We start from the raw sequence: 134,543 nt of genomic DNA, 5'->3' as shown, positions 1-134,543 counted from the left end.
AATGGCACCCAGAAGATTCTGGTATTTAAAATACCTGACTTCTTAATGCCAGATCCTGACAGTCAGCAGACCCAAATGGTCAGAAACTTCTGTCAGTCAGTCAGTCAGTCAGTACCGACTGCGATTATTGATTACAGTGAGAAGATTAATAGATTTGTAAGTGATTTAGCTCAACAAGAAACAATGGCATGAGTTCAGTACTACAAGTACATGTTCACCATCTCCACAACAGAATATTAGGAACATCTACTACTACTATATTACTATATTAGTACTGCTATAATATTATATTTTTATTCACCAGGCAAAAAAACACAAACATTTAAACATCCAGTGGGTTGACTGACTTGTCTTTGCTCAATATAGTTTGGCCATTTTAGCCTAAAATGACATAATGACAAGTAATATCAACAGGATGATATATTCGTCATGTAATTCGGACAGGAGAGTGGTGGTTGTGTCAGTGTTTGTTGTGCTGGCATGAGGTAATCAGACACAGCAGTGCTGCTGGATTTTTTAAACACAGTCCTTACCTCTATTAGACAGAAGCTCTTCCACTGCTGCACAGTTTGTGTTGGCCATCAGTCGTTAAAGGGTTCTGCCCACAGGACACTCAGTTTCTCACATTCTCAGTGCAGCAGTGACACGGAGTAGTTTAAAAGCTCCAGCAGCACTGCTGTGTCTGATCACACATGGCAACACAACACACACTAACACACCACCATCATGCCATTGCACTGCAGTGCTGAGAAGGACCCACCATCCAAGCTATATAATTATATATATATATATATATATATATATATATATATATATATATATATATATATATATATATATATATATATATATATATATAAGTATAGATGTAACTCTAACTGTTTTTATTACTAAAAAAAATAATTATTTATAAGAGCATTTGAATTAATTAGTATTAGTAAAAAACGAATTACAGTGATTTTGGATTATTGCTGGTGTCATATTAAAATGAAAAGGATTACTATTATATAGAAGCATTGCCTTCAGTGAAGAACCCCAGAAGAACCCTGATTGTACTGAGTGTTTCACAGTGTTCCTCTGTTACATGGAGGCGGGGGGGATGGGGGTGGGGGGGTGTTGTACAGGTTGGTTCTGGGACGCTATACTGAGGGAATATTGGGGCTCTCTGCTCGTCATTTATTGGTCAGGGTAGCCTGTCAATCAAAGCTCAGACACAAGGGGTGGGGCTTTACGGAGCGGAAAGAACATTGATTGGCCTGAGGACAAGGGCATTGAGTGTGTGTGTGACAGGCTTGTGTTCTGCAGCGTGGGGGGATGGGGAGGTGCGCAGTGCGCATGCGCAAACTCTGACGGCCCGGCGTGTTTTACCGCAGTACCGCTCAGTCAGCGCGCGTTGCGGCACTGCGGCCGGAAAACCGAGAGCGAGCCGAGCCGAGCGCGAGACACCGGTTACAGCAACGCGCGGCAAATCAGAGCAGCGGAGCGCACACAGCAGCTGATATTAATAATAATACTAATAGTATTACTATCCTTATTATTAGCAGTGCGCGTGTCTCAGGACCATGGCGAAGGAAGAGGACAAGAAGAAGTCCGGGGAGTGGCGGGAATTCTTCTGGAACCCGAGGACGCACGAGCTGCTGGGCAGAACCGCGAGCAGCTGGGGTAAGAGAAAGAGACAGAGCGAAAAATGATGGAGAGAGAGAGAGAGAGGGGGCAAATAACACCATCGCCGGGTTGAATGATTGAATGAATGTGTGTTAAAAAACATATATATATATATATATATAAGCGTGTAAGTGTGTGTGTGTGTGTGTGTGTGTGTGTAATGGTGGGGGGAGGGAGGTGGTAGGTGAAGGGGGGGGGGGGGCGGCTGTCAGAGAGATGCGGCATCACACACATCCGGTTATGTAACCCCACCCCCCACACACACATCACCATCACCAGGAGCCCCGGATGTAGCACTGTCCGCATCAGTGTGTGTATATGTGTGTATGTAAGAGAGAGGGAGAGAGACAGAGAGAGATGAAGGTGGTAATGATGATGAAGAAGGTGGTGGTAATGACGGTGATGGAGAGATCAGTGGTGGTGATGGGGAGGAGGATGGTTGTGGTGATGAAGAGGATAATGTTGAAGTGGATGGTGGTGATGAGGATGATGGTGACGGACATGGTTATGGTGATGAAAAAGATGGTACTGATAAGAATGATGGTGATGAAGAGGATGGTGGTTATGAAGGGCCTGATGATGAAGAGGGTGGTGGTGATAGTGATTAAGTGAACAGTGTTGGTTATAAAGGGCCTGATGGTGAAGAGGGTGGTGATGATGAGGAGGGTGGTGGTGATGAAGGGCCTGATGACGAAGAGGGTGGTAGTGGTGGTGATGAAGGGAACTGTGGTGGCGATGGGGAGGGGGGTGGTGTTGATGAAGGTGATAATGTTGAAGTGGATGATGGTGATAAAAATTATTATGGTGATTAAGAGGATGTTAGTGATGAAGGGCCTGTTGAAGAAGAGGATGGTGGTGATGAGAACAGTGGGGGTGATGGGGAGGCTATGGATGTTGGTGATGAGGATGTTTATGCATTGCAATGTTGATGCTGGTAATGAGCGTAGTTATGGTGATGAAGAGTATGGTAGTAATGTAATAATGAGGATAATGGTGATGAAAGGCCTAATGATGAAGAGGGTGGTGGTGATGAAGGGCCTGATGATGAAGAGGGTGGTGGTAATGAAGAAGAGTATGGTGGTGATGGTGATAAAGATAATGGTCATGACAAAGAAAATGGTTGTGGTGAAGAAGAAGAGGATGGTGATGAAGAGGGTGGTGGTGGTGATAATGAATAAGATTGTGGTGATGATAAAATGAATAATGGTGTTGCTGTAAAGAGGATGATGGTGATGATAAAGAAGATGGTGTTGGTGATTAAGAGGTTGGTATTGATGGTGATGGAAATTATGGTGATGAAAATAATAGTAGTGGTGGTGGTGATGATTGTAATGAAGAAAATATAATGGTATTGATAATGATGAAGAGGATGGTGAAAATAAAGAGGTTAATGATGAAGTCTGTGGTAATAATAATGGAGATGATATTGTTAATGATGATGTGGTAAAGGATATTATTGGTAATGATGGTGACGAAAATGGTTGTGGTGATGAACAGGGTGGTGTGGTGAAAGTGATGATGAAATTGGTGGTGGTGATGAATGGGATGATGAATGGTATGGTGGTGGTGATGCTAAAGTGGATGGTAGTGATGAGGATGATGGTGATGAAGAAGTATATGGCGGTAGTGATGGGGATAATGAAAGTGGTTGTGTTTAACAGTTTAGTAGTGATGATGGTACTGATATAGAGGATGGTGGTGGGAATGCTGATGCTGAAGAGGATGGTGGTGATGAGGATAATGGTGATAAAGAGGAGGGTGGAGGAGATGGTATAAGGCTGATTGTGATGATGAGGATGGTGATGGCTATGAGGAGGATTGTGATGATGAGGATGGTGAAGATGAAGATGAGATGACTGTGGTAATTGTGGTAATGATGGCAAACTTTGTCTGGTTGATCAGTGTGATCTAAGCAAGCACTCCCATGCACACACACACACAAACACTTGAGACCCAGAGGTGCTGCATATGAACAGGTCCTGGTGGACTTAGGTGGAGGGTTGGGAAATGGGGAAGTATTAAAGGGGAGGGTTGTAAGAGAGGGGGCTATGAGAGTGGCAGGTTGCTTGTGAAAGTGAGTGGGATGTGTGAAAGTAAAGGGTTAAAAAAATGGGGGGCTGTGAGAGTGGGAGGCTGTGAAAATGGAGGGTTGTAGGAGGTTGTCCAAGTGGCAGGTTGGTTGTGAGAGTTGGACGTTGTGAAAGTGGAGGCTTGTGTGAGTGGCATTGGAATTTTGAGTGGTGGGTTGTGAGAGTAGTGAGTTATGAGTGATGAATTGTGAGAGTGATGAGTTGTGTTGGTGGTGGGTTTTGAGTATAGTGAGCTTTGAGTGGTGAATTTTAGTGATGGGTTGTGAGTTTGGGTTTTTTGGGGGGAAGTTGAGAGTTGAGGGCTGTGAGAGTGGAATTTGTGAAAATGTGTGTGTGTGGGGGGGGGTTGGGAGAGGGGTTATGTCAGTTGGATATATAAGATTTTGAGAGTTAAGGTTAAAAAACTGTGTAAAGGGGGGTGAAAGCAGTGGGCTCAAACTGAGTAAATCTATTTTCCAACAGCTTTAATATCTACGAACATTCACTCAGATGTTCCAGGCCTGTGAAGATTCTGGTAGATAAAAGTTCAGATTTTGTTTACGGGGTTGTCTACTGATCTCTTGGCTCTGTAGGCAAAATGGAGAGAAGAGTGAGGCAAGCAGCTGCAAACACGTGATGTCAAGGTCACCATTCCCAGTGCTAGGTGTGGCATTGGGCTGAAGCAGTGGAGCTACGTTCTGTGAAGGCATTTGGGCTCTGTCTAGTACCTTTGGAATTAACTGGCTGCAGAACTACTAATCCAACATCAGTACCTGACCCCACTCTTGGGGCTTTATGCAATCCTGCACACAGCAATGTTCCAAAAACACATTTCCAGAAAAGGCTGTTATTGCAGTAACGGGGGGACAAACCTGCAATTAGGATTATAGTCATATTTGTAAAGAAAGCTTGTCTCCTAAACAATTATATTAAAAATGATAACAGCTCAGTCTGGCTAATGATAATGTGAGGTGAAGTTCTGTTCTGGTTGGCTTCCTTAAAAACAGTCTAAAACTTGGGTGGGGCTAAACTGCTATAGCCTGAAAAGGTGGTTCTAAACTGCTGTAGGCTAAAAGGGTGGGGTCAAACTGCTGTGGGCAGACTGAGTGGGGCTTAACTGCTGTAGACTGAAAAGGGGGAGGCTAAACGTTTGCAGACAGACTGAGTGGAGCTAAACTGCTGTAGACTGAAACTGTGCGGGGCTAAACTGCTGTAGACTGAGTGGGTGGGGCTAAACTGCTGTAGTCTGAATAGTAGGGTTAACTGGTGTAGGCTGAAAGGGTGGGGCTAAACTGCTGTAGACTGAGTGGGTCGGGCTAAACTGCTGTTGTCTGAGTGGGTAGGGCTAAACTGCTGTAGTCTGAACGAGTGGGGCTAAACCGCTGTAGCCTGAATAGTAGGGTTAACTGCTGTAGGCTGAAAGGGTGGGGCTAAACTGCTGTATACTGAATCGGTGGGGCTAAACTGCTGTAGTCTGAATGAGTGGGGCTATACTGCTGTAGTCTGAATAGTACGGTTAACTGGTGTAGGCTAAATGGGTGGAGCATACCTGCTGTAAGCTCTAGACTGTAAGGTTATTTGTGACGTCATATTTGCAGTAAATTAAAAAAAAAATACAGAAAAAGGAAGAGAAACAGAAGGAACAGAACAATCTGTGAAAACAGTAACAGTGCAGAACAGAGAGAAAAAAAGAGGGAATGAGAGTGAGAAGGGGTGTGGTGGAGGGGGGGCAAAGAGGATTACTGACGGCTGTTCTGACATTTGGTCGGTGGCGTGACGGAGGGACAGAGGGATGAAGTAGAGGAGAGAGGGTAAAGGAGGGCAAAACAGGGGAGAAACTGGGTCATGCACATGATAAACACACACACACACAAGTACACACACACACTCACACAGCCAGCGTCTCGTCATCCAATTACTTCACACCGGGACAGGAAGTGGACGGTGGGAATTTTCAGGTCAAGAGAGATACAGAAGTCAGCAGGTCATGATGGGGTTACACAGCGCTGCTTTACAGTATATCACTTATACACAATACACAATATACATTATAGTAACACTTAAAATAGTTAGATGTAGCATTATACATTATTTGACTTACATACTGATATTATATAATTATAATATCATTAAGACTATGGTCGATTACTGCTTTTTGGAAAACAGCTGTGGCGTAAGGAAGGCGGAGTCACTTTCTGACTCGCCAGACAGGTGCAGCATGTTAGGAAGAAGCTCCCCCCAACCAAAAAACATAGGATATGGCGCAGGGTACAACAAAGGATGCGAAGTAGAATAAGGCATAGGGTACGGCATAGGATATTGCGTAGGGTACGGCATAGGACACGAAGTAGAGTAAGGGGCAAGGTACGGCATAGGATATGGGGCAGGGTACGGCATAGGATATGGCGTAGGGTACGAAGTAGAGTAAGGCGCAGGGTATGGCATAGGATATGGCGCAGGGTACAACATTGGACACGAAGTAGAGTAAGGCGCAGGGTACGGCATAGGATATGGGGCAGGGTACGGCATAGGATACGGCGTAGGGTACGAAGTAGAGTAAGGCGCAGGGTATGGCATAGGATATGGGGCAGGGTACGGCATAGGATAAGAAGTAGAGTAAAGCGCAGGGTACGGCGTAAGATATGGCACAGGGTACGACCTAGGATACGGAGTAGAGTAAGGCACGGGGTACGGCATAGGATATTGCGTAGGGTACAGCATAGGATGCGAAGTAGAGTAAGGCGCAGGGTACGGCATAGGATATTGCATAGGGTACAGCATAAGATGCGAAGTAGAGTAAGGCGCAGGGTACGGCATAGGATATTGCATAGGGTACAGCATAAGATGCGAAGTAAAATAAGGTGCAGGGTATGGCATAGGATATGGCGCCGGGTACGGCATAGGATAAGAAGTAGAGTAAAGCGCAGGGTACGGCGTAAGATATGGCACAGGGTACGACCTAGGATACGGAGTAGAGTAAGGCACGGGGTACGGCATAGGATAGGAAGTAGAGTAAGGCGCAGGGTACGTAATAGGATATGGTGCAGGTAGGGTTGCAGCGGTAACCGGTTTCACGGTATACCATGGTATTAAAATGCATGGTTATCATACCGTGTGTGTTTGCTTATTACCGGTAAAACGCAAGTCAGCGGAGAAACTCACCCGCGCATGCGCAACTCTGCTCCGCTTCAGCTATTCAGTACACAGCGGTGAGAACAGCAGAAAGTGCATCAGACTAAACAAATCTCCGTCCGCCTAAAAAAAGGCTAAACTAAAATCAGCAGTGTGGGACTATTTCAGAGACCCGCCGAACACACCCGAGGATGGTTATCCGATTTGTAATCAATGTGGCCGTAAAGTCACAGCTAAAGGTGGACATACATCAAACCTGTTCTCCCATCTCCGAGAACACCACCCCGCTGTGCAGCGCGAAGTATGTGTTTAGTTTATAATTTTAATCTGAACCTAAATAAAACGTCTTTGTAGTCGTGCACAACCCATGCGGTAAGCGCCCGCAAAAGCGCTGAGTTATCCGAAATTTGGGCATGCAGGTACAGGCGTGAAGTGCGTGCTACGATGGATTCACGTGTCCGTGTAAAGGTCCTGGCCGGACTGGATGTGAAAGACGCCATTCATTTACATGCGTTCATTTTCAAATTCTGACGTGCCTGTTTTTCGTATGTTAAAACCAGACTCTGTGTGAAAGCCTTAAAATAGAAATCTCTATTGTGAGGATCATGTCAGAAATAAATCCCCTCTTTCTGCAGTATCTGGTTATATACCAACTTGGCAGTAAAACGGACGTTTACAACAGTTGTTGATCAGACACTGACCCAGGCTCAGTTTATCAGATATTAAATAATTTAAACTTAAATAATTGTACTGAATATTTTAAATACAGGATCTTTACTTCTTAGAGGACATGTAATGTGTGTGTATGTGTGTGTATGTGTGTATATATATATATATATATATATATATATATATATATATATATATATATATATATATATATTATATATATTTATATATATAATATATATATATTTTTTATATACATTCTTAATGCCCTTAAGAGTAGTGGAAAAAACTAATTTCCTTCACCTGATGGTGTACAGCTTATTTTTTTAAGGAGACATTAAAATTATAATTGTTCCAGGTTTCTACAATAAATAGTTAATTGAACAAAAACAACAACTTTGTTGTAATTTCTTTAAGGGTCAGTTTAATAATATATGTAACAAACTGTGATACCGTGATAACCGTGATACCGCGGTATTTTCTGAGACGGTTATCATACCGTGAAAATCTCATACCGTTGCAACCCTAGGCGCAGGGTACAATATAGAATAGGCATAGGATTTGGCGCAGGGTACAGCACAGGCTAAGCATAGTGTAAGCATAGGCTACAGCGTAGATCTAGAAGGAAAAAGCATGACAGCTTCCCAGCTAAGCACTAAAAACCAGTAGAGTGGATGATAACCTTCTAGACACACATACTAGACTCATTCTGGAACTCATACTAGACTCATAGACTTGCAACTGCACACACAACACATCAGCTGCATGTCAAAATTTAGCACACTTTTCTGTGTCCTTCTGCAGATTAAACTGAGTAGGCAGGAATGTTTGGGCGGAAACACAAAGCAATGCAGACCAATCACAGCTGCTGCTGCTGTCTGTCTTCCGCCGCGAGTTACAATTCTGCGATTGTTGAGCTTGTGAGTAGATAAAAGACGTTTGGATAGACATGCAAGGCTGTCTGTGTGATGTCATTGAGCTTCACATGTTCTTCCAGTCATGTGACTCAGTCTCTCCCTTGGGCTGAGAATAGTACAGTGACAAAGCGGCCATTCACGCACAGCATGCCTTATATATTTTGTTTCGGGGAAACATAGAATGGTTTGCATGATTAGTCTGTTTAACTTGCTAATAGCTTGTCAATAATGTAAAACATATTTTTTCATGAGTTGTTGTTTTTAAGTTTGTGCCACTGAAATAATGCTAGCAGAATGTGTTCAGAAGGACTGAATCAACTGTGAATTGAAATTAGAGCATTTTGTACTCATCTCTGTAAAGCTGTGTCTCCAAAACCAACTCTAAGTTAACAGACTCACATGCTCTAAACAGTGGCACTGCTAAAATCTCATATTTATGTTAGCCTGCAGTGTTTACTCTCTCTAAGAACATTCCTCCATATTACATACTGCATAGTACACTACTTTTAAAACTAACACTTACATACCTTTTTAGATACAGAATTGTCCGACCTAATGCTGAACGTAAATGCACTTTGTGAATGGTCAGACATATCTTGCATATTGTGGGTGGAGGTGCTGCTACTTTATAACCAACAAAGTGCACGAAATAATGATGGTCAAAGAGAGTGAAGAGTGATGTTAATGTGTACTGTCTGCCTGTAATTGATTTGAGGATGCCGGTAATGCCTCTCAGAGCCGCTGTTCAGAGGTCTATCTTTATAGATCGTCCATTTCAGCATGTTGATTACGCTCTCGGTAAGACAGATTTCTGCATTCACCATGGCTGATTTTCCACTGCAGGACCAAATTGTTCTGAGCTCTGAGAGGAAGCCGACTTTTCAAAGCGAGCGGGGGATATTTCCAATCATGCAAGACCAGCATCCTATCTCTTTTATCCTACCAAAATTTTTGAAACCAATGTTGGATTACAGTTTCAGAAACAGAAAAGCTACTTAAGAATTATGATTTTCTATGATTTTACCAAATTGAAAACCTCTGGAATAATAATCAAGAGATAGATGGATGATCACAGCCAACAAACCAAGCTGAACTGCTTGAATTTTTGCACCACACTGAACTGCTTGAATTTTTGCACCAAATGTTGCTCCGCACAAGGCGTCTGTGAGCTGATGTATTGGAACCGAGTCACTGCTCTATTCTCTGAGCGCACTGTGATGCTACTCAGCAATGCTGCATCAGCAGCAGTTCGAAAAAGAGGTGTTGGGGCATCCTGGTGTGGGGGGGAATCACTAGTGATGAAGGGAGTCCTAATGAGTTGTAAATTGGGTTGAAAATGGGATGCACATTAAAAATACATAAAAAAAACAATACAGTGTTGTGACATTGTCTTTAAATATTGTGTTATACATTTTTTTCCATATAGTCTAACTCTACATTTACTGATGTAAGGTCTATCTTTGTATGCACTGGTTGCCAGCCTCGAGAGGATTTTGCATTAAAAGGTTCTTGAGACTTCCACAGATAACAGCTGCTTCAAATAACTGTTGACTGTGTTGTGGTTTTTGAAACTTTCAGTAGAATTTATTAGTTTGACAGAAACCTTCTTAAAAAGCCTTTATTTGACCGAAACCATCCGTGCTCACAAATCTATTCAGAGTTCAATGAGGTCTCTTCAGTTGTCATGATATTTCAGTGTTTCTTGCAAGACCTTTAACTATTTCATGATATTTTTTCATTGTTCAGAAGACTCATATTGTATCCTCCTCATATTGTAACTGATAATGGTAATGAATAATGGTAACTTGTTTAATATAGAAAATCAACTAGTTTTATTAGGTTTTCTTTACAGTTAGATCACTGGCTAAACTAGTTAACAAACCTGTTAGAGATTTTATTTATTTATTTGTTTTTGTATGAAGTCAATCATTTATGCTCACATAGTGGTTAATTATTTTGTGTAGTGGTGTATGTAACAATATGGAGACAATTATAAAATAAATATTTTTATTATAATGCAGTTGTGGAGAAAATTCAATCTCCTCTGATAGAGAAAAGGAGCTGTAGTAGTCTATACAGTTTTAGCAGTAGTGTTTTGTACAGTATGTGTTTATACAGTATTAGTATTTTAAATAGTAGAAGATTATAAAGTAGAAGTTTATACATATAGGGGTTTATACAGAATGAGTTCATACAGTAGTGCTGTACACAATAAGAGTTTATATAGTATAAGGTTATAAAATAGTACTTCATAGAGCAGTTTTTTTTAGAGTATATACAGTATATAGCTCTGGAAAAAAAATAAGAGACCACTTCAGTTTCTGAATCAGTTTTTCTGATTTTACGATTTATAGGTAAATGTTTAAAAAAATTGACATTGTTGTTTTATTCTATAAACTACAGACAACATTTCTCCCAAATTCCAAATAAAAATATTGTCATTTAGAGCATGTTTTTTTTTAGAAAATGAAAAATGGCTGAAAAAAAACAAAAAGATGCAGAGCTTTCAGACCTCAAATAATGCAAAGAAATGCTTTGAGTTCTTGTATGTTAATTTGTATGTAGGCGGATGTATGTGGATGTCTGCTATATACAGATATTTTATTTATTTGTTTTTTTAACTCTTGATGGAGGGGTGTGTGCAAAATGTGTTGGGTTGTTTATTCTGTTGTAGTTGTGTGTCTATATGTACCTGTTCTTTAAAAAAAAGGAAAAAAATATAAAAATATATTCACAAAAAAAATGCTAAGAAAATAAGTTCATAGTAATAAAGTTTTAGGAGTTCAGAACTTGATATTTGGTGGAATAACCCTGTTTTTTTCAACACAGTCTTCGTGCATCTTGGCATGTTTCCTCCACCAGTCTTACACACTGCTTTTGGATAACTTTGGAAATTTAAGCAGTTCAGATTGGTTTGATGGCTTGTGATCATCAATCTTTCTCTTGATTATATTCCAGATATTTTCAATTTGAAAATCAAAGAAACTCATAATTATTAGTTATACTGTAGTAGTGTATACCGTATAAGTTTATACATTAGGAATTTATACCGTGGTATACAAATAGGAGGTTTACAGAAGGAGTTTATGCAGTATGTGTTTATACAGTAAGAGTGTATGTTCTTGTATTTTATGTAACTGGGATTTTAATTAGATTTAATAGAGTGTATGTAATAGTAGTTTATGCAATCAGTGCTTTTATTTTCAGGTATTTACATCTGGATCTGATATTCAGCTACACAGTTCAGAAGATAGCACCTACTGCCTGAACCCACCTATTTGTCTTGTGAGCAAAAGTATTGGAATAGATAAACTTAAAGTAAACTAAAGTGAAAAAGAATTAATATTTAGTTGCAAATCTTCGCTTGCAGTACTTGCATCATGTCTGTGACCCACTGACATCACTAACCTTCTGCATTCTTCTTCTGTGATGTTTCTCAAGGCAGTGGGTTTTGGATCAAGGATCTTCCAATCAGTTTAGTTTTATCTTTCTTTGAATTCACAGACAAACTATTTCTGTAGACTTTTGAGTTTACTTTTTATATCAATAAAGATTAATGAATAGGCCATAACGCTACCTTCTGTGTTTCACAAATCAGCTTGTATGTTTGAGTTAATCTGATCAGTCCATAATCAGTCCACAGGCATGTCTCTGTACTTTTAGGAAAATTCCAGCCTGGTCTTCCTATTCTTATTGCTAATTAGTGTTTTTTCATCTTCTGGTGAAATCAGTGTATTTTTGTTCACAAAGTTTTTTTTTTGTGTCAGTGGTTTTTACGGTTTTCTTTACAGCTTGTTTCTGTCATCAACTGATGTGTTTTTTTTTTTTGGTCTACCTGTTCATCACCTGTTATTTAGTACACCAGTGACGACTTTCTTCTTCAGGACATTCCAAACTGGCCTGTTCTGGCTACGGAAAACATTTGTGCAGTGGTTCTGATTGATTTCCCATTTTCTCTCTGCTTTACAGCTCTCTGGTTTTAATGCTGGTTACTCCTTTAACAATAAATACAGTCTGCACATATAAAACACCAAAAAACACACCTGACAGTCACATGTTCTAATACTTTTGCTCACAAAAAAATAGGTGGGTTCAAACAGAAGGTGCATTTCTGAACTGTGTATCAGACCCAGTAAATAAAGCTGAAATGTTAATCTGTTGTCTTATATTCATCTTTTAATGTCAAATACAAATGTTTTCAGTCTACAGCAGAAATAATGGAATTGGCCTCACTGTTCCAATACCTTTGGAGGGCACTGTATGTAGTTGTAGTTGGAGTAGGTAATTGGACGTTTATGTAGTATGAGTGTATCTAATAGTATTTTTTGCAGTGGGTGTTTATAGAGTATGCATGTTATACATTGTGACATTTTACAGTTGGAGATTATATGGCAGTAGTTTACGCAGAATGAGTTTATACAGTAGTAGTTCATACAGTTTGATCTGTTCTCTTTTTAAAGACACTTCTGTACCTGACTGTTCTGATTTAAATACAGGTGGTATCAGGTGCCACTGGTTGGCACTAATTACCTAATTAGTTCTTCCGACTAACAGCACTTTACTGCTCTGCTGGTGGGGTTCGTGCAGTCGCACTGTTTACTAAATGTGCAAAGGTTTGAGATTTTTTTGGAACACCATCTAAAAAAACACAGAATTCAGTGTTTTACGATTCTTTCTCTTGTTACTGTTGTTCATCAAAACAGAATAGTTTCGTCTCCCTTTTGAAAATACCGTGGGTACAGAAAGTATTTAGACCCCTTTAAAATTTTCACTCTTTGTTTCACTGCAGCCATTTGCTAAAATCAAAAAAGTTAATTTTATTTCTCATTAATGTACACTCAGCATCCCATCTTGACACAAAAAAAAAACAGAAAAGTAAACTTTTTTGTTTTTTAAATGGTCATAAGTATTCAGACCCTTTGCTGTGATACTTATATTTAACTCAAATGCTGTCAATTTCTTCTGATCCTCCTTGAGATGGTCCTTCAGTTGAGTCCAGCTGTGTTTAATTAAACTGATTGGACTTGATTAGGAAAGGCACCTGTCTATATAAGACCTCACAGCTCACAGGGCAGGTCAGAGCAAATGGGAATCATGAGGTGGAAGGAACTGCCCAAAGAGCTCCGAGACAGAGAGCACAGATCTGACAAAGGTTACAAAAGAACTTCTGCAGCACTCAAGGTTCCTAAGAGCACAGTGGCCTCCAAAATCCTTAAATAGAAGAAGTTTGGGACGACCAGAACTGTTCCTAGACCTGGTCGTGGGAGAAGAGCCTTGGTGAGAGAGGTAAAGACTAAAGGTAAAGAGAGGTCAACTATCACTGCAGCTCTCCACTAGTCGGGGCTTTTTTGGCAGAGTGGCTCGAAGGAAGCCTCTCCTCAGTGCAAGACATATAACAGCCTACGTAGAGTTTAATAAAAAAAACATGTAAAACATTCCCAGACTACGAGAAATAAGATTCTCTGGTCTGATGAGATGAAGATTGAACTTTCTGGCATTAATTCTAACTGGTATGTGTGGAGAAAACAAGGTACTGCTCATCACCTGCCCAATACAGTTGCAACAGTGAAACACGGTGGTGGCAGCATCATGCTACGGGGGTGTTTTTCAGCTGCAGGGACAGGAAGAAAAGATGAATAGATGAAATACAGAGATATCCTGGAAGAAAACCTCTTCAGAGTGCTCTGGACCTCAGACTGGTCCAAAGATTCACCTTCCAACAAGACAATGACCCTAAGAACACAACTAAAACTAACTAAGCTAACAAAGGATTGGCCTCGGAACAACTCTGTGACCATTCTTGACAGGCCCAGCCAGAGCCCTAACCTAAACCCAATTGAGCATCTCTGGAGAGACCTAAAAATGGCTGCCCACCAAAGTTCACCATCCAACCTGACGGAACTGGAGAGGATCTGCAAAGAAGAATGGCAGAGGGTCCCCAAATCCAGGTGTGAAAAACATTGAAACATTTCAAGGAGACTCATGGCTGTATGAGCTCAAAATGATGCTTCTACTCTTCTACTTATGACCATGTGTAATTTTAGTTTTCAATGAATTTGTGAACATTTCTACATTTCTGTTTTTTTTTCTCTCTCTAAAGATGGGGTGCTGTTTGTACATAAATGAGAAATAAAATAGATTTTTTAAAATTCTGTACCCACTGTAAATGCTACGTGTGAGGTAAAGCTTTTTGAACTTTTTTGAATTTTATTTCCAGGTAATGCCTGATGCAGATTTTTCAGTTAATTTATTGATTGTTTGGTTTTAAACATTAAAAAATCACATTGTGGTCTGATTAGAAAATAGGGGCCATTAGACACTATTTTTGTGATTTATAGCGCACTGGATTTGGGGTGTGTTGATGTGTCTTTGGTATCGTGAGGGTACAAAAACTACGCCTTGCGTAACTTGAAACGTGCAAAAGGCATGTACTAATTTTCTGAATTAATCATGGTTGTGTTTTGTGTTTAAACGTGTAATAAACCAATCAGTGTGCCAGTTGCCATTCCCTTTAATAGGTAGATGCGCTCTGATATCTTAACAGCAAGGCGCTTTGTGTGTATTTAACAGAGGATACTGATCTGCGTGTTCATGCTGTGAAGCTACACCATCAGGAACAGGAATGTTATTTTATTCTTTATTCTGTTTACTGTTGGGTAAAAAGTCGGGTTTGCGCTCTGCAGTGTGTCCTTGTGTGTGTGTTTAATGAGCATGGATGTACACAGCGCGCTGGGCGCACCTATAGGGATGACTAACTGTTGCCTAGGTTAATATCAGTCAGTGGCGCACCTGTGTTTTCCATTGCTAAATCAGTGTAGATTTATTCCTCAACTTCAACACTGTTTGAACAGCACAGGTGCAAGTCATGAAAATAGACTGTTGACGGGGTGTAAAATAGCAAAGAGCCCTGGGTCTTTCCAAAAAAGGAGGTAAATGTGCCCTATTAAAAGGTGCACAAATGTGCACTTTTGGGTAGTTTACTTTATGATGAGAGATTGATGACTGCTAGACATTAGCAGACATTTACAACTTAATGACAGACCACCATCACCTTTGTTTGCAGTTTATTGAGATAATTGAGAAATCTAGCCTAGTGAAAAAGAGTAGTATTAAAGTATACTAAGCATTATTATTCTGTAGTGCACTAAAGTGTACTTGTAGCCACATTATTAATCTGTATATTTTAACAGTGCTAAAATGCAACAACTTTTTTCGTAATTATTATACTTTAATTGCATAAAAAATAATACAAAATTCTAACTATACTAAAATGAAACTATTTTAAATATACTTAAAAAAAACTACATCATGTATGTAACCCCATATATTAAATATGCTTACAGTAAAATTATAATACATTTAATGAGTATTACAACTGTATCACTATTATACACTGAGTATATCAGATGTACCAAGAATTGATGTTAAATATATTTACATATTTACAGAGTACAAGTATGCTTCTTGTTCCTGTTTTTTGTAAGCACACTTCTAGTATACTTTGTTGGGTATACAAATATATTTTAATATACTGTTCATATAATTTTTCTCGTTTTCTTGAGTAAATTTGAGTAAATGTAGTAATTTAATTTACTTTCTAAAAAGTTACATGATACATTGCACTTTAAGTGAACTACTGTAACAGTTGTTTTTAACACGCTTTGCTAAAAATGTACAAACGTATATATTTGGAAATAAATATTTTAGAAGCATATTGAATCACATTAAACTAAAAGTGTACTTCACAGCAGTCTATTTATTTATAATACACTATATTGTACTTGGATTATACTTTTAAAAAGTACAATATAGTGTTATATTGTACTTTTTAAAAGTATAATCCAAGTTTACTTTCAAATATTTGATGAAATCATAATATAAATGTATTTTTAATATATTTTAGGTAAGTACATGAATCTGTTATAGCATGCTTAGACATTTCTCAATATGTTTTAAGTACAGTTAAATAGCAACAAATGTAGGTTCAGTTTGGCCTCCATTTATTGACATAGCAGAATTAGCAGTAGCGTCTGTTAGGAGACAAAAGAATTGTCAGTTTGTGTTCACCTTCCAAGTGTGTTGAGCTCCAGTAATCTTGTGTTGGCAGCGATTTTAAAAGAATACACAGGAAACCTTATCTCTCTCTCTCTCTCTCTCTCTCTTTCCTTCTCCGTCCCTCTCTTCATGTCCAGGTCTGATCCTGCTGTTTTATTTGGTGTTCTACACCTTTTTGGCTGGAATGTTCTGCCTCACCATGTATGTGATGCTCCTCACGCTTGACGACTACAAGCCCACCTGGCAGGACCGGCTAGCTACACCAGGTACACAAACACACACACACACACCCTAAAATTATATACAGAAATTTGCATACTGTGTATGGGTCATTCTCCATTTGGAGTGGGAATTTGAATTTGGGAATTCTTGTGTTATCCCATCTTGAAGAATTGATTTTATCATCCATTTATTTAATTTTAATATAAATTACTATTAATATGTGTCTGAATGTGTTACAAAATAACAAAATATGTTTATACACAAGCACTGAAAATAACAAAAATAAACCGTTCTTTCTTTATACTTAAAGGCATCTTCCTACATTTTTGTCCAATAAACATAAAAATTTAACTACTGATATAAGAATGAATGATTCTAACATTTCATGCAGGATACTTTATATTACATTACATTACATTTGGCTGACGCTTTTGTCCAAAGCGACTTATAATAGTCAAGTACAAAAGTAATAGAAGGCAAAGGTAAAACATATTTAGATAGGGCTTAAAGGAGGTCGAAGGGAAATAAGGGGATATAGGAGTAAAGGAGGGGAAGAATATGAGGTTAGAAGTAGTTAGTTTGTTAGAGGTGTTAGGAGAGTAAGTGCTCTTGAAGAGCTCTGTCTTCAGGAGTTTATTAAAGATAGCGAGAGATTCTCCTGATCTGGTAGTGGAAGGTAGTTTGTTCCACCATTGGGGAACTCTGTATGAGAACAGTCTGGATTTGTGGGCTTTGTGTGAGTGTTTGTTTGGTAAAGCGAGGCGACGTTCATTGGAGGAGTGCAGCGGCCGGAAGGTAGCGTAAGCCTTCAGGAGCGAGTGCAGGAAGGAAGGAGCTGTTCTATCATCAGCTTATGGCAATATATTTGATAAAAAATATATATATATTTTTAACAATTAAAGCACATAACAGCAGTGACACAAAGAAGTCATGTGCTACCTGATAAAGATAATTATCATCAAATTAATAAAATAAAATGAGCAAGTATGGACTCACCTTTTCATTCCTTGAGATGCTTATTCTTTGATGACCTGTGACCCAGGGAACAGTAGAATGATGTTAATCATGCATATAGTAAATCTGGATCTGTTTCATGAATACTCAGAAGTTAAACCTTTTAAAATATTTCTTTACACTAAAAATGTTTGCTCAAGGTTTAAAAAATTGGTTATGTGACGAGCTATTTTACATATGTAAAGCACCTTTGAAATGTCATTTAAAAAAGGAAAATCAAAGAAATCATAAGGAAGATGTGGTTTTTATCTTAGGTTAATCTTAGGACTCTTGAAATTGTCCCTAATATTTTAGGCTTTTTTTAACCCTCCAACCTTTGTGACATTGTTTCCCACTCCAAATGGAGTATGACCTGTATTTGAATATCATGGCAAGGCTTACTGTTTTTGTATGTTTTATGTATGTGTGTGTAGGTTTAATGATCAGGCCTAAAGGATCCAGTATGGAGATCCAATATAGCAAGCAGAATACGGAAAGCTGGGATAAGTACGTTAAGACGCTCAACAGCTTCCTCACTCGTGAGTACACACATTAATGGCCATTAAAACAGAAACACCTCAAACACCTCTGTGTAACAAAAACACCCCAGCACTGGGCTGTGGAGAAGTAGAGCTCTAAAGTATACCTTAATCAGTATCTCTCTCTCTCTTTGTCTCTCTTTCTCTCTGTCTGCAGCCTATGATAACTCTCAGCAGGTAATGAACAATGATCCTTGCACCCCAGATAAGTACTTTATTCAGGAGGACAGCGGTTCTGTGCGCAACAACCCCAAGCGCTCCTGTCAGTTTAACCGCACCGTGCTGGGGGATTGTGACGGCCTGACTGATCCCAACTACGGCTACAGAGATGGCAAACCCTGCATTTTCATCAAACTCAACCGGGTAACCAATCAATGCACTCTAGCTGTACTGTTACTGTACCATTAGTGTACTCTTACTTTACTATTACTGCACTATTAGTGTACTCTCACTGTACTATTACTGTACTATTAGTGTACTCTTACTTTACTATTACTGCAGTGTTATCTCACTGTACTGTTACTGTACTATTAGAGTACTCTTACTGTACTATTACTGCACTATTAATGTTCTCTCACTGTACTGTTACTGCACTATTGGTGTACTCTTACTGTACAATTAGTGTACTCTCACTTTACTATTACTGCACTATTAGTGTTATCTTACTGTACCATTACTATACTCTCAGTGTACCCTTACTGTACTTTTACTGCCCTATTAGTGTACTCTCACTGTACAGTTACTGTAACATTAGTGTCCTCTTGTGTTCATTTACTTTACTATTAGTTCACTATTTGTGTACTCTCACTGTACTATTACTGCAATATTATTATACTCTCATTGTACTGCACTATTAGTGTACTTGTACTATTGTACTATTACTGTACTATTAGGGTACTCTCACTGTACTCTTACTGTAATATTAGTATGCACTTTCTTTACTACTAGAGCACTATTTTGTACTCTCACTGTACTATTACTGCACTATTAGTGTACTCTCTTTGTACTATTACTGCACTATTAGTGTACTCTCTTAGTACTATTACTGCACTATTAGTGTACTCTCTTTGTACTAGTACTGCACTATTAGTGCACTCTTTTTGTGCTGTTACTGCACTATTAGTGCACTCTCTTTGTGCTGTTACTGCACTATTAGTGTACTCTCACTGCACTATTACTGTAATATTAGTGTATTCTTACTGTACTTTCACTGTTCTCTCACTGTTCTATCAGTGGTACTCCCACTGTACTATTAGTGTACTTTTTTAGTCTACTTTTATTTTTACTATAACTACAATTATATTGTTATTACTAATACTTAAAATGAATAATCAGCAAGCTGGCTACTACAAATAGTGTAATATGATTTATATCATTTATCATTATTTGGATCTTTGCCCACTGTAGGTGATTGGAATGTTGCCAGGGAAGGACGGACAGTCTCCTTACGTCACCTGTGGAGCAAAGGCAAGATCAGCATCCATTTCCTCTTTCTCTGACTCCATATTTCATTCAGTCTTCCTTTAACCTTCATTACCTTCATCATCACTATAATCCTATTAAAGCTGCATTGACTCTGTTCATCTCTACACATCTGTCTACACACCTGTCTACACTTCATTTCAATTTCTCACTTTTTATCAGTTTATCCAACCTTTATGATTCTACCTTCTCCATCACTAGTAACCCCTCCCCACTTGTGAACCCCACCCCTCCATCACCTTTAACTCGTTCCCCCCTATTAAACTCCACACCTCCTTCTCCAGCAGCCCCTCCTATCTGAAGACCCCCCCTCCCCTCATCATCTCTAATCGGGAAACTCCACATCTCCCTCTTTGTATAGCCTTCTTTCATTTAAGATCCCCTCCTTCTATTGTCATAACCCACATTTAAACCACTCCCCTCTTCCTACCATTTTTCAATTTCCCCTCATTCATTGCCTGTTTCTCCTACGCATGTCCTCAGAGATACAAAGTGGGAGAAGATGAGTGGGTAAGAGTATTTGCGTGTGTGTGTATGTGTGTGTGTATGTGTGTGTGCGAGAGAGAGAGAGAGAGAGAGAGTGTTTTAGAGGCAGAGTCTGTAGGATCATTAGATTACCGTAGATTTATGGTTCAGTAATGTTTTTTGAGTAAATCAGGTACATGTAACAAAGCTAACAAAATAAAACAACTATTATTTTCTAATCTGAGACTAAAATCTACTCCTAAATCTATCCTACAGACTAAGACCTACTCCTAAAACTAATCTGAAAACTTAGATCTACCCCTATACCTATTCTAGAGACTGTGATGTACTCGTAAATCTAATCTGAAAAAAAAAAAATACTCCTACACCTAATCTGGACACTAAAATGCTGTCCTAAATTTAATCTGGAAATTAAGATGTACTTCTAAACCTGATGTGGAGGCCTGTTCGTTTTCTGTATTTGCAATTGTAAAATGCACTCCTAAATCTTATCTGTAAAGTAGAATCCACTCCTAAACCTAATCTGGAGACCAAAATGCACTTCTAAATCTTATCTAGAGACTGTGATGTCCTTTTGGTGTTTCCTATTGAGACGCCAATTGTGAAATGCACTCCTTAATCTTATCTGTAGAGTGAAATCTACTCCTAAACCTAATCTGGAGACCAAAATGCACTTCTAAATCTTATCTGGAGACTGTGATGTACTCGTAAATCTAATCTGGAAAATAAAATCTACTCCTAAACCTAATTTGGACACTAAAATGCTCTCCTAAATTTAATCTGGAGAACTTCTAAACCTAATATGGAGGCTTTTGGGTATTCTGTTGATATGCCAATGAAGAAATGCAGTCCTAAATTTTATCTGTAAAGTAGAATCCACTCCTAAACCTAATCTGGAGACCAAAGTGCTCTCCAAAATCCGATATTAAGACTAAAATGTACTCCTAAACCTAATATGGAGATCTTTTGGTGTTCTATTCAAACACCAATTGTGAAATGCACTCCTATATCTTATCTGTAGAGTATAATATATATCTAAACCTAATCTGGAAACTAAAAGGCACTTCTAAATCTCATCTGTAGAGTAGAATCTACTCCTAAACCTAATCTGGAGACTAAAATGCACTTCTAAATCTTATCTGTAGTGTAGAATCTAATCCTAAACCTAATCTGGGGACTAAAATGCACTTCTAAATCTTATCTGTAGAGTAGAATCTAATCCTAAACCTAATCTAGAGACTAAAATGCACTCCTAAATCTTATAAGATTTTGAAGTGCATTTTAGTCTCTAGATTAGGTTTAGGAGTAGTTTCTACTCTACAGTGTAGAGTAGAATCTACTCCTAAACCTAATCTGGACACTAGAACGCTCTCCTAAATTCAATGTTGAGACAAATATGTTTCTAAACCTTATATGGAGACCTTTTGGTGTTTCCTATTGATACGCCAACTTTGAACTGCACTCCTTAATCTTATCTTTAGAGTGAAATCTACTCCTAAACCTAATCTGGACACTAAAACGCTCTCCTAAATTCAATGTTGAGACGAATATGTTTCTAAACCTTATATGGAGACCTTTTGGTGTTTCCTATTGATACGCCAACTGTGAAATGCACTCCTTAATCTTATCTGTAGAGTAAAATCTACTCCTATACCTAATCTGGAGACCAAAATGCACTTCTAAATCTTATCTGGAGACTGTGATGTACTGGTAAATCTAATCTGGAAATAAAAATCTACTCCTAAACCTAATTTGGACACTAAAATGCTCTCCTAAATTTAATCTGGAGATTAAGATGAACTTCTAAACCTAATATGGAGGCTTTTGGGTATTCTGTTGATATGCCGATCAAGAAATGCTGTCCTAAATTTTATCTGTTAAGTAGAATCCACTCCTAAACCTAATCTGGAGACCAAAGGTATCTACTAAAACCAGTATTAAGACTAACATGTACTCCTAAACCTAATATGGAGATCTTTTGGTGTTCTACTCAAACACCAATTGTGAAATGCACTTCTAAATCTTATCTGTAGAGTAGAATCTAATCCTAAACCTAATCTAGAGACTAAAATGCACTCCTAAATCTTATCTGTAGAGTAGAATCTAATCCAAAACCTAATCTGCAGACTAAAATGCACTTCTAAATCTTATCTGTAGTGTAGAATCTTCTCCTAAACCTAATCTGGAGACTAAAATGCACTCCTAAATTTTAACTGTAGAGTAGAATCTACTCCTAAACCTAATCTGGAGACTAAAATGCACTTCAACATCTTATCTGTAGAGTAGAATCTACTCCTAAACCTAATCTGGAGACTAAAATGCACTTCTAAATCTTATCTGTAGAGTAGAATCTAATCCTAACCCTAATCTGGAGACCAAAATGCACTCCTAAAGCTTATCTGTAGAGTAGAATCTACTCCTAAACCTAATCTAGAGACTAAAATGCACTTCAACATCTTATCTGTAGAGTAGAATCTACTCCTAAACCTAATCTGGAGACTAAAATGCACTTCTAAATCTTATCTGTAGAGTAGAATCTAATCCTAACCCTAATCTAGAGACTAAAATACACTCCTAAATCTTATCTGTAGAGTAGAATCTACTCCTAAACCTAATCTGGAGACTAAAATGCACTTCTAAATCTTATCTGGAGAGTAGAATCTAATCCTAAACCTAATCTGGAGACTAAAATGCACTTCTAAATCTTATCTGGAGAGTAGAATCTAATCCTAAACCTAATCTGGAGACTAAAATGCACTTCTAAATCTTATCTGTAGTGTAGAATCTTCTCCTAAACCTAATCTGGAGACTAAAATGCACTTCTAAATCTTATCTGTAGAGTAGAATCTAATCCAAAACCTAATCTGGAGACTAAAATGCACTTCTAAATCTTATCTGTAGAGTAGAATCTAATCCTAAACCTAATCTGGAGACCAAAATGCACTCCTAAATCTTATCTGTAGAGTAGAATCTACTCCTAAACCTAATCTAGAGACTAAAATGCACTTCAACATCTTATCTGTAGAGTAGAATCTAATCCTAAACCTAATCTGGAAACTAAAATGCACTTCTAAATTTTATCTGTAGAGTAGAATCTAATCCTAAACCTAATCTGGAGACTAAAATGCACTCCAAAATCTTATCTGTAGAGTAGAATCTACTCCTAAACCTAATCTAGAGACTAAAATGCACTTCTAAATCTTATCTGTAGAGTAGAATCTACTCCTAAACCTAATCTAGAGACTAAAATGCACTTCTAAATCTTATCTGTAGAGTAGAATCTAATCCTAAACCTAATCTGGAGACTAAAATGCACTTCTAAATCTTATCTGGAGAGTAGAATCTAATCCTAAACCTAATCTAGAGACCAAAATGCACTCCTAAATCTTATCTATAGAGTAGAATCTACTCCTAAACCTAATCTAGAGACTAAAATGCACTTCAACATCTTATCTGTAGAGTAGAATCTAATCCTAAACCTAATCTGGAGACTAAAATGCACTTCTAAATCTTATCTGTAGACTAAGTTGTACTCCTAAACCTAATGTGGAGGCCTGTTGCTGTTGTGTTGATATGCCAATTGTAAAATTGGTTTTAAAAATAAGCAAGATTAGAAAGAAACCTGTGGAATGCATCCTACATACCAATGTAACACCAGCTAACATCTCTCTCTTTCTCCATCTCTCTCTCTCTCTCTCTCTCTCTCTCTCTCTCTCTCTCTCTCTCTCTCTCTCTTATCTCTTTCTCTCTGTAGAGGGAGGACAGTGAGTTGTTAGGTGACATGGCATATTTTCCTTCAAACGCATCCTTTAATCTGATGTACTACCCTTACTATGGAAAAAAAGCACAGGTGAGTCCATGGTCTACACCCTACACAATACAGTCTGCATCTTACACCTTTACTATCAACCTAAAACAACTTTACAGTCTACCTTCTACAGCGCCACATCCTACTTCTTAAAAGTCAAAATCCTACACAGATTAAGTCTGCATCCTACACCAATATAGTCTATCCTACACCTTTACAGTCTACATTGTACATCAATAGTCTACCTCCTACACCTTTATAGTATATATTGTATAACTTTTGTCTACATTCCACACCTTTTACAGTCTATATGCTACACCTTTACATTCTACATTGTACACCAATAGTCTACCTCCTACACCTTTATAGTCTACATTGTACACCAATACAGTCTACCTCCTACACCTTTATAGTCTACATTGTACACCAATACAATCTACCTCCTACACATTTATAGTCTACATTGTACACCTTTACAATCTACCTCCTACACTTTTATAGTCTACATTGTACAACAATACAATCTACCTCCTACACCTTTGTAGTCTACATTGTACATCAATTTCCACATTCTAATCCTTTATAATCTACATCGTACAACAATTGTCTACCTTCTACACATTTACAGTCTATAACCTACACCTTTACAGTCAAAATCCTTAACCCATGCAGTCTACATTCTATATCAATATAGTCTACATCCTACAGCCATGCAGTCCACACTCGACATCCTCCATCAATACAATCCAATGTACACATTCTACATGATTCAGTTAACATTGTATCCCAGAACTGTCTAGGTCTTAAAAAAAACAGAGTATATTATTTAAAACGGTTGTCACAAGAAAGAATTCAGTCTACATCCTACAATCATGGAGTCTATATTCTACATCTCTACAGTCCACACTGTACACAGTCTACATGATACAGTCTACATCCTACACCAAAACAGTGAACATTATTTTAAAAACTTGTCACACAAAAGAAACAACTAATAATACAAAAGTTCAACAACAGATTGATCCTACATGCATAGTCTACATCCTAAAGCATCTACATGCCACACAATACAATCTGCATTGTACACATGACGTTACTATGTTAGTACAGTCTACATACATACAATATTTTGTAGGTTGTGCCCTCACTGTTTCTTACAGCTATTAAAATCTATCTCTCTCTTTCTCCCTGTGTGTGTTTAGGTGAACTACTCTCAGCCTCTGGTGGCGGTGAAGTTCCTGAACTTGACTCTGAACACTGACGTGAACGTGGAGTGTAAAATTAACTCCAACACCATTAGCGATTTCAGTGAAAGAGACAAGTTCGCCGGCAGAGTTTCATTTAAATTGCGCATTGAAGACTAATGCAGACTCACTGACACACACATAGACATACACTTACCCACATACAGTAGTGTACACACTCTACACATACACTTACACAAATACATTTACACACACACACATGCACACACTCATGAACATACTTAAAAACTACAAATAAACTTAAAAAATTCAAACACACATACACACTTACATTTACACTGACTGAAACACACAGCACACACACATTAACACTTTGCGCATTAGCACTGACATACCCCCTCCACCCCCCCTCACACACACACAGGTGTTCTACCAGATGTGTGCAGTCCCTCTAATACTTAAGCATTAACATACTATGACCCTCTGTGTGTGTGTGTGAGAGCAGGAGATTATGGGAGTCCTGTGTATGTGTGTGTTGTATAAACCATTCCAGAGTGGAAGCGAAACTGAAGTCCTTCAGTCGTCCTCAACTAAAACTGCCCTACAGACCAGTGACATCACAGCTTTCCACAGCCAATCAGATCAGTGTACGGCTGGGGACAGAAAAACAGTGCAGGAAGTGGTCAGGGCTGAGTGGGTGTGGCCTGTTTGTACTGTGTTCTGAATGGTCTGTGTACTGTAGCTTTAACAGTACATTTATTACAGTATTTATTTATACACGTTTATTTATACACGTTGTTATATATGTTAGGATGCTGATACTGTACATATCAATAACCAATAATCAATAACCAATAATCAATAACCATTATCATGTTCATCAGTTACGGAATGCACTGATCACTGAATAGAGCCATAAGGATCAATCTGTGCTGAGAGAGAGAGAGAGAGAGAGAGAGAGAGAGAAAGAGAAAGAGAAAGAAAGAGTGAGAAAGATGATATAGAAAATGACAGAGATGTGTATATATATTTATGTATAGAGAAAGAGAGAAAATGTGAGAAAAAGAGAGAAAGATGAGAGAGGTATTGTGTGTGTGCTGTTATTCTCCTTTCATATTCTGCGTCTCGTCTGATATCTCTCTAATCTCTCTAATCCTAATCCACACAAACACACACACACACAGTGTACCATAGCTCCGCCCCCTTCCCCCTCTGTCAGTAACACTCGTCTGTCTGTTCTGTCCATTAGCACTGAAAACACACTAATCTCTCTCTCTCTCTCTCTCTCTCTCTCTCTATCTCTCTCTCTTTTTCTCTGTCTCTTCTCTCTCTCCAGCAGTACTGCTGTGTTGCTAAAGGTTTACACGTCTGTTTACATATTTATTATTTATTATTATTATTATTATTTAAATGTCTTTATGTTCTATTGTGGGTGTTACTGTGTCTAGTCTTAAATATTGGGGGCCTGATGCGCTACTCGCAGGGTGCACACACACACACTCACTCTCACACATACACTCGCACATACACTCGCACATACATTAATACATTAATACACAAACACACACACACACACACACCCTGCGGAGTCTGTGTAACAGTGAAGAGTCCGAGTTTAATCATCCGCAAAGCCAACGGAGACAAATTTAGGAACAGAACGTAAAAATCCACCTCAGGATTTAGTTCCAGCAGCCTGGATGCAGTTCCTAGGCAGTAGGGACGATATCCCAGAGTGGATTTGAACATTCCAGTTCTGCGTTTGTGACCTCTGCACTAAGCAATAGTGATCTGTGTGTAAATAGAAGGAGTGATACCACGAAAAATGGATGTGTGTGCGTGTGAACGGATTTGCCAAGATTAATCCCCGTAAAAATCGGAACGTTCTCTCTGTTCTATCATTTTTTTTTCTAAAACAAATGTCTGTTCATTAGCATCCTTTAGCACAGCACTATTTAAATATGAAACTCCAATATTAGAATTTTAATGTTAGCGTAGTTAGCCTTCTGCTCTTTATTTTTAATTATTATTATTTTCACTTTTGCTTGTGTAATTTAGCATTTGGATGTTAGCGCAATGCTAATGCAAGTTAGCATCTGGATGTTTAGCACATTTATAGGACTTCACAGTTAGGCAGCAGCAGCTCGGGTTAGCATATATCGAAGGTTAGCATGTGTTTTTCCATATAGACATGCCCCACTGCAGGTTAGCGTGCAGCTAACTGCTAGTTGGTGCGGCGCCTGCTGGCACAGCGTGAGCTCAAACATTAGCTTGAACCTTTAGTTAAGAACAGTGCTAACAGGTTTAGCTCGAGACTAGTTAGTCTAGCACTGTTTAGTATAGAGACGTTAGCCTGCTTGCGTGCAGGTGGCCTGTTTATGTGGCGCAGAGGCGCACCTTTTCCCATTCCCCCCGATTTTACCAAACCCTCCCCTCAATTTGAATTGACGCTGTGCTTTTTTCGTTTGTTTGTTTGTTTGCTACCTTGTTTTTGTCTGCTAATGTCTGTATGTGTGTTGCTACACATGAAAAGAAGCTGACCCACACACTATCAGCAACTAGCATTAGCCATCACTCATCGCCACCTCAGCACCTCTGATGAAAGTGTGTAATGTTTACACAGGGCTGCTGGTAGTTAGCCTGAATGCTAAGCTAATGCTGCCAGGATTTCCCCCCAGAGCCTGTTGGCACTCTCATGTGGTCCTCTGTTAGTGTACAGGCATGAAATTGGCAGCCGCAGAGCTGCCCAACCTGCTGCGGGTTTATTAGCTGGTAGCTAGCAGGGCGTGTTAGCAGATGGCTCAAAAGGATGCAGGCTGTGTTTACTGATAAGCCATTGTGGGTGTGTTAGAAGACAGCTAGCAGAATGTGTTAACATGTGACTAGGGGGGTTGTGGGGGGGTGTTAGGGGATGGACTGTGTTGTGGGTTTGTTAGCACGGGGCTAGCAGGGTGTGCAGGATGTGTTCACGACTTGACCTAGGTTGGGTGTGTTGATGAATATCTAGGTGGGTGTGCTAGCTGAAGGCTAACAAAAACGTATTAGCAGAAGGCAGGGCTAACATGGACGTGTTAGCAGATGGTAAAAAGTGTGTAATAAGAGTTCTGTCGGTGTGAGAGCAGCGATACAGTATTAATGCTAACACTTGCGCGCACACACACATACACACACACTGCCACTCAGACAGTCACACAAGTACAGTGTAACTCTGCTGATCAGAAAACTAGCCAACAAACACCCCCCCACACTGTGTGTTTGTAGAATCCCAGTAGAACGGGTTGGTTTATTTCCCTGTGTGTGAGAAATGGCATCAACACATACTCAGCGTTTTACACACTGACCCAAACACACACACACACACACGCATATATACACACACACAGCTGTTTTCCCACCTCACGCTTTGTCCCCCCATCCTCCTCCTGCCTGTGTACTCCTCCGTCACTCACAGTGAGAGTGTTCTCCTCCATCCTCTCAGTTCTGTTGCCGTAGAAACGCAGATCATTAATGTGTGTATCTGAATATCCTGAATATCCTGTTCTATTATTAATGCCTGAGATGAAACTTGTGGATCTTATATTCAAATCAACAGAATATCATTATAAACTAAAATGGAAAATATGAAATAAACATTTTGTGTTTTAAAAAGAGAAGCTCTGTCTGTTTTTGATAAGTGCGCGCGCACACACACTTACACACTCACATCTGTGGTAGACAGGGTGCAGATCTGTTTATGTAACTGAAACTGTGTTTATATAATCCTACAGTTGTTTAAATACAGATGATTATCGCCGTCCCGTTGAGAGCGTCCAAGAGCTCTAAACACTTCTCGTTTCAGTGGCCTAAAACGATGTTATGTAGATAAGAGAACACAACACGTAGACAGACACTAACCATTGACTGACATTGAGTTTCCCAGAGAACGGAGATTGAATGTGTTTTTTTTTTTCAAAAGGAGTATATTGTAACTGTCCAATGAAAATAAAATGTTTCCAAAACAGCATCTTTACAGGAAAGAGAAAAAAAATATATATTTTTTTACTTTTAATGAAAGTCCATATTAGAAGAGTTTATTTCAGGTCATTTTAATGTATTTCTATTGGTCCATTCTCCAATAAATTGTGGCACAGAGTAAGTGACAGTTCAAAGTAAGTGTGTGTTCAAATTATGTAGTAAACTAAAAATCAACAAAAATGGACATACTTGTTTTTTTGTGTTTTTTTTTGTACATCGATAATATAGTAGTCTATGACTTGGCTCAAGGTCTGTCTGGGAATCTGCCCCACACAGTTAGGGGGCAGTACAGAGCAGCCCCTTCATTTTTTTTATGTTTTTGAGAGGTTGCAGAAACCTGGAGCACTCAGAGGAAAACCTCAAGGACAAAGAGAAAATCCAACAAACCCATCACAGATTCAAGAACAAACATGCAAACCCTGGCCTCTGGAACTCTGCAGCACACGCTCCAGCTGCCATATCTCCTCTCTGTAGGTTGACTCCTCATTCCTGAGACCCCCCTTGAGATTTAGTTTGAGCTGTAGTTTGCAGTTCAGTCATGAGTCAGCACAGCAAACAGCAGTGGACTGAGCACACAGCCCTGGAGGGCACCAGTGCTCAGCATGATGGTGTCAGAGATGCCATTTTCAAACCTGACTTATTTGGGCCTCTCAGCTGCCGCATCTTCCTTCTGCATGTTAATGTCTCTTTCCTGCTGATAAGATTTTTTTTTTTTTTTTTTTTTTTTTGCTGCTGATAAGATTTACCTCGGCCACATCTTTAGCAAACAGGATGACATGGTTTAGGCTGTAGTTAGCAATTCAGTCATGAGTCAGCAGAGTGAACAGCATTGAAATGAGCACATAGCCCTTGGAACCCCTAGTACTCTCTCTACATGATGATTCCAGAAATGCTTTTTTTCGATCATTACTGGTTGGACCCAGTAGCAGAGGAAGGCTTTTAGACCCGGCAACCTCATATTTTTTATACCAGATTCTAATGGAAGATATATATGAAGGTACATGATCTGTAAGATGGTAGTTGATCAGTGACACTGTAAATGGTCAGTTGGGTGGTAGATGCTAAGTGAGGTTATAAATGTTTAATGTGGCAGAAGAAGGTCAGTGGGGTTGTAAATGGGTAATGTAGCTATAGATTTTATTATTGTCCTGTAGATGGTAAGAGATATAGAAAATCAGCAGGGCTGCAGATGGCCAGTGATGCTGGCGTTAGGTAATCAGTGAAGTTACAGATGATCAGGGATGCCATAGATGGTTGTGGGGATGTAGGTGGTCACTGCTGCTATAGATTGTCATTAAGGCTGTAGATGGTCAGTGCAGCTGTAGATTATCAGTGATGCTACAGCTGGTCATTAAAGTTATAGATGATAATTGAGGTTATAAATGGTGGCTGATTGTAGACGGTCAGTGAGATTGCAAATGGTAAGTAAATTTGTAGATGTAGGTACAGCTGCAGATTATCTGTGATGCTGTAGATGGTCAGTGAGGTTATTGATGGTAATTGAGGTTTCTAGATAGTAAGACTGAATGTAGATGGTCAGTGAGACTGGCTGTAGACTGTCATTGAGGCTGTAGATTGTAATTGAGGTTGTAGATGGTAATTAAGGTTACATATGGTCAATGTGGCTGTCTGTAGACGGTCAATGAGGCTGTAGATGGTCAGGTTATAGATGGTACTTGGGGTTGTAGATGGTCAGTAATGCTGTAGATGTTCAGTGAGGTTATAGATGGTAATTGGAGTTGTAGATGGTCAGTAATGCTGTAGATGGCCTGTGAGGTTATATATGGTAATTGAGATTGGAGTTAATCATTGTTGCTGTAAATGTTCAGTGAGGTTATAGATGGTGATTTAGGTAGTAGATGGTCAGTGGTGCTGTAGACAGTCAGTAAGGTTTAAGATGGTAATTAAGAAAGTAGATGGTTAGTGTAGTTATAGAAGGTAATTGAGGCAATAGATGGTCAGTGTGGTTTGTAGAGGGTCATGTGGCTGTGTGTAGACAGTTAGTGGGGCTGTTGATGGGGTACTGTGGCTGTAGATGGTCATTGTTTCTGCAGATTGTTTATTGAGGTTATAGCCAGTAATTGAGGTAGTAGATGGTCAGTGATGCTATAGATGTTCAGTGGTGTAAAAGATAGTAATTGAGGTAGTAGATGGTCAGTGATGCTATAGATGTTCAGTGGTGTAAAAGTTAGTAATTGAGGTAGTAGTTGGTCAGTGATGCTGTAGATAATTAGTGAGGTTATAGATAGTAGTTCAGGTATTAGATAATTAGTGAGGTCGTAGATGATAGTTGAGGTAGTAGATGGTCAGTGGGGTTGTAGGCGGTAGTTGAGGTAGTAGATGGTCAGTGAGGCTGTAGATAATTAGTGAGGTTATAGATGGTAGTTCAGGTATTAGATAATTAGTGAGGTCATAGATGGTAGTTGAGGTAGTAGATGGTCAGTGGGGTTATAGGCAGTAGTTGAGGTAGTAGATGGTCAGTGAGGCTGTAGATAATTAGTGAGGTTATAGATGGTAGTTGAGGTAGTAGATGGTCAGTGGGGTTATAGGCGGTAGTTGAGGTTGTAGATGGTCAGTGGCGTTATAGGCGGTAGTTGAGGTAGTAGATGGTCAGTGAGGCTGTAGATAATTAGTGAGGTTGTAGATGGTAGTTCAGGTATTAGATAATTAGTGAGGTCATAGATGATAGTTGAGGTTGTACATGGTCAGTGGGGTTATAGGCGGTAGTTGAGGTTGTAGATGGTCAGTGGGGTTATAGGCGGTAGTTGAGGTTGTTGATGGTCAGTGGGGTTATAGGCGGTAGTTGAGGTTGTAGATGGTCAGTGGGGTTATAGGCGGTAGTTGAGGTTGTAGATCACATGTGTCAAACACAAGGCCCGCGGGCCAAAAGTGGCCCGCCACGTCCTTTTATGTGGCCCGCGAGAGCTTGTAAAATCTTAGTGTCTATAATAAATAGGTCAGAAGCGTTCTTTGACCAAAAACTACATTTCCCACAATGCTTGTCGATTGTATTACCCGCAAAGTTACGGCTTACTGCCACTACACGGCAGTGTAGTCATTGATGTGGAAACCCTGCCGGAGGGAAGGTGTAACTTCGCGGGTGGAATTGAGACATGTTTATCCCATAATGTCCAGAAAAAAAGAAGCTGATGCAGACGGACGGCTGTGCTTCAAGGCGAAAGACCGGTATGCATTTTGTGTTACGAAGAGTGTTACTGACCAAAATAAACGCTTTTTAGGAGAGATATAAGTTATGTGTAAATATTTATAAGACAATACCTGACAATCTGTTTTAATGATGTTAATAAACATCACTGTGACCCAGCAAAGGACGAGGAGGTGAATCACTTATCTAACCAGCCTGTACTGATTTCTGCCCCCAATACCCTTTCAATAACCTCCAATAGCCTTTAATAGTCTTCAGGAGCCTTCTATAGTCTAACCTTGCAGCCGTGGTGTGTTCTAAACTCCGTAGTTATAAACATCCTGAGGTTAGCAGCGCGCTAACTGACCTGTTTATAATGTAATCCGAGCAGTGACTCCGGGATGGCTGTTCTAACCTGCTGCTGTTAGCTGCTTGGGCTGAAAGATGAACTGTAGAGAGCTGTATTATCCGGTTAATGCGGTTAAAACCTTTATTTCCTATACAGAAGAACTTTAAAGACTGTAAAAACGCTCCAGACTGGCTCAGCTGAGCCCTGTAGCCCGTGGCTGGGCTGTAGCTCTGACTCAGTAAAGACTGCAGGCTTGTGCTGCTGCAGCTCCCACTAGTGGTTGGATGAGGAACTGCTAAATCTGAGGAAATGCTAAATCTGTCACATGTTCTTTACAGCTCACAATTTTTGATTTTATATTTATTAAGCCTTATTTCAGTATTAAACGTTTTGATCAAAGTTAATATAACTTGTATTTTATGTCATTTCTATTCACTTGAATAGTTTGGTTCTTGATTGGTGGAGTTTTTGGATTTCATAACATGACAAATTAAAAGGATTTATGTTAATAGAGCAACAAGCAAACATTTTTTTCCATGCAACTGTAATATTTGATTGAATAAATAATATATTGAGAGTTATTTAACATTAAGGAGTAATTACATTAATTTTATATTACATCTGGTTACATTTTATTACATTTATAAGTTACATCTGGCCCTCAGAGGACAGCCAATATGCCAATGTGGCCCTCGGCCAAAATGAGTTTGACACCCCTGTTGTAGATGGTCAGTGATGCTGTAGATAATTAGTGAGGTTGTAGATGGTAGTTCAGGTATTAGATAATTAGTGAGATCATAGATGATAGTTGAGGTTGTAGATGGTCAGTGGGGTTATAGGCGGTAGTTGAGGTTGTAGATGGTCAGTGGGGTAATAGGCGGTAGTTGAGGTTGTAGATGGTCAGTGGGGTTATAGGCGGTAGTTGAGGTTGTAGATGGTCAGTGATGCTGTAGATGGGGCACTGCGGTGTTAGAGGGTGAACTCAGTTCAGCGTGGTGACAGAGAACAAGAGAACCACATTCACAGTCCTCTGTGAAGCCACACACACACACACACAGGGCAGCACACTCAGACACGTGTGGGTGTTATGTAAGAGTGCAGAGTCGTGAAGCTGCATTGAGGAGAGACAGAGTGCTTTAGGTGTTTCAGAGGGAGAGAGAGAGGGAGATAGCAAGAGAGAATGCGTGTGTGTGTGTGTGTGTGTATTAATCCCGTCGTTTAATCCCATTGGGTGTAATCTCTCACAACAGTCATATACCCATCCTCCTCTTCCCTTTGTCATCTCTCTCTCTCTCTCAGATTAAATCAGTAACATCAGATTTAGCTCCGCCCCCTCCATCAGCATCTCACTGCAGAGACAGAATCCCCCGTAACCATGGCAACGGAGAAAAAGAAGGACACCGAGAGACGGAGTGTGTGTCTCAGCGGATCTACAGAAGACACCCCTCCCCCCTCCACAAACGCACACACACACAAACACACACGCACACACACTATAGTGAATGGATGTGTTACTAGAGAGAGAGAGAGATTCAGGGTTGAGAGAGAAAGACATTGGAAGGGGAAGAGATGGAGAGAAAGAAAGAGAGAGAGAGAGAGAGAGAGAGAGAGATGGGGATGTGATTAAATGGGTGGTGCAGCCATGGTGTGTGTGTGTGTGTGTGTGTGTGTGTGTGTGTGTGTGTGTTGTGTGTGTTGCTCTGTGATTGGCTGAGTGTGACGTGTAGCACTTACATCACATCTCTCTCCTAAGCGACCCTCCTAGTAAAACACTGACACCTGATGGACAAAACACAACACTACATCTATCAGAACCTAATCAATATATTTACATATATTCAAATGAAGCTCAGTTTGATCCACCAATCTGTAAATCACGTGGAAGTAAAACATCTTAACATTTTGGAAAAGGCCCAAAAAACTGCAAAAATTCCCACTCTTCAAACTTTTCTGAAAAGAACAAAATGTAAATGGGTAAATAAAATAAATCTGCATTTGCAAATCATCATACACAGGCATACACATAATGCTGCCTATTTGGACAGGCAGTAAAGCACCCACATGTCTGAATCGAAGTTTAGTAATGTAGTTTATTTCTTTTATTGGGTAAAATTTATGCTAACAGCTAAACACTCATCTCGAAATGGATTCCCAATGCTGGTTGGCTACTTGTTAACTAACTTGTTAACTAGCTCGTTACCTGCTAGTATTGAGTTGGATTTTTTTTGGCAGGGCAGCCATGGATATTCGTTAAGGTTCAGGTGAGAGAATAAGGTGAAAATAAATAATGGGATTTTATTTGCTCAGCATGAGCAGATGCCCTGAAAAAAACATACTTTTTTTCCTTTATTGCAGTAATTAAATCTTTCATTTAAAAATATCTAAAGTCAGGGCTTTTCTAACGTTTTAACTCAGTTACTTCTGTTTAAGAGCGGCATATAGGCAGGACTAACTACAGTAGCACATACATGTGTTTAAACTGTTAATATAGTATTTTGTAAAATACTTATACACATTCAGCTTCACCACTGTTGAGAAGTTTAAATCGCGCTAGGTTTAACCGGTAGCAACGCAGTTTCCACCTTCTTTTGACACATCGGTTAAGGTGATTGGCTGCAGTAAAAAATGATGCACAGCTTGGTCTGTCTGAGGATTGGCTTAATAAAAATGATTGACAACAAAAGTGTAGTATCTGATTGGCTGCAGTCGAAAATGATTGATACATGCTCCGCCATTTAGCCACGCCCACTGGGGCTCCGGCCTGCGGCATTTTTCCTCGACTCCTTGCCTGTCCATTCTGACACCAGGTGCCTGCAAAGGCCTGTTATTCATTAGGAACAACAACTCAAGGAAAGTTACACAAAAAGCTGGAATATCTTTTTTCTAAATATATTTGTTGTCCACCTTATTTCCTAATTAAAAATGGATACCCATTACACTGACTGATTTTTGGAAACTCAAACAGGAAAAAGAACCGAGTTTGTCAAATGAAGCCTAATTATGTTCAAAATTAAAAGATACCAGACTTAGAAAAACATTATAAACACATACACACCCATACTGATTTCGTGGCAGAGTGGAAGAAGATACACGGAAAGAGATGTTTTGTCTATCTAACTCAAAAACAGGCCTCGGGTCTCAAAACAAATTTGACCAGTGATTGGGGTACTGCTGACTTTCTTCAAATACTATAAAAATAATAAGAGAAGTTTCCCACCAAAGGTCGTTGCATCACTGCATGCAGGTCACGTGTTTCTTTTTTCTTTTCTTTTTTAACCACATACAGAGCACATACAGAACTACTCACAAACTCAAATACATACAAGCTTAAGAGAGTGCTAAGTCACCTTACATTCAAACTTTCAAACCATCAGATAATGTTTTCTAAATATATGTTAAATATATAATACAATAAATATTATATAAATATTATAACTAAACAGATCTGTGAATATACAAAACATGCCAGTGAATGACTCAGGAAGGTCAGGTGCAACACCAGGCTTTGTGAATTATCCTCTGCTACCAAAAGCTATTAATTTACCAAAAAGATATTAATATATTTATTCATGATATATGAGAACTTTCTGTCCCAAAGCATAACTGTTAAAATCTCAAAATGTGAAAATATGTTCATGTTAAATCATTGTTCCAGCATTACATATATTAACACATACTAAAGTCATTCAAACTATGAAGAAAAACATTATTTGTATGTTTTATATTTTACATTCTACTTTAAATTCTTCCTGCTTAGATGACAGCTTTGCACATATAAAACTTAGTCATTGGGAAAAATGTGTTAGAACTTATTAGGGATTTAGTGATGATTATAGAGAGAGAGAAATAGAAAGAGGGACAGAGAGAGAGAGAGAGAGAGAGAGAGTTACATATAGTAATACAAATGTAAAGTATAGTACCTAATAGCAAATTAAACTTAGTTTTACTATACTTCATCATTAGGAAAAATGTATTAGAACTTATTAGTGATGATTATAGAGAGAAAGAGAGAGAGAGAGAGAGAGAGAGAGAGAGAGAGAAAGAGAAAGAGAGAGTTACTTATAGTAAAAAAGTATAAAGTATAGTACTTAATAGCAAATGAAACTTTTTTTTACTATACTTCATCATTGGGAAAAATGTATTAGAACTTACTAGTGATGATTATGGAGAGAAAGAGAGAGAGAGAGAGAGAGAGAGAGAGAGAGAGAGAGAGAGAGAGAGAAAGAGAAAGAGAGAGTTACTTATAGTAAAAAAAGTATAAAGTATAGTACCTAATAGCAAATTAAACTTATTTTTACTATTCTTTGTCATTGGGAAAAATGTATTAGAACTTACAAGTGATGATTTCAGAGAGAAAGAGAGAGAGAGAGTTAATTATAGTAAGAAAAGTATAAAATATAGTACTTAATAGCAAATGAAACTTATTTTTACTACACTTCGTCATTGGGAAAAATGCATTAGAACTTATTATTGATTATAGAGAGAGAGAGAGAGAGAGAGAGAGAGAGAGAGAGAGAGAGAGAGAGAGTTACTTATAGTACGAAAAGTATAAAGTATAGTACCTAATAGCAAATTAAACTTATTTTTACTACACTTCGTCATTGGGGAAATGCATTAGAACTTATTAGTGGTGATTATAGAGAGAAATAGAAAGAGGGACAGAGAGAGAGAGAGTTACATATAGTAAGACAAATTTAAAGTATAGTACCTAATAGCAAATTAAACTTAGTTTTACTATACTTCATCAAAATGTATTAGAACTTATTAGTGATGATTATAGAGAGAAATAGAAAGAGGGACAGAGAGAGAGAGAGAGAGAGAGAGAGAGTTACATATAGTAAGACAAATGTAAAGTATAGTACCTAATAGCAAATTAAACTTAGTTTTACTATACTTCATCATTAGGAAAAATGTATTAGAACTTATTAGTGATGATTATAGAGAGATAGAGAGCGAGAGAGAGAGAGAGAGAGAGAGACAGAGAGAGAGACTTACTTTAAGTACACTTGGTGATTGGGAAAAAATATGATTAAACAGAAAAAAACTATAGAATCTTTCAATATGCCAGTTGCTAGTGTTAGTGTCATCTCACTGCCCTGCTCAGATGATCATGATCAGCTCCAGATGTCTGGGACTTGGCTGGCAGATGGGCATACCAAGTTCTTATCATCATGTTGTTCAGCTCCTTGGTCTTTCCAAACACAACATCCACTCCACGTCAAAACATAAGGTTTTAGTGAAGTCCCTGGGAAGGTAAAAGAGAAGAAAAGAGTAGAGGGAATTATGTCTTTGGGCCTTTATGAGCTGGACCTCAGGAGAGATTTTAAGCTTGTTGTCTTATAGTATAATTCACCTTCAGCCCCAGAACAGCTGCTAAACACAGACGTTTCCCACCCCTTTCAAGGTCACATACCTCTCTTGTGCTTGTTGTTGACAAAAACACTCAGTTTGAATTGAAAAAGTCTGAACAACCTCCAAAGTTTTGTATCTTTGCAACACAGCTAAAAAGAGAGTGCATATAAAAGGTTATTAATCTCTTAAAGCCTCTTAAACTTAAAATCTTAATATTTTATGGTTAGCTTTAGGGTTAGATTTAAAGTTTAGCTGAAGGTTTTGGTCTGGGTTAGATTTTATTAAGGTTAATTCATGGATGAGGTTAGGTTTAGGGTTAGGTTCTGTTCTATAATGCAAATGATATATAATAATGAAGGAGCTCTGTATACAATCACTAATGGAGAATTAACTTAAACTGACTAATGCGATTATCTATGGAGGACCAAAATTGCCAAAAAATAAATAAATAAATAAACACGCATGTAAATCACTTAATAAAAGAAATATGGTGATTAAAACAATAAATAATAATTATAAATATAGCCGCAAGCGGCAATCATCGGGTTCAAGCACCAACTTGCACAATGGTGCCTACTGGAGCATTGAATGGTGATGTGTAAGAAGGTCTAATATGATTGGAGATGCCCTGTCACATTTAGAAATTATCAAGTTTTTCACCTGTTATTAATGTTGAGCAGAGGCCTTTCAACCTGATCAGTGCTTAAATTCACATGTAAATCTAGTGAACTTTGTAGGATATTCATTAAGTGAGTTAGAACTAGTCAAAAGGTGTCTACATGTTATTGGTATTGATCAGGTGGCTTCAACCACAATGTTCACAAAGTGGTATTCAGATTGACCTTTGAACCTTTGCAGAACAAGCTGAAATGTTTGACCAAACAAGTTTAAATTAACACAAAGGAGTGAATGTTCTGATATGACATGTAATTACGAAGTTATTATAAATCTAGTTCTGAATTAAATGGCGCTTCATCAAGCACCAACTAGCACAATGGTGCCTACTAGAGCATAGGATGGTGATGTGTAAGAAGGTCTAACACAATTGGAGACATTCTGTCACATTTAGGAATGATCAAAAGTCTTTCACCTGTTATTAATGTTGAGAAGAGGCACAAAGGAGTGAATGTTCTGATATGACATGTAATGTCAAGTTATTCTTAATCTAGTTCTGTATTAAATGGCACTTCATCAGAGTGATATTGTACAGAGGTCTTTAACATTGTGAGATTACAGCAAATACTGCAGAGTTACAGCAATTTAGGTTAGAAATTCCAAGGACGCACAGATTGCTTGATGCCTGGAGAGTATTGTATGTGAAATTTTCACAAATGTTTTTAATGAATATTTACCTAGAGACTCTACAGTGTGCAGCAAGACTGAAATGGAGGTGATAGGCCAAATATCCAGAGAGTAGTTTCAATATAGCTATTTTCAAACAATTAGCAATTATGAATGAACAAAGCAATTTTTAAACATAGTTGTATTGAAAAATTTGTCAGAGCCACTGTACTAAATATGGCAAAAACAATTAGATGTCAAAATAGTACAGCATGATTGACATATACTCGTTTTTTTGGAACAGTGACCCCCAGTGGGCGGATTGTTTCAGCACTTTGCAGGTCACTACAGTGTCTCCACCTGAACATAACTGCCAAATATCATCCAGATTGGGCAACATTCAGCCTGCCAAAATGTCTGCTGAATGCTGATTGGCTGATGGTGTTCAGCCATGTTGATTGATTAAGTTGCCCTTTGAACATCCTTTAGAGGCTGTATGATAGATTCTGCATGCAAAGTTTCAACTTGCTAGGTTGCACGGTTGCTGAGAAACAGTGCTCCAAATTTACCTCTTGAAGTGAATGGGGCATATATCCGGAAGGACTAATTTGCATATGGCGGCCATATTGTTTACATATTTCAACTTTTTCTTAATGAATATTGAAGCGCATGCTCTCACGAGTGTTTTGATACCAAACATGCCAGGATTGGTCAAAATTCCTAGGACTAGTTTGCAAAAGTAGGTTTTGCATATTATGCAAATTAGCAAAAAATCTATATAGACGGAAGTGCATGGTCCAAATTGGAAAGTTGTTGGTATTGACCCAAGGAATCCATCAAAAAAAGAATTTTGAATGTAGGTCTTATGGTTTTTGAGTTATTGAGAAAATTGTGAAAAATGAATTTCCTTGTTTATAGCGCCACCACTTGACCAATCGGTGCCATTTTTGTTGTCCACCGAGATGCACTGATCCTACATCTACCTACCAAGTTTCATTTCTCTATGACTTACGGTTTAGGCTGCACAACTGTTTTTACAGGAGAAAAAGAATAATAATAAGAAGAAGAAGAAGAAGAAGAAAAATCTTAGCAAAAACAATAGGGTTCTACGCACCTTCGGTGCTTGAACCCTAATAATAATAATAATATGAAGAAAAATCTTAGCAAAAACAATAGGGTTCTACGCACCTTCGGTGCTTGAACCCTAAAAATCTTAGCAAAAACAATAGGGTTCTACGCACCTTCGGTGCTTGAACCCTAATTACTATAAAAATAAATACATATCCATAAAAATAAACATCTTAATAAACTGTTATTTATTTGTTTCTTTATTAACATTTATTTATTTTTCATTGATTTATTTATTTCTGTTTTTCCTTGTCCTTATATGACAATGATAGGACTGTCCAGCAATGATGTCACAGTGTCTTACCATTCCCATTGGTTGATCGATGTCTTGCCCCTTTGGCGGTAACTTAATGTGGAAGATTATTTAATAAAAATCACGTAGATTGTAATACAGGCTTTACAGATTTCTTGAGCTGCCTCTCAGAGCAGGTCCACTACTAAACACCGCCCCAACATTTTTATGGATATGTATTTATTTTTATGTTAATTATAATTATTCTTTACCGTTTTAATCACCATATTACTTTTAATTTGTGATTTACTTACATTTTTATTTTATTATTATTTTTAATTTTGCCAGTTTTGATCCTCCATAATTATCTGTTAAACCTGAACATGTGAATGAAGTCTGGTTTAAACTCTCTCTTTTCCTCTCTTTCCTTATTGGTCTCTCTATCTTTCTGTCTCTCTCTCTCAAGTCTCTCTGTCTCACAATCTCTTTCTTTTTCTGTGCCACTCTGTCTTTCTTTTGCTCTGTCTGTCTCTCTCTCTTTGTGTCTGTCTGTCTCTCTTTCTCTCTCTGTCTGTTTTTCTCTCATTTTCTATCTCACTCTTTGTCTCTCCCTTCCTCTCTCTTTCTCTGTGTGTGTTGTTCTCTCTCTCTTTTTCTATCTCTCTTTCTCTCTCTCTCTCTTACACTCTCCCTCTGTGTCTTATTTTCTCTTTCTCTGTGTTTCTCTGTCTTTCTCTTTCTGTCCCACTCTTTCTCTCTCTGTCTGTCTGTTTTTCTCTCTGTTTTTCTGTCTCTCACTCTCTCTTTCCTTGTTGGTCTCTCTCTCTCTCTCTCTCTCTCTCTCTCTCTCTCTCTCTCAATGTTCACTTGAGGGAACAGATAACAGACTGTTTTGCTGAACTGTCCTCCTTTTCCTGCTCCTCCCACTTTCTGAGAGTAGCCGTTAAAGGACAAATGAAGCACTTCCTTCACAGATAGCGAAATCAACCCAGACCAAACTAATGTATCTGACAGCGACTCTCAGCATCAGGTAGCTGTAGTTTTCTGGGGAGATGATAGAATAAATGTTTGTAGAGATATTACAGAAGAAATCACTGTAAAGAACTGTTCTTACTGAACTAAAAATGGAAACTCCACCAGCGTGCACCAGTCCAGTGGAAATCAACATGAATGCTCAGACCGGTGGAAGACTTGCTTCTCCTGGATTTTTTGGAAATACCATACAAGCTCCTATGAACATCACCATCGTACAGGGAGGTGAGTAATAACAAGGAGGCATAAGGGAGTGTCAGTTAATGGTCAAGTAAGTTTGGCTCAGTGTTTAAAATGAGATATTAGCTGTATAACGGTCAGACATTTAAGCGTTGAAATTTTGAGCTTTAAGTTCTTTTTACTGAAAAACATTATAAAAAAACTAAACAACCAAATAAACTTGTTAAACTTGTATAGCAACAGTGCTATAACACTGACAGAACACGTCTATACAACTGTAATAATTATTTATGTACAGTAATGAGTAATGTAACAGTTCAGACCATCACTTTAACCCATTATCTCTTAACAGGCGGGCCTTTTTTTATTTTCTGCCTGATATAACACACCTATATCAAGAGGATTTCTATTCAAGAATTATATACAAAGGTTTAGTGGTTGATAAAAAACCTTACTAAAAATCCTTATTGTAATTGAAATAGAAAATATGTAAAAAATCTGTTAAAATATAATAAATACAAATCTAAAACCTTTTTTTTTAAATCAATATTTTGCTGAATATAAATCAAACAAGTTTTGGTCCTCCAAACCTTTTCTAATCCTAACTGTTTCGCTACAGTTATCTAGTGTTTATGTCCATATTAAAATGTAAGAACTTGGGGTTGATTCCTCTTATTAATCTATAATTATTCAGTGGAGTAGAAAGTGAACAGGCAGCTTCTCCAAGAGTTTTGTAGGCATCCCCAAAACCATCAATGTTTTCAGAATGTAAACAACTTATTTTACTGTAGAGAAAAATGGTTTTACTGTAAATCACCTGCAGTTGTGCCCAGTTAAAGGGCCATGGCCTGTTAAGGGGTTAATTGCACAAATCTGATGTTGCAACACTTTACAGCATGTGTTTAAGTGAAGTTAGGTCCATCTTTCATAACAGCAACATGACATCGCTTTAATACTGACTGTAACCTGGTACTGTGTGTTTATGGTTACATTAAGGTTAGGCATTTAAGGTTATGTCAGTGTTTCATCATAAAGTTTTAAGTAAAGTAGCCTATTTCTAAACCATTGCACAGATCAACTAAGATCATCAGACATCATCAGTTTGGCAGTTAGGTGTCGGCTCATGCAGTTTGAATTTGGCAATATTTTGATTTCTTCTTCAGGTCAGGAGGTTTCCAGTCCCACTGCCATTCCAGCTGGAGTCCCTTTTGCTCCTGCTCTCTCTGAAGGTACCATCTGCATGTAGATATCACAGATTGTTTACTTTTTTAAAAAGTATTTTTTTCCCTTGCATAAAACTACATTTGTAAGTATTAGGCTGAGAATCTATTCACATTTTTACTCTCAACAATGACAAATAGCCTTATTTAGCTTTAATGACCAGTTTAAATATATCTGTTCAGAACAGAAACAAATTTATTTTACTCAATATTTAAAAATATTATTACACATTAATGGATGTGCACCTTTACATAATTTACCCGGTTGTGGATGAAGTATAGAAATCTTGTAAGAGATACCCAAGGTAAAATATTACTTCAATAAAAGTAGAATTGCATATACTGTACAAGACCTTTACTTAAGTAAATGTATTTTCTTTTTAAATGTACTGTTTTAAATGTAAACATACAGTACTATGATTAATTAAGCTCTAATGACTCTTACTTAATCAACTCATTTTAAGTTAATTAACTACTACTACTGTCACTCTTGGTGCATTAAACATTTAATAGATGGTCAATAATTAGTCTAACACTGATGTCTATCAAAATAAACATAGGCACAAACCAAGTGGCAAAAAAGAACTTTAAGTTTAAGATTTATTCCCAATCTAGTTACAAATGAATACATTGTGCTTTAAACAGTTTTACATCAGATTTTTTCCTTACATTCTAATATGCAATACAGTAAAGGACAAATCATTGGTGAAACTACGTATATTCCATATATTTCATGTATTCTTTTATGTAGGCATAAACATTCAAAACACTTTGCACTTATGCCCTGGCATTAAACCATAAAATTGCAGTAGGTTGCCATGTCAAACAAGTCAAAACAAGTTCAGATGTACCCTGATTGGTTTGCTGGCTTTGTGCTTTTTTTTGTTTTAACGTGTTCATTTTGTATGCACAAATAAGCCAAAAGGAATGACAGATTTTGCTAAATGTAGCATACAAAATGTAGTGTATACATTTTGTATACATTTTGTACAGGTGCTTTTATACACTTGTGGCTATGGAAGTGATTGTAACCAGAGTTCCATTATTTGGATGGGTAAGCAAATACTTTTGGTAATATAGTACATAAAAGACTGTATTCTAAAGGCTACAAACGAACAAAGACCAAAAATGAAAGTCTAGAACTGTCATAAACATTATAGCATGATTTCCTTTGTGGTGACAGTCTGCACGTATTCTTTGTTGCACCTGATTGTACATTAGGTATGAGTAAAATGAAACTGTTGATTCCAACAGTCATGAGTAAAACTTGAGTCCAGTCTCATCGTCAACTACTATAATTGCATGAATTAGTTTTTGTAGTTCTTAGACCTAAATGGTTTACATGTGCTATGACATAATAAACATAGACAACCATGTTTGTGTCAGTTACAAACTTCAGTATATTTGAGGTATACTGTATCTGGAAAAATGCTGAACATGAATATGGGATGTCATATTTTGTTCTGTATTCATCTAGGAAAATTGATTTGCTTATATTTTTTGTGTTTCAGAGCTGGCTTCTGCATATCAGCAAAAACTCAAAAGTAAACTAAGGCAGGAATATACAAGAATTAATGAGGGAATCTCACTGCATGGAGCATCAACCATTCTGAATGAGATCTACACAGAGCTCTACATCACAGAGGGAGGGAGTACAGAGGTGAATAATGAACACGAGGTCAGACAGATCGAGACGGCATCCAGGAGACCAGACACACAGGAGAAACCAATCAACTGCAATGACCTCTTTAAAGACAAATCAATCAAAACAGTTCTTACTAAAGGAGTTGCTGGAATTGGAAAAACAGTCTCTGTGCAGAAGTTCATTCTGGACTGGGCCGAAGGAAAAGCAAATCAGGAAATTCACTTCATATTCCCACTTCCTTTCAAAAAACTGAATATAATAAAGGAACCACTGAGTCTGATGGAGCTTCTTCATCACTTTTTCCATGAACTAAATACATTACAAACAGTAGACTGTAATACTTACAAAATCTTGTTTATTTTTGATGGTCTGGATGAGTGTCGACTTCCTCTAGATTTCCTAAATAATAAACTGCTATGGGATGTAACACATAAAGCCTCAGTGGATGTGCTGTTGACAAACCTCATCATGGGGAATCTACTCCAGTCTGCCCTCATCTGGGTAACCTCTCGACCAGCAGCAGCCAATCAGATCCCTCCTGAGTATGTTCAAAGGGTAACAGAGGTCCGAGGGTTCAGTGACCACCAGAAAGAGGAGTACTTCAGGAAAAGAATTAGTAATCAGACCCTGGCCAATAACATCATTACGCACATGAAATCATCAAGAAGCCTTTACATCATGTGCCACATTCCAGTCTTCTGTTGGATTGCAGCCACTGTTCTAGAGAGAGTGTTGGGTGAAGCAGAGACTGGAGAGATCCCAAAGACTTTGACTCAAATGTTCACACACTTCCTTATCTTTCAGGTAAAACACAGGAACCAAAAGTACCAAGGAAAATGTGACCCGGATCCTCAGAAGACTAAAGAGAGTATTCTGGCTCTGGGAAAACTCGCTTTTCAACAGCTGGAAAAGGGCAATCTGATCTTCTATGAGGAATACCTGAGAGATTGTGGCATTGATGTCTCAGAAGAATCAGTGTACTCGGGAGTTTGCACTCAGATCTTCAGAGAAGAGTTTTGGCTGCACCTAAGTAGAGTGTTCAGCTTTATTCACCTGAGTGTTCAGGAGTTTCTGGCTGCATTATACGCATTTCTCACATTTGTCTGTAAAGATGTAACAAAACACCTGACTACTAATCTCTCTGTTATTTTCAAACAGTCCACAATGTCAGACTTCCTCAAGTCTGCAGTGGACAAGGCATTACAGAGTGAGAATGGACACCTGGATCTTTTCCTTCATTTTCTCTTTAAGGCTGTGCAACTGTAATCTCACAGAGAAAGCCTGTGCTGCTTTGGCCTCAGCTCTCAGCTCAAACTCCTCGAATCTGAATGATCTGAACTTGACTAATAATGACCTGCTGCAAGACTCAGGAGTGAAGCTACTCTCTGCTGGACTGAAGAGTTCACACTGTAAACTGGAGATACTGAGGTGAGAGCACCCCTTTATCACTAAGAATGGAGAAACATGTGATCAGATTTTTCTGACATGTCATCATTTCTCTCTCAGGCTATGTGACTGTGACCTCACAGAGAAAAGCTGTGCAGCTTTGGCTTCAGTTCTCAGCATAAAGTCCTCAAGTCTTAAAGAACTGAATTTGAGTTACAATGAACTGCTGCGGGACTTAGGAGTGAAGCTGCTTTGTACTGGCTTGGAGAATCCGCACTGTAAACTGGAGATACTAGGGTCAGATCACCGCCTTTGTGAAACTGTGTGTGTTTGTGTAAAAATTTCACAGTCTTTTTTATACTTTTCTTGAAATATTCAGCCATCAGCTTAATCTTTTCTAAAATACTTCAGGTTGAAATTATTATGCTTACACCTGTCCTGCTTAATGAGTGGTAAATGTTTCTGTGTGAAAGAGGATTCAATCTGAGGAAGTGTTTTCTGTCACACACCTGTTGCCTAGTCTTGTCAGTGTGAATGGCTTTTTGTTTGATTCTTCATGCATTTATATCCATTTGCTTCATTGCTGATGTTTTTGTTTAATCTACCCCTGTTCATAAGTGGATTTATTTGTGTCTAAGGTAAAACTTGTTGTGTGTTACCTCTTAAGTAATAAGTACCTCTTAATTTATTTTTGGTCCCTCCTTTTGGAGTACAGTCAGCATGCATGTTTGCAGTGTGGATTGTATATCTTGCCAGTGTCAGTGTTGTCTTGTTTTGTTTTAGTTTTCATTTGCATTTTCATCATGCATTATTGTTCCTCCATAGCATTGTTCAGTTTCTAATTGTTATGTTAATAAATACCCTTTACATCTGTACAAAGCATCATCTTCCAGTTTTTGTATATCTCCTTGTTCAATGCTCTTTCTCTCTGCAGGCTGTCTAAGTGCAGTATTACTGACGTAGGCTGTGCTGCTCTGGCTTCAGCACTCAAATCCAACCCTTCTCACCTGAGAGAGTTGAACCTGTGCCACAATAAACCAGGAAAATCCGGAGTGAAGCTGCTTTCTGATCTACTGGAGGATCCACACTGTAAATTGGAGAATCTACTGTGAGTTACTAACATACTTTCTGTCTCTGTACAGACATCTTGTATAATCTTGCTTGTCTCGCTTGTGGTGAGAACGTGATCTGGTCTCAATCCAACCCAGCTATCAAATATACTTCTTTTAATTGAGCTAAACTGCTGATAAGGCGCAGTTTAATCTAATATGTCAGCCAGATAATATACTGCTATGAACAAACGCTGTCTCTGCTGCTTCATGCTGTTCACACACTAAGAGTGCAGTAAGTGCAGCGTTCACTGCTCGCAGCCACAACACTGCGTTTAATACATCTGTCCCGCCCAGACATCTCTGACCAATCAGAGGAGACAATGTGCTCGTGTGGTTTATTGGTGCGCATTTTGGTGTGTTTAGGTGTATGCCTGTGTGAAACCAAACCAAACAGAGTGAGAAAACACTTCAAGTAAACAAACTCATCAACTGATCCAGACCATAGAAATAAACTACAAGTGTGAAAATGCCCTTTTATATTCAGGAAATTAAGTTCTTATTAGGAAATCCTTACAACCAGGCTGAAATGTTTATAATAAAGTAAAAAAAGTTGTATCCAGTTTGTCATGCATTCTTTATTCCAGCACCCTTGTTGATTTAATTTCCCCTTAAAAAAGCATATAATAGTATTAAAATTGACACCACTAATATAAATATAATTGCATTTTACATTTCCTACTTTCATTCTTTTATTTGCATTTAAAAAGTCATCATAAAAACTTGCATCTTAAGAACAAGTGTGATTAACCATAGTTAATTACCTGTTTACATTTTCTTTATCAATTGACACCACTAAATTAAAGTCTAAGTTTCCAAACAAACTGATACTGACACTAATTTTATCCATGTTACTTACAGCTTCCTCTACTGTTCTCTGTGTTTTACAGCATTTGAAACCCAAATATCTGATCTGCTCTTACAAACTGAGAAGAGGGTGAAGTCCTTGTTTGGATCATTATTTGCAGAAAAGATCGCTGCCTTTGATTTTTCAGTATCACATATTTACTTTGGGAATACTCACCAGTGCTTTATATCATATTTCTTGTTGTATATAATTGTATAATACTAGGTAATGCTCTATTTTGCCTGTTTTGCCTGTCCCTGTGTTTTTTACTTATACTGTTTATAAAGAAAACAAATATATTAAATATATTAAATCAGGCGTGAGTACCATAAAAAAATGTAAAGTGTTGAAATATTTCATATGTTCTGGTTCTTTGAATTGTGTGCTTAAACGTGATTTTTTTCATGTGATTTAACCATGAAAAAAAAAATGTAACTAATGTTCACAAAGTAGGGGAGGCTATAAAATAAGTTGCAATAACAATGCAAGGTACCCTTTACTGATTACAAATAAAGACTATTGTGCATATACTTAACTGTGTTTACCTTTTGATAGTTTGACACTGTTCACACTCTTCTATAGGTTCTAAAAAGACTATTGGTTGGGAGAAATCTGAACTTCACTTAGCTGAAGGAGTTCATCCTATGTAGAACTGATAATACTTTTATAAATATGGGTTGAAAATTGACTGTGAGATTTACTGTAATGTGAGCATTATAAAGATGTCTGGTACCTTTGTTTTACCTGTTTTAATATGTATATGTATATGTGGTTCTTCTCCTGTATCTGTAGTAAAAATTAGTAGTAAATTAGTAGTAAAAGTAACTGAATTTGGAGACTTGCATGACTTTGCAGTCTAAAACCTCTGTTGTTTGCTTTTTTATTACTATGCAAAATAAAGATAACTGGAAAAAGGAAAGCTCTTGTGCTTATGCTGGCTTTTTTCAGTTCTAAAGACTATTTGCCATACACTTTCCATAAGGAGCAAAAGAAGGAAGGAAGGTAAGTAGGTAGGTTTCTTTAATAAGGAATGCTGAAGGTCTGGTGCACTGTTCTTCTGTGCAGCATGCTTGCACACACATGATTTTCAAAGTAGTAAGTAAGTAAATGTAAACCTTATTTGTGGCCTAGTATCAGCGCTCACAATTTGATGTGCTACAGTAGGCAAAGGCATAAATAGTAAATATAAAAGACTGTATTTCCTAAAAAAAAAAAACCTTAAAAACTGTAAAGCATGGTGATGAATGCATGTTGCACACCTAGGGGAAAAATTGTTTCCACAAAACACCATTTTTAGATTTATGGTGGGGTTATGGTTTAGGTTATGAATAAAGTTATGTTTTAATTAAAGATAATTCGATCTTCTACACATCGCATCACAAGGGAATCTTAAATATAACAATTATATTAAGTTTAATCAAAGCGTGTTCTACAATAAGTAGATTTTCTGGTAACACTTTATAATACTGTCCCATAGTTAATAGGTAACTAAGCAGTAACTAATTAATAGTGCTGCATTAACACCTAAATATTTTCTATTAACTACCAGGGAGTACTGAATAATTACTCAGTAGATAGTACTGAACTAATGATTATAGTAGTTCACTATTAACTTCACAATAATTACTGAGACTTACATATCTCCCAGAGAACTACTTACTAATTATGTCTCCTTTATAATAACTACTTATTACTTACTGCTCAAATCAACATTAACTACTGAAAACCCTTACATCCCACCTGGGGAACTATAGATCTAAATCAGTCTGCACAAACAATTATTCTATCAGTGGTGATATTAAAGGCATATTTGAGTGACACCATTTGTAGTAGTAGTAACCTTAATTACCTTACTATCATCATTATCTTCCAAATATTAGCAACATATTGTAAAATACTACAGTGTGTCGTAATCTGCTTAAACCCCATTTTTAAAAGAAAAAAAAATAATAAAAAAATAACGTAATATTATTACATAGTAGACATTATGGGCGGCACGGTGGCGCAGTGGGTAGCACTTCCGCCTCACAGCAAGACGGCCTGCGTTCGATTCCCGGCTGGGGCGACCCGGGTCTTTCTGTGCGGAGTTTGCACGTTCTCCCCGTGTCTGCGTGGGTTTCCTCCGGGTTCTCCGGTTTCCTCCCACAGGCCAAAGACGGCACGTTCAGGCTAATTGGAACTTGGTTGAAATTGCCCCTTAGGTGTGAGTGTGTGAGTGAATGTGTCTGTGTGTCTGTCTGTGTCTGTCTGCCCTGCGATGGATTGGCGGCCTGTCCAGGGTGTATCCTGCCTTCCGCCCGATGCCGGCTGGGATAGGCTCCAGCACCCCCCCGCGACCCTTAATGGATGAAGCGGTTGATAATGACTTGACTTGACTAGTAGACATTATTTATGTTCTCCAGAAGACTCTAAGACTGACTGTACTCAATTTTGTTTTAGTGGTCACTGCTTTAATTTTCAGCACCAACCTTATAAACGTTCATATTTAGCCTTGCAGTCTCACAGACTTTAAGTGCGCATTATTAGGGTAATTACGGTAATTCCACAGCGCCGGACCGCTAGCCTCTATCAGTGTGTTTATCTGCTGCAGCAGGTTATTCTATCAGTGGTGATATTAAAGCCAGTGACACCACTTATCATATATTAACCTTATGTAGCAGGTTGGGTTTGTTACCCCACCTATACTGCTGGTGAAGCTGTGTGGCTGCTTTAAATTACTGGGCGGCCCCTTTGTACTCTATATATGGGTAGGGGATGACTATTCATGGTGCACTTCCTGTTCCCCCTCCTCATTGCTCCGGGCTCTGACTTCCGTGCCGGCAGCGTTCAGCGTGGAGTTTAGCGCGATTGTTTGCGTTACTTCTCAAGAGTTTCAGGTATCTGGTTACAGTATTATGGCATAATATGACAGTTTGGCTTAATTATTAACTCTCCTTATTCGCTTGTAGTTGCGGGCTCGTGGTGTTATTGCCAGTCCAGCGCGGCTGTGTGTCTCTGACTGTGTCAGTGCAGTTTCACTTTCACTAAGGTATGCCTGCTCCTCTTTGTGTATGTTTTGGCTGTGTATATGGCGTTTAGCTAACTTTTATTTCTTGGGTTGTGGGTTAGTGATGGTGACTGTGCTGCTTTGCTGTAGCCATTGTTCTGCTGGAGCTGCTTTGCTGTAGCCATTGTCTGCTGGAGCTGCTGTTTGCCCTAGCCATTACCTGCTGCTGTGTGCTGTCGTCATTGTCTGCTATAGCTGCTGGGAGAAACTGATGCTCTATACTGGTATGTATATAAGCTGCATTTATTTTATATGGAGTAGTAGGTAAATTAATTGTAGCTTGGTGCATTTTTTTATAGGTTTTAGTGTCCAGATTGTGCTGACTGATTCCAGCCTCCCCACAGTGCTGCTGTTTTGCCTGAGTTTATTTAGTTTTGTTTCATTAATTTTCATTTGCTCCTAGTTATTTTGAGTTTTTGTCTTGCTTTTCTTCATTTCATTTGTTAAATCAGCTTTGATTTGCCTTTAGTTATTTTGATATTTTGTTGTATTGATTTTCTTTTGTCTTTATTTTGAGTTAAGATTTGCTGGAGTTTATTTTTGTGTATTTTTTTTCTTTATTGGATTAAAATTATATTTCTGCTTTATTTTTGATTTGCTGGTTTGGACCTTTGAGGTTTATTCTGGCTTATTAATTTGGGATTTGCTTTGACTTAATTTCAGGTTTATTCCTGATTTATTAATTTGGGTTGCTTTTGATTGATTCCTTTTTGATTTATTTCTGATTTATTTTGTGGAGTTTTTTTTATTGGATTAAATTAATATTTTTGCTTTATTTCTGATTTGCTGTTTTGGACCTTTGAGGTTTATTCTGGCTTATTAATTTGGGATTTGCTTTGACTTAATTTCGGGTTTATTCATGATTTACTAATTTGGGTTTGCTTTTGATTTCTTTTTGGTCTATTTCTGATTTATTGTGTGGAGTTGCTTTTGACCTAACCTCTGTTTATTTAATCTTTTTTGCTGAGTTTGCTTCTGATTTAATTTATTTTGCCAGATTGAACTTTCATTTGTCCATTTACTTTAACAAAGTTTAAGTTTGTTTCTGTGTTTTTTGAATTAACAAAAACAAGAACAGTGGTTGTGGAATTCCCTTCTTGGCTGTGTGTTTGTCTTTTTAGTGTTGGAGTGGTATAAGGTGAGGTTGTAAGAGACCAGGGCCCATAAAAAGATAAGTACATTTCGAGCAATTGTAATTGGTCTCTCTCCCTTCACCGCTGGTAGCTTTTAATAATTGTTTTTTTCTTTGTGTCTCTTAGTTGGACCGGAGCTGTGGGCCAAAGCGGCGGGTTCGGGGATGTGGAATGCTGTTCACCTTTCCTGTAGTGTAGAGCACGCTGGGTGTTGAGATGTGTGGTTTGTAGTGTTGACTATTTCCTCTTCCTGTACTTTCTTCTGCCGTGGTAAGCCCTCAGCCCAGTTCCTCCCTAAATTTGTTTTTAGTAAAGTAAATTCTACTATTTCTAGTTTTTATACTGTTGTCCAAGAAGGGAGTTTCTGGTCTGCCCTGTGTGTGTGTGTGGAAATATGTTTTAAAATAATTGTCAATAAATTTTCCTTAACTGATGGTACCCCGTCTCTGGCCTCCGAGTGTGTCGAACCTGGGTGTCTTATTCTCTCTTAGGCCTTAAGTGCCAGCCCTCTTTTCCTAGAGGTGAAATCACCTCTGGGTGGCGTAGTCGTGCATTATCAAGATTACTCCTCTCTGCCACATTTTGGCGTAGTCGGCAGGGTCACTTTTGAGAGCCAGAGACGTGTGGTCCTTTAGTGACTAGATATTTTTAGATTAAATAATAGGCAAAACAGCAGCATTTGTTTAAGAGGTTTGTTTAATTGAAGTGCTTGTTTCATTGAGTTTTGTGCAGCTTGCCCTTTGTTGGGATGGAGGAGGAGATGCAGCAGCTTAGAGATCTAGTGTTGCAGCTTAAGGCTGACAATGAGCGGCTGCTTCAGGAAAGGGCTGCTGCTTCAACTAGCTCTGGTATAGGCACTGTTCCAGCTGTTCCTGTTGTGGTAAGTAATGTCCCATCTGCTGCTGCTAGTGCTGTTACAGAACGTCTTGTGGTAATTCCACGAGACCGTAAGTGTCCCTTATTTAATGGCAGAACAGGAATAGGTATAGTGGAATGGATTGAGGAGGTACAGGTTTGTATGCGGGTCCGTCACCTTTCTGCAGTTGATCAAGCTTTCTTTATCTTTGATCATTTAGAAGGGGAAGCCAGGGAAGAGATAAAGTACCGCCCTAGTGCAGAGAGAGGAGACCCAGATAGAATTTTTGCCATTTTAAGAGACCTTTATGGTTGCTCCCAATCTTATGTGACCTTGCAGCAGGCATTTTTTTCCAGAAAGCAACAGGAAGGAGAAACATTGCAGGAGTTTTCTTTGGCTTTAATGGCTATAATGGAGTCAGTTAAGCAGCATGCCCCTGAGGGAATGCTTAATGGGGAGGTTTTACTTAGGGACCAGTTCATAGAGCATGTGATAGATGGTGCTCTTCGAAGAGAGTTAAAGCAGCTTGTCCGTCGGCAGCCTACCGCTACACTGTTGGAGGTACGTGGGGAAGCGCTTCGCTGGGAGAGGGAGGGGTTACCAGGAGGTGCTCGGGGACGTAGTTTTTCCCTACCGTCAGCTTATGGGTTGCAGTATGGGGTACAGGGAAGTTCCTGTCCAGTCCCTTCAGTGGGCTCTCAGCCAGCAGAATTAGGGGAGTTGAAGGATATGCTGAAGCGTCAGCAAGAGCAGCTTAACCAGTTAACACGAACTGTTGCTTCTCTGCAGACTTCCTCTGGACCTAGTCGTCCTTATCAGGGGCGCATAGTTTGTCGACGATGCCAACAGCCAGGTCACTTTGCGAGGGAGTGTGACGGGGAACGTGTTTGTCCTCCTCCTAGGGCTCTGCCTCAGAATGCAGCCCAACCATCTCGCCCGTCTCAGCCGGAAAACTGAAGCCCACTGAGCTGCAGAGCCACAGTTCAGAGGGGGCGTTTTTAGGCTCCAGGGCAGGTAATGTGTCTAGATTAATATCATCCTGTCCAGTCATTGATGTTTCAATTGGTGGTGTTATTGTTTCCTGCTTATTAGATACTGGTTCTATGGTATCTACCGTGACTGAGAGCTTCTTTTTGCAGCAGTTTGAACCTTGGGGCCATGACCGTCTTCAGTCCTGTCACTGGTTACAGCTGCGTGCAGCAAACGGGCTTGACATCCCTTATATAGGTTATTTGGAGCTGGAGGTTTTGCTGTGCAATAAGGTGATGCCTCGTTGTGGGATTCTGGTTGTGAAGGATCCCCCTGGTGCTTCTTCTACAGTCCCTGGTGTTTTGGGGATGAATATTATTAGCCGATGTTACCATGAACTGTTTGGGTTACATGGCTCTTCTTTTTTTCAGTTGCCCTCAGTGGCGCATGCTCCCAGCCCGGTTGTTGCAGCTTTGCAGCAGTGCCACCAGTCTGCAGCCCAAGTGCCTAGAGACCCAATGGGTACCGTTAAGGTTAGAGGAACTCGGGCAGTGCGTATACCTGGTGGCGTGATGAAATTAGTTGCCAGCACTTGTGCCGAATTACCATTGGGGCGTTCTGCTTTCTTTGAGCCATTGGAGGTGGGTCTGCCAGCAGGCCTCTTGGCTTCTCCCTGTCTTGTTCAGGTCAATAGAGGCACAGTCTATGTCCCGATAGTTAATGTCGGAATTGCAGAAGTCTTTCTTCATCCACATACTCATCTTGGCTCTCTAAGCATGGTACAGGTCATAAGTTTACCTACAGGCATTACTGAGGTCAGGTCCACCACTGCCACTGTATCCTCCCAGGTAGTTGCTAGCTCTGCACCAAACGGAGTAGAGGCTGTAGATTTGTCAGCTTTGACAGATCAAGAACAGGGAGTGGTTAGGTCTCTCCTACAGAAGTATAATTCAGTCTTCTCAGCCCATGATGGTGACTTGGGCTGTACAAACCTCATAGAACATGAGATTCCTTTGTTGGATAATATTCCAGTACGGCAGAGGCATAGACGCATTCCTCCATCGGACTATGAACTGGTGAAAGCTCACATTGACCAGCTTCTAGAGGCCCAGGTAGTAAGGGAGAGTAGTAGTCCTTATGCCTCTCCAATCGTTCTTGTAAAAAAAAAAGATGGAAGTCTGCGCATGTGTGTGGATTACCGGTTGCTTAATAGCAAGACACGCAAAGATGCCTTCCCTCTGCCTCGCATTGAGGAAAGCCTGGATGCACTTTCTGGAGCCCGCTGGTTCTCTACTTTAGATCTGGCCAGTGGGTATAACCAGGTTCCAGTGGCTGAACAAGACAAGCCAAAAACTGCTTTTTGTACACCATTTGGCCTCTTCGAATGGAATAGGATGCCATTTGGACTTTGCAATGCTCCAAGTACGTTCCAGCGGTTGATGCAGCGCATGTTCGGGGATCAACAGTATCAGTCACTTCTCCTTTACCTTGATGATATTATTGTTTTCTCATCTTCTGTTTCACAGCACCTTCAACGACTGGAAGTGGTACTTGGACGCCTTCAAAAGGAGGGTCTGAAAGCCAAGTTGAGTAAATGTGTGTTCTTCAAACAGGAAGTTGGCTATTTGGGGCATGTGATCTCCAATAAGGGTGTCTCCACTGATCCAGCTAAGATCGAGGCGGTAGCACAGTGGCAGCGTCCTCGTACGGTATCAGAGCTGCGATCCTTTCTTGGATTTGCCAGTTACTACAGGCGTTTTGTAGAGGGTTTTGCTCAACTAGCAGGGCCTCTGCATAAGTTGGTGGCTGCACTTGTGGGCAGCAAGACCAAGAAGGGTTCAGGACAGGCTCTGGGGATGGCCTGGACTGCTCAGTGTGAGCAGAGTTTTGAGGCTTTGAAGGCAAGGTTGGTTTCCGCGCCAGTCTTGGCCTATGCAGATTTTTCGCTCCCTTTTATTTTGGAGATTGATGCTAGTTACAGTGGTCTCGGGGCTGTCCTCTCTCAAGAGCATGACGGTGCTGTTCGGCCTGTAGCCTATGCCAGTCGAGGTCTTCGGCCTCCTGAGCGCAACATGGATAATTATAGTTCCATGAAGTTGGAATTTCTGGCCCTTAAATGGGCCATGACAGAAAAGTTCCGTGAATACCTCTTGGGACACAAGTGTGTGGTATATACGGATAACAATCCACTGAGCTATCTCCAGTCAGCAAAACTGGGGGCAATGGAGCATCGATGGGCTGCACAGCTGGCGGCTTTTGACTTTGAAATAAAGTATCGTTCTGGCCGTAGTAATAAAAACGCAGATGCGCTGTCTCGCCAGTATCAGTTAGGTCCCAGTGTGACAGAGTATGTACCAGGTACCCCAGTTCCGGAGCTAGTCCAACAGGCCTCCCCAGTGGTCTCCGCAACCCAGGCTTTAGTTTCTGTGCTTCCAGGCAGTTCACCCGTTGACATCCATTCTTTGCAGGATGCAGATCCTCTCCTTAGAGAGGTTTTGGTGTTTTGGCGGAAGCAGGTTCAGCCCACTTCTGCAGAAAAACGTCAGGTCTCGAGACCGGCCATGGCACTGCTGCGCCAATGGGACCGGTTGGTGGAAAGAGACGGGGTGTTATACCGCCGGGTGTTTCGGCCAGACGGGGGTGAGGAGAGTTTCCAGCTCCTCCTACCCGCAGTTCTTAAGCCAGAGGTACTGAAACAATTGCACCAGGATCATGGCCACCAGGGTATTGAGCGAACTTCTGAACTGGTAAGGCAGCGTTGCTATTGGCCAGGGATGTTTGCCGACATCAAACAGTGGTGCCGAGAGTGTGAGCGTTGTCAGGTTGCCAAAGACGCAGGACCGGTACCCCATAGTTTTATGGGCCATTTGCTGGCATCTAGGCCAAATGAGATTGTGGCTATTGACTTCACTGTGTTGGAGCCATCCCGTAATGGGTTAGAAAACGTTCTTGTAATGACTGATGTGTTCAGTAAATACACCATAGCAGTCCCCACTCGGGATCAGCGAGCTTCAACAGTGGCCCAGGTTCTGCTGAGGGAATGGTTTTATAAATTTGGCGTCCCTGGTCGTATCCACTCTGATCAGGGTAGAAGCTTTGAGAGCGCTCTCATACAGCAGTTTTGCCATTTATATGGGGTGGAAAGATCTCGGACCACCCCATATCATCCTGCTGGTAATGGGCAGTGTGAGCGCTTCAATAGAACACTTCACAACCTTCTACGTACTTTGCCAACTTCCCGGAAGCAGGACTGGGCATCCAACTTGCCACAGGTCATTTTTTGTTATAACACCACTCCTCATCAGGGCACTGGAGAGTCTCCTTATTATCTAATGTTTGGCCAGGAACCTAGACTCCCTGTAGATTTCCTGCTAGGTCAGGTACAGGAACCGGTACCAGGGGAGGTCCAAGACTGGGTGATTGAGCATCAGGCCAGGCTTAGATTGGCATTTGAAGGGGCTCATGACCGGTTGCTTGTAGCTGCTGGTCGCCGGAAGGAACGGCATGATCAGCGAGTTAGGGAGGTCCCCCTACAGGAGGGTCAGTTGGTTTATCTCCGGGACCATAGTGCCCGGGGACGCCACAAGATCCAAGATGTTTGGAGCTCGGTAGTCCATCAGGTGCTGAGAACCCCTCCTGGGGAAGGAGCTGTTTATACAGTTGCCCCGGTAAGTGACCTAGGTAAGATCAAGCATGTGCATCGTAATATGTTGAAGGCTCAAGTACAGGCTCAAGGCCCTCTTCTTCCTCCTAGGGATTCCCCTCCACCAGTTCCAGTAGCACCTGTGGACACCTCCAGCGATTGTGATCTATGGCTGTTGGTATCAGAGACTATTTCCCCGGAGGTAGCTGTACCAAGCGGTTCTGGTACCACTGTGCCTCCTACAGTGCAACCAGCACAGGAGGGGATTTTAGATGCCACTACCGTACAAGGAGGGCGTCAGCCCTCGGATTCGTCCTTGTTTTTAACAGGGCAACCCTGCTCTGGTCTGTCCTCTGTGCGTCGCACGGCACGTGCTACAGCTGGCCAGCATTCTAATATTCACCGCCTTCCGCGTTCCGCTGGTAGTGTAGATAACGGGGTAGATGAACCATCAGGGTTAGTCAATACGCAGTCGGCTCTTTTTAGGCCTTGGTGTTGGCCCCCTTAGTTTGGTTCATCGTCGGGGCGACGATGCAAAATGCGGGGGTAGATTGTAGCAGGTTGGGTTTGTTACCCCACCTATACTGCTGGTGAAGCTGTGTGGCTGCTTTAAATTACTGGGCGGCCCCTTTGTACTCTATATATGGGTAGGGGATGACTATTCATGGTGCACTTCCTGTTCCCCCTCCTCATTGCTCCGGGCTCTGACTTCCGTGCCGGCAGCGTTCAGCGTGGAGTTTAGCGCGATTGTTTGCGTTACTTCTCAAGAGTTTCAGGTATCTGGTTACAGTATTATGGCATAATATGACAGTTTGGCTTAATTATTAACTCTCCTTATTCGCTTGTAGTTGCGGGCTCGTGGTGTTATTGCCAGTCCAGCGCGGCTGTGTGTCTCTGACTGTGTCAGTGCAGTTTCACTTTCACTAAGGTATGCCTGCTCCTCTTTGTGTATGTTTTGGCTGTGTATATGGCGTTTAGCTAACTTTTATTTCTTGGGTTGTGGGTTAGTGATGGTGACTGTGCTGCTTTGCTGTAGCCATTGTTCTGCTGGAGCTGCTTTGCTGTAGCCATTGTCTGCTGGAGCTGCTGTTTGCCCTAGCCATTACCTGCTGCTGTGTGCTGTCGTCATTGTCTGCTATAGCTGCTGGGAGAAACTGATGCTCTATACTGGTATGTATATAAGCTGCATTTATTTTATATTGAGTAGTAGTTAAATTAATTGTAGCTTGGTGCATTTTTTTATAGGTTTTAGTGTCCAGATTGTGCTGACTGATTCCAGCCTCCCCACAGTGCTGCTGTTTTGCCTGAGTTTATTTAGTTTTGTTTCATTAATTTTCATTTGCTCCTAGTTATTTTGAGTTTTTGTCTTGCTTTTCTTCATTTCATTTGTTAAATCAGCTTTGATTTGCCTTTAGTTATTTTGATATTTTGTTGTATTGATTTTCTTTTGTCTTTATTTTGAGTTAAGATTTGCTGGAGTTTATTTTTGTGTATTTTTTTTCTTTATTGGATTAAAATTATATTTCTGCTTTATTTTTGATTTGCTGGTTTGGACCTTTGAGGTTTATTCTGGCTTATTAATTTGGGATTTGCTTTGACTTAATTTCAGGTTTATTCCTGATTTATTAATTTGGGTTGCTTTTGATTGATTCCTTTTTGATTTATTTCTGATTTATTTTGTGGAGTTTTTTTTATTGGATTAAATTAATATTTTTGCTTTATTTCTGATTTGCTGTTTTGGACCTTTGAGGTTTATTCTGGCTTATTAATTTGGGATTTGCTTTGACTTAATTTCGGGTTTATTCATGATTTACTAATTTGGGTTTGCTTTTGATTTCTTTTTGGTCTATTTCTGATTTATTGTGTGGAGTTGCTTTTGACCTAACCTCTGTTTATTTAATCTTTTTTGCTGAGTTTGCTTCTGATTTAATTTATTTTGCCAGATTGAACTTTCATTTGTCCATTTACTTTAACAAAGTTTAAGTTTGTTTCTGTGTTTTTTGAATTAACAAAAACAAGAACAGTGGTTGTGGAATTCCCTTCTTGGCTGTGTGTTTGTCTTTTTAGTGTTGGAGTGGTATAAGGTGAGGTTGTAAGAGACCAGGGCCCATAAAAAGATAAGTACATTTCGAGCAATTGTAATTGGTCTCTCTCCCTTCACCGCTGGTAGCTTTTAATAATTGTTTTTTTCTTTGTGTCTCTTAGTTGGACCGGAGCTGTGGGCCAAAGCGGCGGGTTCGGGGATGTGGAATGCTGTTCACCTTTCCTGTAGTGTAGAGCACGCTGGGTGTTGAGATGTGTGGTTTGTAGTGTTGACTATTTCCTCTTCCTGTACTTTCTTCTGCCGTGGTAAGCCCTCAGCCCAGTTCCTCCCTAAATTTGTTTTTAGTAAAGTAAATTCTACTATTTCTAGTTTTTATACTGTTGTCCAAGAAGGGAGTTTCTGGTCTGCCCTGTGTGTGTGTGTGGAAATATGTTTTAAAATAATTGTCAATAAATTTTCCTTAACTGATGGTACCCCGTCTCTGGCCTCCGAGTGTGTCGAACCTGGGTGTCTTATTCTCTCTTAGGCCTTAAGTGCCAGCCCTCTTTTCCTAGAGGTGAAATCACCTCTGGGTGGCGTAGTCGTGCATTATCAAGATTACTCCTCTCTGCCACACTTACTTACCTTAGTATGTTCAATATCTTCCAAATGTTAGACACACTGAAATGTGCAGTAGTCTGCTTAACCCCCATTTTTGTAATATTCTGTCAGTGTGTTACAGGTGTTTATTCTAAACATGTGCTCTTCTTCGGTCCTCCTGGAGATGTGCTCAGTAGAAGTGATGGCTCACATACAGCTTTACTCTAGGCTGTGTCCTAGATCCTTATTCTGGGGGAAATCATGTTTAAATGAATAAATATTTGTGTAAGATAACGAACGGCATCCCTGTGTTCTTCATAGATAATTAATAAGGGTCCCCGTCTTCTTTTTTCGGGAGTTAACAGCAGCACATGGTAACCCATTACTAATGACTGAGGAGTTACTGTGTTCTTCTTTGGAAGTTACTGCAGATCATGTCACAGTATTATAAAGTGAGAAACATGTTAACTAATTACTAATTACTGAGGAGTTACTGTGTTCTTCTTTAGGAGTTACTGCAAATCATACCACAGTATTATAAAGTGAGAAACATGGAAACTAATTACTAATTACTGAAGAGTTACTGTGTTCTTCTTTAGGAGTTACTGCAGATCATGTCACAGTATTATAAAGGGAAATATACATTAAAAGTAATAATAATAATAATAACACACATTTAACCTAGCTAACTAACACACACATTTAAACTAGCTAACACAATTAACCTAGCTAACACACACACATTTCCCCTAGCTAACTTAGCTTGCTAACTAACTAACACACACGCATTTAACTTGCTAGCACACATATAACCTAGCTAACTAACCCACACATAAAAGTTAACTTAGCTAGCAAACGAACACACATAACCTAGCTAACTAACACATATTTAAACTAGCTAACTAACACACACATAACCTAGCTAACTTAGCCAGTTAACTAACACACACATAACCTAGCTAACTTAGCCAGTTAACTAACACACACATAACCTAGCTAACTTAGCTGGCTAACGCTAACTACACACACAACTTAGCTAACTTAGCTAGCTAACACACATCCTAAAGCTGTTTAACAACCCACAAAGAGTCCTCCTCTGATCCGGGGGTAAAATCAGCTGGAAAAGATCTCAATATCTTGATTACTGGTTTATTTTCAATCAAATACAGAAATATGAAAGCAGCAGAGTCTCTCTTAATCTTCCTCCTCCAGCAGCAGCAGCACAGCAGAGAATTTACACGAAGGACCAGGAGAGCTGCGTCCGCTGTGAAATTACCGTAATTACCCTAATAGTGAGCAGTGAAATAAATCTCTGTGAGACTGCAAAGGCTGAAGATGCACTTTTATAAGGCTGATACCTAATATTAAAGCAATGATTGTTACATTATTACTGTCTTACAGTCATTCTTAGAGTCTTAGATGCCTTCTGGAGAACTTTCATCAATGTCTTCTATGCAATAATATTATGTTATAATGTTGTTTTTTTCTTCCAAAAATGATGGTTAAGCAGAGTAATACACACTGAAGTATTTTACTATATGTTGCTAATATTTGGAAGGAACTGGGGATAATAAGGTAATTAAGGTTACTACTACTACAAATGGTGTCACTCAAATATGCCTTTAATATCACCACTGACAGAATAATTGTTTGTGTAGACTGATTTAGATCTATAGTTCCCCAGGTGGGATGTAAAGGTTTTCAGTAGTTAATGTTGATTTGAGCAGTAATTAATGAATAGTTATAATAAAGGAGACATAATTAGTAAGTAGTTCTCTGGGAGATATGTAAGTCTCAGTAATTATTGTGAAGTTAATAGTGAACTACTATAATAATTAGTTCAGTACTCTCTACTGAGTAATTATTCAGTACTCCCTGGTAGTTAATAGAAAATATTTAGGTGTTAATGCAGCACTATTAATTAGTTACTGCTTAGTTCCTGCTTAGTTACCTATTAACTATGGAACAGTATTATAAAGTGATACCAGCAGTAATATTATGTTTAGTTTAGGTAAGCTGTATGTTCAGTAAAACTGTATTATGACCCTATATGTAACATGTTGTACATATACACATCATTTCAACATGTATGAAAAATATAATATTTATTATTATATTTATTATTTATTAATTAGTTTTTGTTTTATTACATTCAATGAAATCACATTTCACTATTAAAATAATTTAATATTTACATATGCAACCTTCATCAAATCAGGCTGCACTTTGAAGCTTAATATGCTTGTCAAAGTTATGATCTCTAGAATTTGGAGTTGTGTTTATTGATTTCTCGTTTTTATTTTTGTATGCGGAAGCTGTGATTGGCTGGGCAGTATCCGGCATGTGCTGAAAGTGAGCGTTGTGATTGGCTCAGTTCATCGGTAGTGTAATGGAATAGTTCTGGTATTAAGTGATTCTTAATGTTAAAATGTCTGTAATCATGTAAATAGTAACATATGGGTTATCTTATCAATAGTAGGTAGTAAGTTTTAAAGGTCACATGCTCTTCGCATGTGACCTACTCACACCTTTCAAAGGTCACACTCTTTTAGGCCACATACTCACACATGCTGCATACAACGTGTGTGGGGTGAAGGGCTAAGAGAGCATATAAAAAGGAATGAAGGGGGTAGCTAGATAAGCAGATTCTTGGTGTTCGCGACACTGTCTGACTTCAATAAAACCTTGCTACTCACTTCGATCCTGACTCAGCATTCAACATTATTATTTCACTCCAAACCACCAAATTTCCACAACAGTAGTCAACGTCCTATCTAAAAGGGATCAGCTGTCCCATTTCCCCAATTACAGCAAGTTTAGGACATTTTATGAAAAGCTCTATAGTTCAGAAATTATGCAGGATAACAAAGCGTTTGACAGGGTGGAATGGCCATACCTATTTGAAATCCTTGAACGGTTTGGACTGGGAGAGAATTTTTGTAAATGGATACGTTTGCTGTATACAGAACCATATGCAGAAATACTGACCAATGGAAGTATATCAAAACTATTCAGGTGAAGCGAGGGTGTAGACAGGGAGATCCTTTGTCCCCACTATTGTTTACTTTGGCTATAGAACCTCTTGCAATTGCAGTAAGGAATCATACCTGTATTTCCGGAATAACTATAGGAGAACAGGAACACCGTTTAGCATTATATGCAGCTGATGTGATGTCATTCTTTTTCTAAAAGATCTGGAAACTTCTATTCCTGCTTTGTTGGAATTAATTAATAATTTTGGGGCAATCTCAGGTTATAAGATAAATAAATCTAAAACTTCTATAATGTTATTAAATCAAACAGAAAGGGAAAACCCACCACAGGTGACACGCCAATTCAAAGTTGAGGAATGTTTTACATATTTAGGCATTAAAATTGTACCAAGTCTAGGAAATATAGTAGAAACAAACTATAAACCCTTGTTAGAAGAAATTTCAAATTCACTTGACAGATGGACATCTATTCCAATGTCGCTAATAGGGAAAATTAACGTTCTTAAAATGAATATATTGCCGAAACTGCTGTATTTGTTTCAAAATCTGCCATTACCACCACCTAGTAATTTATTTTCTTACTTAAATACCCCTTTCCTTCGTTTTCTTTGGGGCAATAGACGATCTAGGCTGCGCATTTCACTGTTGTACCTACCCTATGAAAGAGGGGGGCTTAGGTGCCCCAATATTCTGTGGTATTATTGGGCAGCACAGATAAGGGGGTTAATGTTTTACTGTACAGAAAAGGGGGTTAATGTTTTACTTTACAGAAAAGGATGCTCCTCTTTGGAGAGAGATGGAGGGCCATCTTTTGGGTGTACCTCTTCCCTTTTATCTCTATTCAGCTTTTAGTAAAAGCCAAAAAAAAAAAAAAAAAAGAATCCTATAGTGAGAAACATGATAGTGGTGTGGTTCCAAGTTAAAAAATACATTGGAGAAACGTCATCCCTCTCTTGGTTCAGTCCAATATGGGGTAACGATTCATTCCCAGCAGGGAGGTTAGATGGGGAAAATTAAATTAAAATTTGGGCTAAAAAAAGGAATACGAGCAATAGTGGATTTATACAAACCTGGATGTGAATGGCTTATGTCTTTTCAATAAATAGCTGATAAATATGATATGTCACATAATCATTTTTTAATGAAATTTTATTTATCAGCAAAATCAGTCACTCTCTGTCCCTGTTTTGTCCAAAATAGAAAAACTAATGGTTGAGAATGCTCAGGGGAGTGGCATTATTTCAAATATATATAACTTTTTGATGGGGGAATCCTCAGAAACATCCATAGAGAGGTTAGAGGCATGGTGAGGGGACCTACAAGAGGACATTTCCATTGAGGAGTTGGAGATGGCATGTACCAAAGCTCATTCACAGACAGTTAATTCGTGACTCAAGCTATTGCAATATAATTGGCTATTACGTACATATATAACCCCTGAAAGGTTAAACAAATACAACAGCGCGATGCCTGACGTATGTTCTAAGTGTGGTACAGAAACGGGGACTCTTTTTCACTGTCTGTGGCAGTGTGTCCACATACGACAATACTGGGAGGCAGTGAGACATTATATCCAGGATATTCTAGAAATGCAGATACCTCTAGATCCAAAGCTCTTCATACTCGGTGTATATCCAAGAAATTTCAAACTTAAACACAGACAACAACAGTTTTTAGATATTGTTATATTATTGGCTAAGATAGTTATTGCTTTATTTTGGAAGAGAGTAAATGTGCCAGGTATAGGTGAATTAATTACGACATTGCCTTTAGAAAAAATTACTTACACCATTAAAGGTAAATATTCTTCATTTTATGATATTTGGGGCCCATTCCTTTATTTCCTAGAGAACACAGATTTATCACATGTGTTACAAGAGACAGTGACTGTATAAGTAATCCTCTGCAAAGTTTAAAATCCTTTAAAATATGTTTTCCCCTCCTGATGTAAAAGAGTAAGCCAAAGAAACAACCAGAAACCCCTTTAAGAAAGAAACAATTTATTTATTTCATTTTTTAAATATTATTTTTTTTCTTTTCTTTCTTTTCCTTCTCATGTTTTTAAGATGGAAGGTTTGTTAAAATGTTTTGTGTTTAGTTGTGTTTTAAAACAGTGTTGTAAAAATCTAATTGTGATAAAACAATAAAGATAATGTTGGTAAAAAAAAAAGGATTAGATACAGCTATTAAATGAATAAATCAACATTAATTTAAAAGACCAGGGAGACGTTCTGTATGCTAACAAGCTAGATGCTAATAACAAAATTTATTAAAACCACAAAAATAGATATAAAATAGGAAAATAACCAACTAATCTAAGCTCAAAATGCTAAAAGAAATATAATTTAACGAATTCCAAAAAAATCTAAACGAAATAGTGAATCCTAAAAGCAGTAGCTTAAAGACAGAATATAAAGCTTTACCAGATTCAAAAATATGAATCTTAATAAACAAGGAATGTTTCGCCCTAAATGTTTATTTCCTGAAAGGATATAGCTAGGCTAGATACAGAAAAGCAGAGATTCTAGTCTTTAAAATGGCATATTTGGGTGTACATAATTATTCATAATCACAGCACGATAGTAATTATGACATATTTCTGACCCGCCGGCGGCCCAGGGCGTGTTAAGAGGTTAATGATGTGTATTGGGCTCTACAAAATAAACCACGCTAAATCAACATTGCAAACGTTGCGCAATATCTATACAATCAGTGAAGATCGGTTGAGTCGGTTCAACTCGGTCGCGCTCCTCTTCATCAGCGCTTAATGACCTGCAGGTGAGGCGCGCGCCTGAGCCGCGGCAATGCCCTTATATACCCCGCGGAGCAGCAGTGCGCGTGCATGCTGGCCTCTCAGTCAAGCGTTTTCTGTGTCACCAACGCCACCATGGTTCCTCAGAGGGTCATCTTTCTTCTTGTTCTGGTCGCTTGTCTGTCTCACGGTAAGCGCAGTGTGTGTGTGTGGCGCGTTTCAGCTGGTGTGCAGGTTCTGACCTCTATGGCCTGGTTCTATTCTAGTTTTGGGTTCTGTTGCTGAGCTCGAGGAGAGTCGTGCACAGGGACTGCTGCTGGCGCGTGTGATCAGACGAGGTTTGAATCTCTTTGTTTGCTGGTGTATGAGCTTCTGGGGGAACTCTGGTGGAAGTGCACTTTCTTGGGTGCCAATACTTTTTTCTTATAGCAGCTTGGGTCGTTAACTAGTTCTCTTTCCACAGTTCCAGTTTGAGGTCTGTGGTCTGTATCTGCTTGCTTCTACTATGTAGTACTTTCCATTGTTTCTTATTTTGATTCTGTAATGGTCAAGGTGTGTCCATGAATGCAAGACCAATTATAGGCTCTCAATTTGGTGTTTAAACTTACTGGTTTCTCCTGTTTTTATTTGGAAATGTTGTTCATGCCTGGTACCAGTGGTAGACTTCAGTGTACTTCAGTTTGCTGTATACTTTCTGTGAACAGTTCTGACAAGTTTCTCTAAATTGCACCAAACTAAGGCTGCAACTAATTACTTGGGTAGGTGACTAATCTTTTTTTTTTTTTAATAAATCATACCCTCAACTTGTTTCCTGTTGATGAGGCTCCTGATCCAATGCATGTTTTGCTGCATCTTGACTGCTAACCTACATAAATTTTGATCGGTTGAGCCTTTGATAGTTGCCATGCCTAGATCAAATTACGAAGCATATTATAGTGGACTTGCCATATGTTCATCTTAAGGAAATAATTATTTTTTTTCTTTAAATTATATATATTAAGATATTGCTTTGACCTTGTTTGAGCAAAATGTAATTTGTTTGTTTTAATGGTAATACTAACTGATTTATGTAATTTTCCATTAATCAGCTGATTTGGTTAATATTTACTATCATGGTAACACTGCCAACTTTCTCTCTACTGCTTTAAAGACAAATGCAAGCAAGAATAAAATTCAGTGATGCAACTTTTAGTCCATGTTGTCAGTTGACTAATTGTTGCAGCCCTAAACCAAACCCACTAGTTTGTTTCTCTGCTAGTTTCTGGGTATTTTGTTTGACTTATTGGTTCCTGTCTTGTTTCATCCGGTGTCTGATGTATCCAGCGGCTCGTATTCTTTCGGGGGGAAAGAAGGCAACCTTGGCTGAGGAAGGTGGTTCAGGCTGTTGCCCTGACAGTCATGTGAAGGGGAATCTGTGGTAAGAAACGCAGGCTGGATCTGGCCCTACAAGACTCTAATGGATGGAAAAGGATAAAGGTAAAGGAACACTGGTGCTCAGGCTTGTGATCTTCCTGTGCTCCCTGTAATGGGCCGATTTTTCTCCCAGCTTGCCTTTTTTTTTTTTTTTTTAATTGGGGGCCATGTAAAATGTCAACTAGACAAATTTGTATGAGTACAGTACTTTTGCTTTCTGTTCTGGTTTTAGGTTACACTGCAGTCCATGTGAAGGTTTCTTCAGCATCCCATAACTATGCAAATATCAGTCTGTGCAAGAGTCCACAGTATTTGTTGTGAACACCATATTGCTCCTTCTGGTCCTCAATAAAAAATAAAGATAAATCATTGTGTGACTTGGGTTTGTTTCTAGTTATAATAGTTGAGATTTGGTGAAGATGGCTATAGCCTTTTTATTTTTATTAATTACCCATGTTTTAAACATTGTTCTAAGATGGATAATAAATGCTTTTATTTAAATGAGTTACCAAGAAGCCACACGTCATGCACTCAGCTTGTTTTACTATCCACTTATGCTCTTGGAAATCTAAAACTGCTTATAAGCCAGTCATCATGGGCCAAAAAAACATAATGGTCATGGAAACTGTGCTCTCAATGAATTTGGCCATTAGCAATATTTTCCAATAATGTGAACGTTGCCAACTCCAATAACTCCAGTGCAAACTTTTATGCATGTTTATATAACCTAGGCTAGGTGGAAACATGTTATAATATATGTAAGCCAATGAAATTGTCTAACTTTATTTTACCAAGTAATGCTTACTACAATGTGTGCATAAAGGATATCTCAGTTGTAATTTCAATGCATCGCCTCCAAGTGTCGCCAAATGACAAACACAATATATACCCTGATCTTTAGTCTTCACAAAACCAGGCTTTTGGAAATGTTCACACACATTAGCGGGAGGTGCTTATTTCTGGAGGAAGCCTTTAAGTGTTCAGATTTATTTTCTTTGTCCTGTTTTTCATGCTGATTAAATTGAAAGAATTTAAAAACATAAATACACATGAAAATGAGTAGAATACCATTACATATCCACCAAAATGAACATATGATACAATAATGAAATATATATATATATATATATATATATTGTTTGTAAATTACCTTAAATACAGGACTTTCTCTTTGCAAGGCAAGGTTTGAGCCACTTTGTGTATGTATTAAGTAGTTAAGTGAAATAGAACAACAGTTCGTTAATGTGTGCTTGTAATCTTTACATTATTTGTAATACTGTACAAATGTATGAACAAAATTATTGTACCAGTACATTTTCCATAAAATCAACAGGAAATTCCTACATTTTATATGCCGATTTTACATTAAAGTACAGTCTTATTTTGTTTTTTAAAAATTTCCTCCTTTTTCAGTATATACATGAAGTGTATATAAATGAAGAAACTCTGTAAAAAGTTAAATCTGCAGGTAAAAAATCACATTAAACACACTGAACATAATTAGTTTTATTTTGTTCTTTTGAACGATCAACTGTTTTCTTTATACTTCTATAATTTACTAATCATATTTGAATTCTCACTTATTTCTATTTCCACTTTTGAATATTATATTCTTAGCCTATGTCTAGATACTTTTTTCACATATTGTTCTGGCAGTATAATTTAAATTTAACTAAGGTGCAGTGACGTGCAGATGCTATGGCCCAATGTGCTTGGGCAACTGCCCTTTTGCCTTCCTTGTCTGATATTGCCCTTCCGAGGGAGGGGAAAAATAATATAGGCAAATATGATTTCATATTTCAACAAGATTTTCAATATAGGCAAAAGGGAGGGGCGCGGGCGTAGCGGGGGACATGCAGCACGCTTCACTAGAAAAAAAAAGCGCAGCACACGACCGGCGCTTCAGCCGACTAGCAGAGACCGAAGAGGAGTTTGAAGATGCCGTGGGAGTAGAGCGACTGCCCTGAAGGTGAGCTTGAAATGTAGCCTTCACAGTATTACAAGACATGATCACAATCAACTTCTCTAAAATCCGATGTTGTCGAGTTTAGGACGTTTAGTGATCCTAAATAATCTGACAGCCACCTACTGTGCCACGTTTAGGTAGCAAAAAAAAACCCGACCGCCAGCTAGCTTGCAGTCAACTGGCTCAGATTGTTAAGTTACATGCAGCTGATAACATTTCATTTTATCAAGCAAGATGAATGACGGACATAAACAGGGCCGGAGTGGGCCCCTTTTTCAGCCAGGGAGTTCCCAAACCCAAACATTTTTTCCATGGAGCACGAATTTGAATAAATAAAACAGCAGCTATATCTTACAATGCCTTTTTATTGGATAAAAGTATAAGTATATGTTGGTAAGTTAACAGAACACCCTTTACTTAAACATGTTTCATTCAAATTTAAATCAGATAAACATTTAAAATGTAAAAAAAAATATTTTTTTGAATTAATATTACTTAGAAGTAGTGCTGGGCGATATGGGAAAAATATTTTTTTATTTTTTATATCACGATAACGATGTATATCATGATATACCACATTTATATACATCAATTATACATAAATTAACAAAGGAAATAGACGCGTTCATCTGCGCGTTTAAAGATGGATGGTGCAGGTTGATTAATAGGTGCGCGGCTCTGGCGTGGATTTGGCGCTAATTCTACTGCTTTGGGGCTGCGTGACGTTCAGTCTCTCAGCCTGCCAGTACAGTGTCAGCATATAAATCAGGTGCGTTTTTGTACAGGACAAACCATTCAAACATGCGGATGAGATCTCAGCACCCGATTAAAAAAATCACACAGTGTCTGTATGGCTTAAAATAATTAGATAGGTTTCCGGTTATGGCGGCTAGCTGAGAGGACGCGTGTTTATCGGCTCTGCTACCTCGTCAATTAAATCCTTTCTAAAAACCTGTTTGGGGGACTGTTGTTTGATCCAGATTCATCACGAGACGAGAGATAATGCCAAACTTACAAAAGAAAACAAGTCAAAGCCGCAAACAAACTCTACAATCTTGGCAACGCCGAGCAACACGTCTAGTGCTGGAACTACTAGCATAGCCACGGAGGCCGAGGGTACGGCTTATGCTAGTGTTAGCCAGGAACCCGAAGGCACAACAGGGGGCACAATCAACCCGGCGGCTACTGAAAGCTCGCACGAGATAGCCGATACCATACTGGCAGCTATAGACACAATGAAGTCAGAGTTTTCCACCAGATTCGACGGCATATTAATGGCTATCGAAAACGTGAGGAAAGATATCACGGACTGTACCGAACGAGTTACACAGGCGGAGACGAGGATTTCAACAACCGAGGACAATATCATCACGCTGCAAACTAAAGTGCAATCCCTGAAGGGTGAAAGTAATAGACATGGAGGCAAGATCAAGGAGATCCAACTTACGATTAGTTGGTTTGCCTGAGGGAGCAGAGGGCTCCGACGCGAGTGGTTTTCTCGAGAGTTGGATACCAGATGTGTTAGGCATGGGGCCCTCTAGGACGAAATTCCCAATAGAGAGGGCTCACAGAGTTGGTCCAAGAATGGAGATCACCAATTCCCCAAGAACAGTGATAATGAAGTTTCTGAATTACAAGGATAAAGAAGCAGTGGTGAAAGCAGCCTTGGTGAAAGAGCAGATCCAGCCGGTGTGGTTCTACTAAGATCTAGCACCAGGTGTGCACAGAAGGCGAAAGGAGTTTGACGGAGTGAGGCGGCGGCTCCGGGTGCTAGGACTGCGATTCGGAATGATTCCTCCGGCTCGACTCCTGGTGACATACGAGGGACGGTCACACATTTTAAACAGTCAACATTTTAACCCGAAACCAAGTGAGATTGTGCAGAGGTACAAGTTTGATTCCCGTGATAGAAGCCAGGGCGAGTCAGTGGCTGACTATGTGGCAGAGCTGCGCCATCTTGCACAGGATTGCAACTATGGAGACACCCTACAGCAGAGGCTGAGAGATCGGATTGTTTGTGGAATAAACGATGACAGAATACAGAGAAGGTTGCTGTCTGAAGCAGACCTGACTTTCGAGAAGGCTTTGAAAATTGCTAAATCTGTGGAAGCAGCAAATAAACATGCCCAGGATCTGCAACTCAAGAACACAGCTATGACATGTAACAGCTTAACATCAACGAAGACTGCAGGAGCTGTGTCAAGGAAAGCCCAGAGTGATGCTGGTGAGGAGTGTTACAGATGTAAAGGGATTAACCATAAAGCATCAGAATGCAGATTAAAACAAGAAAAGTGCCACTGTTGTGGAAAATTTGGTCACATTGCGAGGGCTTGCAAAAATAAACGAAAGAGAAAAGAGACTAAAAAAATGTTACCACTGAGAACAGAAAGGGGGCATAGTTCTCATCACTACTCTCACAATGTTACAGAGAACAGCAGTGATAGCTCTGAAGAAACTGCTGCATTGGCATGCATAACTCACAAATTGCATTGAATTGCATGAAGGAAGGAAAATTGCCCCATATACTGTGGACTTGGAAGTGAATGGGAAAAACATTCAGTTTGAAATTGACACAGGGTGCAGCCTTACCTTAATGAATGAGGCAAGTTTCAATGAGACATGGAACATGGAAATTCCAAAACTGAGCCCTACCAAGGTCAAGTTGGAAACATATACAGGCCAAGCCATTCAGGTAATAGGCCAAGCGTGGGTCTCAGTAAGCAGCCAACAGCAACAAAAGACCCTACCTCTCCTTGTAGTAGCAGGAGATGGTCCCAACTTACTAGGCAGAAGTTGGATGGAGGAGATTCGTCTACCCTGGGAGAGATCCAAGAGAAATCAGACCGACCCAGTCTACAGCAAGTCTTAAAAAGGCATGAAGTGGTGTTTAAAGAAGAGCTGGGAACGTTGGTAGGTACCAAAGCTACCATACATGTGCCACCCAGTGCTACACCAAAGTTTTACAGGCCAAGAGCTGTTCCTTATGCTGTGCGAGCTAAGGTTAATGCAGAGATTGACAGGCTGTTAAAGGAAGAAATCATTAAGCCAGTGCAATTCTCAGAGTGGGCTGCTCCAGTTGTGCCAGTATTGAAGCCAGATGGTTCAATAAGACTATGTGGAGATTACAAGTTGACTGTGAACCAAGTCGCTACACTGGAACAATACCCTATACCTCGTGTGGAAGATCTTGTTGCAACACTGTCAGGTGGAAAGCAGTTTACAAAATTGGATATGAGCCATGCATATCTACAGTTACTTTTAGATGATTCATCTAAACAGTATTTGACAGTGAACATGCATCGTGGCCTATTCACTTACAATCGTCTTCCATTTGGAGTGGCTTCAGCTCCAGCTATCTTCCAGAGGGTAATGGAGGGGCTTTTACAAGGAATTCCTCATGTAGCTATTTACCTTGATGACATCTTGGTAACTGGAATTGATGAGCAAGAGCATTTAAGGAACCTGGAGGAGGTGCTAACCAGAATGGAAAAGGCAGGATTGCGCTTAAAGAAAGACAAGTGCTCATTCTTGCAAAAAGAAGTGCAGTATAGGCCATAGAGCTCTCCAAGGACTACACCCCTTAGAGAGCAAAGTGCAAGCCATAGTGGGTGTGCCAAGTCCAAAGAGTGTCTCAGAATTGAAAGCTTACCTGGGCCTCTTAAATTACTATGGGAAATTTTTGCCGAACCTGTCCATACTGTTGGCTCCCCTGCATTCACTACTGAAGAAGGATGTACAGTGGGGTTGGGGTAAATCCCAAGAGAAAGCTTTCCGTGAGTCCAAAAAGTTACTGGAATCAGCCACGAGACTGGTACATTACTCCCCAAGTCAAGATCTCATACTGGCATGTGATGCTTCAGCTTATGGGGTGGGAGCTGTGTTATCTCACCGTATGCCAGATGGAAGTGAGAGTCCACTTGGATTTGTATCACGTACTTTGTCTCCAGCTGAAAAGAAGTATTCACAACTGGACAAGGAAGCATTAGCCATCATCTTTGGAATAAAGAAGTTCCACAAGTATCTGTATGGTCGTACATTCACTGTCTGCACTGACCACAAACCGCTAGTCGCCTTATTTGGGGAGAAGAAGGCCATACCACAAATGGGCTCCCCTAGGGTTCAAAGGTGGGCGATATTGCTGAGTGCCTATGAATATCAGATTGTTTATAGACCAGGAAAGTTTCATTCCAATGCAGATGCTTTAAGTAGACTACCCCTTCCTGAGACTCCTGGAGAAGAAAAAGAAACCGAGCAAGTTCTGATGATGGATTGTGTGGATGCTGTTCCTGTAGATTCCAAACAGATTAGGAGCTGGACAGCCAAGGATCCATTGTTATCACACGTACATGGAGATGTGTCTTGAGAGGATGGCCTACTGAAGCCGAAACCATACTTCCAAAGACGATTGGAGTTAAGTGCTCGTGATGGCTGTGTACTGTGGGGAGCAAGAGTAGTAATACCACAGCAAGGGAGAGAAATGCTGTTAAAATGTCTTCATCAGACACATTCAGGCATGTCTCGCATGAAAGGGTTGGCCAGGTCATACATGTGGTGGCCTGGAATGGACAAGGATGTAGAAAAAACAGTCCAGTCCTGTGACCAATGCCAGAGTAATCAAAAAGCACCACCAACCGCACCATTGCACCCATGGGAGTGGCCTGAAGCTCCATGGTCTAGGATTCATGTAGACTATGCTGGGCCATTCATGGGAAGAATGTTTCTAGTTATCATGGATGCTCATTCAAAATGGCTAGACACCTACCCACTGAAATCATCCACTTCTCAGATCACCATTGAAAAGTTACGCCAGAGTTTTAGTGTGTTTGGTCTACCACAAGTGCTAGTCTCAGACAATGGGCCCTGTTTCACAAGTGCTGAGTTTGAGACATTCATGAAGCAGAACGGCATCAGACATGTGAAGTCTGCCCCTTTCCATCCCTCAACAAATGGGTTGGCCGAGAGAGCTGTGCAGACCTTATAGGAGGGTCTAAAGAAAGCAAATGGAGACACCATTGAGACCAAATTGTCTAGATTCTTGTTCAGCTATCGGATAACTCCACATGCAACTACAGGGGTGTCACCAGCCGAATTGATGATGTCCCGAAGGTTGAGGTCTACCTTTGATTTGCTCATACCAGACCTGCAGGCCAAGGTGAGAAGCAAACAACTAAAACAAAAAGAAAATCGAGATGGACAGACCAAACTGAGACGTTTCACAAGTGGAGATGAAGTTCTAGCTAGGAATTATGGATACGGTCCGAAGTGGATTCCAGCTGTTGTGGAGGACTGCACTGGTCCATTGTCTTATTCAGTGGTCCTGGGAAATGGGCACACTTGTAAAAGACATGTTGATCAGCTGAGAGGTTGCAGTTCTGGTGGAATTCAGGAGCTGATGGAAAGTCCCGTGAGGATACCTGCATCAGTACAGGAGACTGTGCAAGTGTCTGTGCCAACCGCAACTGAGAACTGTGAGGATAGTTCGGCACAACAGGCTGAACCAGAAGTCACATTTGTAAAGCCTGATCCTCCATGCTCCATACTCCATTGAAGTTTAAAGACTTTATGTAACTTTTCCTTAAAGACAAAATGAAAACTAGATGTTTAGAACATAATTGTTTGTAATAGGTAATAGACCTTAGTTATAGTAGTATATAGTATTGTGTTCTAGCCTAAAGGGGGAGGGATGTAGTACCTTCAGTGTCCACTAGGGGTTCCCAGTATCCTTAGTTGTGCAGAGTTGTGCTAGTTTAGACTAGAGTGAGAGTCAGCACTGCCATGTTGAGCTGCAGGCATGTTTGTCAGAGAACAAATGGAGAATTAAAGTAGTAAACCTTCATCTGGACTTAAGAGTTTTTGTGCGTCACGATATCACACTAAGGGTAAGGTTATTATTGACAAAAGGTTGTTTTCTTCAAAAATGGACACTAGCACTTATTCTTGGTTTAAGTGGTGACTCTATTTTAAATAACGAGTAGGAGTTATTTACATGTTCTTTTTAAGCGAATATAATTTACTGTTTAGTAAGGTGATGTGGTACGCTATACAGTCCAAATAATGTATGTATATTTTTTGTAAAAATGTGTAGAAATAAGAGGTAGCAGACGTTAAATCTGGATTTTGGTAAGCAGTTTTGCTGATCCTCGTTTTAGAGAAGAACAGTTTGCTATTTGGGGAACCCTAAAGTTTAAGTGGGGGTACTCAGTTTTTGGAAACTGAGAGGGAGTTCATGTTTTTTAGGGGTTGTTATTTGTTCTTTACCTTTTTTTTTTGCTGTTTTTTCTTTTTTGTTTTTGCGAGACATAAGTTGGGGTAAAAGTTAGGTTATAAGTTTAAACTTTTCTGCTTTTTGCATAATAATGAAGGACTTTAAGAAATTGGGAAATCTGTTTCATTATATGTAATATGTTTAAAGACCTAAACATTAAAATTACATCATGGAATTGCAGAGGGTTACGGAAACTAAAAAAGGTTAAACAAGTAATAAGTAGAATTAAACTAATGCAATCTGTGGTCTTTCTTCAAGAAACACATTTAATGCACAAAGAAGAGTTAAACATTAAAAGAAGAAAGGGAAAAGGGAATATATTCTCAGCCCCCTTTAACTCCCAAGCAAGGGGGTCATGATTTTGATTCAGGAGTCTATTCCATTAAAGGTGAATAAGCTAATTAAAGATAAGTTAGGACGAATCATTATAATTCAAGGAACTCTACTAAAGGAGGAATCCATTCTAGTGAATATTCATGCCCCAAATATAGACAATCCTTCATATTTTCAGAATCTTTATCTCACTTTATCTACACTCTCTGGAAGCTATATAACAGCAGGTGACTTTGGCTGCGTCCAGAAACCCCACAAGTGTCTCCTTTTTCCTACCGATCCTCCTCCTCTCCTCCGTGACCCGGAAACTGATTTCGTGACGCCATCTTGCCGCCTGTCTGAATACCGTAGGAGACAAAAGAAGCCGCCTAAAATCCACCTTGAATAGGCTTTCAACGGAGGTTACATCAGTGTATCCTACTCCGGAAGACTTTTAGGGTATTTTCGAATGACATCACTGAATCCATGCCCACAGAGCGCGCGGAAATGGAGAAGGCAACGCACCAATATACGTCATAAGCATATTAATTAACTAGGTTCCTTATCTAAATAAACAGCAAGTAAAGCAGTAAGGTAACACTTTATAATACTGTCCCATAGTTAATAGGTAACTAAGCAGTAACTAATTAATAGTGCTGCATTAACACCTAAATATTTTCTATTAACTACCAGGGAGTACTGAATAATTACTCAGTAGATAGTACTGAACTAATTATTATAGTAGTTCACTATTAACTTCACAATAATTACTGAGACTTACATATCTCCCAGAGAACTACTTACTAATTATGTCTCCTTTATAATAACTATTCATTAATTTCTGCTCAAATCAACATTAACTACTGAAAACCCTTACATCCCACCTGGGGAACTATAGATCTAAATCAGTCTGCACAAACAATTATTCTATCAGTGGTGATATTAAAGGCATATTTGAGTGACACCATTTGTAGTAGTAGTAACCTTAATTACCTTACTATCATCATTATCTTCCAAATATTAGCAACACATTGTAAAATACTACAGTGTGTCGTAATCTGCTTAAACCCCATTTTTAAAAGAAAAAAAAAATAATAAAAGAATAACGTAATATTATTACATAGTAGACATTATTTATGTTCTCCAGAAGACTCTAAGACTGACTGTACTCAATTTTGTTTTAGTGGTCACTGCTTTAATTTTCAGCACCAACCTTATAAACGTTCATATTTAGCCTTGCAGTCTCACAGACTTTAAGTGCGCATTATTAGGGTAATTACGGTAATTCCACAGCGCCGGACCGCTAGCCTCTATCAGTGTGTTTATCTGCTGCAGCAGGTTATTCTATCAGTGGTGATATTAAAGCCAGTGACACCACTTATCATATATTAACCTTACTTACCTTAGTATGTTCAATATCTTCCAAATGTTAGACACACTGAAATGTGCAGTAGTCTGCTTAACCCCCATTTTTGTAATATTCTGTCAGTGTGTTACAGGTGTTTATTCTAAACCTGTGCTCTTCTTCGGTCCTCCTGGAGATGTGCTCAGTAGAAGTGATGGCTCACATACAGCTTTACTCTAGGCTGTGTCCTAGATCCTTATTCTGGGGGAAATCATGTTTAAATGAATAAATATTTGTGTTAGATAACGAACGGCATCCCTGTGTTCTTCATAGATAATTAATAAGGGGTCCCCGTCTTCTTTTTTCGGGAGTTAACAGCAGCACATGGTAACCCATTACTAATGACTGAGGAGTTACTGTGTTCTTCTTTGGAAGTTACTGCAGATCATGTCACAGTATTATAAAGTGAGAAACATGTTAACTAATTACTAATTACTGAGGAGTTACTGTGTTCTTCTTTAGGAGTTACTGCAGATCATGTCACAGTATTATAAAGGGAAATATACATAAAAAAAAAAAAAAATAATAATAATAATAACACACATTTAACCTAGCTAACTAACACACACATTTAAACTAGCTAACACAATTAACCTAGCTAACACACACACATTTCCCCTAGCTAACTTAGCTTGCTAACTAACTAACACACACGCATTTAACTTGCTAGCACACATATAACCTAGCTAACTAACCCACACATAAAAGTTAACTTAGCTAGCAAACGAACACACATAACCTAGCTAACTAACACATATTTAAACTAGCTAACTAACACACACATAACCTAGCTAACTTAGCCAGTTAACTAACACACACATAACCTAGCTAACTTAGCTGGCTAACGCTAACTACACACACAACTTAGCTAACTTAGCTAGCTAACACACATCCTAAAGCTGTTTAACAACCCACAAAGAGTCCTCCTCTGATCCGGGGGTAAAATCAGCTGGAAAAGATCTCAATATCCTGATTACTAGTTTATTTTCAATCAAATACAGAAATATGAAAGCAGCAGAGTCTCTCTTAATCTTCCTCCTCCAGCAGCAGCAGCACAGCAGAGAATTTACACGAAGGACCAGGAGAGCTGCGTCCGCTGTGAAATTACCGTAATTACCCTAATAGTGAGCAGTGAAATAAATCTCTGTGAGACTGCAAAGGCTGAAGATGCACTTTTATAAGGCTGATACCTAATATTAAAGCAATGATTGTTACATTATTACTGTCTTACAGTCATTCTTAGAGTCTTAGATGCCTTCTGGAGAACTTTCATCAATGTCTTCTATGCAATAATATTATGTTATAATGTTGTTTTTTTCTTCCAAAAATGATGGTTAAGCAGAGTAATACACACTGAAGTATTTTACTATATGTTGCTAATATTTGGAAGGAACTGGGGATAATAAGGTAATTAAGGTTACTACTACTACAAATGGTGTCACTCAAATATGCCTTTAATATCACCACTGACAGAATAATTGTTTGTGTAGACTGATTTAGATCTATAGTTCCCCAGGTGGGATGTAAAGGTTTTCAGTAGTTAATGTTGATTTGAGCAGTAATTAATGAATAGTTATAATAAAGGAGACATAATTAGTAAGTAGTTCTCTGGGAGATATGTAAGTCTCAGTAATTATTGTGAAGTTAATAGTGAACTACTATAATAATTAGTTCAGTACTCTCTACTGAGTAATTATTCAGTACTCCCTGGTAGTTAATAGAAAATATTTAGGTGTTAATGCAGCACTATTAATTAGTTACTGCTTAGTTCCTGCTTAGTTACCTATTAACTATGGAACAGTATTATAAAGTGATACCGATTTTCTTTACAGCACAATCTGTGTATCTACACTTTATATAAATGTGAGTTGTGGACCATGTACAGCCATTCCAAAATTAAAAAAAACCTTGAAAGACTTTGTATCAGAAACAACTTTGTGTCAGGGAATTGATCCTTCATCAACACACCAAGATGACTATCTGAATTTTAAAAGAATGCTTTCATAAACAAACAGCAAAGGTGAGACCAATAACTTTGGCTGAATATGATTTGATTAAGTGAACTTTTATTTTTAAATTTGATTTATTTATTTGCTTTGTTTATTTACACTGAGTGCTCACTCACAACAGCTAAGGCTTAAAACACAAGAGAGCATTTTGCTTTACGAGGAGTGACACAGGTAACGCCAGTTGTCACGTGCAGCTCTGAAAAAAAAATAGACCACTTAAAAATTATTAGTTTCTTGGATTTTACCAAATTGAAAACCTCTGGAATATAATTAAGAGGAAGATGGATGATCACTAGCCATCAAACCAAGCTGAACTGCTTGAATAAAGTTATCTAAAAGCAGGGTGAAAAACTGGTGGAGGAGAACATGCCAAGATGCATGAAAACTGTGATTAAAAAAACAGGGTTATTCCACCAAATATTGATTTCTTAACTTTTAAACTTTATAAATATGAACTTGTTTTCTATGCATTATTTGAGGTCTGAAAGCCCTGCATTTTTTTGTTGCATTTTCTACAAAGAAATGCTCTAAATGACAATATTTTGGGGGAATTTGGGAGAAATTTTGTCCGTAGTTTATAGAATAAAACAACAATGTTCATTTTATACAAACATATACCTATAAATAGCAGAATCAGAGAAACTGATTCAGAAACTGAAGTGGTCTCTTTATTTTTTTTCAGAGCTGTAGTTATCAGGTGTTCTGTGTCGCCCTCTGGTGGCTCCTTTTCATTTAACATGCTGGTTGGAATCCATGCAGCACTGAGCTTTTTACCCATCCAGTCTTCTCACACTGTTTTTTAGCATTAACACATCTGCAGCTTTAAACATTCAGAGAGATTATGGGTTGCAGTGACAAGCAAAGAGCACTGATGGGAAACTGTGACCAACAGAGGGCACTAATAAATGATAGTGACAACATTAAACAGGTATTGAAATTGGTTTTATTTAACCTTTGAATGAATCATTGTAACAATACTAACGGAAAGGTCTTTTCTGGCCTGTATTTTTTGGCCATCAATGGAATGTTTTTGAGCTTGTCTGATATTTCAGGGGTGTCAATCTAGACAGAAGCACATATTATCAGTTGTTTGAAGACTGGTTGTTTAACTAAACAAGTGCTGCTGTGTTTTAACAGTTTAAAAAGTGTAAGTATGTAGTTTTTTTTGTAGCAAATATTTTGTAGCAATAGCTTATCTACTTAAAGGGCCATTAAGTATTATATTTTCTGGAGTAACTCATAAAATGATCAGGGTGTGTCATCAGATGTGAAAAAACATTTTAAATTTATGTCCTTGCATCTCCTCACAGCAGTGCTTTAGCCTGTATGTTCTCCTTTTGAATGTTCCATTATGGAGCAAAGCTGTTTATTTTTTTACTCTTATCCCACACACTACCCATTCCACAATCAGCCCTGTTTGCTAGGTAAGGGACACAATGGCAGGCAAACAGCATGCTGCAGCCACAAGAGACAGAAAACAAACTGGACCAGAGGCAGCATATTCTTTCCATCCTGACAAGCTTAAGGATTCTTCCAAACAGCTCTGTTGCCAGACCAGGTGGAGTAAAACCGGCACTTAAAAATGATGAGTTTCTTTAATTTGACCAAATTGAAAACCTCTGGAATATAATCAATAGGAAGATGGATGATCAATAGCCATCGAACCAAGCTGAACTGCTTGGATTTTTTCACCAGGAGTGGCGTAAAGCTATCTAAAAGCAGTGTGTAAGACTGGTGGAGGAGAACATGCCAAGATCTGATGAAAACTGTGATTAAAATCAGTTTTATTCCACTAAATATTGATTTCTGAACTCTTAAAACTTAATAAATATGAACTTGTTTTTTTTTTTTTTGCATTATCTGAGGTCTGAAAGTTCTGCATCTTTTTGGTATTTCAGCCATTTCTCATTTTCTGCAAATAAATGTCATAAATTAAAATATTTTATTTGGAATTTGGAGAAATGTTGTCTGTAGTTTATAGAATAACACAACGTCCATAGAAAAATTAGCGAAACTGATTCAGAAACTGAAGTGGTCTCTTTATTTTTTCAGGAGCTGTATACAATATTCACACTCTTTCATATATGCTCAGTGTCCTCAACTGAAACTCAAACTGCAGAAATGCTTTCTCTCTCTTTTCCACTCTCTTTTCCTCTCTCTTCTCCTCTCTCTCTCTCTCTCTCTCTCTCTCTCTCTGGCACATGTGTATACTGTAGATCTGCAGCTGCCAGACAGTGGAACTGTTTACCAGAGATATGTGCTCCACCCACTTTCTGAGAGAAGCAGTGCAGTTTCACTTCCTCCACAGACAACCGAACAAAACCAGACCAAACTAGTTGATCTGAAAGCGACACTCAGCAGCCTCACGGTAAAGAGAGGATTAAACCAATGTTTGTAGAGAGATTACAGAAATCATTACTGGAGTATTATTGTACTAATTGAGTTAAAAATGGAAACTCCACCACCGTGCACCAGTCCGGTGGAAATCAACATGAATGCTCAGACCGGTGGAAGACTTGCTTCTCCTGGGTTTTTTGGAAATACCATACAAGCTCCTTTGCACATCACCATCGTACAGGGAGGTGAGTGATGGAGCAAAGCTAAGTGCTTCTTATATTTACATATATAAGCTGAGAAAAGTGCAGATAAATGTTAATTTATTAGTGCTTGCACCCTAAGTTTTAACTTTTTACTTCAACTTTGCTACAACTTTAAGAGAACCTGGCTATAAACATGTAAAAACAGATTATGTCCAATAATGTATTAAGGACTGTCTTTAAAGATCTGTTGATGAAACAATCTGTTGCACATGTTAATGTAAAGTCAGGACTATATATAGGGAAATATGATACAGCATGAATTGATACTTTTGTTTTTGTTTTATCCCAATTTTCTCCCCAATTTTGCTATGCTGAAAATCCCACCCACACTTTTTTTTTTTAGCTCTACTCCTCCTATTACTAGTGATTACTAGTAATTACTAGCCCAAACACAAGGCCGGTGAGGACTAGCACATGCCTCGACCGACATGTAAAGTCAGCCAGACATATGTGAAATCACCGCCTCTTTTTATACTGCTGCTGCTGATGTCGCAGTGCCAAATAGCTCTAGCATGTTTATAGGAAAGTGCAGCGATTCGGTTCCAATAGATTAAGCTCACAGATGCCTTGTGCTGATGGGGAGAGAGCAGGGCCAATTCTGCACTCTTGGTGCTCTGGCAGATGATTGCAAGCTGCAACACCGGGATTCGAACCAATGTTTACCAGTGTTTATGGTTGTGTCACTGTTTTGGCACAAATTTAAAGTAAAGTGTTATCAGCCATTACCGCTGTCTGCTTGGTCATCAGATCTATATGACTGGTGTTTTTTCCTCTTTTTTTTTTTAGCTCTACTCCTCCTATTACTAGTGATGCCCAAATACAAGGCCGGTGAGGACTAGCACATGCCTCCTCAGACATGTAAAGTTAGCCAGACATATGTGAAGTCCCCGCCTCTTTTCGTACTGCTGCTGCTGATGTCGCAGTGCCAAATAGCTCTAGCATGTTTAAAGGAAAGTGCAGCTATTCGGTTCCAATAGATTAACAGCTCACAGATGCCTTGTGCTGACCGACATCACCCTAGAAGTGATGTGGGGAGAGAGCAGGGCCAATTCTGCACTCTTGGTGCTCTGGCAGACGATTGCAAGCTGCAAGACCGGGATTCGAACCAATGTTTACCAGTATTTATGGTTGTATCAGTGTTTTGACACAAATTTAAAGTAAAGTGTTATCAGCCATTACCACTGTCTGCTTGGTCATCAGATCTATAATGTTGGTGTTTTTTCCTCTTTTTGAGAGTTTGGTGTTAGCTTTTTTCAGGTTAAATTTGCTATGGTAATGTTATAATGTCTCCTTCAGGTCCAGAGGTTTCCAGTTCCTCTACAGTTCAGACTGGAGCCTCTTCTAGTCCTCCCACTCTCTCTAAAGGTAACAGTTGCATGTACAGTACCAGTGGACACACCTTCTCATTCCTTGATTTTATTTATATTCTTTTTTTTGACATTGTAAATTAATACTAAAGTCATCCAGACTATGAATGAACACATAAGGAATCATGTAGTAGACTTAAAACAAACCAAAATACTCTGTTAAGCTTTTAGGTGGCTCATATCTTGGGTGCTGTTAACTTCTGGTTCCTGAGGCTGATAAATTTGAAAATTATTTTATTCAGTGCAACAGAGGTAACTCTTGACATTTGTTTTTGGGAAAGTCACGATGAGAGCCAGATTCATCATTTTATGAAGTCTCTGTGACAGCACTTGAAGATACTTTCAAAGTTCTTGAAAAGTTTCGGATTAACTGACCTTCATTTCTTAAAGTACTTTTTTCTTTACTTAGTTGAGTAGTTTTTGTCATAATATGGATTAGAATATTAATCAAATAGGAGTATTCACTGTATACCAACTCTAACTAATTCACAACACAACTGATGCTCTCTGTCACATTGAGAGACCAAGAAATTCAAGTAATTAACTCATGCCAAGTTCAGCACAGCTCTTAACTGAAAGCCATTCCTTATTAGAAAATGACAAGATATGCAAATATGATATCAAAGCAAGAGGTGCTACTTTAAAATGTAAAATAACACATTTTTCCTTATAATTTCCACACAATTCCTTATGATTTTTTTATAGTTTGGATGACTTTATTATTAATCCACAATGCAGAACATTTTAAATAATGTACTGCAGATATCACTAATTGTTTAGTATATGGTTAACAACCCAATAATTTTTTCACTGTTGATAACGAAAAACAATTTTATACTGCTGTAATGATCTCTTTTAATTCAATTTTTCAGATCAAAGACATATTTTTTTACCCTTAATATTAAAGCACTATTTAACACTCTTTGATGGAACTGGATCTGTACATAAATTTCATTTACTTTGTAGAATTTACAAGCTTTGATTTCAATGAACTTACTGCTGAGACTGATCAGACATTTTATTCATAATCTAATCTGTAATACTCAAAGATAACTCAAAGATAAGTTAAGTGTGTGATCTGTTTTTTCCCTCTCATGGGTTTATAACATCGCTCTGGGATATTACTGTTAATGCATTAAAAGTATTTAAGCCACGTCGATACCAGTGACAAGAATCTAATTATGAACAAAAGTTCAGAAACGCATATTTAGTCAATGACATGTACACACATCAGTATATATTTGATCACTTATTTTTTGACATTTTAGAGGAAGCTGAGCTTCCCTTGCAGTCTTGGAGCAATCGCCTCTGCTTTGTTGGTGTGCTTTGTCATATAGAACACTTGATTGGATCAGGTAAAAGCAAAAAGTGAAAATAAATTTAAAACATATTGATAAATTAAACAAAAAAGAGAACTAGGACTTGACAAAGTAAATTATCATGGTCAATTCTTATTAATGTGTTAAATGTTTTTGGGCTTTTTCGATTCATTACGGTTCATAAGTAACCTGATATAACATGATAAATGTTGGCCACTATGTGTATCTGTGAATTTACTTGCTTGTTTGTGCTTCAGAGCTGGCTACAGCATATCAGCAAAAACTCAAATCTAAACTAAGGCAGGAATATACAAGAATTAATGAAGGAATCTCACAGCATGGAGCATCAACCATTCTGAAGGAGATCTACACAGAGCTCTACATCACAGATGGGGAGAGTGGAGAGGTGAATAATGAACATGAGGTCAGACAGATCGAGACGGCATCCAGGAGACCAGAAACACAAGAGAAACCCATCGACTGCAATGATCTCTTTAAAGACAAACCAGTTCGAACAGTTCTGACTAAAGGAGTTGCTGGAATTGGAAAAACAGTCTCTGTGCAGAAGTTCATTCTGGACTGGGCTGAAGGAAAAGCCAATCAGGACATTGACTTTATATTTCCACTTCCATTCAAAAAACTGAATGTAATAAAGGAACCACTGAGTCTGATGGAGCTTCTTCATCACTCTTTCCATGAACTAAATCAATTACAATCTGTAGACTGTGATACTCATAAAATCCTGTTTATTTTTGATGGTCTGGATGAGTGTCGACTTCCTCTCAATTTTCTAATTAATGAATTGCTGTGCGATGAAAGACATAAAGCCTCAGTGGATGTGCTTCTAACAAACCTCATCATGGGGAATCTACTCCAGTCTGCTCTCATCTGGATAACCTCTCGACCAGCAGCAGTCAATCAGATCCCTCCTGAGTATGTTGAAAGGGTAACAGAGGTCCGAGGGTTCAGTGACCACCAGAAAGAAGAATACTTCAGGAACAGAATCAGAAACCAGTTCCTGGCCAATAACATCATTAAACATGTGAAGTCCTCTAGAAGTCTCTACATCATGTGCCACATTCCAGTCTTCTGTTGGATTGCAGCCACTGTTCTAAAAAGATTGTTAGGTACAGCAGAGGCTGAAGCAGTTCCAAAGACTCTGACTCAAATGTTCACACATTTCTTAATCTTTCAAATCAAACACAGGGATCAAAAGTATCAAGGAAAATGTGACCCTGATCCTCACAAGACTAAAGAGAGTATATTGGCCCTGGGAAAATTGGCTTTCCAACAGCTGGATAAGGGCAATCTGATCTTCTATGAGGAAGACCTGAAAGAGTGTGGAATTGATGTCTCAGACATGTCAGTACTCTTAGGTGTTTGCACCCAGATCTTTAGAGAAGAGTTTTGGTTGCACTTAAGTAAAGTGTACAGCTTTGTTCACCTCAGTGTTCAGGAGTTTCTGGCTGCATTATATGCATATCTCACAAAACAGCTGACCACTGATCTCTCTGATATTTCCAAACAGTCCACAATGTCAGACTTCCTCAAGTCTGCAGTGGACAAGGCATTGCAGAGTGAGAATGGACACCTGGACCTTTTCCTTCGCTTCCTTCTAGGTCTCTCACTGGAGTCCAATCAGACTCTTCTACGAGGTCTACTGACACAGGCAGGAAGGAACTCTCACAACACACAGGAAACAGTCCAATACATCAAGGAGAAAATCAGGGAGAATCCCTCTCCAGAGAAATCCATCAATTTGTTTCACTGTCTAAATGAGCTGAATGATCAATCTCTACTGGAAGAAGTTCTAGAATATGTGATCAGAAGAGACCACATGTGTCTCAGTAGAGTCAGTCTGTCTCCTGCCCAGTGGTCAGCTCTCGTCTTTGTGTTGCTGAACTCAGATGATGTGCGGGAGGAGTTTAATTTGCGGAAATATGACCGATCAGAGGAATGTCTTCTCAGGTTGCTACCAGTGGTGAAAGCATCTAGAAGAGCTGTGTGAGTATTTATTATGTTATTCTTTAATGCTTCTTAATTCAAAGTTACACTGACTTTTGACAAGCTTTTATGACTGGCTTCCAAAGATTACACCCAAAAACTGATGGGTGTGTTTGTATGTTTGATTACCATATATTTTATCCCCCTCACAGGCTGTGCAACTGTAATCTCACAGAGAAATGCTGTACACCTCTGGCCTCAGTTCTCAGCTCAAAAGCCTCAAATCTAAGAGAACTAAACTTGACTAATAATGATCGGCTGCAAGACTCAGGAGTGAAGCTGCTCTCTGCTGGACTGAAGAGTTCACACTGTAAACTGGAGATACTTAAGTAAGACCACCCCTTTATCACTATGAATATGTGTGTATGTATTTTATTTCTGGTGTGTCATTATTATCATCATGCTATCTCAGGTTAAGTGACTGTGACCTTACAGAGGAAAGCTGTGCAGCTTTAGCCCCAGCTCTCAGCTCAAAGTCTTCATGTCTAAAAGAACTAAGCTTGAGCTTCAATGAACTGCTGCAAGACAGAGGAGTGAATCTACTTTGCACTGGGCTGAAGAATCGACACTGTAAACTGGAGATACTAGGGTGAGATTATCAAATTATCTCTTTGTGTGTAGATATTAATAATTTTTCACAAATAAAACTTTTTACCTGGGTTATGTTATTCAGATATGCAATTCTTTACTGCAGTTCATGTTTAAATACGTGTATTAAACATTCTAAGTATCCATAGCAAACAAATAATAGCCATTCATTTCTGGATAAAGTATAAGACATCATGTCCCTTTTTGTGTGTTGCATACAATGGCTTGCAAAAGCATTTATACCCCTTGAACGTTTTCACATTTTGTCACCTTAAAACCACAAACTTAAATTCATTTTATTGAAATTTTGAATGGTATACCGAAATCTCAATCTCTTAAAAAAGTAGATCATAATTGCAAAGGTTTTAAAATTTTTAATCAAATAAAAACCTAAAACATATGACTGCAAAGTATTCAGACCCCTAAATCAATACTTAGTAGAGCTACCTTTCACTGCAATTACAGCTGCAAGTCTTTGTTTCTACCAGCTTTGTGGATTTAGAGCTGAGATTTTTGGCCATTCCTTTTTGCTAAACATCTCAAGCTTAGTTAGGTTGGATGAAGAACATCTGTGAACAGCAATTTTGACTGGGCCATTCTTACACATGAATATTCTTTGATCTAAACCATTTCACTGTAGCTCTGGCTGTAACCTTAGGGTCATTGTCTTGCTGGAAGGTGAATATCCTCCCCAGTCTCAAGTCTTTTGCTGCCTCCATATTTCTTCAGGGATTTCCCTGTATTTAGCTCCATAGATCTTCCCATCAACTCTGATCACCTCCCCTGTCCCCCACAGCATGATGCTGCCACCACCATGTTTCACAGTGGGGATGTAGTGTTCAGGGTGATTAGCAGTGTTAATTTTCTGTCGCACATAATGCTTCGCATTTAGGCAAAAAGTCATGTTTTTGGTCTTTTGCTTTGTTGGCTCCTCATTAACTTATTTTTCTCTCTGTAGGCTGTCTAACTGCAGTATTACTGATAAAGGATTTGTTGCCCTGGCTTCAGCTCTGAAAGCAAACCCTTCTCATCTGAGAGAACTGAACCTGAATCGCAATAAACCAGGAGAATCAGGAGTGAAGCAGCTTTCTGATCTACTGGAGGATCCACAATGTAAACTGGAGAAACTATTGTAAGTTGCTAACACCATGCCTCTGTACAAATATTTGTTAATTGTGTATATTTCTCTTTCCCACATATACCATTCTTGCTGAACAGCATAACTCAATGTCTGATCAGCCTCTACTGTTCTGTTTTACAGCATCTGAATTCCAAACAGCTGATCTGCTGGGTTATGAGAAGAGAAAGTCTCGGTATGTTTTTTTTTACAGAAGAAAAAGTGATTCACCTGAATGTTGAGCACATTGAACAGTATTTCTAGTATTTATATTACTAGTTATGTAAGTATTATGCTTTGCTTGTTTTTTCTGTTTTTTTTTTCTATTAAATAAAAAACATTTTGCAGTGTGCATTTTTCAAGCATTTTGTAATAAAAAAAAACTACGAAATTAGAACAAAAGCCCTAAAATTTCCACAATTTCAAAACTTAACATTCGACATACTACAGTACTACAAGGTGAGAAAGGAATTCTCTGGGCACAATGAAAAAAAAGTAGCACAATTCTGCATTTAATGGAAAAACACCTTGATGATTTTGAAGCATGTGATTAGATTTGTTTTGCACAAGTGGCAAAAAAAGTTGAAAAGAGAATGACTTGTATAGTGATCCAAAATATACCGCAGACTCACCACCTGAAGAGACGTGTTATTCTATGAGCCCTTTTTTTAGGCCCAAACATTTTCACTGACAACACTGATAGTAGCTGGAATGTAAAATGTGTATATCTGCACTTTTATATAAATGTGGAACATGAATCTTTTTTACAGACATCAGCTGAACTAACTTGATAGACATGAAAACTCTATAACTGAGGAATAGATCATTCATCACCAACCCAGATCATTCAAAATGCTTGTTGATTTACATGGTCAGGATTTTATTTCGCTGATCTCTTATTGATTGATTTGATTTTGTCACTTTTGTCAATTATTATGAGGTGTTCTGAGTCTTCCATTGGTAGCTGGTTTTCATTTAACATGTGGTCAAAGGACCACAGACTCTTTTAAACACTGAGACTGTAAAAAAAGATGGACGCCGTGTCACCGTTCCCATTCATTCAATGAAAATGAAGCCAAAATCTTGAAACCTATGGGAATGGGTGGGGCTACACAGCTTTCTGCAACCGAACAGCAGAGGGCGCCCGACCTGTGGTGGCTTCACTTTTGAGAGACCATGCTCTGTCCAGCTATATACAGTCTATGTTTAAACACATTTAGTCTTTTAAAATTGTACAGCTTTTTAACCATCCAGCAACAAGCAGATTTTAATCAGAGTGATCCTAATGATTTTCAGGCCTTGCTCTTGGCTTACAGAAAGGAACAGACAGAGCTTAGACGGATCAGTGTTGGTTTTATTAGTCTTTTGAAGAATTATTGTAACATTACTGATGGTTATCCAGGCTGGTGAATGGGATCTTGTTTGTTGGACTTTATGGACATTTCCTCTCCACGCTCTGTTTTCCTCCTTCGTCATACTCCTGCTTTGAGATCCACATCTGCTGAAATGTTCCCTACAGAGAAACACCAGAGAGCATGTAGGAGCCAAAACATTAAGACTAAGTTTTGCATTGTGTGTGTGTATATAAATAGTTAATTAACTTGATAAGAAATGTATATATGTGTATATTGCCGTTAAACAGTAATAGGTTGTCGCAAGTGCTTTTGTACTGTTTATAAAACCCAAATTGTTTACATTCACACCATTTGATCATATACAGAAAATAGGTGTACTGTCGCTTTAAGAGAGACGGCACTGGTGCTCTGCCTGGACGCATTTTGGGCAGTGCTGAGTGAGCTGCTAGTAACAACACAGTTTTCTTACCGTTTTTGCGTTTTAGTATAGTATTGCATCACGTCTTTGGAACAACTATGGTTTAAAAGTTGTAGTTTTTATTTGTTTTCATCACTTGTACAGCCTGGAATAAACAGCAGTTGTTTTCGTTAATTTTACACGGAGTCCTGTGGAAGTTTTTTTGGAAGACGCAGACAGGAGTAAAGAAGTTGCTTCAGCCACTACTCAGCTCACACAGAGCAGATTTAAGTTTTTATTCCTCACAAGTGAATCTCCAGACAGAGAAAGAGAGAGGAAAGTTGTAGTATAAGGTTAGATTAGTGGAATGAGGTCATGCTAATATTTACTTGAGCTGATCTCACCAGAGATGCCAGGATGGAGCCTCCAATCCACGGACTGAAGCGACGTTCTATTGAACTGTTACTGGCAATCAGCTTCAGCCTCATACTCTATAAAGAGAGAGAGAATGATAAAGGGAGACAAAGAGAAATAGATATAGAGAGGTTTATATTTCGTGGTGTAAATCATAGTAGCAGGCCCCTGTTGCGGTAGTAAACTGCAGTGTGGTATGTGTACTGACCGGAGGAGCTTTCTGAGAGAGTTCTCTGTTGAGTCTTTCCGTGAATCCCTGGAGCAGTGTGTTCCCACCTGTTACAATTACACTACCATACAAACCCTACACACACACAAACACATATATACACACACACACACAAATACAATATGTTTAAATGAGTGGTAGAATCTTAACATTTAAAAAAAACTTGATACATTTGAGAAATTAATCTCTTAAACCCTGAAAGTGTCCATATAAAGCATCTGGGTGTCTATGAAATTAAACTTGTAATGATAGATTTAGGTGCAGTTCTCAAGATGGTGCTGTGGCAAATACCTTTTTCACAGTTGACTATACCCATGGTAGCTCTGAACACTACAATATAATGACACTGTGTGCTGAAAATGGTATAATATTAGCGATTTCTTTGCACTGTCAATGTTATGCTAACCCTATCACTAGCATTGTAAGCCTGTATTACAGAATGATAGGGGTGAACGGACGTGGGCTATTCTACAAAAGTTTGTACTTGTTATCATGTTTTACTACACCCCAAGTCTATTTTTAACACTGTATTTGTCCTTTAACTTAACTCTAGACCATGAGAAAACAAAACAACGCTAACCAATCAGGCTGTAGATCAACTTATGCCAAGCTCAGACTACACAACATTTTTGTCCCTCACAATGTTCACAATGTCAGATTAAGCAGTTATCTTCGCTTCGTGTCGTACTCGGGGAACTGGCAACACTACACGTTAGTCACCGAGCTATAATCGTGCACATCCTTGCGTGAGTTTGTAGGTCATCGCGGGGGAGGAGCGTAGAACCTGACAATCATGGCTTCAGAAAAGCTTTGCGTGATGGTAGCGCTTTTGTGCTCAGAAAAACGCAAACAGAAGCGACTGTGGGCTCGTTCCTGGGTTCCTTGTGTACTCCGGAGAGAGCATGAGGTAAAGATGTAGCTACTTTAGCTAGGATTCAGTGCGTGTAAACAGAATAAATAGTTAAAGAATAAGCAGAATAAAGTCAGGGGTATAGTTGCCACAGCTCAACAAACTTTTCTTCTGTTTCCCTGGTCCAGCGAACTGTAGGAGCACCGTCCTGCGTTTCTTTTCACATCTGTGCACCACAGAATGCACTGTCTTCCTATTGGTCAGCATCAGGGAGCACGGTGCAGAGCATGTCAAACTAGGCGATAAAACACAAAAAATTCTAACATGCTAGTCTCTCTGTCGGACCCTCCGTCTGTGTCGCTCACATCAAATTACTGCTCTTTGGCTGTTATACTACACGGACGTTTGTCACTTGCGACACTGAAATTCGGATCTGACGCCAGACAGTCTGATCTGGGCATTATACACACTTTAGGAATGTTTCCTTTAAATCAAATAACAGAAATGTTCCAGATGAGAAAACTAATGCTTTATTGACTCTGAGCATCAGTGTCATATATAAAACTATATAAAACAAGCTGGCAACCAGGGACGTACACAGGAATCAAAACAGCAACAGAACAACCTCAGTGGTTTTTTACTGTAAGCACACTGTCTTTATTGAAATATTACAGTGTGAAAATGTAAGTAGTGTAAAGTGTTAACCATGTAGCAGTGTACTTTTACACTAAAAGTTCAAAAAAGGAGGCGCCTATTTGGAGCCATGTCAACAAAAATCTTCAGCACCTCGTGCTTGTTAATTTCAAAGTCCTTGTCAGACAGCTGCTCTTGCCCACACAGGTTCCTGCAGTCGCTCTACTCCCACGGCATCTTCACACTCCTCTTGGGTCTCTGCTAGTCGGCTGATGCGCCGCCCGGTCGTGTGCTCATATTTGCCTATATTATTTTTTCCCCCTCTCTCGGAAGGGTAATATCTGCCAAGGACGGCAAAGGGGCAGTTGCCCAAGCACATTGCCCCATAGCGTCTGCATGTTACTGCTGGCAACCAGCCATCCTGAACACTAAACACACAAACACACTTACGGGTCTGATGTCGATGTCACACATGCCGATGCTGGTGGTCACCACGTGGCCCATGCCCAACATGGTGTTCCCGGACAGGCCCTGCACATAGGGAGCAGACATAAACAATCTGGTTTCCTAGCAACAGAACACTGTGATTCCAAAACAGCTTTAAAAGACGGACAGACTGACATTATCGGTCCCTCTAGACATTCTTAACTGAATCATTATCAGTATAATATGCATTTTTGTCCACAGCAAAGTTGATTACATTTTATACACCCACTCTGAATAAACACATTATCACAAATCTTCATTTAAAAGTAATTTTCGTATTTTTTTTTTCACAGTTTTCTTTTATATTGGTGGTGGAGAGGCTCTTATTTACTCATTCTATTTACAAATCTATTTTCATATAAATACTGAATTATTTTAACGTGTCTGAGATCTCCCTGTCCATCCTGGTTATCTTGGAATAAACGTAAATCAAAAGTAACCTTTGATATCACAACCAATAATACTGTTTTATTTTTAAGGGATGGAACACACTTGCTAAGCATTCAGCAATTAATAATATTAATTTCACCTAATATTTCTCACATTGTCTTCATATTAAACTAAGGTAAAGCTTTACTAAATGCTGTACAGACTCGGATGGTAAAATAACAGGGTAAAATTTGAATAAAATTTTAGAATCAATATGTATATTTCAAACCGAACAAGTTTGCAAATTCAGGTTAACTCTGTTTTAGTTAAATGCAAATAAAAAAATGAATTTAATAAAAAATTATAATAACATATAATCATTAAAATGTTAAATATAATAAATAACTGTAAATAATAATATAATAAGCAATAGATAAAATAAATAAACCCATCAGAGTTGCACATTTTTGCTAATATTATCCACCCTGTTATTGTCCACCGAATCATGCGGGGGACAAATGTGTGAAAGTAAAAAGTTAAAAAAAGTGGCTAAGATAGGAAAATAGAAATTCTGTGTAATATGCACATTTTTTGAACATGACTAAGCATACACATGTGTTAAAAAAGAGTGTGAACATTATTGGATAACTGAACCGCGTGTGTGTGTGTGTGTACCTTCACATTGGATGGGTCAAACAGACCCTCAGGAATGCGCAGTCTCTCTGCTCCGTAATCAGCATTAAACCCACTGGGCATCTCATAGTGCAAAGTGGGCATCTGGGCTGCTACCCTATACAAACACACACACACACCAAACAAACAAACACACAGTTAGTTTATAGGAGTATGATGTGTGTGTGTGTGTGTGTGTGTGTGAGAGAGAGAGAGAGTTTACTCACTGCTCATCATAGGGTGAGTCTGACACTTGGAGCGCTGAAGCCTGAAAATCCTGAATCACCTCCTATGAGAGAGAGAGAGAGAGAGAGAGAGAGAAGTGGTCAGTGTTTGCTCCCTTGTGTATTAATAAAGCATATATTATTTAATAAAGTATATATTATATACCTCTCTCCTGGTTCTAGTCTTTCTCTCAGTTTACATCAGGACCTCACCGCTCATGTCATTGTGCCCTAACTCCTCCCTCTTCCTGCTGCTTCCTGCTGATTGTACATTGTTTGTATTTTTTTGTTAGTTGTTATCTGCAGTATCTCCTCTAATTTGTATGTATACATCTGTTCTTATCCCACCTAATATATACAGTATGTATCTCCTCCAGTATGTTTTATTCTCTGTATTGAGAATATGTTTATCTCCATCAGCATGTTGCCTCCAATATATATGTATCTATGTGTTTTTGTTTCTTACATATTTATATTTTTATATAATCTCAATATATGTGCCTATGCTCTTGTATCTGCTCCAATATATGTTTATCTATTTAGTCATTTTCTTCAGTGTATATTTATCTTTATATTTATATCATCCAGTATGTATTTATCTCAGTCATTAGGTATTTATCTCTTTCACTAGATATGTATCAATGTATTTAAGTCCTCTGGGACATATTTATCTATGCATTTTTTAACTCATGGATGTATTTATCTTCTTCAGTAAGCAATATTTTTTCATCCAGTATGTTTTTTTCTCATCCAGTGTGTATTTTTCTCATCCAGTATGTATTCATCTCAGTCATTATGTATGTACATCTTCTATTAGGTATTTATCCATGTAAGACCTCCAGTACATATACATTTATCTATTCATCTATGTATTTCTCTTTTCCAGTATGCATTTTTCTCATCCAGTGTGTATTTATTTCTTCCAGTATTACATTCTCTCATTTAGTATATATTTATCTCCGTCATTAGGTATGTATGTCTTCGACTAGGTATTTATCCAATTATATAAGTTCTCCAGTACATATTTATTTATGAATGTATCTACTCCTATATGTATTATCTCTTCCAGTATGCATTTTTCTCATCCAGTATGTATTTATCTCAGTCATTAGTTATGTATATCTTTTACTAGATATGTATCAATGTATTTAAGTGCTCTGGGACATATTAATCTATGCATTTTTTTAACTCATGTATGTATTTATCTTCTTCAGTAAGCAATATTTTTTCATCCAGTATGTATTTTTCTCATCCAGTGTGTATTTGTCTCAGCAATGTCTCATGTGTGTATATCTTCTATTAGGTATTTATCCATGTATTTAGGTCTTCCAGTACATTTTTATCTATAAATGTATCTACTCATCTATATATCTATCTTCTCCAGTATGCATTTTTCTCATCCAGTGTGTATTTATTTCTTCCAGTATTACATTCTCTCATTTAGTATATATTTATCTGTCATTAGGTATGTATCTCTTCAACTAGGTATTTATCCAAGTATATCCAAGTTCTCCAGTACATATTTATTTATGAATTTATCTACTCCTATATGTATTATCTCCTCCAGTATGCATTTTTCTCACCCAGTATGTATTTATCCCAGTCATTAGCTATGTATTTGTTCTAGTAGGTATTTGTCTATGTATTTAAGTCCTGAATCTATCTACTCCTGTATGTATTTATCTCCTTCAGAGTGCATTTTTTCATCCAGTGTGTATTCATTTTTTTATTTAACTCGTTTGCATGTATTTATCATCGTTTTAATGGAAAGTCTGGCTGTTGATGCTTGTTCTGCACAACACTCATTTATGAACTGTTCTAGTTTAAATATAATGGCTTGTGTGTGTGTGTGTGTGTGTGTGTGTGTGTGTGTGTGTCTTCCTTCTCTCACGTTGCACATGTATGTGTGCCAGGATTTGGTGACTGGAGGAAGTTTGTCTTTCTTTGTCCAATCAGGAGGAGCTCCCTCTCTCACAGGTTCCTGGGAAACAGAAAGAGAGAGACACAAAGTATAAATTTATCAGATCTGACTGATTTAGATTCTGCTGATTGATGCTCCTCCCCCTGAAGTAGGTCATAACTATGTAATTACCAGAGGAATTATATTAATTACTGATGTAATTATAATACAGCAGTGTACCCAGTGAAAACTGTATCAGAAACACATCTGAAGAAAAAAGAGAGAGTGTCTACAACAGTGACGGTACCTTGGAGGCGATCATGTACTGAGGAATGATGTCAATGTTCATCTCCTGGAACATCTCTCTGCACTGCATGGTAATGAAGTCTCCAGCCAGCGGAGATTTCACTATACCTGAACACAGGTCAACACACACTCACACACACACTTAAAACCTGATTATCCTAGTCTGAGCTGTGGTTCACGTGATCATGCACAAATAAAAACGTCAATTCATGCTAAAGGATGTGATTTTGTGGTCGTCTGTAGTGTAGACGTTGATTTAAGGTAATTTACCTTGCTGAAGGACGTACCCATCATGCACTGGGATGGCAGTAGTGTGCGTAGCCCCACTGTCCAACACCAGCCCAGTTGCTCGTCCATTTGCAAAGCTGCAGCCAATCAGGTTAAGGCATAACATAAAAACAAATGACTATGAAGCATTAGAGGGCACTTGAATAGGTTCTTATTAATTGAGTCTAATTGAGTCAAATAAAATGTTAATAATGTAACAACATGTAAATATTACTTTGTTTAGGAGTATGCTAGGCTACTCTTAAGAGTGCTGATTGGCTGTTAAGACGATGAGCTGATTGGCTGACTAATGCTGCCAGAACATCCTGAACTGCAGGTAAAATGTACATAAAAGTGATATAGCTATTCCGGTAAATGGCCTGCTAGCACACTGTCACAGCGTCAACAAGCATCTCAATTTGCTCTGTTAGGAAGCGTTGGACGCATCCAAGAAGCTGCACTGTTTAAAACAGCAATCTGCCAAAGTCAAAGCGGACCTGGCTCTTAAAGGGAATTGCAAGTAACCTAAAACACACCCGTAAATAATTAAGAGAATTAGTACATGCCTTTTGCTCGTTCTAAGACTTGCAAGGTGCAATTTTCCCGTCGTTACGATAGCGAAGACACACTGACACGCCCTAAATCAAGCTGCGCAGTGTGCGATTGATGGCTCGCTTTAAGATTGGTGAATTAGAACCCTTATTCTTAACCTGGGGTAATGGCTACCTAGGGGGCTACACTGCATTCACACTAGCAGACGACAGAACGACAAGCAATTTCCTATTGGAGAATGCAATCTGTGGCTGTAGTTTAGGAAAAGAGGTGGCAAACTTACAATGTACTTTCTGTAATGATAATATTTTAGGCAACTGTATGCTTACATTTTGCAATTGTCCAGAAATATCAATATTTTGAAATAAAGAAATTGGAATTCTTCATTAACTTGTGACACCTGTGACAGATTATGGGACAGTGAGTAAAATGTAGTTACTCAGTTACTGTAAAATAGCTTAAGGAACACGTTTCTACAAATAATTAATATTTTAAAAGATTAAGATAAGTAGGTAAAGCTCAATAAAACCCTGCAGAAGAGAACTTTTTAGTGTTTGAGTTTGACCAACATGTTGCATATAAATGTTTGCAGTTCTCCTTTACACTAACCATCTGAGAGCCTATGATTGGCCGGTGTGTGTGTGTGTATGTGTATGTGTGTGTTGGGGGGGTACGCTGTAAGCACTGCAGTTTTGCAGAGGAAGAAGGCAGGAATGTTGTAGTGCTCAAACATCAGCTCAGTCAGCTTCTCTCTCTTAGCTCGAGAGTTCCACTGTTAAAAAAAAACAACCACATCTTAGTTATTTTCATATTTACTGTGTATTATACGATATGTGTGTGTGTGTGTGTGTGTGTGTGTGTTTCAGTTTTTTCCTCACCGGAGCCTCAGACATGAGCACTGGATGCAGGCTGGGTTCTGATTTGATGTGCTTGCTGTAAATATGATCCATTATGGCCTGAAAGCTTTCCCAGTCCTCGACTGCAGAAAAAGAAAAAAAAGAAAAAAATCCAATAGAGTTTTCGAACTCTCCATTGTCACAGTTCAGTTACTGTATCAGCTAACAGGAGGGGGAATTTATGAGCCCTCCTGTTGGTCGATTTCAGTAGCAGAAATCTAAGCCATTAGAGAAGTTTTCCTTTTTAGACCATAAACAAACGAATGATGCTAAACACAAATCAGTATATAAAACAGAGCAGCAAATCTATTGTAAATACTGAATATTTACAACCAGTGCAGGTGTTTAGCTGTGATTTAGACTGTAAACTCCTCCATCTGTAATGAGACACTGATGCAGCTTTAGTACAAGTTTATATAGCTATATATATATATATATATATATATATATATATATATATATATATATATATATATATATATCAAAGCTTAGAATCAGACTACATTTATTATTGGATGAGAGTTTTTTTTGTATGAGCGGTTAATATACAATCCAATCTATAATACACGATAACATCCAATATACAGTACCAGTCAAAAGTGGACACACCTTAATTTTAGGTTATTTTCAGTATTTTAACATTTCTGCATTGTAGATTAATACTAAAGTCATCCAAATTATAAAGAAAACATATGTATGGGGAGTTGTCCCAAAAGAATCCTCTTTTTATTCCATGATGCACTTTTGTAGTGGTTAGTGTAGTGAATAGGGGTTAAATATGGTCTGCAGTGTTTGCTATTCTGTGTTGTTAGTGGTGTTTGTTAGCTCTGCTCTGCTGTGATACTCACTGTACTGGGCCGAGTGAGGTACTCTCAAGAGGGGTATCAAGTTAGTGGTGTTAAAATGTTTAATCTGCTTCCTCCACAAGATTCACTGGTTTTACATATTATACAAACATTTTCGCTTAAGTCAGATACAGTAAAAGCAAAGTGGAGCCAGCATAACACTGCCTATAATGAGCATCTGCAGCCATGTACAGGCTCTAGAATTTTGCAGAGCTACTGTTATCCTTAACTGAGGATATGATCTAAAAGGGTATCAAGTGGAATATGGCTATTTTAAATATCTGCCAATATCAATACATAGCCGATCAATTGTCCGTCTCTAGTTCAAAAGTCTCAAAACTGTTCTGCACTGCAGAGTTAGCATGGCTAGCTGATTAGCACATTGAGGTGGCTAGCTCCTCATTCTCCCTGCTCCACTCGCACTGCAGGCAGGCAGATATATAAGGTATGAGTGACACACTGAGAGGTGAGACAGGTGACCAAGATGACCAAGTAATAAAACAGTGAGAAACTAATCAAACAGAATGGTAGAATTTGATTGTGTGTGTGTGTGTCTCATACTCATGCCGTTCTTCAGTGGTGATATCAGCTCCACTCCAGGTCGGGGTACATGAAGGGCTGTGGTGTCCATGTAGAAAGTCCGCCCGCTGTTGTTATCTTGCTCCGCCCCCATCTCTGCAGGCCCCTCCTCCTCTACATGCACTCCTAAAGAGGTGGGGAAGTCTGCCTGCAGGAGATGTGATATAAACAAGGTGTATCTAAAGGTGTGAGGCTTTACATCAGAATATTTTCTGCTTATTCATACACTGAAGGTGGATAAATGTAGGTATGGATTAGTGGATGTTATTAAAACGATAGATGGATGGATAAATATATGGATGGATGGGTAAGGGTACCTTAGGGCAGTCTTCACCAGCATAACCTGCTCTAGTGGAGAAGGAGCCGATATCAAACACCAATGCCCCCACCTCATCTAAGAGAGAGAAAGAAAGATAGTGTGAATGAGAGAGAGAGAGAGAAGTACAGTAAGAGAGAGACAGAGAGAGATGACAGATCTACAGTAATGATATAACTAAAGTGATGATGGATTAACAGAGATGTAGCCACAGTAAGAATGGGGTTACAGTAATGATGATACAGTAATGACAGAAAGGGATGAGGCTTTAACAGGCTTTTATACAGTGATGGTGGAGTTACAGTGATGACAGAATAACAGTGATGGCAGAGCTACAGTGATAACAGAGCAACAGTGATAACAGAGCAGCAGTGATGAGAGAATAACAGTAATGACAGAGCTACAATAATGATGGAGCTACAGTGATGCCAGAGTTACAGTAATGGTGGCAGAAGTAGAGTGATGATAGCTACAGTGATGACAGGGCTACAGTAATGATGTAGCTACAGTATTGCCAGAGTTACAGTAATGTTGGCAGAGCTAGAGTGATGACAGAGCTACAGTAATGATGGAGCTACAGTATTGCCAGAGATACAGTAATAATGGCAGAGCTACAGTGATGCCAGAGTTACAGTAATGATGGCAAAGCTAAAGTGATGACAGGGCTACAGTAATGATGGAGCTACAGTTATGACAGTTACAGTGATAACAAAGCTAAAGTGATGATGGAGTTACAGTGGTAAAATCAATAATAGAAGCAAACGATGGAGCTACAGTAATGATGGAGTAAAAGTGATGGACAGCACTACAGTAATTATGGAGCTACAGTGATGATGGAGATACAGTAATGATGGAGCTACAGTGATGATGGAGTTACAGTGATGACAGAGCTACAGTAATGATCGAGTTACAATGACAGAGCTACAGTGATGACAGAGTTACCGTGATGACAGTTACAGAGATTACAGAGCTACAGTAATGATTGAGCTACAGTGATGACAGAACTACAGTGATGACAGAGTTACAGTGATGACAGAGCTACAGTGATGACAGAGCTACAGTAATGATTGAGCTACAGTGATGACAGAGCTACAGTGATGATGGAGTTACAGTGATGTTTCTCTCTTACCTCCACCGTAGACTCCACCACTCATGTCTATCGCTCAGTCCCTCCAGTTTCACTCCTCAGGCGAGTCGTGTGCAGAAATTTGTTGTTTATTAGTCCTGAAGTCCTGACTGACACGACAGGCTAAATAATGCTCGTGCACGTGCCTCTGCTCTTCCTTCGAGAGCTGCAGCTCGGCAACAGCTCGCCAGTGTGCGCGTGCGTGCACCCGCCGGCTGAGAGAGAAAGAGAGAGAGAGAGAAAGAGAGAGAGAGGGCTCTAAGGTGGGATCATCTTTTCTGCAGCAGAATGTAAGTGTGTGGACAGGAGTGTGTGTAGGTGTTTGCGTGTGAGAGGATTTGGAGGTGGTACAGTAAGCTATATAATTCACTAAGAACCACACTCAGAACCCCCATCTGGTCCTGTTTCATACTGAGGAACTTGCAAAATCAACAATGAAAGAGAAAAGGATGAAAGAAGTGAGGGATGAGGAGGTATGCAGAAGGTGAGAGTGACATGGCGGTCCTTAAGCTGTTCTGAGTTTAGAAACGGTCAAACTGCACCCCCTGTTGGTGGCTGCAGTACTGCACACACGCGCGCGCGCTGCAGCTGATAGGCTAACTGATAGATGTTTTCTATAAAACATGAATGGTTTACTTTAGTATAGAACATATGCTCTAATCCTAAGACATGCTGATAGAGGCACTTGTAATGTTGTGTATATTTTAATTATTATTCTGTTAAAAAAATTGTCTGAAAATAAATGGTTCCAATACTGTATAAAACAAAAAATACATTGAATTAATACAGTAATCTAAATAAATATTTAAATAGAAGATAATGAATATGCATGCACTTTGATATCTAATAAACACGTGTATATTTATAAATAATAGCATTTGTTTTTATCCATGTATTTTATTTGGACTATTCGTGTTCAAATGATGGACACTGACACAAACACAATGAATAAATAATAAATACATTATAATTTACAAGACCACATATAAATAATGTATTTTTTACAATCCTAAAAAGATTCTTATAAATATTTTGTAAGTAGTACATGTACAACTGAGTCGTTGTAAGTCTTTTAATATCTAACCACCTTCAGACAGCCTGTACCTGTTTTACTTAATCGTATTTATTCTTTTATTTTTATTTTAGTCCTCTCTTAGTTATTTATTTCCTTTTTATTTCTTTCATTATTTCTTTTTGTATTTTTTGTTTTGTATTATTACATTTTAACTTATTAAAAGTTTATGATTATTATTGTTATTATTGTTTTTTATTTATAAATGTTTATTTTTTATTGTACTATGTAAAAGTTAGTTTTAACTTAATATTAACAGTTTTTTTGTATTACTCTTATCTTCTTAATTTCTTAGCAATTAAACCAAGTTTTATTATTAATATGATTTTTTAAAATCTATTTTTATCTTTTATTTACTGTTATTTTTAAATTATTAAATGTAGTTATTATTTTCTTTATCATGTCAATCCCTGTATTTGTAAATGCTCAGCTACATAAAAAAGAGGGTTGCCCTAGATGTACTTCCGAGTCAAAATAAAGGTTGATTGATTGATCGGTTTATTGACTAATACATATTGATCTAATTAATATAACTTACTGTTAAAAACGTGAGTGAGGACTTTTATTTGTGAGGTCTGTATTTACCCAGGCCTGTTATTTATGTGTTGCTCCTTTTTAAGCTCCTCCCTGGTGTCCGGTTCCAGCAGGACCACCTTCCCCACCTCCCCTCCGCTCGGTCTTTGAGGGGGGATTCCGTATCCGAGAGACTGTACCGTCCCCCCCTCCGCAGCGCTGCAGTGGTTCAGTCCGGCCGCGCTGCGCTGAGAGCGGGCCGCACAACGGCGCAGCTGCGCGGGGGAGCACGGGGGGGAAAAGTTTTAGTTCTTACTGGACAGGACCGGAGAGAGTTCGGCCATGGGGGAAATCTAACCGGACACACACTCTCTCACACTCACATACACACACACACACACACACACACTCACACACACACCACCCGCTTGGACAGCAGCGCAGCCCCCCGTCCCGGCGAAGGTGAGTGTCTCCCGGTTCGCTCCGAGGGTCCGGTGGAGGGCGGCCCGCGAGGGCTAGCGTTAGCACGTTAGCGCTGGAGGTAGAGAGGGGCTATGGGAGGGGTCGGGGGTACTGTAGTTAACACACACAAATTAGAACAGGGTCAGTGTTTTAAAGAGTGGGTGAGATTGACAGTGAGCATCTGTATCTGACCATTTCTGTCTTAATGGAAATGTTCGGTCCACCTTAAATGGAGAGTGTAACTGCTGCAATAAGGTGGAACGAACTATTTCAAAAATACAGCTTAACAGCTTAGTTATTTCTTACTGACAAAATGTTTGTTCGTGCGTGTGTCCTGTGACAGCTGGAGCGGTGTCTCTACACACTAATCACCATCCCTCTCTCCCTTTTTCTCTCTCTCTCTCTTATCTCTTTTTCTCCCTCTTTCTCTGGGTGTGGGGTGGATTAAAACATGGGTATAACTATCCATCAAATGATTTTATATATGTGAAAAGGGAGAGTGAAGATAGAGGGAAGCAAAGGGAAGAGAATGTTAGAAAGGACTTCATCTAGAGAGAAAAAGAGAGGGAGAAAGAGAGGGGAGGAAGAGAGAAAGTGAGAGAACTAGGAGAGTTTGGTCTGAAATATTTTAGTAGTGATGTAAGGCTACAGTCCTGCTCACCTCAACTCAGCTCTTACACACACATCTAGAACAGTGTGTGTTTATTGTGGCTGAGTTCCTTTTCTGATCTAATAATGAGCTAATTTTAAATCCACACACTCTGTGTGTGTGTGTGTGTGTGTGTGTGTGTGTGTGTGTCTGTGTGTGATGGCTTCTCACCAAGTCTAAATCACCTGTTGAGAAACATCTGCTCTCACACACAACTCTGATTTACACTGCTTTGATCATTTCAGTCTTACCCACACACACAAACTTTTACACTGCTTTGATCTTGTCAGTCTTGCACACACACGCATATGCTATTGAGGGAGTGTTTTTCCTCTGTGAGTGAGTTCCATGGTGCTTCCTTTTCCAGCGGAAGTGATGTGAGAAATCCAGTCACAAGTGGTCACAGGACGTGCATATCAAATGCCAGATGGACTGGCAGTACATTTTGGCAATCAATTATGATTGGGTCTCCCAGGATGTATGTTTGTGCAAGGTGTGAACATTGCAACTGACTAAAGAATGTAAAAGTAAACATTAGAGATTACCTCAGTTTGAGACACAGCCCCTGAAGCTAATCTAAACTAACACAGGATCCTGGATCCTGTCAACTGTGTTCTGATTGGCTGTACATGTGAATGTCCACGTGAATATTTTCAATACTGATTCTCTTGCTTGGTTCATTGATAGAAAATGGAAAAACCTACAGTATGTTTAAGGGTGTTTGTTTACACAGCAGCACTTTTTAAACGGGTTAACGCCGACTCTGGTTTATTTGCACCCCTAGAGCAGTTTATTTTGGCTGGTGTGAAAAGGAGGTAATCTCATCTCAGCTCCAAACGAACCCCCGAAACGCATTGTTTGAGGTGTAAACGTGGCCTGACCTCGATCTGACCCAACCATCAAATAAATTGAATTGAATTTGACCTGATTTGTTATCTAGATAATTACTACTGCTGTTGACGAATGCTATCTTTGACACTGCTCTAAAATATGTGCTAGTCTGGAACACCGCACTATTTTCATGCATTTACTTTCTAGGTCTGCCCCAGAAATGTTTGACCAATAATCAGAGAGAAAGTTCTCTCATGGTTTGTTGTGATGCATTTTGTTCTATTTGCAGTTTTTTATGTGTGAACCCAAAACAAACCAAAGACGGTGACATTCCAAGTTAATAAACTTGTTAACTGCTTCGGACCAAAGAAAGAAACAGATGTTTTGACTTAAAGTAGTGTTAGGTGCTTTAAAGGCTCCCTCATGGACAAGCTGTACACAAGCATTTGTTGACAAGCTGAAAGACACAAAAGCAGCGGTGGACTAAGAAGGTAGAGTAACCTTACAGGAAGTTACACATAGGGCTTGTTTAACATGTGTATATATATATATGCGTATTTAGAATTTTTATGAGAAATAGGAAATAACAGGATAAGTGTGGGTGTTATTGTTCTTTTATACTGGAAAATAAAAACGTATTTCTTCTGGTCAAACCGGGGAGGTATTGTAATACAAGTGTAAACAGAATTCGGTCAAGCATATAGATACCATCCAGAGACAATGGCAGGTGTAAACAGGCCCATATATGAATTGGGTTACACACTGATACAGTACTGGAGAGCAGTGTCATACAGCTTCAAAGTTCTGTAGTGCAGTATCAGAATTTTGGAGTGGAAATGACAAAGTTGCCATTCTTGCTGTTGCAGTCAGTTTACCATCAGTATGATTCAGAAACTGCTGTTTTAAGACAAACTGTATGGACTAAACTGTCTATATATGGACCACCTGCTCATTCATTGTTTCTTATGAAATTAAATGTATTAAAAAAAGAGTAGTTTTTATTGGAATATCTCTCTATAACTTCTCTACTGTCCAAGGAAGGCTTTATACTTGCTCAGACCTGGCATGAGGCATGATGCCAGAAGGTTGATCTTTATCTACTCTAGAATAGGGGTGCATGATATGGACAAAAATGTGATGTGCAATAAGAAGTTGGATTTCCATTACTGTGGGCCTCTATCTCACATCCCCTCTGGTGTAAAGTCAAATTCAGTCGCTCTGTGCTTCTGGTATAAAGGTGGGACCTTTACAAAGGAAGTGAAAAAACTGGACACTCTTAACACAGCTCAGGAAAAATTAAGAGACCGCTCTAGTTTCTGAATCAGTTTATCTGATTTTGCTATTTATAGGGATATGTTTGAGTAAAATGAACATTGCTTGTTTTTATTCTATAAAGTACGGACAAATTCCAAATAAAAATATTGTAATTTAGAGCATTTATTTGTAGAAAATGAGAAATGGCTGAAAAAAGATGAAAAAAGAAAACAAGTTCATATTCATAAAGTTTTAAGAGTTCAAAAATCAATATTTGGTGGAATAACCCTGATTTGTAATCACAGTTTTCATGCATCTTGGCATGCTCTCCTCCACCAGTCTTTCACACTGCTTTTGGATACCTTGATGCCATTCCTGCTGCAAAAATTCAAGCAGTTTATCTTTGTTTGATGGCTTGTGATCATCCAGCTTCTTCTTCATTATAATCCACAGTTTTTTAATTTGGTAAAATCAATGAAACACACAATTTTTAAGTGGTCCCTTATTTTTTTTTTCCAGAGTTGTATATATTCTGTGGATATGTAGTGTGTGTGTATTTGCACATCTGTTTCAACAGTGGGTGTCACTTAAAGTGGCTAAATGCATTCATTAGAAGTGTTGGCCATAGGCCCGCCGCAACAATTACATTATTGACCTCAAAATTACCTCTAGGGGCAGCTTCCCGGACAGGGATTAAGCTAGTCATAGGTTATATTTTCCTCTCAATGGAAACACTATTTTCAAAATGCTGTGCGGTCCAAGACTAGGCTTAATCCCTGTCTGGAAAACTGCCCTGTTGTTGTTACTAAACGGATAAAGCCAGTTAACATGAATGAGCCAGTATTTTGACTTTGTTTTTGTTTTATGTTATATTTTAATATTGCATTTTTTTATGATTCTTAATAATGAATAAATAAGTTCAGTGCCTTTGTTCTATCAACATTTTAGAATGACGTTCTATTATTTGGACAAAATAAGGCAGTTTATTTTTTTAGGGATTAAGCCTAATTATTGACTTTATTTTCCTTTTAATGGAAAAATCTCTGTTCACTGTGCTGTTTAGACCAAGACTAGGCTAAATCCTGTCTGTGGCCCTTCCCCATAGTGTATACCATGATACAGAAAAATGCTTATAAATAGGAAAAATTGCAGCAAACATTGAGAAATGTTGCAAATTTGAGACATGCACAATTGCTCTGTTCATGTGTGGCAATAATGTGCATTCTGGGTAGCAAATCATAAGTGGACAGCACAAAGTACACGTCACTGGGGTACAGCACATCCATCCATGTACATAACTATAGCATGCTCAAAAACATTATTGATGTTGAGCAGCCACTAGGTGAAATATGAAATAGGAAAAGTGCTCATACCTAGAGATGGGCCAATCCGATCCAATATCGGTATCAGGTCTGATTTTGGCATAATAAACACAACAGGTATCAGACTACTAACTACCCAAACTTCAGTTCACAGCTCGGACTGGGCCGTGAACCCGCTTGTAACAGAACTATCAATAAACATCTACTTTTATACACAAGGCGCACTGGATTATAAGGCACATTATGCAACACTAGTAATGAACAGGGGTGTTGCCATGTTTTTCTTGTAATTCAGCAGGTCTTGCCGCTGGGTGGCGAAACATGTAAAGCTAAGTTAAGTAAACAAAATTAATTATTTAAAAAAAGGGGCTGGATGTTAATCTACACAGATTTTCCTTCTGAAAACTGTTTATTTGTGTAAGTAAAGCACTTCTGTTTGTTTACAGTAGGCTTAGATTTTCAGATTTCCAGTAAGACTGGTTGCAGCAGCATTAGCATTAGGGGCTAACAGCTAGCGCTAGCTGTGGCACTCTGACAGCGCTACACTGACAAAACCCTTAGTGTTCTGGTAAGCCAGGGCGATATCTGCTAACGATTTGTCCCACTTAGCTTGTTTTAACATGGTAAACATGCAGGTTACAGGGCGATAATACTCACCTCTGAAGGGTGATCGAGCTAGAACTGAGCGGTTAGTGGCTAATGCTAATGCTGCTCCAGCAGTGCTAGGCAGGGTTAGCAGCAGGCTACAGACCGATAATACTCACCACTGAACGTTAAAAGAGCTAGCGCTGAGCTCGGTTAGAACGTTAAACTCCTGTTTAACACTGCACTTCAGCAGAGTGGCTTTACTGCTCCCTACAACCTGGTAAAATGGTAAAATTCATAAATAAGGTGCACTAACGAGTTTTGAGGAAATGAAAGGATTTTAAGTGTGCCTTATAGTGTGAAAAATATGGTATCTAATAATACATATCTCTGGTTGTTTGCTGTGGTGGGTGCCACCCATGTCTTCATTTAGTGCGGAGAGTACTGTGCTTGTTGGGGGGACTTTTATTGGCAGGTTTTCCTCCATTATAGCAGGAGGTGACATCACAACACTTTTTGTTTTGTGCTATTTAAGGCTGTAGTGTCTTAGCCTGAGGAAATATTACTGAGTGAATTGTTTTGTCTTGTTTCAAGCAGTGCAAATATCTTTGCTAGTGGAAAATAGCTCACACATTTTATTTGTTTATTTGGTTTTTTTTTTTTTTGTTCTTTTTTATGCACTTGGAAAGTTGTTTATTTTCCTTTAAGGAAAAAATATACATTCTGGAGTACCAGGTCATCAGCAAAAGCTAATAAACTCAGTTAGTTTATTAATTGAATCAGGTGTGCTGTAATTGGTAAACCTGTGGGGCAGTGATACTCAAGGACCAGGTTTAAGAACTACTGCACTAAGCATAGTCTGAAAGCATTTCAGTGCCTGGATTCCAGTTTCTTCTTCACTTTTTTTAGTTTTTGGCAGTGTATGAAAGATAAACTTACGCTGCCACTAAAAGTGACACTTGTGACAGGTGTACTAGTGAAACTAGGTGCCTTGTCTCGATTTGGGCTGAGGTCTTTCACTGCAAAGGTCTTGCAGACTCTGCAGTGCTGGTGCTTCGCAATACCTCCACAAATATGACTTTTATGGAAGAGTCATATCTGTAACTGATCTTTTTTGTGTGGTCTCTTTCATCCTAAATGAAGTAATCTGTTGTCTATTTGAATTGTCTGTTCTAAAATCTAGTTGTGGTTTTAGATATTGATTGTGTGGAGCTTTTTTTTAGTGCATATCTTAGACTGTATATGTGTGTGTGTTCAGCAATGGGATAGAGAGAAACAGAGAGAGAGAAAAAGAGAGCTGATGGTGCAGTAAAACCTTTAATGAAATATATTCAGTGATGCACCATGGCAACACATAACACACACAGACACATACACACTCCAGGGTTATGCTTAGTTCAACTGTCTGGAATGTGTTTAAGCAAACAGACTGAAGGAGAGCGAGAGTGAGAGAGAAAAAGGGGAAAAAGTACTACTTCATCTGCCCTGTATGTGTATGAGTGTGTTAAGAGTGCTATAAAGCAATTAAAGCATCAGTCCCTAAGATCTCTTTACTACAAAACTACAGTTCCAGTAGTATTCCTGAGTTGGGAGGGGACAAAATATTCTAAGTCTTATATTCACTCTAAAAACAGAGTGGTCTGGTAGGTTTGTTAAATGCAATTACAGTGTTTACTAAAATAACAAAATAAAGTTAAATATAAATATTACATAAAAACACAGAATTTCACATAGCAGTTTAATCAAATTCAGCTGCATAAAAAGTACTCTTCCACACACATTTATGTGCATTAACCCATTCTCACCAGAGAGGTCACTAAATCCACAAAACGTACAGACTGTCACTTTAAAGGTCAGACAGAAGCAAAATAGAGATTTTATTATAAAGCTGTTTGTGTTCCTCTTTACTGATTGGACTCTGACAATGTTCCACCTCTCTGATTGGCTGTTTGCAGGTGTGATGGCTGCTTCGGTGAAGGTGGCGGTCCGAGTTCGGCCCTTTAACAACCGCGAGAGCAGCAGAGATGCCAAGTGTGTGATCCAGATGCAGGGAAAGACCACCTGTGAGTAAACACACACACATACACACAGACACAAGAGAAGAGAAGAGCAGATCAAATACATTCAAAGCTTTAAAACCACAAACATTATGATAGGTTCTAATGTTTCTCTGTAAAATACATCTATGTATACTACCGGTATACAACAGTTTTAGAACTACACTTATGTTGCTTACATTAAATAAATAACCTGAAATAAATTGGACAAAAGAAACTACTTCATTTAAAAAAGGTATTTTTTTTGTTTTTACACTAACCAGGTGCCAATTAACCTAAATTGCAAAGAGAAATAAAAAAGCATGCTATTTTTGAGTGTGGGAGGTTAGGACAATTTTAGCAGCAAAGAGAAGAATTAGAGGTCTAACAGGTGAATTGCAGTAATAATATCATTGTTAAGATGAGAAAATAAAAAGAGCAGCTTGTCTTAAGTCGTACAGCACTGCCCTATTCCTACAAAATTGGCATGCTCTAAAAGTTTTGACCAGTAGTGAACCTACTGAAACCGCTTATAACTCCGCACTGAAAATGCTCCTCGTTAAAAACACTTATCACTCAGAACCTCTTCATTGAAAGTGCTTAAAGAAATCTATGCCTGTGTCCCAAACCAACACTACTTTTCTTCTTACGTTAATGAATGCTCTATAGGAGTGGTGCAATATTTAATGTGATACTGTGTGATTTGGGACAAAGCTCCTGCTTTCAGTGGGATCAGCCGTCTTGGCAAAATATTGATGCGCGTTATGCAAGTGAACATAATTCCGTAATAAACGCTGATTACAGTGACAAGCTGCCCAAGCCCTTTTGCCATTACCAAACTTCTCACAAAAAAAAATCAACAACAAAAACACACACATAAACACACACAAACGTTTGTGCTTGTTTCGGTTTATCTTCATATAATCTTGACATACAAAAAGTCATCCTGGTTCAGCAGAACAGCAGGTGCATGAACTGAGTGATGAACTGATTTTTTAGGTTATCATTCTGTAGGAGTGCCGGGGATTTGGGGAGATGGGGCTCCACTTTAAAGATGCCTGCTCCCAAGGGTCTTCGTATGTGTGTGTCTGTTTTTAAGGGCATGTCTGGCATGGTAACACACCCTGTATCAACCACAACATGTGTTAGAGGGTATGTGTGTGGGAGGGAGGGGCCGTGACTGGTTCACATTTGTTTTATTCAAACAAGACAAACAAGAGAGGGAGACAGACAGAGAGAGAGAGAGAGTTAGATAAATTCCTCAGTGTTCTAGAGAAACTATAGACTATATAAGAGTGGACTGGGCAACAACCAACACAGCTATTAGACCCTCTAGTGCAGGGGTCCGCAATTGGTTTTGGCCGCGTGCCAGATATTTTCCAAGCCATTACGGGACGGGCCACACAAAAAAATCTGTTTTTTGGAAAATTAAGAAGGTGAACCCAGAAAGAAAGGAAAAAAAATAAATAAATAAACACACTGCTCCTCAAGTGGGATCGAACCCGAGTCATCAGTGTCGGGGTCCTTTAAACTATTGCTGCCCCGGCCAAGTACAAATGGGAGCCCGAGAACGGGCTGAAAAACAAGAACGGGCTGAAACTAAAATCAAGGTGAGCGCGACAGAGAGACAGGGAAGATGTATAAATTAAAGTTCACCGGAGAAGTGTTTTTATTTTTACCTTTTTTATTATTATCATTTATTATAGTTCAAACAACCTCACGGGACAGATGTTTCACGCTTGCGGGCCATAGTTGCATGTAAGAAACAGAGCAAAAAGAAAACTTATTAAGGAGAGATCTCAAATCGAAATCCCTCAGCATGATGCATCGTTACAGAAAAAGTACCATCCTTCAACAAAAAGAGCCAATTAATTTAGTGTGTTTGTTGCGACTGTAGTAGGGTTAGCATTAGGGCTGCAACGATTAGTCAATACAATCGACAATGTCGATTACGTAAATTTGACAACTACACATTTCATTGTCAACTAATCGACAATTTGTAACAGTACTGCGTTACACAATGTGCTGGGAACAAAAACACAATGGGAGATGGGTAAAGGGCTCACTTACACAGTACCCAAACTCAAAAGATTACACATGTACTCACTAAATATCAGTACTTTCCACATTCAAACAACATTAAGACATTTAAATGCCTTTTATATCTCATGTTCAATTGTTTTTATTGTTTTTAGAGATGGAGAACATGGCAGAAATAATCGATAACTAATCAACTAATCAGAAAAGAATAATCATCAGATTAGTCAACTACCAAAATAAGCATTAGTTCCAGCTTTAGTTAACATGCTAGAGGGATAACTTTCCTCTTAATTTGGAGATCTGTGCAAGCGCAGCAGCCAGAACAAGCCGAAAAATCTTTGTTTGAGTCAAACAATACAAACTATTAATGAAGTTTTTAGCAGATGAAACCTATCTCAGCTGGCATCGGGTGGAAGGCAGTGTACACCCTGGACAGGCTGCCAATCCATCCCAGGGCAGACAGACACAGACAGACACATTCACTCACACAGTCACACCTAGGGGGCAATTTCAACCAATACCCATTTGCCTGAACGTATTTGGACTGTGGGAGGAAACTGGAGCACCCGGAGGAAACCCACTTAGACACAAGGAGAATGTGCAAACTCCACACAGAAAGACCCGGGTCACCCCAGCCGGAAATCGAACCCAGGCCGCCTTGTTCAGTTTAGTTCAATTAGTTTTGTTTTCACACTGCAGTTTAGTAAGCAGTCTAAAAGACTTTCTCACAAACCTGTCGTCATCAGCTACATGGGCTGTGTCACTCTCTACTACACATTAATTGGTTTGTGGAATGCTGTCAATGCTGTCCTTTTATTACTGATTATGAATAAGAGTTAATCTACAGTTACAGTAGATGCAGCATTCAACAGCATAAATGTTAAGGTCCATATGGCTGTGTGAAGCACCGTATTCAGACAAACTGGACCATAGTTCAGTTGATCTGCACCAAAACCACTTATTTTGTTTTTTTTGGTTGGTATTTTGGTGCTGACCCTTTCCACACCTTCTATTTTGATTTGGACCTAAAATCTCAACCAAACAATGTAGGTGTTAAAGGCCCTTAATACACAGTCTGTGAACTGAAACTCTGAAAGCTCCCTTACAAAAAAGTTATTACATCACCAAATGATGTTATGAATACACTAATTGATGGTGGATATAAGTTTGTGTGTGTGTGTGTGTGTGTGTGTGTGTGTGAGATTAAAAGCAGGTCACTGAGAGTTTAAAGTGTACACTGTAATGGGGGCAGGGTTAGAAATACCAGCCAACACTGCCAAACACACACACACACAGGAATGGGAAGTATAAATAGATGTGTGTGTAGCTGGTCCTACGTTGCTATGGCAGCACTGGGCATACAGCTCACACACACACACACACGCACACACTCACCTGATCTGCTCTTATGATCTAAGTGACCCTCCAGCACTATTCTTATAAACACCCATTATTAAAATGTGTGTATGTTGGTCAGATCATGTGTTTTTCCTTTCTACACTCATGTGACCCTGTTGGGTGCTGTGTGTGTTTAGGGTACTGTACTTTCTTCAGGGGTTCTGTAACAAAGGTAGTGGTTCTGTAAAGGAATGTGAATCGTGTGAATGCGTAAAGGTTTCTTCGTATCCAGGGAAACCCTGTTTTACATGCTTCAAGGCTGAGAGAACCCTTTCTCTGTAGTACATAGACGCCTTTTATGCTCAGATTAGATCAGAGCTCATTAGCTGAACCTGTAATCAGAAACACCCATTCTCTTCTGTTCTGTTCTCACAGGCATCACCAACCCTAAACAGCCCAAAGAGTCCGCCAAGAACTTCACTTTTGACTACTCCTATTGGTCACACACTACGGTAAGCTCTGCTCCTTTTGGTCACAAACAAAAGTAAGCCTTGCTAATATTGGTCAGTTCTAAGAGCAGTGTGTGTTTTAGAGCATTAACTCATTGACACTGAAAAGCCAAAAGTCACAGGGGCCTATTTTAGCAATCTATAAGTGGCAAAAGTACCTGGACAATCTGTTAGTTCATATCCCATGACATGTGGCATGTCAGTGTTATTTAAAGGCTAACAATGATAACAATAATCAAAAACAAGTGAGCTGTTAACCACATAGCATGATTTAAGGTGTGCCAGTGTGTCTTTGCTATCGTAACGAGGGGAAAAGTATGCCTTGCACTGCTCAAAATGGGCAAAAAGACATGCATTACTTCTCTTTATTAATCAGCGGCATGATTAAATAAATAAATCAGTCTGTCACTTGCCACTCCGTTTAAGAGCCAGGTACACTATATCTATGGCGAATTGTAATTTAAATGCCGTAGTGCTTTTGCACGGTGTAAGTTAGGGCCCATAGTACGTAGCCTATTTTTCACACTATAAGACGCACTGGATTATCAGGCACATTTTATGCGACACTAGTAACTAGTAGTAGGAACAGGGGTTGCCAAGTTTTCCTTTTAATTTAGCAGCCAGGGCAATATTACAGTTAATCCCACGTAGCTTATTTAACATGGTAAACACGCACTACAGTCTAATATACTTGCCTCTAAACAGCAAAAGAGCTAGCGCTGTGGTTAGCGGCTAATGTTAATGCTGCTCCAGCAGTGCTAGCCAGGGTAAACTAAATTGAAACTTTTTTATAACGCTGCCCTTCAGCCGAGTGGCTTTACTGCTCCTTACATGACGTGGAAGTGTTATTCAAAGACTAACAATGATAACAATAATCAAATACAATAAAATAAGACAATAGAAATCATTGTAAAATATTGATTTGTATGTATGGTGTCTGTATGTTTGGTATGTATGTGTGTGTTGATGAGCAGGAAGATGACCCCAATTTTGCGTGTCAGAGGCGTGTGTATCTGGATATTGGGGAGGAGATGCTGCTGCACGCGTTTGAGGGGTATAATGTGTGCATTTTTGCATACGGACAGACCGGAGCGGGCAAGTCCTACACCATGATGGGCAAGCAAGAGCCTGACCAGCAGGGGATAATACCTCAGGTAACACACACACACAAGCACACACACATAGTATATTGGAGTTAATTATAATGATGCCATAGCCATTCGTCAGTGACCAGGAATCACACAGAGCAAATCATCTCACTCTGTTTGATATTAGGATTGCCCTCCCTCTCCCCATAATCATTACAATACCAATATTCATCACAATAATGAGTAAATACTATTGTATCACCCACTTCCACTGTATACACACAAACATATTAATTGTAATACTGTATTTTTTGGACTATAAGGCGCACCTAAACTCCTTTAATTTGAGTTTGTAAGGAGCAGTAAAGCTACTCCAATGAATTCCAGAGTATAAAGGAGCTGGGTAGCGCTGATAACCACGGCTGGTTATGCTGCTAACAACCTCTGGGCAGCGCTGTTAACTGCAGCTGGCTATGCTGCTAACCACGACTAGCACTCACCCTTGGACAGAATACTGGAATTCTGTTTAGATTAACATCCAGTGCTTGTTTGACTTAAAGATTTTTATTTTTAAGAATTACAGTTTTGTTAACTCAGGTGCTTCCCCCAGCTACCGCATTAGAAGTGAAACATGGCGACACCCCTGCTCATTTCGTTGTATGCATCCTTACTAATGTCGCTTAATGCGCCTTATTATCCTGTGCGCCTTATGTAAGAAAATTGACTGGAAAATAAACGTTTACTAATAGTGCACCTTATATTCCGGTGCGCATTACAATCTGATGCGCCTTAGGCATGAAAATAGACCAGAAAATAGACGTTTACTAATAATGCACTTTATAATCCGGTGCGCTTTATAATCCGGTGCTTTTTATTTTTGAAAATAGACGTTTACTAATAGTGCACCTTAAAATCCTGTGCGCCTTGAAAATATGAAGTATGAAAATATAAAGTATGAAAATAGACCAGAAAATAGAAGTTTACTAATGGTGCACTTTATAATCCAGTGTGCCTTATGTATAAAAATAGACCAGAAAATAGACGTTTACTAATAGTGCACCTTATAATCTTGTGCACCTTATGTATGAAAATAGACCAGATAATAGATGTTTACTAATAGTGCCCATTATAATCCAGTGCCCCTTATAATCCAATGCGCCATGTAATCCTGTGCGCCTTATAAATGAAAATAAACCAGAAAATAGACGTTTACTAGTAGTGCGCCTTATAATCCGGTGCGCATTATAATCCGGTGCACCTTATGAATGAATATAGACCAGAAAATAGAGGTTTACTAATAATGTGCTTTATAATCCGGTGCGCTTTAGGTACGTAAATAGACCAGAAAATAGATGTTTAATAATAATGCGCCTCATAATCCAGTGCCCCTTATAATCCGGTGCGCTTAATGTATAAAAAAAATAGATCAGGAAATAGACGTTTACTAATAGTGCACTTTATAATCCGGTGCCCCTTATAATCCGGTGCGCTTTATGTATAAAAAAAATAGATCAGGAAATAGACGTTTACTAATAGTGCGCTTTATAATCCGGTGCCCTTTATAATCCAGTGCGCTTTACAGTCTGAAAAATACATGAATTAATAACTATCAGTCATAATTTTCTCTCTCTGATGCAGATGTGTGAAGATCTGTTCAAACGAACCTCAGAAAACACAGACCCAGACCTGTCCTACTCAGTAGAGGTATACCACACACACACACCTCACACATCTTTTTGCTCAGTAATCAGTGAACAGATCACAGTGAGGCACTTTTAGTGTATTTACTTGTGTTTGTGTGTTTGTGAGGTGTCGTATATGGAGATCTACTGTGAGCGTGTGCGGGACCTGCTGAATCCAAAGAGTGGGGGCAATCTGCGTGTGCGGGAGCACCCCATCATGGGCCCGTATGTGGAGGACCTGTCCAAGCTTGCTGTGACAACATACAGTGACATCACACACCTCATGGACTGTGGGAACAAAGCCCGGTTAGACACGCACATACACGCTTATAAACACCAGTGTGTGTTTAGAAACAACTACAGCATTTTTCCCACTATAAGGCGCACTTAAAATCTTTTAATTTTACCAAAAATTGTCAGTGCACCTTTTAATCCGGTGTGCCTTATGCATAAATTTTACCAGTCAGGTTGTAAGGAGCAGTAAAGCTACTCCGCTGAAGTACAGCCTTATACAGGAGTTTCAGTTTAGTTCTCCAGCACCGGGGCTGCAGTAGCATTAGCCGCTAACTGATATTTCCAAGTTCAGAGATGAGTATTAAAGGTCTGTAGCCTGCTCCTAACCCCGGCTAGCACTGCTGGAGAAACATTAGCATTACCTGCTTACCATGCTACCTCTTTTGCGGTTTAAGTGTGAGTATTATCAGCCTGTAGCCTGCGGTTAACCATGGCCAGCACTGCTGGCACAGCATTAGCATTACCCCCTAGCTCTTTCTCTGTTTAGAGTGAAGTATATCGGACTGTAGTCTGCGTGATTGCAGTGTTAAAACAAGCTATGTAGGACAAACTGCTAGCTGACATCGCTCTGGCTTGCCGGAACACTTAAGGTTCCTCAGTGTAACCACTAGCGGTTAGCGGCTAATGCTATTTGGGAATCTAAGCTTACTGTAAATAAACGGATTGCTTTACTCACCCAAATAAACAGTTTTCAGGAGAGAAATCTGTCTAGATTAACATCCGGCGCTCATTTGACTTTTTATTACAGTTTTGTTGACTTAACTTAGTTAGCTACCCTCCACCACCACCCAGTGGCAAGACCTGCTGAATTAGAAGTTCTTTATAGTGTCTCTTAAAATGCGCCTTATAATCCGATGTGCCTTATGTATTAAAATAAACCAGAAAATAGACGTTCATTGATAGTGCACCTTATAATACAGTGCATCTTATAGTACGAAAAATACGGTAATTACATTGAAGGTGTCAGCTTATTGAACTTGTCCATTTAAGAACAGATAAGAAGAAGTGGGATCTTGTGGCACACATCACTTAACTAACACAGTTGTGTTCAGAAGATAAAATCCACATGTCAAGATATTTTTAAAATATTCCCCATAATCTCCAGTGATGTTTCTAATAATCTCTTTATCTGATCAGATCACAAAACGACCCTTAACACATTACAGCCCAGCAGGGGGCACTAGCACCTTACACAGTTTGAGGTTGAGTTCATTAAAAAAAGTGTAATGCCAAAACAGACCTAAGTACAAGCTTAAGCTTCTTTACTAACAACAGCAGAGCCTCTTGTCTGGCTGTATTTGTTTATTCACTTCTTACTTTGTTTGTTTGCTTAGAACGGTAGCTGCAACAAACATGAACGAGACCAGTAGCCGCTCTCATGCTGTTTTCACCATCATCTTCACCCAGCGCCGCCGCGACCAGCTTACCAGCCTCGACACAGAAAAGGTGAATAACTAAAACTGCTGTAGCCTGAATGAGTGGGGTCATGATAGGTTCCCAACTTCACTACATTAACGCCAAACCCTCCCCTCTCTCGTATCTCTCTTTATAGGTCAGCAAGATCAGTCTGGTGGATCTAGCTGGGAGTGAGAGAGCAGATTCCTCCGGAGCAAAGGGCATGAGGTTAAAGGTCAGGAGATTAGAGAGAGAATTATCTGATCTGTAAAATGAACCAGTTTATAATTGATTATTAATTATCTTTCTCTCTTCCTCATTTCTCTTTAGGAAGGTGCTAATATTAATAAGTCTCTCACCACTCTGGGGAAGGTTATATCTGCTCTGGCTGACATGGTGAGACACACGCGCACACACACACACGCGCACACACACATACAGAGAAAATAATATAGTCAATGTTGGATGTTGCATTTGTGTTTGGAGTTTGGGTTTGTTCTATAGAATAATTCATACACAAGTGCATAACAGTGTTTAGGTGTTTAGTTTTCTCACTGTGTATGTGTGTGTGTGCAGCAGAGCAGTAAGAAGAAGAAGAGTGAGTTTATTCCGTACAGAGACTCAGTGCTTACCTGGCTGCTAAAGGAAAACCTTGGTAAGAGAACCAACAAAACACAGACAAACACACAAACACACACACACACACACACACAACAGCAAAAAAAGAACAACATTATTAAATCAGTTTTGTGTTTGTGTGTATGCGTGTGTGTGTTACAGGGGGTAACTCTCGCACTGCCATGATCGCTGCCCTCAGTCCTGCAGACATCAACTACGAAGAAACCCTGAGTACTCTGCGGTTCGTACACTCGCACACACTCGCCCTGGTTACCTGGTCATCTCAGTTTATTTAAATTAAGTGGACATCCTATCTGTTTAGATGTTACTCTAAATTTTTGCTATACAGAACCATTTAAAATATAGTTCTTCGTATAGGGGAATCTGAATCAGCTATTAGGTGTGCAACAGTACAGAAAAAACTCGGTATAAACCCCACGGATCGGTACGTTTCCGGTATGTTTTCGGTACAGTTGGTGGAAAAAATAAAGAGTCTGGGCATTCTGTATAGCCTCACCTTTATTTTTATTTAATCAATGTAATCATGTTTTGTTTTTGGGATGGACTGTTGTAACAGGGCTTGAGCACTAAATGCTAATAATAATAATTATAACACAAATATCTTTTTCCTGAGCATACTACTGAATACATTTCGCTGTTTGAGTTCTTTTTAAGAAATTTAATTAAATTCTATTAGTTATATCATTAGTTTATCACTGTCTTCATATTGCCAGTAAATTGTTAACAGCAGCATCCCCAACATACATACATCTCCGCTTGTTACATACACATGGACATGCAGCAGTGCACAAACCCATAGCGTGTGCCTGTTGGCAGCTATGTAAACTGCTACATCAACAATAAACAGAATAATCTAGTGTGAACAAGCAGGTCAGTTTCCCTGCTGAGAAGTGTTGAACTAGTTCAGGTCGCTGCACCCCTGAAATAGCGATGCGTCAGAGCACACCTGGCTCGTAAAGGAAATAGCAAGTGACACGCTGATTGTTTCATTGCACGTTAAGTCCAAAACAAACCCATGATTATTTAATAGAGTTAGTAGATACCTTTTACGCGTTTTGATCTGCGGAAGGCATACTATTCCCATCAGTATGATCGCATTTTTATGCCCTCTTGTGACAGTACCCAGTGTCTAATCATACAACATCTGTACATTTTTGTGTATCTGCCTGAGACATAATTGCTTGCCAAGTTTTGCAGCAGTCCGATGTGCCTTATTTTTTTGTCAATTGTTAAAGAAAGCATATTTAACAGATATGGATTTATTAACATTAAAAAGCTAATAAAGATGTGTGTGTGTGTGTATGTATGTATGTATGTGCAGGTATGCTGACCGTGCTAAACAGATTCGCTGTAACGCCATCATTAATGAGGACCCGAATGCCCGGCTGATCAGAGAACTGAAGGAGGAAGTGAACAGACTGAGAGAGATCCTGCTCACACAGGGGCTTAGCCAACTCATCACTGCTGCAGGTATACACACGCACACACATATATATATATATGTATATATACATATATACACACATATATATATATATATATATATATATATATATATATAAGACCACTTAAAAATTATGAGTTTCTTTGATTTTACCAAATTAAAAACCTCTGAAATATAATCAAAGAGGAAGATGGATGATCAAAAGCCATCAAACCAAGCTGAACTACTTGAATTTTTGCAGCAGGAGTGGCTTAAACTTATCTAAAAGCAGTGTGTAAGACTGGTGGAGGAGAACATGCCAAGATGCATGAAAACTGTGATTAAAAAACAAGGTAATTCCACCAAATATTGATTTCTGAACTCTTACAACTTTATAAATATGAACTTGTTTTCTTTGCGATATTTGAGGTCTAAAAGCTCTGCATTCAGACATTTCTCATTTTCTGCCAATAAATGCTCTAAATGACAATACTTCTAGTAGGAATTTAAGAGAAAGGTTGTGCATAGTTTATAGAATAAAACAACAATGTTTATTTTACTCAAGCATATACCTATAAACAGCAAAATCAGAGAAACTGATTCAAAAACTGAAGTGGTCTCTTATTTTTTTCCCAAAGCTGTATACACACACATATGCACACAATTCCACAGCACTAAGCTGGTGTCTTTCTGGCAGGTCCGGAAGTGAATAATAACCGTGTGTGTCCTGCACTGCCCGCTGACCCCACTCCTAATGGTGGCCCACCAAGCACAACCATTGTTCCTGAACACAGTCCTGCCCAGGATGGTGATCCCACCCCTGATGATGGCCTGAACCAGTCAGAATTTCCAAAAGTGGTCATATCCAAAGAGGAGGCAGTGGAAAGACTGAGGGTAAGGGGGAGTGGCTTGGGAGAAAACAGTGTGGGGCTTAAGAGATCAAACAAGGGGTCAAACAAATGTGTTATTAATGTGTTAACAGGAAACAGAGAAGATCATTGCGGAGCTAAACGAAACCTGGGAGGAAAAACTAAGGAAAACAGAATCTATACGACTTGAGAGGTAGAGCACACACACAATTAAAAAACACTTAAAAATGATGATTTTTTTTTTGCCAAACTGAAAACCTCTGGAATATAATCAAGAAGAAGATAGATAGATAAACTGCTTGAATTTTTTCACCAGGAGTGGCATAAAGTTATCCAAAAGCAGTGTGTAAGACTGGTGGAGGAGAACATCCCAAGATGCATGAAAACTGTGATTAAAAACCAGGGACATTCCACCAAATATTGATTTGTTTTTGTATTATTTGTGATCTGAAAGCTCTGCATCTTGTTTGTTTTTTCAGCCATCTTTCATTTTCTGCAATTAAATGCTTTATATGCCAAAATTTTTATTTGTAATTTGGGAGAAATGTTGTCTGTAGTTTATAGAATACAACAATAATGTTAATTTTACTCAAACATAAACCTATAAATAGCAAAATCAGATAAACTGATTCAGAAACTGAAGTGGTCTCTTACGTATGCCTACATATATATAGTCCTGCAGATCTGTGTGCTGTGTAAACTTAGTGTTTGAAACTGAAGTGTGTGTGTTCCTATCAGAGAAACACTGCTGGCAGAGATGGGCGTGTCCATTAAAGAGGATGGAGGGACTGTGGGTGTGTTTTCTCCTAAAGGAGTGAGTACACACACACACATATAAACATACACACTCAGGAAAATAAGTGGGAAAAATAAGTATTTGATACACTGCCCATTTTGCAAGTTTTTACCGGATCTGAAAGGTCGTTGGTCAAAATCCCACAATACATGACCCCATTCATCCTCCCTTCAATTAAATACAGTGCAGTCCTCCTGTCTCCTTTGCAGAAAAGTGCCATAAAATATGATGTTTCCAAAAAAAAAAGGCTGTAGGTATTACATTTTCCGACAGTGCTCTTTGGAAAGCACATACTACCATCAGCGGCTAATGTTACCCGGGAGAGAACTAAGGTAATCAGAGAGCTAGCTAACATTAGTGGTGAGCTAGCTAACATGCTACCTTTATCGGGGAAAGAACTGAGGTTGGCGGAGAGCTAGCTAACATTAGCGGCGAGCTAAATAACATTACCAGGGAGAGAACTAAGGTGACATGCTAGCAAACATTAGAGGTAAGCTAGCTAACACACTAACTTTATGTGGGAAAGAACTAAGGTTAGCAGAGAGCTAGCTAACATTAGCGGTGAGCTAGCTAACACACTAACGTTATCTGGGAAAGAACTAAATTTACCGAAGAGCTAGCTAACATTAGCGGTGAGCTAGCTAACATACTAACGTTACCAGGGAAAGAACTAAGGTTACTGAAGGGCTAGCTAACATTGGTGAGCTAGCTAACAAGCTAAATTTGCTGGGGAAAGAACTAAGCTTACCTGAGTGCTAGCTAACATTAGCAGAGAGCTAGCTAACATACTAATGTTATCGAGGAAAGAACTAAGGTTAGCAGAGAGCTAGCTAACATTAGTGGTGAGCTAGCTAACACACTAACGTTATCTGGGAAAGAACTAAGGTTAGCAGAGAGCTAGCTAACATTAGCGGTGAGCTAGCTAACACACTAACGTTATCTGGGAAAGAAATAAATTTACCGAAGAGCTAGCTAACAATAGCGGTGAGCTAGCTAACATACTAACGTTACCAGGGAAAGAACTTAGCTTACCAGAGAGCTAGCTAACATGCTAACGTTACCGCGTAAGGAACTAAGCTTACCAGAGAGCATACATATTACGTAGCATACATATTAGTGTTGCCAGGGAAAGAACTAAGGTTACCAGAGAGCAAGCTAACATTATTGGTGAGCTAGCTAACATACTAACGTTACTGGGGAAAGAACTAAAGTTACCGAAGTGCTATCTAACATTAGCATTGAGCTAGCTAACATTCTAACATAACCGGGGAAAGAACTAAGGTTACTGAAGGGCTAGCTAACATTGGTGAGCTAGCTAACAAGCTAAATTTGCTGGGGAAAGAACTAAGCTTACCTGAGTGCTAGCTAACATTAGCAGAGAGCTAGCTAACATACTAATGTTATCGAGGAAAGAACTAAGGTTACCGGAGAGCTAGCTAACATTAACGGCAAACTAGCTAACATGCTAACATACTAATATTTGCGGGTCAAGCTAGCTAATTTTATCAGCGAGCTAGCTAACTGGAAGGTCTGGATTGAGTGGGTGGACAGGTGTCTTCTTCTTATACAGTAACGAGTTCAAAAAGGTGCAGTTAATACAGATAATGAGTGCAGAATAGGAGGAGCTTCTTAAAAAAAACCTAACAAGGAGGTGAGAGACAGAATTTATGCTGGTTTATAGGTGATTAAATACTTACTTCATGCAATAAAATGCAAAAAAAAAAAAAAAATTAAATCACACTGTGATTTTTTTTTTTTGAGATTCTGTCTCTCACAGTTAAAGTGTACCTACGAAAACATTTACAGACCTCTTTATTCTTTGTAGTTAGGAAAACCTGCAAAAACGGTAGTGTATCAAATACTCATTTCCCCCACTGTATGTGTAGAAATGTGTGTATAAAGAAAAAAATATATATAAAAATTAGTTTTTGGTTTTATGTGTGTGTAGACTCCTCATCTGGTGAACCTGAACGAGGACCCTTTGATGTCAGAGTGTCTGCTGTATTACATCAAAGAGGGCGTGACCAGGTGTGTATGAGTGTGGTGTAGAAGATACTGTGAGGAAGAGTTTTAAAGTTTTCTGTCAGAGCACTGCCCAATCAGAATTGTTCTCTAAGTGATATCTGGACAGATTCAGCTAAACCAGCTCTCCCACTGGCCATATCATCGTATTTTACGCACTGTAAAGTGCACTTAAAATCCTTTAATTATCCCCAAAATTGTCAGAGCGCCTTATAATCTGGTGCATCTTATGTATGAATTTTATCAGTCAGGTTGTAAAGAGCAGTAAAGCCACTCCACTGAAGTACAGCGTTATACAGGAGTTTCTGTTTAGTTCTCCAGCAGTATTAGCATTAGCTGCTAACCACGTTAAGCACTAGCTCTTTGGCTGTTAAGATGTGAGTATTATCGGCCTGTAGCCTACTGCTAACCTCTGCTAGCTCTGCTGGAGCAGCATTAGCATTATCGTTAGCGGTTATCCGCTAATGCTCCAGCTTTAGTGGAAATCTTGAAGTCTAAGCTTACTGTAAATAAATGGAAGTAATTAACTCACCCAATTAAACAGTTCTCTGTGTAGATTAACATCCAGTGCTCATTTGATTTGTCTGACTTGTCTGAATTTTTTTTTTTTTTTTGAAGAAGAAGAATTACAGGTTTGTATATTCAACTTAGCTTAGCTTTACAGGTCTCGCCTCTCAGCGGTAAGACCTGCTGAATTAGAAGGAAAATGTTGTGACACCCCTGTGCCTTACTAGTGTTGCATAAAATGTGCCTTATAATCCGGTGCGCCTTATGTATAAAAATAAACCAGAAAATAGATGTTTGTTAATAGTGGGCCTTATAATCCGGTGCAAAAAAATAGTGCAACGAATACGGTAACCACCAATGAAATGAGGAACCAGCCTTTTACTCTATGATTTACAGTTGGAGCAGTTTTATTACTCCATCAGTTATTCTGGAGATTATAGATAGGTAAATCACCTGTTTATTGTTTGTTTGTTTGTTTGTTTGTTTGTTGGTCAGGGTGGGGCAGAAGGATGTGGATATCCGGCTGAGTGGGCAGTTCATTAAAGAGCAACACTGTGTGTTCTACTGTAACACTAACCACAATGGAGAGGGTAAGAGTGTGTGTGTGTGTATATGTGTGATGTGCTTTTGTGTGTGTGTGTGTGTAGTTTCACTTTTAAACACACATGTATTCTGTCTCTGCTTCTGGAATGTCAGCGTGGGTTCTGTTAAGGTATCACTGCTTTTATATACAGTCCACCTGTCTGTCCGTCTGTCTGTTCATCCCTACGTCACCTCATCCCTACATCCCTCTCACACACACACACACACACACACACACACGCACACAGTCTTAGTATCATCCATTCCTCTACATACACATCCTCCACTACACTCATTGCCCATTGTCCACCTTCAGCTGTATGTGTTCAACACAATGATGATCCAAATCATTACGACCACCTCTCTGCTCTGTGTGTACTATATGTGTACTGTGTGTGAGTGTGTTTGTGTCTTTGTGTAACTGATCAATTGTCTTTTTTTAGTTGTCGTCACACTGGAGCCATTAGAGGGGGCGGAAACCTACGTCAACGGAATAGAAATCACTGAACCAATGGCGCTCAAACAAGGTGCGTTTGTCCCACTCTTTTAGCCTACAGCAGTTTAGCTCCACCCATTAAGCCTACAGTAGTTTAGCTCCAACCATTAAGCCTACAGTAGTTTAGTACCACCTATTTCGTCTGCAGCTGTTTAGCCCCACCCATTCAGCCTACAGCAGTTAGCTCTATCCATTCAGCGTACAATAGTTTAGCTCCACCTATTTCGTCTGCAGCAGTTCAACTCTATCCTTTCCATCTGCAACAGTTTAGCTCCAGCTATTCAGTCTACAGCAGTTTAGCTCCATCCGTTTAGCCTACAGTAGTTTGGCTCTATTCGTTTAACCTACAGTAGTTTGGCTCCATCCATTCCATCTTCAGTAGTTTAGCTCCACTCATTCAGTCTGCAGCAGTTTAGCTTCATCCATTCAGTCGACAGCAGTTTACCTCCATCCGTTCAGCCTACAGCACTTTACCTCCACACTTTCCATCTGTAGCAGTTTAACTCCACCCATTCTGCCTAGAGCAGTTTAGCTCCATCCATTTAGCTTACAGCAGTTTAACTCCAGCTGTTCCGTCTACAGAAGCTTACCTCCATCCATTCAGTCTACAGCAGTTTAGCTCCACCCATTCTGTCTGCAGCAGTTTAGCCTCACCTGTTCAGTCCACAGAAGTTTGGCCTCACCTGTTCAGTCTACAGCAATTTCATTCAACCCATTCCGTCTACAGCAATTTAGCTCCACCTATTCAGTCTACAGCAGTTTAGCGCCATACGTTTAGCCTACAGTAGTTTAGCTCCACCTATTCACTCTACAGCAAGTTTAAGTAGCTAAGTTTAGCTTTTATTAAAAGTATTTTTCCTGGATTGCTTTTTGAGTAAAGGCCATACAGTGCAGCCAATCAGAACAGTGTTAATTTACATATGTGTGTGTGTGTGTAGGTAACCGCATTGTGATGGGGAAGAACCATGTGTTCCGCTTTAATCACCCGGAGCAGGCTCGACTGGAGAGAGAGCGCAGTTCCAGCATGGAGCAGCAGGGGGAGCCAGTGGACTGGAGCTACGCCCAGAAAGAACTACTGGAGAACCAGGGCATTGACATCAAACTGGAGATGGATAAGAGGTAGAGAGACAGAGAGAGAAAAAGAGAGAGAATGTGGATCTGTATGGACTGAACTAATATAACTATAGTTGTAGGCCTTTTTAAATTAAGCTTAATCTGTCTTTCCCTTGGCTTTTGTCTTTCTCTCTTCTTTTTCTTCTTCTATCTCTATGTCTCAATCTCAGGCTGCAGGATATGGAGCTTCTGTACCGCAGAGAGAAAGAGGAAGCTGATCTTCTGCTGGAGCAGCACCGACTGGTAAGAGAGAGAGACAGAATGAGAGAGAGAGAGAAAGAGAGAGAGAGTACAGTATTTACACCCACTGTATTAGTGATGGTAAATGTGTAAATGTAAATGTTTGTGTGCAGTATGCAGATTCAGACAGTGGAGATGACTCTGATAAACGCTCCTGTGAGGAGAGCTGGAGACTCATCTCATCTCTCAGAGAGAAGCTACCAGCTAACAAGGTATCACAAACACACACACACACACACACACACACATATTAAATTAGTGTCCTCTCCCAACAAGTGTGTGGAGGTTAGAGCTGACTGATACAGATTCTTACATATTATGTCAAAAACATCAAAACACTCCAGCCAGCAGTATGTCGAATCATGTTTGTGTCTATAGGTGCAGTGCATAGTGAAGCGCTGTGGATTACCCAGCAGTGGGAAGCGGCGTGAGCCCCAGCGTGTGTATCAGATCCCCCAGCGCCGTCGCATCAGCAAAGATCCTGAGAGTGTGACGGTGTGTGACCTCCAGCTGCAGGCTGTCAAAGAGATCTGCTATCAGGTACTGACCACCTGGACATCGTAGAGCATTATACAGTACCCATTTAACTCCTTTAACTCCTGTAGTGTGTTACTTTCTATTAGTATGAGCATGTGGATCATATGAACATTATAGAGCATTATAGAGCTCCCCAAAGCTAATACAGTCTGTCAAAATGAGTGTGTGGACGATATGAACATTTGAGCATTATAAAATGTACCCTAAGCTTAGTATAGTGTTTGTGTAAATGAGTATGTAGATCATATGAACTTTATAGAGCATTATACATCACCCCCTAAATGTCCTGTAGTGTATGACAGTCTGTTAGAACTAGTGTGCAGATCATATGAACTTTATAGAGCATTATACATCACCCCCTAAATGTCCTGTAGTGTATGACAGTGTTAGAATTAGTGTGTACATCATATGAACATTATAGCGCATTATAAATCACTCCCTAAACTTGCTGTAGTGTATTACAGTCTGTCCGAATTAAAGTGTAGATCATATGAACATTATAGAGCATAATAGATTACCACTAAGCTTCCTGTAGTGTATTACAGTCTGTCAGAATTAGTGTGTAGATCATATGAACATTATAGGGCACTATAGATCACCCCCTAAGCTTCATGTAGTGTAGTACAGTCTGTCAGAATGAGTGTATAGACCATATGAACAATAAAGAGCATTATACATCACCCCTGAACTTCCTGTAGGGTATTACAGTCTGTCAGAATGAGTGTGTAGATTATGCATACATTATAGAGCATTATAGATCACCCCCTAAGCTTCTGATAGTGTATGACAGTCTGTCAGAATTAGTGTTATCACATGAACAATATAGCGCATTATAGATCACCCCCTTAGCTTCCTGTAGTGTATGACAGTCTGTCAGAATGAGTGTGTAGATTATATGAACATTATAGAGCATTATAGATCACCCCCTAAGCTTCCTGTAGTGTAGTACAGTCTGTCAGAATGAGTGTGTAGGTCATATGAACATTATTAAGCATTATAGATCACACTTTAAGCTTCCTGTCAGAACTGGCTCTGGGTTATGTAAACATAATAATTTGTTTCAGAGTTGAAGTTTGTAAGAATAGTTTTTTTCAGCAGAGGTTGTGTTTCTGTTCCCATCCTGCAGGTGGCGCTAGGGGATTTTAAACACACTCTGAGGGAGATCCAGGCTTTGGCCATCGTGAAGCTGAAGGAGCTGTTCAGAATGTATGGTAAAAAAGAACCAGAGGACAGGGAGCTGTGGAAGGAGGTGGCCCAGGACGTGTGGGAGACGATCGGTGTGGGTGAGGAGCGTGGGCAGGAAGTGGGCGTGGTCGGGGAGGGAGGAGCAGGGCAAACAGGTGTGTATGACCTGAAGGCTCACTTGGAGAAGCTGACCGACATCCTGCAGGAAGTGAAGGAGCAGAACAACATGAAGGACGAAGAGATCAAAGCACTCAGAGACCGAATGATGAAGATGGAGAGAGTCATACCTGGGGTACAGCAGGTAACACACACACACACAACACGAGCAATGATGGTGACCGGCAGTGTCCAGTTAGAATAGTCTGTGTGAACAGACAAGTAACTCTGGCAGAAATCATAGACACATTCAATGTAGGAGACCCCACACAGCATATACTTGCTTGTATACTTAACATGGAAAGGTACCTACTATATGTACTGTATTTAAATACAACAAAAGTATAGGATATAGTGCTTTTGAGTGCTTTTTTCATATAACTTCTGCAAACTAAAGTAGATTTGTAACACATACTTTATCTACTATATGATGTGTTTATACAGTATATTGTAAATGTACTACTTTACGTATTGATGCACATATTGTGTACACCTTAATGCTACTGAAAATGAAACCTACACTAAATACTGCCCTTTAGGCAGTATTTAATACCGCTACATATATTTGCTTAAAAACACATTTTATGGAAATACAGAGAAAGTATATTTAATTAGTATTTTTTTAAACTAAGTATATTAAATAGAAAATGTACATGTCATGGTACAAGATACTTGTTTTTGTGTCATGACTTTTGCCATGTCAGTGTAGAAAGAATCAGATTAAATTGTTCTGTAAGCATATTTTTGTATGTGGTAACAAAATATAGAAGGGGCTTTGGTTCTTCCGTTTAGCTCCTGAATAACTGACCAATGGGAGTGCTTTCTTGGCCACATTTACGTAGATTCTGTGGAAAAACAATTGTAAAAAGGTTTAGAAACATTTTTACATTTTAAGCACAATTTATGCAAAAAAAAATGTAAAAACAGATTTGTGAAAACTGTAGTTCCTCTGAAAACCATGGATATCCTGGTGATGTGTGTGTGTATGTTTCTCAGGACAATGGCTCAGCAGAAGACCAGGTTTGCGAGGATAAGGAGTCAGATGAGGGACGAGACCCTGAACAGGGTGGAGAAGGCTGTGCTAACAATGATAAGCGAGTGACGCGCTTGATGGAGGAAGACCCCGCATTCCGCAGGGGGCGGCTCCGCTGGCTCAAACAGGAACAGACTCGCATACAGAACCTCCAGCAGCAGCAGATCACCAAGCGGCTGCGACAAGGGGGTGGAGCCAAAAACGGAGCTGGAGAGGGGGCAGTGGTCCATCTGCCCGGAACCGGCAGATTTATCCCCCCACAGGAGTGCAAGCTGAAGTTTCCCTTTAAGAGCAACCCGCAACACCGGCTGTCCTGGAGTCCTGCCTCCCTACAGACTCTGCCTACAGAAGAGGAGAGGAGTAAAGGGGAGGAGAAGAAAGGCAGCCAGTCTCCACCCACAAACCATGTGGCTCCACCCAGCCCAACCCATGCAATCCCGGCGGTGCTTCCATTTCTGCCCACTCCATTTCAAATGCCGGTGGTCATGGGAAGCCAGCGCATGCGCACACCTTCCCCTCACCGTACCTGGCAACCACATAACTATGACAGCGGTAACTACAGCAACAACAGCAGCCACTTTCCTCAGCAGCAGCAGCCGCCGCCATTGCAGTGGCGCTACAGGCGGAATTCTCTTGACAGCTCTACAGCCTCCGGTAGGCAGGGTCACTACAGCAACGGTAACCACGGCGACTACAACAACCAACAGCATCACCAGCAGGGGGGGCGTGGCCGCTATCGGCAACAGTCACCGGGTCCTGGAGCGAGAGGAGATTCTGGACACCAACCTAGAGACGGTTACTATGCCAACAACCATCACCAATACCAGCATCAGCAGCCGTTCATCCCTCACTTTCACATGTACCAGACTCCACCCCCTGTTCACGCACACACACTGCCACGAAACACACATGCAGAACACACACGTGGAGGCTGGGGGTGTGTCCCCAAATTCCAGCAGGGGTACACCACACCACCCCGCATGAGGCGGCAGTACAGCGCCCCCGACCTGAAGAACAAAGAAACACCTGTCTGAGTGTGTTTGTGTGTGTGTGTGTATGTGTGTGTGAGCGAGCGTTGTGAGTGCTTACCTTCCACACCTGCTTGACGTCCACCTAAGTTATGCTTAAGTGGTGATGTCATTACGATCTCATGCGATGATGTCATTAGCACACCGACCCAAGCTAAGTTATGCTAACGCACAACACAGAGACTCACTGCAACCAAATAACCAAACACACTCTGCTGGGTCCTGTGTGCTAAAGGAGAACTCCACTGCTTTTACAAAATTCTCCACATAATTACACAGTTAAGATGAAGAACAGAGGCGTTCAGAGTGGGTTTGGTGTGAATCACTCCATTCTAGAGAAACTTACCCAGTGCGACACAGAAAGGTGTTACCATATTTCTCAGCAGATTCTGTGTTAAAAAGTTGTTTTTAAAATCGCATATCATTAAGGATGTCCCAATCAGGTGGTCCAGTCCAGTTTTCTTAATGCTGTGTATTTGCTGATACCAATCAGATTTTTGTGTTTGTATAAGTAACACAGCCACACAGTTTAAATAAGCACTTAGTTCCCACTCTGGGCTGATATCTGTTCTTTGTTGACTAGTGATGTGGCAAAAAAAAAAACTTTTATAGTGATGTAAAAATGCTATTTTGTATATGTAGCACATTCGCATACATCTATAGCATGTGTGTATTAGCATGAGCAGTTGCCTTAAACAAGTTCTGCACATGCAGTTCAGTGCTGGTTTACAATAACTTAAAAGTATTTTTACAATAATTTTAAATAGTTTCAGATAGCTTGTAATTTTTTCATGCCCACTACAAAATAGAATCTAAAAACTTTTTTGTATTTACCTTCTGAGAACTCTCATTACACATTACTCATTACTCATTGAGTGCTGCCAGCTGGGTAGAAATGTCTGTTAATGGTGCCTTTAGGATACCAGATGGTGCTCTGAGCACTGAGCTTAAAACCAAGTGGTCCCAGAACTGGTTTGGGATTGAAATATCCATGAATATATGTCTGGATCCCTAATGAAATAGTGGAGAAATACATGCAAGATGTTGCACAGCCAAAAATAGTCCCTAAAGAAATTGTTTTTGTTTAGATTTGCTCTTAATTATTCCATATAAAATTAAAAATACACATGGTTTAATTCACCACCACACGATACAAGATTATCTACAATGAAGAGCAGTTTCACACTGAAGCCCTACTCTGAATTTATTTATATTAAACATGTAGAGAATTTTGATTTATGGTGGAGTTCACTTCATATGTGTGTGTGTGTATATATATGTGTATATATGTATACACACACACACAGGGGTTGGACAATAAAACTGAAACACCTGGTTTTAGACCACAATAATTTATTGTCTCGACGGACAGTTCTGGTGGAAACAGGAGAGTTGAGGTGCACATTGAATTATTTTTTTTGTGTTATGTTTTTTGGATACAATCCGGGTTAGCACCCGAACATCCCTTTCAGACAGCTTCCTCTTGCGTCCACAGTTAATCCTGTTGGATGTGGTTGGTCCTTCTTGGTGGTATGCTGACATTACCCTGGATACCGTGGCTCTTGATACATCACGAAGACTTGCTGTCTTGGTTATAGATTTGTCCTCTTTTGGTATGTCACCCATAATGTTGTTTGCATTGCAGTTTTTGAGCAAAACTGTGCTGGCTGCCAGGCTGCTCCAATGTAGCCATGAAACCTCCCACACTAAAATGACAGGTGTTTCAGTTTCATTGTCCAACACCTGTGTATAAGTGTGTATATATATATATATGTGTGTGTATATATATATATATATATATATATATATATATATATATATATATATATATATGTGTGTGTATATATATATATATATGTGTGTGTATATATATATATATATATATATGTGTGTGTATATATATATATATATATATATATATATATATATATATATATATATATATATATATATATATGTGTGTGTGTGTGTGTGTGTAAAATGACAGGTGTTTCAGTTTCATTGTCCAACACCTGTGTATAAGTGTGTATATATATATATATATATATATATGTGTGTATATATATATATATATATATATATATATATATATATGTGTGTGTATATATATATATATATATATATATATATATATATATATATGTGTGTGTATATATATACCTCATAACAGTAGAGAACCCAATGCCCTGCTTCAGTCTGATCTTCAAAAGATCTTCCTTTATATCTAGATCACATGTGTCAAACACAAGGCCCGCGGGCCAAATGTGGCCCGCCACGTCCTTTTATGTGGCCCGCGAGAGCTTGTAAGATCTTAGTGTCTATAATAAATGGATCAGAAGCGTGCTTTGACCGAAAACTACATTTCCCACAATGCTTGTCGATTGTATTACCCGCGAAGTTACGGCTTACTGCCACTGGAATGTGGAAACCCTGCCGGAGGGAAGGTGTAACTTCGCGGGTGAAATGTTTATCCCATAATGTCCAGAAAAAGAGAAGCTGATTCAGACGGACGGCTGTGCTTCAAGGCGAAAGAATGGTATGCCTTTTGTGTTACGAAGAGTGTTACTGACCAAAATAAACGCTTTTTAGGAGAGATATAAGTTCTGTGTAAATATTAATAAGACAATAGCTGACAAAATCTGTTTTAATGACATTAATAAACATCACTGTGACAGAGCTAGTCGCAGTTTCACCACAGCAAAGGACGAAGACGTGAATCACTTATCTAACCAGCCTGTACTGATTTCTGCCCCCAATAACCCTTTCAATAACCTCCAATAGCCTTTAATAGTCTTCAGTAGCCTTCAACAGTCTAACCTTGCTGCTGTGGTGTGTTCTAAACTCCGTAGTTATAAACATCCTGAGGTTAGCAGCGCGCTAACTGACCTGTTTATAATGTAACGTTAATCCGAGCAGTGACTCCGTGACGCTGCTCTAAACTGCTGCTGTTAGCTGCTTGGGCTGAAAGATGAGCTGTAGAGAGCTGTATTATCCGGTTAGTGGGGTAAAAACCTTTATTTCCTACACAGAAGAACTTAAAATTTTTTAAAAACGCTCCAGACTGGCTGAGCTGAACCCTGTAGCCCGTGGCTGGGCTGTAGCTCTGACTCAGTAAAGACTGCGGGCTTGTGCTGCTACTGCAGCTCCCACTAGTGGTTGGATGAGGAACTGCTAAATCTACCATGTTCTTAACAGCTCACAATTTTTGATTTTATATTTATTAAGCCTTATTTCAGTATCAAACGTTTTGATCAAAGTTAATATAACTTGTATTTTATGTCATTTCTATTCACTTGAATAGTTTGGTTCTTGATTGATGGAGTTTTTGGATTTCATAACATGACAAATTAAAAGGATTTATGTTAATAGAGCAACAAGCAAACATTTTTTCCATTTAGAGTTATTTAACATTAAAGAGTAATTACATTCATTTTATATTACATTTGGTTACATTTTATTACATTTATAAGTTACATCTGGCCCTCAGAGGACAGCCAATATGCCAATGTGGCCCTCGGCCAAAATGAGTTTGACACCCCTGATCTAGATAATCTGTTACAGTGCCTTTATTTCTGTCAGTGTGTGTGTGCATCTGAGCTGATCCCAAAGACTGTGGACATGTTTATGGGAACCTCATGGCTGCCATCTTCTAGCTGGGTGAGGTTACTTATAGGAAAGGGCTCTGTGTGTGTGTGTGTGTGTGTGTGTGTGTGTGTGTGTGTGTGTGTGTGTGATGAACACTACCTCCGCTATGCAATAATTGAGAGACAGTACAACAATGGAGAAGTAACGTAATATGTGTATAGAGAAAAAGACGTAGTAAAGTAATGGAAGTAAAGAGACAGAGCGATGGAGAGGAAGAGAAACAAAGGGTCAGAGGTCATGTTACTGC

At 39.1% G+C, this 134,543-nt stretch overlaps 4 protein-coding genes, 2 long non-coding RNA genes and 2 pseudogenes across 8 annotated transcripts; 7 read left to right on the top strand and 1 right to left on the bottom strand.

Moving 5' to 3' along the window:
• The first annotated feature begins 1,342 nt into the window (after nt 1-1,342).
• atp1b2a (ATPase Na+/K+ transporting subunit beta 2a) lies at nt 1,343-28,892 on the top strand. Of its 2 annotated transcripts, XM_022677616.2 has the most exons (8): nt 1,343-1,662; nt 16,645-16,773; nt 18,157-18,261; nt 18,419-18,624; nt 19,669-19,728; nt 20,227-20,253; nt 23,984-24,079; nt 25,240-28,892. In XM_022677616.2, exons 1-8 carry the CDS (start codon nt 1,563-1,565, stop codon nt 25,399-25,401), a joined length of 885 nt encoding a protein of 294 aa, XP_022533337.1. In that variant the 5' UTR covers nt 1,343-1,562; the 3' UTR covers nt 25,402-28,892. The 2 variants fall into 2 exon arrangements, with proteins under 2 accessions (XP_022533337.1, XP_022533338.1); XM_022677617.2 differs by lacking the exon at nt 20,227-20,253 and having other exon boundaries at nt 1,344-1,662.
• Nucleotides 28,893-41,678: 12,786 nt separating this feature from the next.
• LOC111194156 (NLR family CARD domain-containing protein 3-like) lies at nt 41,679-49,078 on the top strand (annotated as a pseudogene).
• Nucleotides 49,079-52,263: 3,185 nt separating this feature from the next.
• Nucleotides 52,264-60,465, top strand: LOC125806776 (uncharacterized). Its single transcript, XR_007441618.1, has 2 exons — nt 52,264-52,671; nt 60,220-60,465. It is a non-coding gene; the product is annotated as an uncharacterized LOC125806776 (long non-coding RNA).
• A 5,760-nt stretch (nt 60,466-66,225) lies between these two features.
• On the top strand, nt 66,226-67,961 carry LOC125806775 (uncharacterized). Its single transcript, XR_007441617.1, has 4 exons — nt 66,226-66,364; nt 66,441-66,512; nt 67,498-67,650; nt 67,820-67,961. It is a non-coding gene; the product is annotated as an uncharacterized LOC125806775 (long non-coding RNA).
• A 3,380-nt stretch (nt 67,962-71,341) lies between these two features.
• LOC107197408 (uncharacterized protein K02A2.6-like) lies at nt 71,342-75,101 on the top strand (annotated as a pseudogene).
• A 6,728-nt stretch (nt 75,102-81,829) lies between these two features.
• LOC103041537 (NLR family CARD domain-containing protein 3) lies at nt 81,830-88,891 on the top strand. Its single transcript, XM_049486518.1, has 7 exons — nt 81,830-82,126; nt 83,441-83,509; nt 85,088-86,834; nt 86,987-87,163; nt 87,247-87,423; nt 88,381-88,554; nt 88,684-88,891. Exons 1-7 carry the CDS (start codon nt 81,994-81,996, stop codon nt 88,688-88,690), a joined length of 2,484 nt encoding a protein of 827 aa, XP_049342475.1. The 5' UTR covers nt 81,830-81,993; the 3' UTR covers nt 88,691-88,891.
• Nucleotides 88,892-89,872: 981 nt separating this feature from the next.
• actl6b (actin-like 6B) lies at nt 89,873-101,462 on the bottom strand. The gene is made up of 14 exons (XM_049486519.1): nt 100,959-101,462; nt 99,831-99,907; nt 99,496-99,661; nt 98,072-98,172; nt 97,868-97,965; nt 96,645-96,739; nt 96,376-96,482; nt 96,060-96,149; nt 94,172-94,233; nt 93,948-94,062; nt 92,868-92,948; nt 90,914-91,009; nt 90,696-90,782; nt 89,873-90,052 (listed from the first exon to the last, which is right to left on the bottom strand). The coding sequence occupies exons 1-14, from the start codon at nt 100,981-100,983 to the stop codon at nt 89,972-89,974; spliced, it is 1,281 nt and encodes a 426-aa protein (XP_049342476.1). The 5' UTR covers nt 100,984-101,462; the 3' UTR covers nt 89,873-89,971.
• A 1,156-nt stretch (nt 101,463-102,618) lies between these two features.
• Nucleotides 102,619-132,421, top strand: si:ch73-375g18.1 (kinesin-like protein KIF1C). Of its 2 annotated transcripts, none has more exons than XM_015603492.3 (24): nt 102,619-103,002; nt 109,599-109,706; nt 113,493-113,569; nt 114,541-114,720; nt 116,293-116,358; nt 116,464-116,642; nt 117,965-118,076; nt 118,183-118,260; nt 118,356-118,421; nt 118,605-118,680; nt 118,806-118,884; nt 119,986-120,134; nt 120,785-120,981; nt 121,070-121,149; nt 121,695-121,770; nt 123,701-123,780; nt 124,777-124,871; nt 125,307-125,390; nt 126,298-126,478; nt 126,643-126,715; nt 126,826-126,924; nt 127,091-127,252; nt 128,376-128,735; nt 129,587-132,421. In XM_015603492.3, exons 2-24 carry the CDS (start codon nt 109,604-109,606, stop codon nt 130,655-130,657), a joined length of 3,723 nt encoding a protein of 1,240 aa, XP_015458978.3. In that variant the 5' UTR covers nt 102,619-103,002; nt 109,599-109,603; the 3' UTR covers nt 130,658-132,421. The 2 variants fall into 2 exon arrangements, with proteins under 2 accessions (XP_015458978.3, XP_007240786.3); XM_007240724.4 differs by having other exon boundaries at nt 102,735-103,002; nt 118,602-118,680; nt 129,587-132,420.
• The last annotated feature ends 2,122 nt before the right edge of the window (nt 132,422-134,543 follow it).

Source organism: Astyanax mexicanus, chromosome 13 (assembly GCF_023375975.1).
Source record: "Astyanax mexicanus isolate ESR-SI-001 chromosome 13, AstMex3_surface, whole genome shotgun sequence".
NCBI lineage: Eukaryota > Metazoa > Chordata > Actinopteri > Characiformes > Acestrorhamphidae > Astyanax > Astyanax mexicanus.
Note: the sequence above shows the minus strand (reverse complement) of the source record. Positions and strands in the feature narration are given on the sequence as shown.

Excerpts from the sequence above, each read along its gene's own strand:
- LOC103041537 (XM_049486518.1), top strand. The coding sequence starts at position 81,994 with ATGGAAACTCCACCACCGTGCACCAGTCCGGTGGAAATCAACATGAAT. Across the intron at positions 87,164-87,246 it reads TGTAAACTGGAGATACTTAA|GTTAAGTGACTGTGACCTTA; the intron begins GTAAGACCACCC and ends ATGCTATCTCAG. Across the intron at positions 87,424-88,380 it reads TGTAAACTGGAGATACTAGG|GCTGTCTAACTGCAGTATTA; the intron begins GTGAGATTATCA and ends TTCTCTCTGTAG.
- si:ch73-375g18.1 (XM_007240724.4), top strand. The coding sequence starts at position 109,604 with ATGGCTGCTTCGGTGAAGGTGGCGGTCCGAGTTCGGCCCTTTAACAAC. Across the intron at positions 109,707-113,492 it reads GATGCAGGGAAAGACCACCT|GCATCACCAACCCTAAACAG; the intron begins GTGAGTAAACAC and ends CTGTTCTCACAG. Across the intron at positions 125,391-126,297 it reads ACCAATGGCGCTCAAACAAG|GTAACCGCATTGTGATGGGG; the intron begins GTGCGTTTGTCC and ends GTGTGTGTGTAG.
- actl6b (XM_049486519.1), bottom strand. The coding sequence starts at position 100,983 with ATGAGTGGTGGAGTCTACGGTGGAG. Across the intron at positions 99,662-99,830 it reads CTGGTGAAGACTGCCCTAAG|GCAGACTTCCCCACCTCTTT; the intron begins GTACCCTTACCC and ends CATCTCCTGCAG. Across the intron at positions 92,949-93,947 it reads TTGACCCATCCAATGTGAAG|GGCCTGTCCGGGAACACCAT; the intron begins GTACACACACAC and ends CCCTATGTGCAG.
- atp1b2a (XM_022677616.2), top strand. The coding sequence starts at position 1,563 with ATGGCGAAGGAAGAGGACAAGAAGAAGTCCGGGGAGTGGCGGGAATTC. Across the intron at positions 1,663-16,644 it reads CAGAACCGCGAGCAGCTGGG|GTCTGATCCTGCTGTTTTAT; the intron begins GTAAGAGAAAGA and ends CTTCATGTCCAG. Across the intron at positions 19,729-20,226 it reads ACGTCACCTGTGGAGCAAAG|AGATACAAAGTGGGAGAAGA; the intron begins GCAAGATCAGCA and ends GCATGTCCTCAG.